This window comes from Capsicum annuum, chromosome 7 (assembly GCF_002878395.1).
Source record: "Capsicum annuum cultivar UCD-10X-F1 chromosome 7, UCD10Xv1.1, whole genome shotgun sequence".
Lineage (NCBI taxonomy): Eukaryota > Viridiplantae > Streptophyta > Magnoliopsida > Solanales > Solanaceae > Capsicum > Capsicum annuum.
This window is the reverse complement of record NC_061117.1, coordinates 115,572,518-115,716,696: the sequence shown is the minus strand read 5'-3', so window position 1 is coordinate 115,716,696 and position 144,179 is coordinate 115,572,518.

Here is a 144,179-nt window from a genome sequence, read left to right as displayed (position 1 = left end):
AATGCCCCGATTTGCTAGACCATAATGCTACACGATGCTCATGACCCCGAAGGACAACAAGTTAACCCATGACTGATATCTATACTTGTACACTGCATAATATAACATGTAAATGTGGAAATATGTACTGAATGGCCATAAGGTTCAAACTAAATAAATGATAACAAAATATCCAAAAATGGTATAACAATACAAAAATAAGTCTGCAATTACTTTCTATCATACTATAGTCTGGAAAGCCTCTAAACTATCTGAATAAGGAGTTGATGGGACATGTCCCCAATTAAATCCAACTACTAAAAAAAACTGAAAACTAAAGTAGTAATGAAATCATCATGTCCTCGATGGATGAGAACTCACGTCTAACTCTGACTGCTAACATTGGAATCTACTGCTGATCTTGAGCTCGTGGCTCTGAACCTACGGTGTAACATAAGAGAAAGCACCATAACGCAAATGCATCAGTACATCTGAATGTACTGAGTATACGAGTGAGGTAGGCTAAATGCAAGGGGTCATATGCATAAATAATACTGACTGATATGAATGTGAGAATACATACATACATGCATAAATATAACTGAACTAGCAGAGATACTGACTACTGATTCTGAATACTGACAACATGAGTTTACTGATACTAAGATACTGACTTGATGAATGACTGCTTCTGACAGTTTGAATGATGAAGAACTGGTCTGATTGACTGTATCTAACAATCATGAAACTGAATACTGAGTGTGTAAATACTAATGAGTGAGGAACTGAACTGTATTACTAAATACTGAGGGACTAGTACTATGTTACTGATACATGAATAAATATGTATAATAGTCCTGATTATGAAGGAATGGTCTGGGCGACTGTATCTAAAGTCTAATTCTAACGTATTAATCTGATTGACTGTATGTAGCAGCCATAAATATGAGGAAATGGATATACATGACCATATCTGACAGTCATGAATGAGAATACTGGAAATATGTGTTCTTGATAACTAGAAATTTTTATAACATGAGTCACTGTATCTGACAGTCCTAAATATTGTAAAACTAGCCGACTTCCATATTACTGGGTGACAATAGTTGACAGTCCTAAATTTGAAGAACTATCTGTATTCCTTTATTGAAACTGAGAATGAGATTGAAACTGAGACTGTGGGAGGTAATCATCTAACCAACATGCCCCAAAAACTGAACTGGTTGGGGTCCAATCTTTTCCCTGATTAGAATGGCGTCAATACCATGCCACGGGTAGAGACAACATGTGAGTAACCCTATTCGTGTTTGGTAGATCAGTTCGTCTACCCTATTATCAAGTAAACTCAAAGAGATGCTTTAGCCCTATGGGTAGGGACATCACAACCTACGCTGGCTACATAGTTCTTGAATGCAAGGATTTCTTCTAGGGATGTCACCCTCTGACTATGGTAGGTGAGTCCCCATCCTTTGGTTCACCGAGTTCTCAATCCTACTCCCAACTGAAAGACACTGAACTGATTAACTGAACTGAACTGATTACCTGAACGTATGTTAGTGGGATTTTTTAGCAGAACTAAACTGAGTTCATTGAATTCTGATGACTGACGGAGTACTACTGATATCTGGTAGGTAACTGAGTTTAAGAGATTACTGATCTTACTGAGTACTGAGTTCGTGAGATTTCTTAGAGTACTAAACTACAGAGATTACTAAAGTTACTGAGAGCACTAGAATTTCTGAAGTTTTTGATATCACTGAGTACAGAGATTACTGAGATTAGCAGAGATTAACTGAATTTAACTGAGATTGACTGAATTACTGAACTTTCCTAAGTCATATGACTGACTGAGTATTATGGAACATGGCTTGAATGAGACTATCGTGAAAACATGACATGACTCTTGGCACATAGCTATATTTTTTTGGGCACGAATACCCCTAGGACTCGATAGAAGGAAATTGAGCACATGATTGACTTGAGTACGTGAGCAACATAAAAAATCCATGATATCATAACTTGGGGAATTCCATGAAGTGCATGGATATCATATATTTTGTACATAAGTAGGATTTGCCAGTAAGCATGGCATAATCTCATAAGACTACTTCATGAACATCCCAACAACATTTACAAGACACAATATCAACATGAAAATCATTGGAACTTGGGGTCATATTATGAATCCTTCACTTAGTCACCATTTAGCCATATTGCATGATTGCTAGTTTCCTAGGCATTTTATCAAACACTTTCCATGCATTCTTTAAGGCATCGGTGTACTTATTAGTTTGACAATCTTAATCCATCCAAAATTCATGGGTTTTAACTAACCTACTCACATGATTCATGAAAAACACATCAAGATACAACCTTGAATCCAAACAACAATCATCAACGTGAATATAGTCATAACACAACAAGGAAATGACCATTTATAAATTAAAACATGATTCTTGAAATCCATGGATGAAAGAGACCCATGGATTAACACTACGCATACCTTAAAGATCGATCTTAAAAGAGATCTAATGTTTTTTAAAAGTTCTTGAAGAAATCCTTAGGCTTGCTCTTGAATTTTTTTCTTGACTAGGGTTTAACCCCTTTGGGAGAGAATGTTCTTGTTCTTGAGGAGATGATCTTGAGAGAAAACCCTAATCTTGTGGTTGAGAGTGTATAAGAGAGCTTCTTAAGGTGTTTAACTATAGAGAATGGAATATAATATGCTCCTTGAGGGTTATAAGTCGTGGGAAGTGAAGGCAAAAGCCTAAAATACCCTTACTAAAATGTCCCTCAAGTTCTGGAAAGAATAGCTGACGACATTCGTGACAAGGCATCAAAATTGTGACAGACCGTCAAAAATGTCGTCACACAGAAGCTGGTTTCTTCCTAAGGATGACGACCATTTTGACAAGTCGTCACAAATGTGACAGGCCGTCAAAATTGTCGTAACACAGTTTCCAGCCCGACATGCTGGAGTAAAATGGGCATAACTCCTTGCTCCGATATCGGATTTAGGAAAAATTAATATCATTAGAAATCTAATTCAATTATATATATGTTGATAGGTCATGAGCTCAATAATTCATATTATAACGAGAGATATGATCATTTGATGTTGACTATGGCAATATCCTTCTCAAGAATTTAATCGGTAAGGAATGTTTTAATCCGTCTGATAGCTGGGTGTTTTTTGAAGACTTAATATGCATCTAACTTTCTCATAAAACTATTAAATAACCATGATGTACTATGAATGATCTTTAAACATGGCACTAATATTGGTTTGGATTATTTGGGGTATTACACTTTTCAAGACATTAACATATGGTGGAAATTTTTTATATAAAAGACATGTAATTCCTCATAAGGAAACAAAATCCTTTAGAATAAGAGTCACCTCAATTAAAACTTCAAAAATAACAAATCATTGTTGATAAAAATGTATTAATAACTCGAGACATATAATCATTTATAAAGCATCCCCAAAAAAATAGTTAAACATAAATCTCATGATAAAAAAGGAGACAAATAATCCATACACTCAAAACCATTTCACAATTCTTATCACCCTAAGACAATGAATTTCATCATACAAGGGGGATTTCATAAACCATGCTCTTAAATAACATTTCAAAATTCATATCATATGAACATTTGATTATAACTCATGTCCATAAAAAACCCGACTAATAATTTCATAATTTCATCAAACATGGGTTCATGATGCATGCTCTTCAAACATTTTAAAACCCAATAATACGTACATACATATATACTTAAATCTTGTAAAAACATGAAAATTATGCCCATGAGAGTTTGGATCATCCCACATGCCTTGAATTGTAAGAGAACATTCGAAATTTGACCCTTGAAGCTTAAAATCTTGAAACACTACGTAGTTTCTCCTTTCTTGCTTAAGGACTAGGGATTTACAGTGGTAAAATACGTGTTTTAAGACCCTATATTTTTTCATAAGGAGTTGGGAATGGTTTTTGAATGATGAAAGACCATAATTCCGATAAAATAAAATAAAATAAAATAGAGCCAAACTTGGCGTACAGGAGGGTGTTTACGAAGTGGACCTAATGCAGACCTTATGGTCCATAGCACGGACCCAAAGTGGACCACATGATCTATGGAACGGACCCAAAGAAGATCAGAGGCTTCGATTCACAACCCAAATGTGGACCAAACCCTGGATAATGTCTAACGAAAATACTCATAACTTTTGAATCGAAACTCAAACTGAAGAACGGTCAGCTGGATTGGAATGAGCACTCGGAGGAATTTACATTGATATATAGTAGGCCACATAACTCTTTATATTCTAGGAGTAATGGTGGCTGGAATTTGACCCAAGAAAAGTCGTATAGAAAAATACAATGGATAGGAAGGTGCTCAACTCACTAGCTGATATTTAAGACTTTATTGTATCTCCAAATATGTTCCCATAGTAAACAACCATTATTAAGACTTATTTCTAAGTATAACTATTGTGTTCGAGTCTATATGTGTAGGAACGTTAGTTTAAACTTTAGCCAAGATGTGGGAGGTTACATTATCTCCCCCATGGGATCATACGTCCTCAAATGATGGGTAAGAACTTATTGAAGCTCTAAAAGTATGGAAAGAAGGACGTAAAATCCCATTAGGGATTTTCCTCAACAAAACATGGAAAGGCATCAAAGATATTCTTGATAACCACTAGTGAATCATGTAAGCACAAAGCATGAGATAATGAGAATTGACATAGAGATGACCTAGCGCATGTATTTTATGGATCATAATACTTACAACATAAACCATCAGTTTTTTATGGTGATCATGGGTCTTGCTTTAAATTGTCTCTAATCATGAGATAAGATTTCGTGAAACATCAGAACAGAGATATCCTCCATCTCTTATGATACGATAGTTAGAGCTCAAACATAGAGATACTACTCGACTATAATCTAAACAATAAATAACTTGCTTCATCACTTCCAACTTACTATATCGCCATAACACACCTAAATAAAAGAGTTTGAGTCCCACTGCATAGTACTTACATGTTGAAGGCTAACCCGAGGTTATAAAGGTGCTAGCTTAAGCTATGGAACCCTATACTCTACATCTCTTTAAGAATATCACTTCTACTTATCAGAATAATCAAACATCCTCAGTTCTGAAATCAAGAAGTACTAGCCACATAACACATTGGTTTGTTCATTCATCAATCACAACATTTAAGAGAATCCTTATAAGACCCACTTTATGTGTCTCTACACTAAAAACATCAACCTCAATCACTCTCACAAAGATTTTCACCCCATACCCTTCCCCTTTTTCTATCTATTTTCCATAATGAAAAGTCATCTCCCTTTTCCCTCTTTAACTATATCATTAGCTCGAGTAGTCACACAAAAATTTTCACAATCATGAACATCTACTATCTTATCTAATGCATTACTATGTTTTCATAACCACTATCACCCTAAAAAAGGAAGAGCCGGTGAGGAAATAGAGCACAAACATCTTGTATGGGAGTAACACTATTGAATTACAACTTATATTAGTTGTACTACCCAAAGTGGGGCATGAGATGAAAGATAATATACAATAGGCATAGAGTACTTTATATATCAAGTGGGTTGATCATAAATCGATAATTGTTCAAGCATAACAAAAATATAATGTGAGTTTTTAAAGGACCAAACACAATGAGAAAAATGAGGGCATATATCATGAGTTGTATAGCATAAACCCAAAATTCAAGTAGTCAATGATTGAGACAAGGATTACTAGTTGAAGTTATTGCTTCTCATTTAAAGAACTTAAAATAGCCATGGGGTTGCATAAACCTTATTTCTCTGGGCTAGTCCCAGCTTAAATAACCGGTAATGTAGAGAAAGCATAGTATCTTAGGACTAAGAATAATATGACACATGGATTTCTGGATCATGAGCATCATAACACAGAGATTGAATACTTGAAAGCTTGGATTCGAAAAGGACATTATTGATTTTAGTTTGGAGTTCGGAACATAGACATAAGTTGCATAAAGAACTCAAAACCTAGGCACAGGCATGTCCTGAATACATAAAACATTAGTAGAAAGTCCTCATTAAATTAAAGTAGGAGGAGTTTATTAGAATAGGAATATATTTATCATGAGTCTTCCCTAAATTTTGACACCATGAGAAAAATCATGAAATACCTTAGTCCTTCATCTCCTTCTTAGATCAAAGTCACAATCCTAGACTTGTAGACATAACATCTCTTCAAATCTATAGTTACAATTCTCGACCAAAAAATGGATATCACCACACGCATAAAATCAAACTCCCCCTGCTAAACTATATTCTGAGGGCATTACTTTCTTGGAATGCTACTTTTAACTTTCGCTAGCCTCTATAGCTATCACCATACAACACACACTCTTAATATCATAGACATCCATACTCCTTACCATATAACAATCCATTCTCCATTACATAACATACTAGTATTAAACCTTTAATCATATACCCTTAAAACTTAACAATGTTTTAAAAATTAGACCAAGAGCTCACTTCATTTATCTATAATTTCCCATAGTTCAGCTCTAATGAACACCATATAGTAGCTCGCTAGGATTCTTTATATTATGAAATTCAAGAACATGAAGTAGGTAAACTTGGCACTTATACACATAAAACCTTATCTAACCACATGATACATGGGGTTCAACTTATTTATAAAATTCATTATTTTAACACTAGTCCTCATATCTACAATTCATTATTTTAACACTAGTCCTCATGTATTTATATCATGATTATCTACTCAATCTTTTTCCGTAAGTTACCTACCTAGGCTCTTTCACACATCACTCCAAGCGTACTAATTCATTCACACAAAATATGCATCAATATACTTAAGCTAGTATTATTACCATCACAGTCCATATCTAAAGTACTAGTCTAGCATCAATCATGTACAACTGGTGAAGCATGCCACATACTATACTAGTCCATCGAATAATGAAATCAACCCAAGACTCTTATTTCACTTAACTACGGCCCATAAGTTCATCCTCTCTATGACATTACAACCACACCTTAGAATCTACCACACACCTTCTCACATGTTGTACTAGTTTAAAACTACAAAAGAAAACAAAATTAAGGGGTTAAAGTCACATAATAAGGATAGTAGATCTTAATCTTATAATATAACCCATTATGATCTTAGGAGCATATTCTACTTTCTCGCATTAAATCTACTTACCCATGCTTACATTTAGACTACTTTAAAAATTCTCTAAACACCACTAAGTTTTCCCCAAGTTAGTCTATATATATAACTTATTGGATAATCTACCCCTTTCCATTTACAACCTATAAATGATTTTTACAACCAACATAACTATCTGTTCTAAGGTCATTCCCTTTTATTAAATAAATAATATCACTTCCTTCACAAACTACCATATAATCTTCAAATCATGCTACAATATGAGTCAATCACCATAAAAGGGAAAACCACCCCTCAATAAAAGATTATACAACTATGACTAACTTCTTTATGCAAAAATTTTCCTCACTCTAACTTTTAAACTTATGACTACATATCATTAAAATTTGGACTATCTTACTACCAATAAGTTAAGACACCTCAATATATACTACTACCCAAGTAGAAATATTATTCCAACATTCTTCTACATATCTTTGCCTTTAAGCATGACATCTATAACAAAGATTCTGAAAGGGATTGAATACACTTCATATATCAAGGACAAATACATGATTGATATAGATATAGGTATACACTTGAATCAACACACTTTGAACCACTAACAGACTCCTCTCAAGTCCTTATGCTACTTCATAACCTTATGGATAACTCAATCAGTAAGGACCACATCATTAGGAATCTAAACATTTCAACTTGAATCATCTCGATAATAAGGAATGACTAATAAAATTAGAGCAAGAAAGAAATTTGAATAAAGATCATATGCATAACACTGTCGCATGATCTAGAGTATGAAAGAATGAGAAACAACTCTTAAATTCCCAGTAGACTCTTGATTATAAGTACGGTGCACAATACACCCATAAGCAAGACTCTACTAGACGCAACTTTGTAGACACCATGGGACCATGATCCTGGCTCTAATACCAACCTTGTCACGACCCAAGCTGAGGTCCTGTCCGCAATGGGCATCACAAATCACGAAGGCCCAAGAGCCCCTTTAGCATATCATCATAAGCATACTCCATACATAAATCATTATGTGGCTAATGAAACTCAATGGAAACATATAACCAAAAATATGTCAATGAAGTTGTAAGAATATAATACTTAAAATATCGACTATGAAGCCTCTACTAATAACTAATTGTTTAGGATGGGACAAGGCCCTCGACTAGACCATAAACTAAAAAAGTCAACATATGAATAAATAGCCTTCCAAAATATGGATGGCACACCAATACTATTTTACCCAAATCTTCTACTGCTATGATGGGCCATGGGTCTATACTACAGAAGCTGAAATATGGAGGGTCAATACTTGTAAAGTATTGGTATGTTGAAAAATCCCAAAAATAACATACATTTCATGTAAATTAACTAAGAGCATTGTGAAAATAATTTATAATAATATATTTTTAAAAACACGTGGGCATAGTCAGTAAGCTTTAAAACATTATTGCATCAACATTGACTTAACTCATTGGGTCTACCATTAACTAGTTGGGCAAGACCCCAACCCCAAGTTTGCCACAATAGGTAGAGTGCTAATATCTAATACACCACTGGGTCATCGTATGTGTATAATCCCTTTATGGGGACATAATAATCTCGTGTCGGTAAAACATGGTTTTGGGCAATGAGTTATGTGAACTGATGCCTTCTTCAGTTAATCATCTAGCTCTCTTAGAGCCCATTTTTAATCCTTTAAAACAACTCTTCATTCTTATAAAAAGTTTTTTTATGATTCTATTTAAGGCATATCATAACAGCGTATCTCATACCTAGACTTGCAAGTCATTCATATTAAACCAAATCATATCCACAGCCCTTCTTATTCTAAAGGATGATAATGACCAACAAAAGAATTAAACATCACATAAGAGAGTTCTTACGTTAAATATCGTATGAAAATTAATAAAATCACTCTCTTTTCAGTCCTTTAACATACGGTAGCCAATTCTTACACAAAACACAGGCAATTCTTTATTACAAAATAAGATCATTTAGAATAAGAATTGCCTCTTTAGAAACATGAAAATAACAAAGAATAATTTATAAAAATACATCAATAATTTGAGACATATAATCATTCATAAAGTAGCCCCCAATAATTTGTTATTCATAAATTTCATGATAAAAATGCGGACTTATAATTTATCTCTCTAACCTATTTCACAATTCATAACACGCTAAGAAAATGAATTTCATCATGCTAGGGGGATTTTTAAATCATTCTCTTAAATAACTATTCAAAACTCATAAAATATGAACACATGATTATAACTTAAATTCATGGAAAAACTGCCTAATAATTTCATAATTTAATCATCCATGGGTTCATGATGTGTGCTCTTCAAAAATTTTAAAAATAAATCATACCTACATGAATATATACTTTAAATCTTGTAAAAACATGAAACTTAATCTAATGAGGGTTAGAATACTCCCACATACCTTGAAATTGAAGAGAACATTGGGAATTTGACCCTTGAAGCTTGAAATACTCAAACCCTAGGTTGTTTCTCCTTTTTTGCTTAAGGAATGATGTTTAGGGATTTATAGTGGTGCAATGCTTGTTTTAAGACCCTATATTCATCCATAAGCAGTTGAGAATGGTTTAGGAATGATAAAAGACTTTAATGCAATCAAAATTAAATAAAATAGAGCAAAATTTCATGTATAGAAGGAGGTTTACGGTGCGGACCCAATGCAGTGGTCTTTAGAGAGGACCAAAAGTGGAGTAGAAGCTTTGCCTCACGATCTAAATGCACACCCTGGACAGTGCCTTTCTGAAACACACATAAATTTTTACTCCAAAATCTTATTGAGAAATGGTTAGTTGCATTGGAAAGAAAACTCAATGGTCTTTACTTTGATATATAGTATTCCACATAACTCTTTATATTCTATGATTAATAGTCACTAAAGGTTTACCCAAGAAAAATCATATGCCAAAATTCAATGGATAGGAAGGTGCTAAATTTAATTTTGAGCTAGGTGATATTTAAGACTTTAATCCATCTCTAAATATGTTCCCACCTTAAAGAATCATTATTAACACTTATTTTAAGTAGGAACGTTTGGGATTGGGTCTACATACTTAGGAATGATGGTTCATACTCTAGCCCAAAAATGTGGAGTGTTATACAGAACTTTCACTACATCATGAAACTCTTAAGGTTTCCTTATTTTATCTTATTGGACAATAATCTTTCATAAGTTGTATAAATTACTGGAACCGAAGTTTCAACATATAGCTTCAAGGTTGACTCAACTATTAGAAATTAAGCCATTGGATGATATCTAATAGTTGAGGTTGTTTTCCTTTTAACTCTTAAAATATCAACCTTTGTTCTTCAATATCATTATTTATCTAGGTAGTATGAGTAAATTGAGAAATCTATGAACTCCATGATGATGGTATGGAGGCTTTAGTGATGTGGTAGTGGGTTATTCTACCCTCTTCTTTGGTGGAGCATTCTCAGTGGTAGGCAGTGGTTAATGGGTATGTGTGGAGTTTCTCTCCTCTGAGAAACTGAGGTTGTACCTCTCAAAATTTGAGCTATGTTTCAAATTTTCTTCCTCAACTGTTGGTGTCTTTATTGCTTTCTCATCCAACCTTTTACAATTATAAACCTTTTTCGTTTGAGATTTGTCATTAAATTTGGGTCTTTGTACGACCTATGAGTTAGGAGGAGAATAACCAACTTGCTTCTAAGACACAAGTTTTTCTGTCATATCTACGCATAAGAATAGCAATAGGCTTGTCCAACATAGGCAAAACATTGCCAAAAATTTCACTCAGAAAAGGATTGCATTATCATTTCTTTCTTTTACCCTTTTAATATAATTTTATATCTTTAGTATTTATTATTACCTCCTTTTATGTTGATTTATCTGTAACTACTTTATACTCCCTCCATTCCAAATTATTTGGCCTACTTTCTATTTGTTTGTTTTTAATTGCTTGTCCTTATAAAATCTAGATTATTTTAGACCTTTTTCTCTAATTTTATCCCTGTTAAGTATCACACTTTTTAAAAATTTTTATAATAGATTATTGAATTCCAAGGTCATTAAATGTAGATAACCCCTCTATTCCCTTTAATACTACCCTTTAATAATACTCAAAATCCATTTCTTTGCAATGAATCCAATTTTATAGACAAATTAGTTTTTGATTTCTACTCAATAATTATTGCTTAGTTATTAGTATATAAGTGTTAAAAAAGTAAAAGAACACCTTCAATCATTGCCATTTAAGGGGTGTGTCATGTGCAAAGAGGCCATGCCATTTTATATGGATGGAGTAATATGGGTGGTTCTTTTCATTTTTCCAATCATCTATAGATATATAAAAGATGGACATTGTCTCGGTGATATGTCACTCTTGGAATTTTATCCTCTTTTTTGAGTTTTTTCTTAGTTAAAAAACCCAAAAAGTCTTAGAATAAATGCTTGTTCGGCAACATTGCTTGAGAACAAAATCTCAATGTTTTTATCTAAAGAAAGAAATCGACTATAATCACATAGTGTTTTCTATGGAGACAAAGATAGAAGAAGAAAATAATGTCGCTACTATACTCCATGAAATTGTATATACTATCGTCCAATATTATTGATTCCTTAGCAAGAGAAAAAGTTGAAGTAGGTATCTTCAACCCTGTAAAGCTGTGTTTGCATGTGTTTTTTAGCTTTCTTTTTGATACCAAAGTCTTGTTGTAAGAGAAAAGCACAAAATCAGGATTACCAACTTTATGGAAAAATCCCATAAGCTTAGGAACTTGATATTAAACGCGGGGTATATTTTCTTCTGTTGATGAAGGCCTACTCAATACAATTTCATATCTTGTATTTCAAGAAATATGAAGCAAACTGTATAAAAGTTGACTTGGCTTGACTGTAGTTTAAATTTCTAGCATGCGTAGTTGAATATTTTAGTAAGATGCATAAAATATAAATTTTGTGATTGTTAATTTATAGAAGGGAAAATTCTGTGTGTGCGATGATTTAGAAAACAACTTAATTGAGGATATAATCACTATGAAGTATTAATGAGGAATGCTTCCTCTCATTGTTTACTGAACTTACTTTTTCTAGATGAAGTGCCTACAGAGTTGGAAGCTTATAAGAAACTGGTCTAACATTTTTTTATCCACTGACAAAGCATGATTCTATTTACATAGAAGCTGGACTAGACTTCACATCTTCATATTGTTTGGAGTGTCCAAGGTCTATCTTCATTTTGTGAAAGAATAAATAAATTCCCCAATGATTTAATACTTTTTGGTATATCAAATCTTCAAGTTGTTTGGTATACTCAAGGACTACTATAGCTATTGATATACTAATACATAAGTCGATGGAAAATCTTAAAAGACTTTGTTCCCTTTTAGATTGACTTTTGGCTTTTTACTTCAAGTCAAAAGTCATAAGTTAGAAATTCTAATAAATTATGACTTTGTCTTTTTTTAGTAGTTTGAGCAAAAATCCATCAGTTATGATTCTTAAATTTTGACTTTTGAATTATTTTTAGCATTTTAGGTTGAAACTAAGTGCTTATAAATATTCTTAGAATTTACTCAAATACTACAAAAGTGCATAAAAATTAGTTATAGCTTGAAACTAAGTGCTTATAAACATGTTTGCATAATAAGTCAATCCAAGCATGATCTTATTGTGGTCTCTCTCTTGGCAATTAAGTAAGGTTAAATATGAAGGTATTGGATTTTGTGATGATTGGATGGAGTATGTTATTCAGTTTTTAGTTTCCTATATTATTTTACAGCTTTAACTATGTAATTTACTCTAAGTAAATAATGTTGGTGTAATTATGTTGATGCTGATATACACTGAAATAACTTTAAGATTGGCAAGTGTAAATACATTATGGTCGTTTAAATATATATCTTTAACACCTGCATTTGCCATGTTCAGTAATGTATGAAGAGTTAATATCAAATTATGTTACTTCTGCAAATACTTTGAAAGTTCTCATCAATATGTGATATTATGCCTTAAATTACAACTAGATCTCCATAAACCTTTACAATATTCATTCCTATCACTTTATGTAGTAAATAAGTTTGCATTCTACTAGACCGTGAGAACTTAAATTAATTTGACTTTTTGATATGTTATTTTGGTTCTTTTTGTTCTATTCCATCATACTAAAATTTCGGTTTGATCTCCTGTCTATTGTTCTTTTCTTTTTTACCATAAATAGTTCAAGAAAATTGTTAATAAACCATTATTTCTAGATGTTTGGTCCAGTAAATTGTTAGCCTACCATTATTTTCTAGATATTTTGGTTGCTCTGCATAAAATTCTTTCTTTCCCTTTCCCTTACACAGCATTTAGTATTTATTACATTTTATTTTTATATAATTTTTGGTGTCATTATTTTATACATTAAGTATTTTGCTCTCATATTCCTGATAAATTCATCAACTCATTCTTTTCACTCCTAATGATTCTTTATCATATTATCTATGTACTCTAGATATTGACTACTTATATTACCATCTAAATCATTTTAAACATATTTAGTAAAATGTTAGTCGGTGGTCTTGAATTAAAAGTTATAACCTATGATAGGGACATAGGTTTCATCTTAAAAGCTATGCAAGCCATTCTCCATTCTATTATTGACTTTTTTAAACAAATTTTTGGTGACTATCAAAGTTTCTTTTCTAAGAAATAGAAAATATTCAAATCAAAATATTACCTCGTTAAACATTTACACATCTTTAGAGAAACTGCCACAACCAGATCTCATGTTTTATGACGGGACTTTATTTAACCTACTCGTAAGTTAGTCAAATCATAACCCGGAATGGAATATAATGTGCTAAATCATAGATGGTATAAAGAATGCTAAAATAAGGCACATAAAATATGTTTTAGACAACAAATGTAAGTATAGTATCATAAATAAGAGAGAAAAGGTAAAGAAGTGTTCCACTACCTAGTAAGGTTTGTATAAGAGCCTCTAAGCAAAAAAATATGAGCAGTAGTAGTATCAATGTCATTACCCAAAAATTAAGGGTCATGAAGGCACTTATCGCAGCTAAGATGTGACAAGTAAGACAATTACCATAACTGATATGCAATGAAAGTTTCAACATAGACCCAGAACGAGATTCCTAGAACAAAGTCAAGTCATGCATGCTTAAAGATAGGGGAAGTCTAATTCATAATATTACCATAAACCATCTCTAAAATCTGGGTTCACAATATAAGAGTAGTCTAAATACTTCTCAGAGTTTGAAAATACAATTCATAATCCAAATATTACATAGATTTATCTCCTATAAAACAGGACATAAAACAAGATTGGATGGAGTAGGAGATCAACTATAGAATCATATAGCGGCTACTACCTTGGATATGACAAATCTCCCTCAAAACTTAGTTGTCGTGTGGTTAGATTGTACCTAGATCTGCATCGAAAGGGCATAATAGGAATGACTATGATCCACTTGTAATCAGTAGTAATCATAGGCCGACCAAGAAAAGTACAAAATAAAGTATATAAATACACACTATGAACATGTCACCTACTATCACAAGATGTCCCAAACGGTAGCTCATACCATCCCATTAAAATTTTTGAATATAACACATATACCAAGTACATTTATAAAAGAGAAGCACACAATAGATTGACATTACATCAAACTCAAGGCACAACCACAGAAAATGCATAATGTATGAAATGTAATAAGAATCATAATGCTAATAATGACTATGATATAATAAGTTTGATGTTGTTGCAAAACCTCCATATAGACCTATTGAGCACTAATCCTGCGGTAAGTCACATGGTGTTCCGCAACCCATCCAATAACAATATAAATCCAATATTAATAACTCTGTAGCACATGATCTTTGGTAGATAAACCAGTATTTTCATAGTAATACCAATACCTCATAAATGTATATATGATATGAGGATTTAATGATCACAACCAAAGAAGAATAAGAATTTAAAATCCAACCAATACACTAGAATGTGAGCTAGAACAAACTCAATAAGTTAACCATCCATGATCCAATATAATTCATCTTTCATTAGAATTAGACAATAGTGCCATTTTTATGATTAATACCCATACCCATATCATATTTTTATATCTATATAAACTATTCAATCAAATCTAAAGAAAATTAAACCACAACCTACCTCAAATGATAACATTCAGACCTAAAAAGTGTTGAACATTGAGACTTCTCTTCCCAAATGACCTAAATAAATAAAACATACAAGCATCAAATCAATATATTGAAAAGATGTCAACGATAATTAAATTATCTATTTTTGAATTGGGGTCAAAATGGACCTACAAAATGGGTTTTTGAAAAAGAATAGTAAAACTAAAATTTTTATTCATAAACACTTTACCAATGATTAAGGAAGCCGTACTAGAAAAACCCAGGTGAAAACAAGTTAAAAACAAGGTTTGAAGTTGAGGAAAACCATTTTAGTCCTTCTAGGCCAATATTATCAATTTTCACTTATGAGATCATGTTTTGACAAGCTTTAGATGACAGAACCAAAGTATAATAATTAAAATAGGAATGTAGAGCTTACTTAAGCTTGAGAATGGAAGAAATTTCTCAAAAACTCTCAAATCCAAAGCTCCAAGTCTCAAAAAGTGGAAAATCGAGAAAATTGTTTTATATATAGATACCAAGTTGTGATTGCTTTAGTGATCATTGAATCAACGACTAGATCATCGATTAAGTGGCTATGGACACATCCTATTGCCACATAAGAGGATTGTTCATTGCTTAAGAGACCATAGACTTGCTTAAGTGACTCTATCAGCTGATGTTGCACCAACTGAGAGTTGCAAAATTCCAAGTCTCGACCAACTCCTCAGGATTTATCTAGAATCATAGGAATGCAAACTAAGTATGCTAGCCTATTAATGTCGATGCTTTAGAATCAATGACAACATCCAATTTTTTGAAAAAATCTCGTTTTCAGTGAATTAACCCTTGAGATCTATTTTCATAATTTCCAAAACCACTGGTCAAAATTTATATAATAATCATAAAATTACATCAACCACACTACCAACCCAAAATTGAATTAGCATAATCCATTTTGCTATCCGATGCACAAAATAAAAAATGTTGATCGAAGTCAACTATAAAGTTTTTTCAACTTGAAAAAATCACAAACTCGCATAAAATACACTATAATGTATTAGGAACCATGTCAATCATCCCTACACCCCAGAAACAACACATAGCAATAATAGGGAGGGTAAAAATAGACAAGTCACACAAAAATGAAAAATACCATAGATATCAAACTTGACCTCAAAAGTAGCCTCAACTACAAGTCGATGTCTCCACTGGGGACTTAAATATAAAAATATCCATAGAATGCAACCGCCTAATATCCCTAGCAAGGATTAAGATATGCTCCTCAGCAAAGAACAACCTCTTATCTAACGATACTGAATCCCATCAAATGTCATGATACTAATTCGAAATATCGTACTAAAGCATTAATATATGAAAAGTTAAATGAACTTCTCATAAATGTTAATGCAATGCTCAGTCATAAGCTAAACACCTGTAGTTTGAATGATCTCTAATGGTTCAATATATCTAGGGCTAAGCTTGCCCCTCTTTACAAACGACATCACTCAATTTATGGGCACAACGCTAAGGATTACACGATCACGAACACTACTCAAGGCATAAAGTCTATGATCCACATAGCACTTCTACCTACTCTGAGCCACTTAATGTCTATACTTAATGACCTAAAAAATATCTAAAGCCTTATAAATCAAGTTCGTACCTCAAGGTTTAACCTTAAAAACCCTAAACAAACCAACTGTATTGTAAAAATGCATACAATACAAGGCCTCAAAGGGAGCTACCTTAATTCTGGAATGGTGGTTATTATTATTCATAAACTCTACTAAAGTAAGATGATGGTCCCACTGAGCTCAAAAGTCAATAACATAAGTACAGAGAAAATGCTCAGTTTGACCATCAGTTTGGGGTTAAAAACTATACTAAGATCAACCTAGGTACCTAACTGCTTCAAAAATGCCATCTAAAAGTGAGATGTAAAGAGAGAAAATCTATATGAGATTATTGATACTGATAGACCATAGAGATGAACTCTTTCTTGAATGTAGATATAGGATTACCCCATTAATTAAAGAGACCTGAACAAGAATGAAATAAGTATATTTGATCAATTAATCCATGATGACCCAAACACTGTCATAACCATGAGATGTTACAAGGTAATCAAGTCATAAATTCCATAGTGATCCTTTTCTATTTCTAGTCACAAATCTATAACCTCTGAAGAAAACCATAGCCTGGAATTCTTAACCTTCACCTACTGGCATTATAGGGAGCGAGCTATAAAATCTACTACATCCTTCTTTATACCACCCCATCAGTACTATTCTGTCAAAGAATAATGTATCTAAGGCACTTTTGGATTAATGGAATACCAAGAATAATGAACCTCCTCCAATATCAATCACTCACAATCACCCACTATCGGCAGATAGACTCAGTCTCCAGTCCTAAAAGTACCATCTAAATCAAGCAAGGGTTTCTTAGCCTCGCCACTCTACACCTTATTGCAAATCACTCTCAATCTAATATCATTAAATTAATGAGCCCAAATCTACTCCATCAAAGAATATCTAAACTTCACGAATGCCAAAGTATATCTTTAAGTCCAAATATCAAGCCTAACTATCTCATTAACCAAATACTGTACCTGTTGGGCAAAGGGCATCTCTTGGATCAAAAGATGCACTAAGCTACCCTAGTTGACTTTTGTCTCAAGGTATCTACAACCACATTGGCTTTTTCTAGATGATTGAGAAGAGTAATTTCATAATACTTTAGCAACTCAAGATAATGATGTTGCCTCATATTAAGATCTGGTATGGTGGAAATACTTATGGCTATGATGATTCAAGAACATCTCACAATAAACTCCATATAAGAATTCACTCCTCAACTTTAAAGTAAAGACAACTAAACACAATTTTAAATTATGGGTAGGGTAATTCTTCTCATGGGGATTCAACTGAAAAGAAGCATGAAGTAATCACCTTACCCTTTTGTATCAAAACAACACCTAAACCGATACAAAAATCATCACAAAATATTGTAAACTAACACCCTACCTAAGCAATTTCATGATAGAAGCTAAAATCAACAAATCCTTGAGACTTTGAATGCTCTCCTTACAAGCATCAAACCACTGAAAATTAATCTTTTTCTGAGTCAATTTAGTCAAAGTATTTGAAAAAGATGAAAAACCCTCAACAAACCATCTATAGTGTCCTACTAAACCAACAAAATTCTAAATATTTGTAGAAAAAGTAGGCCTAGCCCAATAAAAAACAATTGCAATCTTGGGAGGATCAACCATGATATCATCCTTTGTCACAAAATGACCCAAAAAAGAAACACAATATAATAAAAAATTATATTTGGAGAACTTAGAGTACAACTTCTCATCCTTCAGTTGATGAAGTACTATCCATAAATGCTCATCATGGTCATTCTCTCTCTTGGAGTAAACCAAGATATCATCTATAAATACAATAACAAAAGAGTCGAGATATGATTAAAGTACACGGTTCATTAATTCCATGAAAGGGGGATAGGGAATTGGTCAACCCAACAGCCATAAAAAAGTTCTCATAATGACTGTATCAAGTTCGAAAAGATGTCTTCAAAAAATCCAAAGGTCTAATCCTCAACTTATGATATGCAAAACATAAATCAATCTTCAGAAACACCAAAGCACCATGAAAGTGATTGAAAAAATAATCAATACATAGAAGAGGATACTTATTATTAACAATTACCTTGCTAAACTGGCAATAATCAATACATATACGCCCATCTTTTTTATTAAAAATCATGCCAGGATCACCCGAAGGTTATACACTAGGTCAAATGAATCCCTTACCCAAAAACTATTATAAATAATCTTCAATTCCTTAAACTCTACGAAGGACATCAAATGGAGAAAAATAGAGATAAATTTGGTGCTTGAGTTAATATTAATAGGGTAGTCAATATCATGATTTATAGACATACTAGACAAATCTATGGGAAAAATATCCATGGACTCACATATAATACGAACTGAAACAAAAATAGGTTGTGAAGTTGTAATGCCCCGAATATGGTACTCAAAATGATACACGGTGCTCAAAATCTCGAAGGATCACAAGCTAAGTCATGACGGATATCTATAACTGATCCCTGAATAATAATGGTAATATCATAAATGTGGAAACATGAACTGAAAAGCCATAAGGTTTAATACTGATACTTAACTAAAAATATGGTATAACAATACCAAAACAACTGAAATAACTATCTAAACATGTTGTAGTCTACAATCCTTTAAAACTAAATTGTCTGAATAAAGAGTTGATAGGATAAACCCCCAACTAACCCCATCTACTAAAATAAACTGAGCACTGAAAGAATTAAATAATTAAATAATAACATCCTTGAATGATGAGGACTCACTACTGACACTGACTGTAGAAACTAGAATGCTACTGATACTTTGGAACACATGCTTCTGATCCGGTATAAACACTATAGTGCCAATGCATCAGTACGATTAAATATACTGGTATGCAAGTGAGGTAGGATGAATGAAATGGTTCATATACATGCACAATACTAACTAACTGAATAACATGAACATGAGAATACATGCATAAATACGTAACTATATCTGAGGTCATAATAACACTGACTCAAGAATTCTGATAACGTAGATTTACTAATATCTGGGTACTACTACTGGGATACTGAAAGACTAAGTCTATTGAGTATTGAGGAACTGATTTCACATTACTGATAAAGGAATGACTATTTTTGAAAGTTCTGATTATAAAAAACTGGTCTGATTCACTGTATCTGATAGTCCTGAAATCTGAATATTGGTAACATGAATTTTGTATAATTAATATATTATTAACTGGGTTACTGTGTCTGATAGTCCTGATTCTGATGAAATAATTTGAGTTTCGTATTGACCTGAGTGACTGTATCTGACTATCCTAAAACTGTAGAACTGAACTGAGTTTTATTACTGAGACTAGATCCAAAAATCAAACTATGAGAGGTAATCATGTAACCGACATACCACAAAACTGAACTGATAGGGTCCAACCTGTAACCCCAGTTGGAAGGGTATCAGTACCATGCCATGGGTAAAGACAAGTCGTGAGTAAACTCTCTTTAACAGGGAGTTCTTCCGTCAACCCCTTCTAGTAGGAAAAACTCAAACAAAGTGTATATTCCCTAAAATCATAAGGTACATCTCAACCTATGTTAGCTACGTAGTTTTGGCAGGCAAGGATTGCTTCTAAGGATAACAACCTCTACTGGATAACAGGTAAGTCCCAATCCTTGGGTTTATTCGATGCTGAATCCTACTCCCAACTAAAGAGTCACTGAATTGATTTAAACTGAATTGAACTGTTACTAATAGTATCTTTTAGTTTATTTGAACAGAGTTTACTAAATTCCATTGATTGATGGAATATTACTGAGATCTGATAACTGAACGAGATTACTGAGATTGCTGAGTTTTCCTGACTCATATAACTGACAAAATTCTAATGATAATGACTTGAATGGGAGTATCATGAAATCTGACACTGGCTCTAGGCACACTGCTAAATTGTCGAGTACAAGTACCCCCAGGACTTGATAGCATGAAACTGACAAGACTTGACACTTTGTTAACACATAACCAATATTTACAATTAATAATACATTAAGTTGGGGATTTTATGAAACACATGGTTGTCATAATGTTGTACATGTGTGGAATTACAAATAGACATATCATACTTTCATCAACTTAATCCCATGAACATGCCATCAAATACTCATAATGCACACAATATCATGGAAGTCAGTCTTGGTTATAAGGGTAAAGCATGCATTTATTATTTGAGTCAAAATTAAGCTATAATACCCAATTTCTATCCTCCTAGCCATTTTTTCAAAAACCCTATATGCTCAACTTAGGGCATAGGTGAAATCATCAAATTAAACATTATAAACAACTCAATTCATGGATTTCATCTAGCATGCAAACGTAGTTTGATAAAAACATGTAGAGATTCCAACTTGGGAACCATACAATAAGATAAACTTGGTTACAAACAACCCACAATATAAATATCATGTTTTATAATTTGAAAGAGGGTTCTTGGTCAGTTTCCTTCCATCGAGTCCTGGGGGTACTCGTACCCAAAATATTAACTGTGTGCCTAGAGCCATGTCATGTTTTTTTAATACACTCAGTCAAACTATGATCCTTAGACTTCAGACAGTCTTATGAGTCAAAAAATATCCATGATCTTATAAACTCAGTCAGTTGTCAAATATCAGTAGTATTTCTTCAGTCAACGAAATTCAGTAACTCAGTCCATATTTAGTTTAGTAAACCATGTTTAGTGTCAATTCAAATGGGAGTAGAAATTAGCATCGAGTGAACCCAAGAATAGGAACTCACCTGTTATATGAGGGTGTGATTCTTAGAAGCAATCCTTCCATTTCAGAACTATTTAGCCAGCATAGGTTGAGATATCATAGACTGCTATACAAGGGTAGATGAGGTGGATTAACCTGCTATATGGTGGTTTATACCATTCTCATTATAGTTTCCTGTTGTATTAGGGTCGCTCACAGTTTGTCCTTACCAATGGTGTGGTATTGACACCCTTCTAATCAGGGCACAAATTGGACCCCAGCTCAAATATTATAGCACATTTGAGGCATGTCGATTTGATAAATACTTCCATAGTTTCAGTATCAATTTTTGTAAAATAACTCAAAAAGTTCTTTAGATTTTAGGACTGTCAGATACAGTGAACTCAGTTCAGTACGGAACTTAGATAGTTCAATCAAATTCAGGACTGTCAGATACAGTTAATCCAGGACTGTCAGATACAGTCACTCATATTATCAGTAATATCAGTTATTAGTATGCCATGTTATCTGTATTCAGATTCAGTAGTTATGTACTCACGGTATCAGTGTCAGTTATTATGTCTCATGCATGTATTCTAACACTTATGATAGTTATCCAGTTATTAGTATTGTTCATACATATCAACCTCATGTATTTAGCCTACCTTACATGCATACCAATACATTTTGTTGTACTAACACATTCACGCTATGATGTCTTATACCATAGGTTCAGAGACATGAGCTCCAGATCAGCAGTAAATTATAGTTTCAGCAGTCAGAGTTAGAAGTGAGTCCTCACCCTTTGAGGACATGATAATTTCTCTATTATCTTATTAATTAGTTTATTAGTTGGGTTTAGTTGGGGACATGTCCCATCAACTCCTTACTCATTCAGACAGTCATCTTTAAAGGCTTTCCAAATGATAATGTTTATGACTTCAGTATTTTAAGTTTTGTTTTTGGTATTCTATTACCCCCACATAAATGTTATAGTATTCAAATTATGTTTAGTTTTGAATCTTAAGGCCTTTCAGTTCATGTTTTTTGCATTATTCAATATTCTATGTAGTATACAAGTACAGATATCAATCATGGGTTAGCTTATGGTACTTCGGCTTCATGAGCACCTTGCAGTATTCCTGGAACCAAATTTGGGGCTTTAAAATATCTGATGCATGGTTAACTATTTTATGAATGCATGTCTGAATATGCAATGGTAATTGATACCAAGTTTATCATAGAAATTTGAGCATAAAACTGTATAAGTTCAAGGGAGACTATTTCTTTAAATTGAAAATGCTAATGACCATGAAATTAATTACTAGATATGCATGCTCAGAAACACGTGAATATAACTAAGTTTAGAACGTGATACCTAAATTGGATATTGAGATCTGAACTAAGTACCTTAAATACATGGCTAAAGGCTGAGGTCAGAGTTTGAGGGTCAACTTTTGAATACTCCTTACCCCAAACTATATTCATTATAAAAAGAGAGAGCGACATGTTTATGTCATGAAGGTTCAGGGAATTATAGTGTATCTCTCCGTTGGGACACTAGGTCCCTCAAAAAATACAGATTTTGTTGAGATACTGAGGAAAACTAGCGCGATGCATAAGGAACCTACGAACTGAATCATGGCTAGATATTCGGGATCTGAAGCTAAGACAAAATAATTAGTCCTTAAGCACTACAACTGAGACTACTAAAAGATTTACGTGGATGCTGAGCACGAATACATAAATATATACTAACTTTATCTGATTAACTAAATAACTTAAATCTGAATACTGGGTGTGTAAGATTTAATTGTACTTAGTCTAGATAGCTTGACTGAGACTATAGGGTATTACACATAAGAGGTAATGAATAAATGGGTAACATGACGTAACTGAGCATGAGTGAGGGAAAATTATATAACCTTAGGAATGCAAGACCAGGCGTCTAATCATGATTCAAAAACAATCCGTAAATTGAGGTAGTGTAATACTAATAATTGAGTAATTGATGGCCATATGCTATGGTTGGGTAATCTTAAAATTTAACTGAGTTTCTGATCTGACTACTAGACTATGACTGGGACTGAGATTGTAGCTAAGATGGTAATAGAGACTGTAACCGTAACTAAGACTGTAACTGAGACTTAATTCTGGTTTTCTATAACTAAGGGTTAGACTGGTACGGGAGTACTGAATTCTGATGGCTAAGTAACTGATAGCAGAAAGCCATGGTTTTGTAGGACTATCTGAGTCCTTTACTGATTATTGATTACTGAACTAACATTGTAACTGAGCCCTGCGGGATAGAACATTAACACTACAGATTCACCAAGGGATCTAAACTGAGGGTATACATGGCCTAATCTGACTTTGACTGAACACTAGAAGTAAAGTCATGAATCACGTGGGCTAACCATACTGTAAATCATGACATGAGTGCATGAGTCATGAGCTACATGAACTGGGTTTGGAATTTTTGAATTTGTATAACATGATCCGCAACATTAGATGAACTTGGACTCCTCATACGAGAAACTTGAAACACATATTATTCTATGAAAAATGCATGGATATAAGCTATATTCGTGGGACTAAATGGAAAGCATGCGTAAGTATCCTGATGGTTGAAGTACAAAACTTTGCACTGAGATAGGAAAGGGTTAGCAATCATCATCCCTTATGGATTTCCTACACATACTGGTATTACTAGTAGATCCTGAAGGACTAACTTTTAGAGATTTCATAACTGAAAAGTTCCTGTATACCTGTTGGGCTGTGTTAGATTGACTTACTAGGGTGGGAACTGGAAAAAGCTCATGTTAACATTTGGTCTGACCTTAAAGTTCACTGCTTTGCAAAGAGTTACAAAAAAACGGAAGCTCCTGAATTTGAAGAAACATGAACATACAAATGAGGTATAAGAAACATACCACTGGCTGTATTAGGAGGAATTTCTTGATCTTGTCGGAACTGAAGTGCATAGAGTTTGTTTGGGCGTTTCCCACTAATAGCGCTGGAATTAGCACCCTGCTGATTTGGGGGACCAAATTGAGTTGAAGGACGATCATGCTTATTTTTGGGGCTAGGCCTAGGAAAATATCAGACCTTCTGACCTATCTGGCCACATCCAAAAAACACATAACTACTGGCTCTACATACACCCTAATGATGCTCTCACACTCTTCACAAAGTGGATGAGTAAAAATCCTGTTCTCATTACCGTGGGCCTTAGAGCCTGGTGCCCCATCTCTATGGTCATTTATGAACTTTGGTATTGGTGCACTAGCTGAATATGGAATTAGGGTTGAAAACTTTTGTCTATTCTGAGAACGGTTAACACCCTGCAACCCTGGCTGAGAAAAACTATAACTACCAATTTTGGCCCTCTTATTTCCCCTCTCATTCTTCTTAAGTTTCTGCTCTTCAATCGCTTGAGCATGGACCATAAGCCTAGATATGTCCATCTCCTTAATAAACATTCCAGTCCTACACTCCTTAACTATACCTGATATCCCAGACACACACTTATTTATTCTAGATCTACTTTTTGCTACTACATGAGAAGCGTACCTGGCTAACTAAGTGAACTTGAGGTAGTATTCTTTTATGCTCATGCTACCTTGTCTGAGGTTGATAAATTCTAATGCTTTGGCTTCTTTCTAATCTAGGGGAACGAATCAACCTAAGAAAGTTGTAGCAAACTCTACCAATTATATGGGCTCTATATCAGTACCCCTGTCTACCTTCCATTACTTAAACCACGTATGGGCCATATCTTGTAGCTGGTAGGCAGCTAACTCTGCATGCTCACTGGAAGTCACTCCCACGATATCTGTGACTTTTTAAACCTGGTCAAGGAACTCTTGTAGATCCTCTTCAGACTTAGAACTAAAGAACAGGAGAGGATTCATTCGGGTGAAGTCCTGAATCCTGGCTACAGCAGAATTAGCTATTGGGTTGGCCGGAATAGCAGCTGGCCGATTATTCAAAGCTATGACAGAATTGGATAGAGTAGTGAATGCAATTCTAAATTTTGCATGAGAGATATGCTCATCTAAAGGATTTGCCTGGATGGGCTGAGGTGCTGACTGATTTCTTGCTCCTCTTTCGCTAGCCCTTTTAGGAGGATGTTCTGTAAATAGAAGAGAAGAAGGGATTAAACTGAGAGTTTGACTTGAGCTCATGCTTACTCACACAACATGAATACTGAAAGAAGGGAAACCATTCCTAAAGTATCTCATAGCCTCCTGCACATAAGTGTGGTACACAACACACCCATGTACAAGACTCTACTAGATGCGGCTTTTCAGATTTCCTAGGACGCTGTTGAAACCTAGGCTCTGATACCAAGTTTGTAACGCCCTAAATCTGGTATATAAAATTCTACACGGTGCTCATAATCCCAAAAGACCACAAGCTAACCCATGACTGATATCTGTAACTGAGCTCTAAATAATAATGGTAATATCGTAATTGTGAAAACATAAAATAAAAGGCCATAAGATTCAATACTGATACATAACTAAAAATATGATATAAAAATACCAAAAAACTTGAAATAACTGTCCGAATATGTTGTAGTCTGCAAGCCTCTAAAATTGAACTGTCTGAATAAAAAGTTGATGGGACAATCCCCCAAATAACCTGATGTGCTAAAATAAACTAAGTAGTAAAATAATGAAATAATCAAATAATAACATCCACGAATAATGAGGACTCACTGTTGACCCTGACTGCTGAAATTGGAATGCTACTGATACTCTAGAGCGCGTGCTTCTAAACCTATGGTATAAAACTCCATAGCACAAATGTTTCAGTATGATTGAATGTACTGGTATGCAAGTAAGGTAGGCTGAATGCAATGGTTCATATGCATGAACAATACTAATTGACTAAATAACATGAATATAAGAATACATGCATGAATACGTAATTGTATCTGAGGTCATGATAACACTGACTCATGAATTCTAATAACCTGGATTTACTGATATCTGTGTACTAATTCTGGGATACTGAAAGACTAATTCTATTGGGTATGAAGGAACTAATGTCATATTACTGATAAAGGAATGATTATTTCTGACAGTTCTGATTATGAAGAACAGGTCTTATTGACTGTATTTGATAGTCCTAAAATCTGAATACTAGTAACATGAATTTCGTATAATTAATATACTATTAGCTGGGTGACTGTCCTGATTTTGATAAAACTAGATGACTTCTGTACTGAGCTGAGCGATTGTATCTGACAGTCCTAAAACTGTAGAACTGAACTAAGTTCTATTACTAAGAGTAGATCCAAAACTAAAAGTGTGGGAGGTAATCATCTAACCAACATGCCCCGAAATTGAACTGGTGGGGTCCAACCTATAACCCTAGCTGGAAGGGTGTCAGTACCATGCCACGGGTAAAGATAAGTTATGAGTAAACCCTCTCTAAAAGGGAGCTATTCCATCAACCCCTTCTAGTAGAAAAAACTCAAATAAGGTGTATAATCCCTAAACTCATAGGGTACATATCAACCTATACTCGCTTCGTAGTTCTGGAATATAAGGATTGTTTCTAAGGATCACACCCTCTACTGGCTAAGAGGTGAGTCCCCATCCTTGGGTTCACTCGGTGCTGAATTCTACTCCCAAATGAAAAGATACTGAACTAATTTAAATTGAACTGAACTGTTACTAATAGTATGTTTTAGTTGATTTGAATAGAGTTCACTAAATTTCATTGACTGATGGAATACTACCGAGATCTAATAACTGACTGAGATTACTGAGTTTTCCTATGTCATATAACTGACTGAATTCGAATGATCATGCCTTGAATAGGAGTATTATGAAAACTGACACTGGATCTGGGCACACAACTAAATTATGGGGTACAAGTATCCCAGGACTCAATAGTATCAAACTAATAAGTCTTGACACTTCGTTAACACATAACCAATATCAACAATTCATAATACAATAAGGTTGGGGTTTTATAAAACACATGGTTGTCATAATGTTGTATATGGATGGAATTGCAAATAGACATGTGATACTTTCATCAACCTAATCCCATGAACATTCCATCAAATACTCATAATGCACATAATATCATAGAAGTTAGTCTTGGTCATAAGGGTAAAGCATGCATTTATTATTTGAGTCACAATTGAGCTACAATCTCCAATATCTATCCTCCTAGCCATTTTGTCAAACACCCTACATGCACAACTTAGGTGATAGGTGAAATCATTAAATTATACATTATAAATAACTCAATTTATGGTTTTCATCTTGCATGCTAACGTAGTTTCATGAAAACACATAATGATTCCAACTTGGGAATCATACAACTAGATAAACATGGTTACAAACAACCCACAACATAAATATCATGTTTTATAATTTAAAAGAGGGTTCTTGGACGTCATGGATGAAAGGAATCCATAAATCAACACTTCCCACCCTAACTTGGTCTTGAGAGAAACTCTATATTTTGGGTGAAATATGGCTGAATCATGTGTTATTGGGTTTATCTAAGAATGGAAAATTGACCCTTTTTCCCTTAAAAATGTGGACATTTAATGACTAGAAACTGTTTGCCGATGCTATAAGTAATGAGATGTGTTGATGGCTGCGATATGATACTCGATGTATCACACTATAATCGTGTCGATCCTCAAAAGTTTTGGCTCTGTCAGCTTGCACAAATGTTGACCAATGGAATTGGCGATGCGGCACGCCATGATTGTGTTGGTACACTATTTTGGGACTCCGACATGATCTAAACATGTTCCAAGAAATTCAAAACTTATCCGAGAACACCTATTGAACTTCCTAATCATGAACTAATAAAAATACAGACCATTAAAGGTTGTTAAGGTGGCGAAATGAGATTGCCAACTTTAGAAGGCCAATAATTAGCTACGTCTGGGAACCTAGCTAGAATTTTATATGTTTGGGATCCCTTGACATGCTTAAAGGACTGAATTAAGCTCTAGGATTTTATAGGGTCTTATTGAAGTAATATTAGTATCACCAATAAAGGCTAAATATGAGAAATACACCCTCTAAACCAAGCGTTTCGTGTGAAGAAATAAAATAACTCTCTTGGGAGCTATATGAAGCGCAAACTTCTAAGTTATCCATGGCATACCTGGCAGAGCTAATGTCACAATTTTAGCATAATAGTTAAGTATAAAATTTATAAGGATCAAACCAATACATAACCAAAATGGCATTAAAATCTATCATATTTTTGATGAACTAATCTATGTAAGTCTCACATCCATAAAAGGTCACAACACGGGATTATTACGCCACATCAGTTACTAAAGCATCACTTATAGGGGTAGATATGTGGATTGGTTCAACACGAGGCTCACAGGGAGAATCTAAATAAAAAAAAATATGCAGACACATCAGAGAAAGTAAACTCCATATTAAATTATACAAATGCAAATCTAAATAAAATAGGGATGATATTAATGATTACATTGCTAGAAAAATTTGTCTCAGGTATAGTGGGTATAGCATAACATTGTCCACATCCCCCACCTGACTGAATAAATCTACAACCACCCCCGCAGGTACCACTTGTAATAACCCTTCTTGTTATTTTCCATATTGCCACATATTTTCCTTATAGAGATTTTTCATAGCTGCACCATTTCATTTATGAGTTTGTGGCACTGGAAATACATTTTCTCTTTAGAGCAAATTCTATATTAAGAAGTCTTTGATGGTTCTAAATGTCCAACAAGCAAAAGCTTTAGTAAAACTATCTCGTATATAAATTCCCACAGCACCAGTAGATCCAAACTATTAATTTTTGGCTAGGTAGAGCTTGGGTTTAGGTCCCAAGGTACTAGAGCTCATTTTGACCTATTGTTCAAGAAATTGAGAAAATGAAATATGGATGTGGGACCCACATTCGATCGAAACAATCTCAAATGGAAAATTTAAGTACGCCATCAAATTTTAAATGGCTACATAATCCATTTTCAATGTGGGATTCTGGATGAATCTCTATTACTTGGAAAAGAGTTATAAGATTTCCAAGTATTCAGCAACCAACTGATCAAGCTGTGATCACAGTACTTCGGCTACAATTATAGTGATATGATTGAACAGTAGGGGTCATGATTGTGACTAATTTTATAGTCATCAGGTAAGTGAGATAGCGCACCTCATGGTCATGATAGCAAATTTTGAGTACCTGTACTAGGTATAAATAATGTATGTTTCATTATTTTGGTCATTCTTCATCATCTCCTTTAGAGCTAAAAACCCTAAATAGTGTATTAGCTTAAAATTGAACCTTGTTAGCTATTTGAAAGCTTGTTTAACGCATGTTTTTGTGATAATCTACCGATTTAAGGTAAGAATTCAAGCTTTTCTTGGTGAATTTCTTAATGTATTGCTCAAATCCCAAATCGTTAAGGAATGATTTTATCCACAGTTTAGCCAAATTTTCACCAATTTTTAGGGTAATAATTCCTTGATCTTGTAAGAATTTTAGGTTTATATTTTAAACTCGATTTTCATAAGTGGCACCCCCATGGGGTTTGAGGTGATTTTTGGATCCATAATATAATGGTGCAATATGGGTATCCTTATTCTAGTATGGAGGATAAGAATGTTTTTTTGATATCATGGAATCTTGAGAAGGCTTATTGGAAGGTAAAAGTAAAGGTTTAGTAGTTCGTTTAGCTTTCTTCATCATTGAGGTAGGATAGGTTTATCATTTTTAATAGAGCTATCTACTAGTATTATTATGATGTTGTGTTAGATTTGGGATGTGTTTTAGGAGTTGGATTCATGAAATTCAAGGCTTGGGTCAATTGGATCATTTAGGCTAATTTGAAATCATATTTTCCTTTATCCCTTTGGAGAGTTGGTATTCATTACTCATGGTTACCACGAGAATAGCTTAGACTGCTCGGTATTAAGTAAAATTCTTTAGATACAAGTGCTTAAGGTAAGATTTGCCTTATTTCTCTTATTATGAAAATTTTCCATAGTTACTATATTGGCTTAGTTGTTGTGTTTGAAAAGAACTTTTACGTTAGAACTAATTGTGGCTTACAATAAATCTAAGAAAGGATTTAGATATCTTGGCCTAGTCTGAGGTAGTATTTGACTTAGAATGTATTTTGGGGATGTAGAAGTGGTTCTTTTACCCACTTTAAGTCAAGATGGATGATTAGGTCTTTTAAATCCTATATATGATTATTAAATGCCTAGAGACTGACCTTTTGATGAAATATTTAGAAACCTTAATACTTGTAGTTTATCATGAATGGCATTAGAAGTAATGCTAAATTATCATGCCATATGTATTACCTATTTGTTAAGCTTACGATGAGCTACTGATGATGTTCCTGTTTGAGAAGTTAAATAGATTACCAAATATACCATTGAATGATTCCTTGACTATGATATTGTTTAATTCGTAAATTATGTTATTGACAATGCTATGAATAAGCTATAAATTATGCTTTTGATTAGCTATTGCTCAACTTATTGATAAGCTACATTTTATGCAAATGATAAGCCATTGACTATACTGTTGATAAGTCATTGCTCTTGATATTTTTTATGATTATGATCATGCTAAAGAATTATGCTAGTAATCATGTTAGAAATAATCCTCAATAAGGATGTTAGAAATTTTGTTATTATTTATGGTAGAAGTCATGATTAATGATTATTTTAGAAATTATGCTATAAATAATACTAGAAATCATGATTCTTGATTATCTGAGCACTTATGACATTGATTATTTACTCGTTTCAATTCCAACAGATGATGTTGATATTGATACCGAACAAGGCCATAGGATACAACGATGATATTGATACCCAATAAAGTCGGAGCATACTATGATGATATTAATACTCGACAAGGCTAAATGGATCTATGATGATATTGATACTCGACAATTTTAGAGGATACTTTGATGACATTAATGCCGATAAAATCGGGAGATATTGTGATGATATATTGATACCCGATAAGGATGGAGGATATTGTGATGATATTTTGATACTCGACAAGGATAACAGATGTTGTGATGATATATTGATACCCTGCAATGATTTAGGGTATTGTATTGATATACTTTTACCTAGAAAGGCAAGAGGATATTGTGAGTATATACTGATACTCAACAAGGTCAAAGGATGATTATGATGATGCTTTGATACCCTAAAAGGCCAGAGGATTATTATATTGATATGCCTATGTGTATATCTATCAGTTCAAGTCTAACTATGACCTATGTATGAAAACTATATTCTTATATAAAATTATATGTAATTTTTGGAAGGTGTTGATATTAGAAATATCAGTTATAGTCCAAAAGTGATAGTGTTTTATAAAGTTGTATAGTTGATGATTAGTGGTTAATAAGGATTAATGGTGGATATAGGTTAAATGTCTAATAATGACTAGTTTAGAAATGATAATTAGTTAGTAATGATACTAATAAATGAGGTTAGTTGATAATTGATGTCTATTTAATTATTGATGAGTAGTGAATATATGGTTAATAGTTTCTTAAATGATCATTAGAGGTTATACAATAACTAGTAACTAAATGAATTAGTTAATAAGAGATGGTTAGATAATAAATGATGCTAGTGTGTATTGATGATAAGATTGTTAAATGTTGATAATCTTATGAAATGTGGGTACTTGTTTTAATGTTGGCAAATTGTGAAATAATGTTAAATAACCGATGGATGATATTTATGGAATGATGGTTGAATGACATTGAAGGCTAGTTATAATATTAGTTAATTACTTTATTGTTTTCTTGAGTGTACTCATATGGAAGGTTGTGATGATTTCATTACTTTTCTGCACCAATTGTCGAATGAGAGCTAATTTTTAAGTCATGTTTTCTTGCGAGATGCTTTATGATATGATATAAATATTTTTACAAATTTAGTACTTATTTTGTTTGAGCGCTGATTGTTGTTTGTTGATGCCTTATGCTATATCGTTATTCTAGTTTAATTTCTTATTATGTACAATAATATTAGAGATGACTCAGGTCTATCCCTATACCTTGACTTAGTTATGTTATCTCATATTTTATAATTCATATATCATGATTTGGCTTAGTCAGCCGAGGATGCCTACTGAGTCCCCATTGTTTTTGTATTCATACTACACTTCTATACCTTTTTGGTGCGGATCTAAATACTAGCCGCTGCCTTTGATATTTTTCTTTCAATGACTAATTTCTAGAGATAGGGTGAGTTTTTAGAGTTTTAGTCACCCATTTCCCTTTATTTTTATATTTTATCTTTTGTTTCGAGACAAATGTATTGACTATTCTAAAATTTTTAGTTGTATTTATTTTGATATATTATCTTGTACTTGCTCCAATAGATCCTGGGATTGGTATCTTGTATTGATTATTTATTTTATCTAGAACATTTATTAATTATAAATTATTTTCTTAAAATTTTACCTATGATGGGAATTTACTACTAAATAAACCCATTGTGTTATCTTCGAGATATGGTTTGGATTACCTATTGGTAAGATTTAGTAGGTGATATCATGACTCATAAATTAGGTCATGAAAATATGAAGGATAAATTTCTTCGCTAGATTGCAAAACTCAACACACATATAGAAAAATCTGTGGTCTGACTCAATAGAAGGAGGTATGATGACTTAGAGTGACCACCCTAAAATTCTAAACTAGATGACCTACTATCTAAAACACCTTGGTTTTTGGACATTAGAAAATTTCTAGGAATTCTGATCTCTAGACCCAATACGACTCATGGGTATGAACTGTATCTTGGGGTATGGATGGTATAGTCCAATCATACATTGATCAATGTTGGCTGGTGGGATGGATTTTTTTTATTGGAATGGTTATGACTTAGTGGGATGAGTCATATTATTGGTTATGAATTATTTGGTTCCTTAAATTAATTTGACTTGGTTACTTAGGTTTGATTTGAGTATGAGTGGATCACCATGAACCTTTATCTAGGGTACGAGTCGCACTAAGGACTTTTATAGTGGACATTGTTTAAATCTTATGAGTGTTTGAATCCGCTAGGGGTACGGATGAAGGTATGGATAGTATACTTTAGATATAACTTGGAAGGATGATTCATATGCTGGAAAATATTTGATGCAATAGTTAAGGCTGGGGTACTAGTTGGGGGTACCACTCATATTAGAAGGGTATGACTCGTGAGGGACAGTTGTACCCTATGATGGGATATTTGTGCAACTTAAGAGAGGGTATTCTGTACATTTCCCAACTTATCATAATAAGGTCCCACAACTTCAAACCTACTTGGAAGGTTATTTACCTTATTATTCCATTCATTAACACATAGAAACTCTTCTAAATATTCTAAAATTCTCTCAAAAGCTTTTGGGCAAGGGAATCTAGGGTTACAACTTGAGGATTGATTTGGGGATTGTCTTGGTTATTTCTTTCGACATTATCTTGGTTTAAGGCATGTTCTCTACCCTAATTTTTAACTCTATCTAAAGCTATGTTTTTCATGAATGTTTTCATAACTTCATTGACTGTATGATTTTGGTTTCCAACTATGATTTGGTGGTTTTTATATTAAATGGATAATTATGATTTTCCATGATTTTAAATATGTTTTATATGCATTAATGGTGGTTTTGGATAATTGTATTGCATGGGAATGGTTTAGCGGTAATTAGAATTGGTTTTGGTCATATTATGCCCCCAATGTGTTTGATAACATACTTATAAATATATGTCTATTGCATTGACTACTTTTAATGGAACTCTTGCTTGTTGTAAATTTCGTAAAGGAATTATGCATGGTTTAAATCATTTGGAATGGTAAATGGCTAATGGTTACGAATGAGGGTTACAAAGAATCGCCCAAATGGTTTAATATGGTAAATGGAAGGGTACTTAAAAGTCCCCATAAACCTATATATGGTTGGCTATAGATAATACTTGAAAGTAAGGATTGGTATCAAAATACCAATATAAATGGCCTTGGTTAGTAATTGGATAATGGTTTGGATATTTGCAAATTGGTTTTGCTTGGTAAATATTGGCAGGATGTATAGCAAATCCATAAAGGTGGAGGTCCTGGGGGGACCAAAACTAAAAACTTGTATTTGTTAATGAGAGGTTGGTCTTGGTGATAGTTTGCATGATGTCACACTATATTTTGGGGGATGTACTAGTCATCCTAATTTATCTTCCCTGGTAGTGCGACTTCACTCACAAGGCCCTTTTAGTAGAGGGATCTAAATCCAGAGAGAGCGTGGGTTATTTAGGATAGCAAAGATATACAACCTAGTTAAAGGTTTTAAAGGCATGCTAAACCCAATCCCTTTTCCTGGCATAATAATATATATATATGTATAGTTATGTCTGTATGGATGGATTTACTTTGTTTTATAGATGGCATTATCTTAACCTTTTATGATCATGCTAGCATTCACCCACTAACCCATTTACTTGCGGCTGTATACCCACGCTATGTAAAACCGTCTGTTCTACTCCTTCTACATAGTGATTGACTCAGGGAAAATACTTGAAATTAAGTGGTGAGCTTCCATCTTTTGGTAGGTGCAATTTCATGTTATGGATATTTTTAGACACTTTGATTTTATTTTAGATATTAGTTTTGGCTCTGGTTGGGTCATGTCCCAACTGAATTTTATTACTGTTTTTGTTAGAGGCTTTGTGGTACTTCGATAGGTTGGAATAGGCGGGATTGATATCAGTGTTATCCTTGGGATTGGAATAATCCGGTCGGCTTATATTATTGGACATAATTTTTCATTGTTTTATCATAACTTATCTTGGGATTAATTATATTTTATTTTGGAACATCTTTGGTTATGCCATAATTTATGGCCCTTTTTTCGATATTGGTTTACTATGATTAGATTATTGGTATAGGATGGTTGAACTTGGTTTGGTCGATCACAATTTTTATTCAATCCCATATAATTCATGTAAGCTATTGCACTATCTTGCTATATGATAGAAATTCAACAACCTTAAGTGGGTGGGTAGTGGTTGGGTTGGGTAACTGGTGTAGTCTTCGGTCCCGATTTGACTTGGATTGCCCATTACAATAAGGACCCTGATCGGGTCATGTTAATTTAGTGTCAGATCCTAGATTTATGGTCAATTAGTAGTCCATAAAGTTGTGTAGAGTAGAGTCTCTTTTAGGTGTGTGTAGCATGCTACACTAAAAATAGAGAGGCTACAAGACATTTAGGTATGTTTCACTTTCTTGGTATTGTAATTTCAAGCTAGGAGTCTAGTCTTGGAATTATCTATAATCATTGTGTGTTCGTTTTCTAGATTATGCCTTATAGATTTAGAGCACAAGGAAATTCTTATATCCCATCTGGGGTAATGCTGAAGGGGTGAATCCTACTTCTGGGGTTTATCTTATTTCTCACAGTCCTATCCTTTATATTTTTGGAGTTCCACCATTTGCTGCTAGTTCTCCTCTATGAGAGGTGACTAATGAAGAATTACTTTAGTCTATGGGGGTGAATAAGATTCTTGTTGCTTTATATTTTGCTCCTTCACCTAGTGGTGTTGCATGGTTCTAGTGATTCATGGAACAGGTTGTATACTTTTGCATACAGACAGGAATCTGAGGATCACTTTATATGTGACTCCTTATGTGGCTGTATATTTTGGTTTTAATTCAAAAGGTATTTCAGATACTTTTTATATTTCTACCCCAATAGGTGACCTTATTATTGCTAAGAGAGTCTATAGTGGATGTGTGATCTTTATTGGTCGCAAGCAGACCCTGGAGGATCTATTTGAGTTAGATATGATGGATTTTGATGTCATTCTGGGTATGGATTGGTTGCACTCTTGTTACATGTTCTTGGATTGTCGGACCCGTAGTGTTATCTTTAGGTTCCCTGGTCAATCAGTTATAAAATGGGAGGTTAGTTCTTTATCTCCTAGGGGGAGGTTTATTTCTTATCTTAGAGATAAGAGGTTAATCTATCAAGGTTGTCTATATCACTTGGAAGGTCCTTCTTTTCAGTCATTTCTAGTAGTTAATGAGTTTCTAGAGGTCTTTTCGGATATACTTTTGGGTGTTCCTCAAGATAGGGAAATCAAGTTTGGTATTGATCTAGTTTTGGACACTTGTCCAATTTCTATTGTTTTGTATAAAATGGCTCCGAAAGAGTTGAGAGAACTCAAGAAGTAACTTAAGGATCTTTTAGATAAGGGGTTTATTCATCCTAGTGTATATCCTTGGGGTGCACTCGTGCTATTTGTACATAAGAAGGATGGTTCCCTTTGGATGTGTATTGAATATAGGTAGATAAACAAGGTCAGGGTTAAGAATAAATATCCATTTCCAAGAATAGATGATATATTTGACCTTTTGCAAGGTTCCAAGTTATTTTCTAAGATAGATCTTCGGAATAGGTACTATCATCTATAGATTATGGAGGTGGAGATCTCTATGACACTTTTCATACTCGTTATGGGCACTTCGAGTTTTGGTAATGTCATTTGGGTTTACTAATGCTTCGGTAGCATTTATGTATCTGATGAATAAGGTTTTTCATTAATATTTGAATCTTTTCATTATTGTCTTTATTGATTACATTGTGGTCTATTCAAAGAGTGAGGTGGATCATGCTAATCACCTTCGTGTGGTGTTATAGACCTTAAAGGAACAATAGTTGTATAGTAAGTTCTCTAAATGTGAGTTTTTATTGAATGTTGTAACTTTCTTTGGTTATATTATTTCTAGTAAAGGGATCATGATGGATCCACGAAAGGTTGTTATGGTTAATAGGTAGACTATACCTATGACTCTATTTGACATTACAAGCTTCTTGGTTTATCTAGGTACTATAGGTAGTTTATGGAAAGCTTTTCATCAGTAGATGCTCCATTGAATAAGTTAACTCAGAATAAGGTCAAGTTTTCTTTGTCAGATTTTTATGAGGGGAGTTTTGAGAAGTTGAAGGATAAGTTGACTTTGACTTGAATTCTAACTTTGCTGAAAGTCAATGATGTGTTTCTGGTTTATTGTGATGCATCACAGGTAGTTCTTTGTTATGTGTTGATGTAGCCTGGAAAGGTGATTTCCTTTGCTTGCAGGAAGTAGAAGGTACATAAGAGGAATTCTCCTACTCAAGATTTAGAGCTGTTATCGGCTATGTTTTCTTTGAAAATATGGTGGCATTATCTATATAGTGTGCACGTGGTTATCTTTCATAATCATAAGAGTCTACAGTATGTGTTCACCCAGAAATAGCTTAATCTTAGGCAGATAATATGGCTTGAAATTCTGAAGGACTATGATATGAGTCTTTACTATCACCCAGGTAAGGCTAATATGGTTGCTGATGCTCTTAGCAGGTTATCTATTGGGAGTTTGGCTCATGAAGAGGAAGGAAAGAGGGAATTGGTGAAATAAATTCACCGCTTTACTATAATCTTGGAGTTTGTCTCTTGGACTCCAAGGATGGTGGTGTGGTGGTGCAACAATTTGTTCAATTATCTCTTTATACAAAGATTAAGGAGAAGTAATTGGTAGATCCTATCTTGATAAAAATCAAGAGTAATGTTGGTTGGAAAAAAGTAGTGGTGTTTGAGATCAGCGGTGATGGTATTTTATGGCACCAAGGAAAGTTGTGTGCTCCTGATGTTTATGGTTTATGAAAAAGAATTTTGGCTGAGGTGCATAAATTGTGCTATGTTGTTCATCTTGGTTTGACTAAGATGTATCATGATCTCAAGGAGATCTATTGGTGGATGGCACGAAGAGGGATATGGTTGATTTTGTAGCTAAGTACATGGTGTGTCAATAGGTTAAGGTTAAGCACATGAGGCCAGGAGGGCTGTATCATAAAATTGATTAGCGCAAGTGGAAATAGGAAGTGATCAATTTGTACATTGTTACAGGTCTTCTTCAGTCTCAAAATCAATATTATTCGATTTCGGTCATCATGGATAGAATGACTAAGTCTGGGAAATTTTTGCCTTTGTAAACTACCTTCTCGGTGGAAGATTATGCGAAGCTATATCTTTAGGAGATTGTAAAATTGCATGGGGTGCCTGTTTTTGATTATTTTTTTAATCATGGGACATAGTTTACATCTCACTTTTGGCGATCTTTTTAGAGAGGTTTGGGGATAAGGTTCGTTTGAGTATGTTTTCCACCCACATACGGATGGGAAAGTGGAGAAAACTATTCATACATTGGAGGATATACTTAGGGCTAGTGTGATTGATTATGGTGGCGATTTGGTTGAGAATCTACCTTTGGTCGAGTTTTCTTACAACAATCTCTATCATTCTAGTATTGTTCTGGCCTCTTTCAAGTCATGGTATAGTAGGAGGTGTAAATCTCTTATTAGTTGGTTTGAGCTTTGTGAGGCAGCCATGGTTGGTCCGGACATGGTCTACTGGGCTATGGAGAAGGTGAAGGTGATTTGGAAGAGGCTTAAGTCTTCTCAAAGTCACCAAAAGTCCTATGCAAATGTTAGGCATATAAACTTGGAGTTTGAGGTTGGGGATAAGGTTTTCCTCAAGGTATCTCCCATGAAGGGGGTAGTGCATTTTGGTAAGAAGGGGAAGCTCAGTCCCCTGTATGTTGGTCCTTATGAGGTTTTGTGGAGAATTAGTAATGTTGCTTATGAGTTGGAGTTACCTTCTAACTTAAGCTTGGTTCGTCCGATCATTCATGTTTCCATTTTAAGAAAGTTCATTGGTGATCTATTTTTGGTTGTTCATTTGGTAGGATTGGGCATCTTTGATTCCTTATCTTATGAAGAAATCCCAACTGCTATATTAGATAGGAAGGATCATTGATTGTGGAAAAAGGATGTGGCTTTAGTTAAGGTTCTTTGGCGAAACCATAAGGTGGAAGAAGTTTTATGGGAAGTGGAGGAGGACATGAAGTTTAAATTTCCACATTTGTTTTCTGGTCGTGGGATTCATGCGAAAGGTATGTGTCTTCCACACATCTTTATTTTTTGTGTTTATTGAAGGAATGATTAATATCATTGCCTCTTTGTTTTCAAACATTATTAGATATTGCAAATATGTCTGATAATGCAAAAGAGTCGTACGTATGGTTACCACTACCTTATCTGTCATTCTAGGATATATGTTCCTAGTGGGGAAGATTAAAAAAACTTGGTTTTTAGACCTTAGAATACTTCTTGGAATTTTGATCTCTTAACCCAATACAACTTCTAGGTACGAGCTGTAAGTTGGGGTATGTATGGTATGATCCAGTCGTACGGTGACTAGTGTTGGTTGATGGGATTGATTTTGGTTACTGGAATGGTATGACTTAGGGGTATGAGTCTTAATTATAGTTATGAATTGTTTGGTTACTAAAATTAATCTTATACTTCATTAACGAGGTTTAATAAGAGTACGAGTGGCTCACGATGAGCCAAAATCCAAGTGACGATTCGTACCAAGGACTCGTATAATGGAAAGTGCCTAAATCTTCATTGGGTTTAAATCTACTAGGGGTATAGTTGTCAGGTACGAATCATATGCTTTGGATACAACTTGGTTTGATGAGTCATATGCTAGACAGTGTTTGATCAAAGGTTAAGGCTAGGGTACGAGTGGAGGGTACCACTCATATTGGAAAGGAACAACTTGTGAGGGACAATCATACCCCTATGATGGGATTTTTTTACAACTTATGTGCGGGTATTGTGGATATTTTCCAACTTATCCTAATAAGCTCCCATGATTTCTAATCTACTTTAAAGGTTATTTACCCTATTATGCCATTCATTAACAATTAGATAATCTTCTAAACATTAAAAAAATTTATCAAAATCTTTTGCGCAAGGGAATCCAGGTTTTCAACTAGAGGATTAATTTGGGGCTTGTCTGGGTGATTTTCTTCCATCATCATCTTGGTTTAAGGTATTATCTCTTCTCTTATTGTTAATTCTATCTAAAGGCATGGTTTTCGTGAATGCTTTCATAACTACATTTATTGTATGATTTTTGTTTTCAAATATGATTTGGGGGTTTTGTATTAAATGTTTGATTATTATTTTACATGGTTTTAATTATGCTTTTATATACATTAATGGTGGTTTTGGACAATTGGGAATTGTTTAATGGTAATTAGAATTGGTTTTGGTCATATTATGCCCCCAATGTGTTTGATAAAATGTTTATAAAGAAACTCTCATTACATTGTCTACTTTTAACGGAACTCTTCCTTTTTTTAAACTTAGTAAATGAATTATGCATGGTTAAATTGCTTGGAATGGTAAAAGGCTAATGGTTATACTTAGGGTTAAATGGAATTCCCCAAGTGGTTTAATATGGTAAATGAAAGGGCACTTGTTAGGATTGGTAGGACGATACCAATATAAATAGGCTTGGTTAATAAATGGATAATGATTTGGTTATTTGAAAATTGGTGTTAATTGGGAAAAAATGGTGGGATGTGTAGCAAAGCCGTGGAAGGTGGAGATCCTGGAGGGACCAAAATTGGAAACTCATTTTTGCCAAAGTGAGGTTGGGTTTAGTGATTGTCTGCATTATGTCACACTATATTTTGGGGGATGTACTAGTCATCCCAGATTTTCGTCCCTTGTCTTGCGACTTCACGCACTGGGGCCCTTTCAATAGGGGGAGCTGAACCCATATTGTCCATAGAGGACGGCAAAGCTACACAACCAAGGTAAAGGTTTTGAAGGCATTCTAAACCTGGTCCCCTTTCCCAACATGGTTATATATATTTATATATATGTATAGTTGAGTGCATATTTATGGTCTTACTTGGTATTATAGATGCTGTTATTTTACCCTTATCCTGAGATCCTGCTAGCATTCACCCGCTAACCTATCTACTGGCGGCTGTATACCCATGCTATGCAAGAATGGACCGTTCTAATCCTTCTAAATAGTGATTTACTCTGGGACAACACTTGGACTGAAGTGGTGAAATTCTATCCTTTCGGAAGGATCCATATCATGTTATGGATATTTCTAAACATTTTGATTTTATTTTTGATATTAGTTTTGGCTATGGTTGGAGGCATGTCCCAACCTCATTTTATTACTCTTTTGGTTAAAGTCTATATGGTACTTCCATGGTTGGAATGGGCGGGATTGGTACTGGTGTTAGTCTTTGTGGTTCCACCACAGCAGCCCTGATATACCTGAAGAATGTTGCCAGCTTCTTTGATGAATCGAATATTCATCTTGTACCAACTTTGGGTTATCATCTCCATTCCATGGATTTTTGTTGTTCCTGCTCCGTATAGCTTGCAGAATTAAGTTTCGATTGTTACCTTGAAATACCAGTTCCTTCAGTTTTAGCTCATTTTCTTATATTTTCTTATTCCTAGCTGTGCTCTCCGGTTGATGGGAAATACAACTTCTTTTTGTTCTCTAATGAGAGTTTTTGGCCCCTGAAGATTATTACATTTCTGAATAAGCTCAGAACCTAGCTTCTTTTTTCTTTCAAGTCATAATTTAATTTTTTGATCCCTTTCTTGTTGTAGTTATAGACGGCATTGAGAAAATAGAATGCTTAGAACCAATCGGATAGTAATATACTCTTTAGGAGTATGAATTGTAAAGCTCCCAAATAACCCTCCTCTATTGCTATGACTCATTTTTGTTGGCTGCTATTGTGAGTCATTTTTGTTGGCTGCTGTAGTATAGTGTCAATAGTTTTTTCACTCTTTTTGTGCACCAGTTGCTTGTAAATATTTGAATGTGAACAAAGTAAGATACAACCTTCCAAGCCCCTTCACCCCTTTGTTATTGACAATATTAAGTAAGGACAGTACAATTTATCCCTAAGAACTATCTTGTTGACTGTAACTTCTAATTGCTGGAAACTTATGATTATGAAATCCTTCGTATCAATAGATTAATTAGTTAAATGATCAACCAATTGATTTCATTCCCTTATAATATGTTGAAAGTTATCTTTCTTGATTTCCAACAATGACCAAATTTGCTCTATAGACTCTGTTATGTTCCATGGACAACTCTATTCTCCAATTAAAATTTTATCAATAAGAAGAGAATCTGTCTGAAAAATTAACTTATTGTAAGGTGTGTGACAACAATGTGTTTTTGCTTGTAAAATAGCACATACCTCTACTTCCACATTATAAATGTCGTCTATTTTAGTTCCTTGTGCATAAATGAAATCTCCCTATAAATCTATTAAGTAAAATGCATAGGAACTCATACCAGGATACTCTCTAAATGTTTCATCAGTATTATATTTGACCCATCCTTCCTTAGGAAACTGTCAATGAAATTTTGTAGCCTTTACCTTTGATATACTTTGCTCAAATTCCTTCTGAATGTCCAGCCATGCATGAGGAAACTCTTGATTTGGCATCTTGACTTTGAGTAACATTCCAATATTCCTGTTGAATATTACCCTTTTTACTGTTACACTCTTTCCATCATACTTTGTACTATTTCTTCCTTTCCAAAGTTCCCAGGTGATTATGTTAGGAATATCTTGGTAATAGGCTCTCTCCCAGTTCCCGACTTCAGCATTCCATTATGCCAATATATTTTCCCTGAAGCTTTGACCAAGACTATTAATTTTTGTAGAATAAAAGTAGGACAATGTCCTGTTAGCAATGTTTGATCTTAGTAACACTGAGCTATGATTTCTTGATCTTGAGCTTAACAATACCAGCATCTCGAGGGTCCTTCTATTCCCCATCTTCTCATATTCTCATCAACTAGAAACTTTACTTTCCATATTCTCCACTTTAGGAAAGCCATTTTGAACAAAAGTCCTTTTATCCATATCTCTTTAAATGTCCTGCTTTTTTTTCTCCTTTTGTCTTATATAATGCCAAGCTGATCTTATTGTAATGTTTTTTTAGCATCTAAAATCAAAAGGATTCTTTCCTCTCCTCTTGTACTGACTAGGAGACAAATTTTTTGAATAATATAATCAAAAATCTCCTGTGGAAATAATTGAGCGATCAGTTGTGAGTTCTATGTTCCATCTTGCATTAAATCCCTCACGTTTTGATGCCTCTAATCCCACTCCCTGCTATTCTGAATAATACTATATAACTCTCCTGAAGAAGTCCAATTATAAAATTATATACTTGAGTTCTAGTTCCTTGTTTTCCACTTAATTTGATGTTTAATTAAGTCTCTAGCCAACAATATCTTATTCTAAACTTGAGACCCTGCCCCTGTCATCCACATTACCATGTTAGGATGCTCCCATTTACAATAATTATTATTCATATAAGTACTCCAAATACACTTTTTAGTCCTAAAATTCCACCACAATTTGCAAATGAGAGCCATAACCATATCTAGCACCATTTTAAATCCAAGCCCTCCTTATTCTTCAGGTAAGCATAAAGACTTCCATCTTACCCAACACCTGCTTCTCCCTCCAATATGATTACTCCAAAAAACCTGAGCGAACATTTTTTGAATTGTATTAATTATACTTCTTGTAGGATTCATAACTAATAGGCAGTGAATAGGAACATTTTGTAACACAGGTTTGATAAGAACAACTCTTCCTCTATATTATAACAAATTCCCCTTCCATCCTTGCAACTTACTGCTGATTTTTCTCATGATAGGCTGATAGAAATCCTTTATCTTCCTTATATGAAATACAGGGCGTCCAAGTTAAGTAAAAGGAAAGTCTTTCCATAGGATCCCTGATGCTACTTCTGCCATCATAACTGCTCTTTGAGACACTCCCTTATGCAAATAGATTGCACTTTTCTCCTTATTTATCTTATGCATGGAAACCTTTTCATATCTATCCACTATAGCAGTAACACCTTTCAGAGTAATTAAACCAGCTTAGCACAATATGATTATATCTTTAGCAAATGCAAAGTGATTAATCTTTGGACTTCCTCTTTGCATGCAAAACATCTTACATTATTTTTTAGGGGCCAAAGATTTAAGGCTCTAGACATCAGTTTTGCTGCCAGAATAAAGAGTGTAGGGGATGAAGGATCTCCTTGTTTGAAACGCTAATAGGACCTAACAAAATCTTTTTGGTTGTCAATTTAAAAGAATAGAGTACCAGTTGTTTCCTGCTAACTTGTACAACATATCAATAATAGATTCACTAAACACCAACTTTCTCAATACTTTAGTAAGGTACAACCAATCCACACTATAATAAACCTTCATCATATCCAATTTGTAACCAAATTAGGGGTTTACCTCTATTTCTTATATCTGAAATGATTTCTTGCACCACTAAAATGTTTTCTGGAATGCTTCTTCTTTGGACAAAACCAACCTATTCTTCAGATATGATCTTAGGTAATAGTTTATTGATTATCTCATGATTAATTTTTGAAAAAAATTTATTTACAAAATTACTCAAAGAGATTAGCCTCATATCAAAAAAGGTATTTAGCACTAATTTTTTTATTAGAAGTACCAAGTTTGTATATGTAACAAATCTTTGTAATTCATAATCACAAAAGAAAGCCACCACTATTTGTTGAACATCCACTCCAACAATATCCCAAGCCTTCTGAAAAAGGCTCTTGTTTTCCCATCCGGGACTCTAGTATTATTCCTATTCAAACCTAGCACTTCTTCTTAGAACTCCGGGATGTCAGGAATTTTATTCAACTCCTAATTCTTATCTTCATTCACTATTTTTTAATACTATTCCAACATTAAAAAAACTTTATGTTATTTTTATTTTGAGAATTTCTTCTGAAAGAATTTTACTATAGCTTCAACAATCTCATTTTGATCTTCCGGCCATACCCCTTCTTTATTTTGGATTCTTTTCACCTTTAGTCTACCAATTATGCCTTCGATAACTTTATGGAAGAATTTTGTATTTCTTTCACCATCTTTAAACCATTATAAACCTGCCTTCTACTTCCAAATATTTTCTTCCCTCCTGAGTTGGACATTCAAATCTACTTATGCTTTAAATAATAATTCTCTATTTATACTTGAAGGTAGTTCTTCATATTATTTCACCCTAACGTTACCAAAGCTTTCTTTACTCCATTTAGTTAAAGTAGATTCAACTTTCTTCAACTTATGATGGAACATGAAGAAATGATTTCCTTGCATTTCTGTTTTCCAATTCAACCCGATAACCTCCAAGCAAGACTCTTCTTCCAAACAAAGATTGAGAAATCTAAAATATGTACTGATCCACTCATTAACAGTACTGAAGTTAATTTGCAAAGGTGTATGATCAGACCCACTTGTGTATAAGTTTTCAACTTCATGTACTAGAAATAAATCATGCATTATGTCATTACACAAAATTCTATCTATTCTCTTGAATATTCATTCCTCACCAGCTCTGCCATTCCGCCATCTAAATTTACTTCCTTTGAACCCAGGGTCATATAAATAGCATATATTTATGTAGGTTTGAAGTCCTTAATTTCTGTTATATTAACTGGTAAATTATCATGAGCCAATTTCTTAGGTCATGATGGGGCCTACCATAACCCACAATTAGGTAAGCCAACCCATAATACGGGATAAATGAAATAAAGATCAATTCATAATAAAATCCCAAAACATGGTGGTACTAGTACAAGAGATTCTAATATCACAATAGTGCAAAAGTGAAATAAAAATGGAATCTACATAAAGATAAATATTAGTATAATACAAAATAGATAGATACCAAACGTAAAGAGCTCACACTATGTCTCTGAACCATGATTCTACTGCACGATGTACACATTCACGACGATAACCCATATTATAATCTGCAGGCTGCAGAAGCATAGTATGAGTACTAAACAAATGGTACTCAGTAGGCTACTGCCAACTGAGCTTAAAATATAAATTTGATATATACAATATATAAACAAAATGGAATCTACATCCAAGAGACAAAAAATTATATAACAAGTCAATGAGGATAATAAGGGACAACTATCATGTTCATGTCCAAGAGTCTTATATAAAAAGAATAAGGAAGTATCAGGCTAAACTATATTATTCAAGCCATAATCAATAGATGACAATACTAAGTTGTATATCTCAGGCCAATATACGAATAAAGGGCAAACGAAAGATACATAGCAGTATAAATGGTGAAGAAACAACTATTTAATATGACCTACAAAGAAAGGTATATACGGTAGTACCATATCTTCATATAGCTGGAATATATTGATCTATATTTACATATAAACATGAGGTTTTCTCAAGCATAACCTAGATCATCATGTTCTCATTTTAAGATCTTATTATGTTCCTACAAGGATTTGATACTATTATACTCAGGGCTACTAATCCACATGGCTAGAAATGAAATAATTCTTCATACTAGTAGTATCATAAGATAGAAGAGGTTGTAGACATACCTAAGACCTCGATACAGGATCAATGACTAATCTTCCATAATCTAGCCATAATAATAATCATAAAAATGATAATAGAATTATCAATAACAACTTGAATAATTGGCTACTCTGGACAAATAAATTGCTATTTAAGACTATGCCCGCTGCCCCAGACTTAGAAGTTTCAATCAACATACAATAACACAAAGCATACTTTTCACCCATATAAATGCAACCATCCCATACCGACTAATTTACATAGGTGCATACTGTGATAGGTGATGTGCATGAAGGAATGAATGCAAAGTACATTGTTAATATCATAATCTCATTATCAAAACCATCTCCATCATATCAATCATCATCATGACCATCATTAACATAATCAACATCTGTCTTTGTCGGGTATCAATATATTATCATAGTATCCTCCAGCCTTGCCTAGTATCAATATCATCAACACAATCCCACTGTTAATCGTCAAGTTCCATATTTAGACAAGCTATGCCCCAAACTACGCTAAGGTATCTAGTTCAACTTCTAGATGTTAAATAATTCATAACCAATTCTAAGGTAGGAACTTTGTCTAGTAACACGGGCATTTATGTAGATTCTACCCAAATTACAGTTCAATGGTCACCATACTAGCCTAAAAAGATTTGAATATGCTAATAATTTTTCCAATGCTAAAACCACTTCTTAAACCTAGCATCTTATCGTATCCATGATACAAAATAATCTAAAATAGGGAGAAGGCAATAGGATTCTCAAGGGTTATAAGTATCATCTTACGGGTCTAAAACCCTTATCTAATCCTATCACAACCCGAGGCTACCCCCTGGTCATGAAAATGGTTCTTACAAACACAAGTGACCACTAGATAACCCATGATATAGTACTTGCTCTGTGCACTGAATAATATAATAATAGAACGACTTGTGCGGAAGATAAATTGATATAATGTTGTAATCACAAACACTGAAATATAATCAAACATATCTGAAATGACCTAATAGATTGAAACTTATTGAATTTTTATTTATCTTAAATAATTGATAAAAAATAAAAAATGACTGAATGTCTAACTGTCTAAAAACCTATAAAAATCATGAGGATTTGATGGGACAAACGTCCAATTAACTTTGACTGAGTGAACATGAATATACACTGAATTAATGATAAAATATGTCATATACTTGATAGGAGAGTACTTACCACTACTATTGTTGGATAATGTTGGAATATGTAAGTATTGTTGGGAAACTGAGCATCCGAACCTATGTTATAAGACAACACATTTCAAAAGATGAGTATGTAATCAGTTTTTTGAATTTACTGGTACATAAGATAAGGACTAACTAAATTGCATAAGACAAATGAACATGGATACACGAACATATAAACCTGAGAATACAAGACCTAGCATAAACATATACTGAAATAATTTGAAATCTGAATAACTAAAATTTGGATAACTTAACATCAGAAATATGTACACTTGGTCATGAAAACTTGAAGTGATCTATTCTAAAACCTACACTGAGATTGTGGGAGCGAACTATAATCGAAATGCCCCAATATGAGTTATTGGTGTCCGACTTATAACCCTAATTGGAAGGGTGCTGGTACCTTACAAGGGGAACCAATATATGACTTACAATGTGGATCCACAAGGTTGACATCCCAACGAACAAGGGTATGATGCCTATACTAATGGGGGATCCCTCATAATATATGGTTGTGTTGTAGGTCTAGAACTCAGGGACTGCTACTAACAACTCATGCCTCTACTAATGGAGGAGTTGTCATCCCTATATTCACTCGGATCTAAGTGATACTCCCAACTGAATGACACTAGTGTTATTAGTCATTTAACATGACATGGTATTTTACTTGTAATTTCTTAGTATAAACATAAAGTTCTTAATATGATAATTAAACCATAGTCTGACTGACTTGTTACTATAAATTAGTAATCATGTAAGGACACATAGGTATCGGGTGTTCATAACCCGCTAAAACTAAATGGTTACAAAAATACAACAACAACATTTAAACAATGATAAGAAGTCATATTTCAGAGACCCAAAGATAATAAATTTTAATAATTACTGAAATACATGAATTTCAACATGGAAATGTGTGAAACATGGGAAGAAAACACGTTTACATATTTTAATTCATAAATAAATGACTCGACATAATATCAAGGAGCTAAGGCATGATAGGCTGGAATTAGATACATAAAATAACATAACTAACATGGGAACACATGTTGGTAAGGCTAGAATTTGATTTACCAAGAAGTTCATGGATTAACTTTATAAATTTCATGGATAATTCATAATATAGGATAAAATTGAAACATTTAAATTGAGAAAGGGTTTTCGGGATCAATGGGTGGAAGGAACCCATTGATGATACCCCGCATACCTTTAATTGCTTGACTTTATGAAGTAGACTTGAACTTAGGACATGAAAGTTGAATTTGAAGAAGAAACCCTAGTTCTTGTTCTTGAGTATGAGAGAGGAGATTAAAATGTTAAGTGTTTGAGATTGGAGAAAATAAGTCTCTTTGATGGTTATAGGTCTTGGGTTGAAGTTATAAAAAGTGAAAAGATCTAAAAAGCCCTTTAACTGAACATTAAAAAATTTGCAGCCAGTCCATACGATTCTACCATACAACACATATGCTTCTTAACCACTTCAAGATATTTTAACATACCATAAATAGAAAGTAACCTATCTTGCACTTTCTTGGGTAAGAATTTAATGTACCACTCATATGTTGTGTATACGACTCAAGGGACTAGTCGTATAATGGACAAAATCTTCTAGAGAAAGGGTATTACAATATCTCCCCTTGGGAATATTCATCCTAGAATGAGGTCATATACTGAATGTTGTTGAACTGAAATATGATTAAACAATAAAGTCTGAGATATGATACATGGACTGAACTAATTTCGTGAATGCATGTAGTGACATGTGAATGGATACATAGCTGAACAGAGATTGGGAAAGAGAAGGTTTATGGAAAATCGATATCCCAAGCTGTGTCTGAATTTGTGGTGAAAAGATGAAGGTACATTGCTCTCATATAAACTTATGCTTCCTAAGTAGCTCCCTAAAAAGACTAATTTCGCCATAGAACTTTCACAAAGGGAACCTCTTTGCTCCACAACCTATGAATTTGGACACCAAAGATCTCAACTAGAATTTTTTCATAAGAAAGACTATCTCTCACATCCAAACTCTCTAAAGGTACAATTGATGTTTAATCACTAATACACTTCATTAACAAGGAGACATGAAATATTTGATGCACTGACGCCAAATTTGTAGGAAACTCTAGCTAACAAGCCACCTTCCCAAAACGGCTCACAATCCTATTTAGGCCAACATAATGGGGACTGACCTTCCCCTTCTTACAAAACCTCTTCACCCCTTTCATGGGTGAAATTTTGAAATAAATAAGGTCACCAACATAAAAATCAAGATATCTTCTCCTAACATCAACATCAGATTTTTGAAGACTCTGAACTATTTTCAGCCTCTCTCAAATTAATTAAACTTTCTCCATTGCCTCAAACACTAACTTTGGCCCTATCAAAGTAGCCTCGCCTACTACAAACTAACTGATAGGTGATCTACATCTCGTCGCATAGAGAGGATCAAATGGAGCCATCTGAAAACTAAAGTGATAGATGTTATTATAGGCAACATTCATCACAGGTAAATGGCCATTCCAACTACCCTTAAAGTAAAAAACACAAGCTATGTTGTTATAGGAAAACTCCATCAAAGGTAAATGGTCATTCCAGCTACCCTTAAAGTCAATAACACAGAATCTCACCATGTCTTATAAGGTCTGAATGGTCCTCTCTGCCTGATCATTTGTATGAGGATTAAAATTCGTACGGAGATGAATCTTTATACCAAGACCCTTCTTAAAATCCTTCCAAAAGTGAGAGGTAAATTGAATACCCATATCCAAAATAATAGTCAACAAAATCTAATGCTAATTAACCAACTTCTTGAGATAGATTCTATCTTAATCCCCAGTTGAATACAATGTATGAACTAGTAATAAATGGGATGACTTGGTCATCTTATCTACAATGACCCATATTGAATCTTGTTGATGATGCGTGTGAGGAAACCCTATCACTAAATCCATGTTCACCACCTCCCGCTTCCAAGAGAGAGTCTTAAACTCTTGAAGTGTACCACTAGGCCTTAGGTGCTCAACCTTAATCTATTGACAATTTGAACACTTTGCCACAAACTCTGCAATATCTTTCCTCACACCACTCCACCAATAGATTTCTCAAAAATCACGATACATCGTATTGGCTCCTGGGTGAATAGAATGTCGCATATCATGCACTTTTGTTATAGTTTATTGTCTCAAAACATCAACACATGGAACAAATAATCTTCCCTGACAATGAAGTATGCTATCCCTCCTAGGGAGAAAAACTCTACCTTCTGAAATCTAACCCTTTCATTCTATTTGACCAAACTAGGATCCCTATCTTTCTTTTCTTTCACTTTGGCAACCAATGAAGATTCCAAACAATTCTGAATCCATATTCTACCTTCAGCTGAATCAACCAACCGAACAACTAATGTAGCAAGATGATAAACCTCACAGACTAACTCTTTATCATCTTTGACGTGATCTACACTACCCATAGACAATATTCTATGAGCATCAAACACTACATTGGCCTTGCCCGGATAATACAATACACTCATATCATAATCATTTATGAATTGAAGACAGTTTCTCGAATAAAGATTTAGATCTTTATGCGTGAACACATACTGTAAACTCTTGTGATCCATGAACACATCAGTATGAACCCCATAAAGTTACTGCCTCTAAATCTTTAAAGCAAAAACTACAACTGCCAACTCAAGGTCATGGGTTGGATATCTTCTCATTAGGTTTAAGTTATCTAGAGGCATAGACTATGACCTTACAATAGATGTGGAAGTGAGTCTAGTCTTCAACTCCTACAAACTCTTATCAGAGGAATATGACCATTGAAATTTCACATTCTTCTGGGTTAGTCAATACATGGGAGAAAAATAGAAGAATACCCTTCAACAAACCATCATACTATCTATCTAAACCTATGAAACTCCTAATATCTCATGGAGAGATATGTTTAGGCCAGTTTCTCACTAATTTGATCTTTTAAGGGTCAAATTGGATGCCATCACCAGAAACTTTATGATCAAGTAAAACTATCAATCTCAACCAAAATTCACACTTAATAAACTTAGCAAATAATTGATGGTTTCTAAGGGTCTAAAAAATAACTCTCAGATGGTCTGCATGATGATTTTGACTACATGAATAGGAAAGGATGTCATCAATGATGACTATGAAGAACTTTTCCAGGTATAGTTTGACCACCATGTTAATCAAGTCCATAAAAGTTGTCAAGGAATTTTTTAGACCAAAATACATAACTCAGAATTCAAAGTAACCATACCGACTTCTAATGGCTATCTTTGAATTGTCACATTCTCTGACTCTAAGCTGATGATATCCAAATAAGATATCTATCTTAGGGAAATAACTTGCACCCTGAAGTTGGTTAAACAAGTCATCAATTCATGTGAGAGGATACTTATTCTTAATTGTGGCTTTGTTCAACTGACATTAGTCAAAGCACATTCTGAGAGAACCATCTTTCTTATGCATTAAAAGGACTGGAGTGCCCAATGAGGAAATTCTAGGACTTATGAAACTCTTATATTAGAGATCTTTAAGCTAGTATTATAATTCCTTAAGCTCAGTTAGAGCCTTTTTGTAAGGAGGAATAGAGATAGGCTGGGTGTTTGGAAGGAGATCTATTCTAAAGTCGATTTCTCTATCAGAAGGAACTCTCGAAAGAACTTGAGCAAACACATCTTGAAATTAATTTACTCTCATAACTAACTCAAGACTTGGATTTTTAACATTTTAGTCCTTGACTCAAACGAGATGGTATAAATACACCTTTGATATCATCTTTCTTACCTTGAGATATAAAATAAACTGACCACTAAGCACTAAAGTACTACCCCTTTATTCGACTACAAGATTAATAGGAAATTGGAATTGAACAATTCTACTTCTATGACCAATTAATGCATAACATGAGCGGGGCAAATCTATTTTGAGAATGAGATCAAAATCAATCTTCTCAAACCCCACAAGATCAAGAGCAGTAACTATCTAATACATTGTGACCAAGCAGTTTCCATATACCCATCTTACTATAAAAGACTTACCCACTTGGGTAGACCCTGAGAATGGCTCTACTAATATTTTAGGACTAATAATAAAGTCGACAGTTATATAAGAAGTCACAAAAGAAAGTGAAGCTCCGGGTTCTAACAAAATATAAACATATAAATAGAAAACATGCAACATACCCAAATCCAAATAAGAACTTTCCAGATCCTAACAAGTCTGGTGGGAATAAATCTATTTTGGCACTGCCAACTGGTGGCACTAGAAGTGGCACCCTTCTTTGTTGGTTTACTTGCTAGTACTGCTAAAGAGTTTGTCAGACCCTACTGACAATTATTCTTGCCATTCCACATACTTACAGGGAAATCCCTAATCCTGTGGCCTGGCTTTCCACACTCAAAAAACACATCACTTCAAGATTTACACTCACCTTGATGATTCTTACCATACTTCCTGCAAAGTAGGTTTGTTCGACCATTATTCATACTACCATGGGACTTAGAGCCTGGCTCTCTATTTTGACTATCCTACCTGAACTTAGGCACTAGCTTAAGATAGAGCCGGGGCTAAAGATTTCAAGAGGGACTGGGATCGCTTTTGACCTTGGATGAGAATAATTTAAATGACCTGTTCTGGCCCTCTTACTCTCTCTCTCTTTCATTTTCTATTTCTCTTCCTTAATCTAATGAGAATGAACCATAAGTCTAGATAGGGCCATCTCCTTAATAAACATAGTGATCCTACACTATTTGATTATACTATCAGAACACTAGATATAAACTTACTCATCCTAGACGTATTGTCAGTCACTATAGTAGGAGCATACCTCGCAAACTGGGTGAACTTGAGTGACTACTCTTTCACACTCATACTAACCCCGTTCAAGTTTATGAACTCCTAAACCTTATCTTCCCTCAACTTTTATGGGAAGAACTGCTCTAAGAAATCTATGGAATACTTTTCCCACTCCATAGGCTCAACTGTTACACCTCTATCTTCTTTCTACTAGTTAAAATAGGTGTTAGCTACACCTTATATTTGATATGCAGCCAAGTCTGCACTCTCACTTGAAGTGACACCCATGATTTATTTCACCTTCTTCACCATATCAAGAAACTCCTACAGACCCTCCTCTGATTTGGATCAAGAAAACAAAAGGGGATTCATCTGAGTAAAATCATGAATCCAAGATGCAATTTTACTTTCCACTGGATTAGATAGGGAAAAAACATGGTGGTTGTTCTAACAATCTATAGAATGGCCTAAGGCCATGATAGTGGCCCTGAACTCGTCGTAAGAGACATGATAGTTTAGGGGATCTTCCTGATAGGTGGTGGTGCAGGTTGATCCCCGTTCCTCCTTCAGTTGTTTCTTCTATAAATTAATATTTGTAAATGGAACGAAGGAAAAGTTAGAAAAAGGAATTTAATAGAACTCATGCTCTTTTGCTAGATAGAATTACTGAAAGAAGGGAAACATTTCTAAGAACATATTGTAGCCTATTGTCCATAAGTGTGGCTAGCTTCATACCCATGCACAAGACTCTGCTCAATGTGGCTTTAAGACTTTTTAGGAAACTTTAAAACATTTGGATTTGATACTATATTTTGTCACGGCCCGAGGAAACCCCTTAATGGAAAAAACAAGTCTTATGGCCATAAGTGACCACAAACTAACCCATAATCTGGTACCTACTGTGAGCATTAATTAATGTAATACTAACAACACATGTGCGAAAGATAAACTTATAAGATGTTGTCATCACAAACACTTAAATATAATCCCACATATTTGAAACAACTGAAAAGACTAAAACTAAATGAGCATCTATCTTCCTAAAACAACTGATTAAAACTAAAAGTGACTGATTATCTAAAATTCTTTATAAATCATGAGAAATTCATGGGACTAACCCTCAACTAACTCTGACTGACTGAACTTGTATAGAAACTTAAAAAATGATAAAATATGTTATGTTTGTGGACTCACCACTACTGCTGCTTGATAATACTAGACTACCTATGTACGGTCAAGAAACCAAGCATCCAAACCTATGTTATAAGACAACATAGCACAAAAGATGAGTATGTAATCAATAATTTGAATGTAATGGTGCATGAGATAAGGACTAACTGAAATGCATAAGACAATTGAACATGGATGCATGCATATGTAAAATTGAGAATGCAAGACCAATCATAAACATATACTGAAATAATCTCAAATCTAAATAACTAAAATCTACATAATTTAACATCTAAAATTTGTACACTTGGTCATGCAAAGATGAATTAATCTATTCTAAAAACTACAGCGATACTGTCGGAGCTGGCAATAATTGGCATTCCCTAATCTGAGCTATTAGGGTCCAACTTATAACCCAATTGGAAGGGTGTTGGTACCTTGTAAGTGGTACCAACACATAAATAATAATGTGGATCCATAAGGCTGACATCTCAAAGGAAAAGGTTGTCATACCTATACTAATGAGGAATCCCTCATAATCTATGGTGGTGTCATAGGTATGGAACTTAGGGACTGCAACTAATGACTCATGCCTCTACCGATGGGGGAGTCGTCATCCCTACATTTACTCGAAGCTAAGTGATATCCCCAGTTGAATGATACTGGTGTTATTACTCATTTAAAATTGCATGATATTGCACTTGTAAGTTCTTAGCATGTACATGATGCTCTTAATATTATAATAATTCCATGGAATGGCTGACTTGTTACTAGATAAAACAAATCATGTAAGGACACCTTGATATCGGGTGTTCATAACCCACCAGCACTGAATGATTACAAAAATATGACAACAATATTTTAACAGTGAGCAGAAGTCATAATTCAGAGACCCGAAGATAGTAAATATCAATAACTACTGAAACATATGAATTTGAACATGTGAATGGGTTAATCATGGGAAGACAACAGATTTACATGGTTTAATTCAAAAATTGATGACTCATCATGAAATCTGGGGGATAAGGCATGGATTATTGGAATTAGATACCTAAAATAACTTAAATAACATGGGACACATGTTGGCAAGGCTAGAATTTGATTTACCAAGATGTTCATGATTAACTTTATATATAAATTCATGGATAATTTCATAAAATAGGATAAATTTGAAGCTTTTAAACTAGGAGAGGGTTTTTGGGATAAATGGGTGGAAGGAACCCATTGATGATACCCCACCTACCATGAATTTCTTGACTTGATGAAGTATACTTGAAATTGGGACTTGAAGGTTGAATTTGAAAACAAAACCCTAGTTATTATTCTTGAGTATAGGAACGGAGATTAACATGTTAAGTGTTTTAGATTTGGGGGAAAATAAGCCTATTTGATGTTTATAGGTCATGAGTTGAAGTTATAAAAAGTGAAAAGATCTAAAAATCCCTTTAGCTAAACTTTACAAAATTTGTGGCCAGTCCATATGTTTTTACCATACGACTCATATACTTCTTAAAGACTTCAACAGGTTTTAGCGTACCCTAAACAAAACATCACCCATCTTGTACTATCTTGTGCATATGAATCAAGGGACTAGTCGTGTGATGGACAAAACATTCCAGAGATAGGGTATTATAATATCTCCCTTCGGGAATATTCATACTAGAATGAGGTCGTATACTGAATGTTCATGAACTAAAACGTGATTAAACAACTGTGTCTGAGATATAATACATGGAGTAAACTAATTTTGTGAATGCATGCAATGACATGTGAATGGTTACATAGCTGAAACAGAGATTGGGAAAGAGTAGATTTACGAAAAATTGTTATCTCAAGCAGAGTCTGAATTCATGGATAAAGATGAGGGTACATAGCTCATATATCTGCTTCTACTTCCCAATTAACTCACTCAACAGACTAATTTCTCCTTAGAATTTTGACCAAGGTAACCTCTTTGTTCCTCAACCTACGAATTTGGCGATCAAGGATCTCAACTAGAATTTCTTCATAAGAAAGACTGCATCTCACATCCACACACTCTAAAGGCATAACTGATGTTGAATCACAAATATACTTACTTAACATAGAGACATGAAACACTGGTTCCATTGACACCAATTCTGCAGGTAACTCTAGGTCATTAGCTACCTTCCTAAAGCAGCTCAAATCCTATATGGGCCAACATATTGGGGACTGAGCTTCCCCTTCTTGACAAACCTCTTCACTCCTTTCATAGGTGAAATTTTCAAATTCATAAGGTCACCAACATCAAACTCAAGATCTCTTTTCCTCACATCGGCATAAGATTTCTAATGACTCATAACTATTTTCAGCCTTTCTTAAATTAATTGAAATTTCTCCATCGCCTCAAGCACTGAATCTGACCCTATCCAAGTATCCTTACCTACTACCAAACAACTAATAGGAGATCGACATCTCCTCCATTAGAGAGAATAAAATAGAGCCATCTGAATACTTGAGTAATGGATGTTGTTATAAGCAAATTCAATCAAAGGTAAGCGGTCGTTCCACCTACCCTTAAAGACAATAAAACAAGCTGTCAACATGACCTCTAGGCTCTAAATGCTCCTTTATTCCTTCCCATTATGTAAGAGGATTAAAATTTGCACTGAGATGAATTTGCGTACCAAGACCATTCTAAAAAGACTTCTAAAATTGAGAGGGAAACTGAGTACCCCTATCCGTAATGATAGTCAATGAAATCCAATTCAACTTAACCTACTTCTTTAGATAGAGTTTATTATAATCCATAGTTTAATACAAAGTGTGAACCAACAAGAAATGGATGACTTCGTAATCCTATGTATAATGACCCATATCAAATCATGCTGACGATGTATGCAAAGAAACCCTATCACAAAATCCATGTTCGCTGCCTCCCACTTCTAACTGGGAAATACTAAACTCTTAAAGTGTACCTCTAGGCCTTTAGTGCTCAACCTTAACATATTGACAGTTCAAACACTTAGCCCCGAACACTGCAATAACGTTATTCATACCACTCCACCAATAGAATTCCTGCAAATCACGATACATCTTAGTGGCTCCCGGTTGAATAGAATATCGTGCATCATGTGCTTCAGCTAAAATTCATTGTCTCAAAATACCAGCACTTGGAACACATAATTTTCCCTAACAACTAAATACACTATCTCCCCATTAGGTGAAAACTTCTACCTTCTGATCTCTAACCATTTTCTTCAACTTGAGAAAACTAGGATCCCTATCTTGCTTTTCATTCACTTAGAAAATAAATGAAGATTCCAAACCATTTGGAACCCATTTACTACCTTCAGTTGAATAAACCAAGAGAATACCTAATCTAATAAGATGATGAACCTTCCAGACTAAATCCTTCTTATATTATTCGATGTGAGCTACACTACCCATAGACAATCTACTAAGTGCATCAACCACTGCATTGGCCTTTCCCGAAAGATACAATAAATTTATGTCATAATCTTTTAACAATTAAAGACACCTTCCCGGATGAAGATTCATATCTTTATACATGAACACATATAATAAAATCTTATGATTCGTTAACATAGTAACATGAACCCCATAAACATATTTCCTCCAAATCTTTAAGGCAAAAACTATAATAGCTAACTCAAGATCATGGGTTAGGAAATTCTTCGCATTAGTTTTAAGTTGTCTAGAGGCATATGTTATGACCTTACCTATCTCCATTAATACATAACCAAGACCAACTTTAGAAATAACACAGTATACTACAAATCCATCTGAACTATCTGGAAAAGTCAAAACTGGGGTGGAAGTTAGTCGAGTCTTCAACTCTTGAAAACTCTTCTCACAGGAATCTAACAACTTAAATTTCACTTTCTTCTAGGTTAGTCGACATATGGGAGAAGAAATAGAAGAAAAACCTTCAACAAACCATCTATAATATCTAGGTAAACTCAAGAAACTCCTAATATCTAACGGATAGATGGGTTTAGTGCAGTTTATCATTGCTTTGATATTTTGAGGGTCAACTAGAATGCCATCACCAAAAACTATATGACTAAGGAAAGCTACGAATCTCAACAAAAATTCAAACTTATTGAACTTAGTGTATAACTGATGGTTTCTAAGGGTCTGCAAAACAACTTTTAGATGGTTTGCATGATCATTCTTTCTACGGGAATAGGCATAGATGTCATCAATGAAGACTATGAAGAACATGTCCAAGTTTTATTTGAACAGCCTGTTCATCAAGTCCATGAAATCTGCCAGGGCATTTTTTAGACAAAAATACATAACCAGGAGTTTGAAGTGACTATACAGACTTTTAAAGGTTGTCTTTGAAATTTAAAATTCTCTGACTCTAAGCTAATGATATCCAAATCAGAGGTCTATCTTAGAGAAATAACTTGCACTTTGAAGTTGGTCGAACAAGTCATCCATTCTTGGGAGATGATACTTATTCTTTGTTGTGGCTTTGATCAACTGATAGTAGTCAATCCACATTCGGAGAGAAACGTATTTATTACACATTAAAAGGACTGGATTGCCTGATGGGGAAATGCTAGCACTAATGAAACCCTTATCTAGGAGATCTATGAACTAGTTTTTTAATTCCTTAAGCTCAATTAAGGCCATTTTGTATGGTGGAATAGAGATAGATGGGTGTTCGAAAGGAGATCTATCCTGTAGTAGATTTCCCTTTCTGGAGGAACTTAGGTAACATCTTCAACTAACATATCTGGAAATTCATTTACTCCCAGAACTAACTCAGGATTCGGTGTTTCAGAATTTTAGTCCTTGACTTGAACGAGATGGTAAATACACACCTTGGATATCATCTTTCTTAACTTGAAATATGAAACGAACTGAACCTTATGCACTGAAGTACTAACTCTCTATTTGATAATAGGTTTATTAGGAAATTGGAATTGAATAATTCTACTTCTACAATCTATTAAGGTATAACGTAGGTAGAGAAAATCCATGCCAAGAATGACATCAGGCAGTTTCTATATACCTGTCATACGATAATAGACTTACCCACTGGGTCGACACTGAGAATTGCTCTACTAATATTTCGGGAATGATAATGAAGTCGATAGCTATATAAGGAGTCACAAAAGAATGAAGCTTTGGGGTCTAACAAGTCATAAACATACAGATGGAAAACTTGCAACGTACCCAAATCAACATCAAGAGAACTTTCCAGATCCTTATGAGTCTGGAGGGCATAAAATCTATTTTGTCACTGCCCACTGGTGGCACTGGAAATGTCACCCTTCATTGTATAGCGACTTACTGGTGTTGCTAAAGAGTTTGTCAAGCCCTGATGACGACTATTCCTGCCATTCGACATATTTAAGGGTCAATCCTTGATCCTGTGGCTTGGCTTTCCGCAACCAAAACACACATCACTTCCAGCTCTATGCTCAACTTGATGATTCTTACTTCACTATTCTTACTACCATGGGACTTACAGCCTGGTGCTCTTTCCCAATTGTCATGCTTGATTTTAGGTACTGTCTGAAGATGGAGCTGGGGCTGAAAATTTCTAGTGGAACTGGGATCGATTATCCCTTATTACCTTGGCTGAGAAAAATTGAAACATCATCTTATTGACCTTTTCTTCTTTTTCTTTCTCTTTATATTTCTCCTTCTCATTCTATTGAGCATGAACCATAAGGTTAGACAAGTCCATCGACATAATCAACATAGCGGTCCAACACTACTTCACCACACTATCAAAACACCAGATACAAACTTACTCATATGGACATATTCTCAGTCACCATAGTAAGAGCATACCTCACCAACTCAGTGAACTTGAGAGTATACTCTTTCACACTCATACTACCCTCCTTCAACTTTATGAACTCCTGAAGCTTAGATTTCTTTAACTCTAGTGGGAAGAACCTGTCAAAAAAAGCCATGTAAAACTCTTCCCACTCCATAAGATCTACTTCCACACTCCTGTCTTCTTTCTACTACTTAAACAACGTATGAGCTACACCTTATAACTAATATACATCTAAGTTTGCACTCTCAATCAAAGTAACACCCATGATGCCTTTCACCTTCTTCACCACATCAAGAAACTCTTGCAGATCCTCCCCAAACTAGCTACAACAGCATTTGCCACTGGATTACATGAGGCAATAGCATGCTAGTTTTTCTGAGCAGCTACAGAATAGCCTAAGTCCATGAAAATGGCCCTCAACTTGCTATGAGAGACATATTCATTTAGGGGATCTTCCTGATTAGGTGGTGGATCAGGTTGATCCCCGTTCCTTCTTTCATTGTTTCTTCTGGAAGGTATTGTTTGTAAATGGAAGAAAGGACGAGTTATAAAAAGGAATTAAATAGAGCTCATGCTTTTTTGCATGACATGAATACTAAATAACGGGAAACCTTCCTAAAAATTATCATAGTTTATGGTCCATAAGTGTGGTGCGCTTCATACCTATGGACAAGACTATACTCAACGCGGCTTTCAGACTTCCTAGTAAACTTTAAAACCTTTGGCTTTGATACCATGTGTTGTTTTAACCCAAGGCTACCTCTTGGTCGCGATAACGGTGCTTACAACCATAAGTTACCACAAGCTAATCTATGATCTGGTACCTCCTGTAAGCATTAAATAATATAATACTAACACCACATGGGTGGACGATAAACTTATAAGATATTATATTTACAAACACTAAAATATAATCCAACATTTCTGAAACAACCAAACAGACTGACACTGAAGGAACATCTATCAGTCTGAAACAATTGATAAAAACTAAAAACTGATTGACCATCTAAAAACCTCTAGACATAATGAGTAGTTAATGGGATAAACCCCCAACTAACTCCGACTAACTGAACATGAATAGATACTTAAATAACGATAAAATATGTCATCTCCTGAGTAGATGTGGACTCACCACTACTGCTGCTGGATAATGCTGGATGCCTCTGTAAGATCGAGAAACTAAGCGTCCAAACCTATGTTATATGACAACATAACGTAAAAAAAGAGTATGTTATTAGTACTTTTAATGTACTTGAGATAAGGATTAACTGAAATGCATAAGACAACTGGACATGGATGCATGTACATATAAAACTGAGAATGCAAGACCAAGCATAATCATATACTGAAATAATCTGATATCTAAATAACTAAAATCTGCATAATTGAACATAAAAAATCTATACACTTGGTCATGCAAACTTTAACTGATCTATTCTTCAAACTACAGTGAGACTGTCGGAGCTGATTACAACTACCATGCCCTAATCTGAGCTATTGGGGTCCAACTTGTAACCCTACTTAGAAGGGTGCTGGTACCTTGCAAAGGGTACCAACACATGACTAACAAAATTGATCAACAAGGCTGATATCCCAAAGGACTTGGGTATCATGCCTCTACTAATGGGGGACCCTCTGACAGCTCCCAAGCGCATATGAAAGTGTACGTGGTCTACCAAGTAATATAGTGGCCTTGAAGAAAGACGAATATCGATCCCACAGGGATTTGTGTCGGCAACTATCCAATCCTAGTTTAACAATTGCGATCAAGTAACCAAAAAAAGTGTTGAATAATTGTAAATTAAAAATAAAATAAACAATGCATTAAATAAAATTCTTGGGACAGTCAATGGTGTAAAACCCAGGGTTAAAGCACTTTGGACAATCATAATATGTTATTGAATTTCATTTGTTAACTTTATTATCTTGGTTGTTGATTCGTAGGATTGATTGTATGATCATGGTCTCCCGACCTCTAACCGTTTAACTAATTTGGGCATTATAACTACATCATTGAGCAGAGATGTAATAATCAATTAAGTTATTAATGCTATCACTCAACATTTGAATCAAGTAAGGCTCCTAAGTACATCCCTATCCTAGGTGCTCACAAAGCCTTCTGAAATATCACACACCGCGTATTAGAGATCAAAACAACACAATAACCTCAACGATGAAGAAGCACAAGATCTAAAATAAGTCTAATTTGCACGATCTTCAACTTTATGTTTTGACTCTTAACTTAGTTAAATTAAACTTCGCACATCACAAACAAGTTATTCCATATTTAATTACACATTTAAATCATGTGGAACAAATAAAACACATTAGAATTCAACGAAACCAACTAGCCACACAACTAGCTCAGGCTAGTAAAACTAGTTTTACAGGTTGAACTCTAAATGACTCAATTAAGTACAAACTTGTTTGAAAACAGTTTGGACAATTGTAATCACGTCCTTGGACACTTATATGATTATTTATATCAATATCAACACGTTAAGAACACAAATTTCCCTAAAAAAAAGGCAAAATAAGCAAGAATAATTATACCGATGAGTATAAAACCACCTCAAAGCATCACCCCATACTTCAACTCTTGTTCGGCCTAGAACAACTATTTACTCTATGAATCAAAAGGTTGGGTGAAGCTACATTTCTAATTTAACAAAGACACTCAAGCTAGTACTACAATGACAAAACGTTCACAAAGCATGTTATTTACATAATTGAAAGCTTAAGAATTCTACTCTGAAACATCCTAGCCTCAAGAATTAACTCCACAAGTGGCAAACTTATGCATATTTATCAATAAAAGAAACCATACGAATCACCCACATTTATCAAACATGTTCCCCCTATAACAAGAGAGATACCCATAATTACTTACAATAATGTAATTTATAAAGTAATGGGTACACAAATCAAATTATGCTCACTCTCACAAAGGATTCACAAGTTACACATAATGAACCATAGGCTTTCCCTTAGTGTAATGCTCTACTAATATCAGAATGTCAAGTATAGGATCAAATAGGTCTTTACCGGGTTGTAATGTAGGCTAAAGGATAGTAGGAACTATTTAGGAATAGCGACTAACCTCTCTAAGCGATTTAATACACTCCATTATACATTTAGAACCAATATCCAACAACTAATTTACATATTTTTGTCTACCCCATTCTTTTATTTTTTTTCCCCATCTCTTTTAAGCATTTTCACAAACACATGGTGGGCATATTGTTTATTCCTTCAAGATTCAATTTTTCTCCTTTTCTACAAACATGGGAATATTTCTAACACCATTTATATCACTTCCAACCACCACACATCAAATATAAACACCAATAACTATTACCTTGGGTCATCAATTTTACCTTTTTCTTCTTCAATTTCTCAAACTCCTTATTAAATTATTTTTTCATTAAAGCACCTAGGAGCTTTTTGGATCAAATTAAGTTCTATAAAAGAAGGGAATAGGCTACTTATGCGGCTACCATAGAAAAGGCTAAAGGCTCAATGGGGTTTAATAAGATAATGCACAAAAGGTGGGACAAATAGAAGGTATAAAACCAGGCTATTAAAGAAATGCCTATATTATCTCCTAAACTCACACTCTTTATTTCGCTTTCCACACACACTTGGCAAGTTATAGACATCATATACAACAAGGAATATACAAAAATCTCACACACACATGGGACATGCTCAACTCACTAGGATCATCATAGGCTCCCAACCAACAATAGCATGAATTCAAATTTAAGTAAAAAAGTACAAAAGTCAAAAACTTGAACCTAGGTATCTCAAAAATAACAATTCACTCATTCAACATTCTTATACAAAACAAAATACTTGCACCATGTAATCAAATATAGCACCAATAAGAATATCTTACTTATTCCTAACCTAAACAAATTTTAAATTGAGCCTCAAATTTGGAATTTCCCTACCACACACTTAAAATGTACTTTGTCCCCAAAGTGAACTTAAAAGTAAGAGATAGAAATACTCCCCGAGTCCTCTAGGCCTAGCTAGTAGTATATTTTTGCATAAAGGGGTTCTAGGGGACCCCACACTTAGTCTTCACCATGCTCTAAGCTCAAGTTTCCGGTACTTAGACTTCCCATAAATGTGCGACTTAGGAAAAACAAAAACTATGTGAAGTAGAAACTAAAGACTAAAAATAAAACATACCTACTTAACTTGGGTTGCCTCTCAAAAAACACCTAATTTAGTATCACGGTACGACCCAATCAAATTTTTCCTTCACCTTGAGGATATGAATTTCACCCCTAACATCACATTCATCTTCTTGCCTCACTCATATGAAGGTGGTATAAATATTTAGAAACCGTGTAATAGAATATGCATGGTAAACCACTCGCCCTTGAAGTGAGGTGTATTTTTGTATTGCTTATCTGATGTAAAATAAAGAATATAGGATTCTTGTTCTACATGTTTACACTTTTCCACTATTTTAAATGATTCCACAGACAATACATCATCTAAACATAAAGTAGAAAAGTGCTTTGAGTGAAGCCTAACCAATCCCACTTCAAAATTTACACTATCCTCAACACCCTCACTCTTGTTCACCTTCTTAATTTTAGTCTAAAGAGAATGATGACAACTGAATGGATGCGATTCATATGGTGATGGTAGTATCTTCTTAACCCATTTAACAACTTTAGTTTTCGAGTACTTAGACTTCCTTGAATTGTTAGCAACTTTTTCTTCAACAAGTTAGGAAGTTAACTTTGCATCTACTTTCTAAATTACCTCTGGAGGTTCTTTATAGAGCTCTGTACCATTCCTCAAAGTGATTGCGATTGCTTGCTCACTGTGACTTGGCAAATCAACTTGAGGTCTGGTATTAGGTATCTGTTGCACTTGCCCTATTTGCATCACCACGTTCCTCATGATAATTTGTTGAGGCTCTAAATTGGCCAAATAGCACTTTATATCTGCTAACAACTATGCTTGATCAACTAAAATTTGTTTCAGCATCTCTTCCAAATTGTTAGTTTGAAATGGGTCCAGGTAAATCTAAACCTACGGCTACTAAGATTGTTGTTGCTGATTGTAAACGTTCACATAGTATTGCCTTTGATCACAACCTACAAACATTACTGAATCGGGATTGACAACACACATATCTTCAGAATGGCCACTATTTCCACAAACCATACACCATATAGAATCATCATGACTCTAAAACCATCTACCCCTGGCTGTTAAGTTAAGAAATGTGATTAAAAGAAAAATAAAAGAAACTAAAAAAACTAAAAAAGTAAACTATTTACAACTCAATGTGACTAAATAAAAATAAGATAGTTTCCAATCCACAAGTCCCCGGCAATGGTGCCAAAAACTTGACAACACCCAAGCACACAAAAAAGTGTACGTCGTCTACCAAGTAATATAGTGTCCTTCAAGAAAGATGAATATCGATCCCATAGGGACTTGGGTTAACAACTATCCAATCATAGTATAGCAATTGAGATCAAGTAACAAAAAAGAGTGTTGAATAATTGTTCTTGGTCGTGCATGTACCACCCTTCATAATGCGATTCTTGAAGCATCGACAAGAACAACCCGACTCAACGATATAGCATAGTCTCACTGGAATTTGCGTCCAAAATTCTAGTTTAGTGTTGAAAGTCCCTCGTTTTTCCCATGCCTTTTGTAGTGTATTTTCAATAAATTTTTGGCCTTTTTATAAAAAATATATTGACATATTCATCTCACAAAGCCTCCTAAAATATCACAAACCACATATTAGATATCAAAACAACACAATAACCTTAGCGATGAATCAACACAAGAGCTAAAATAAGTCTAATTCGCACGATCTTCAATTTTATGCTTCAATTCTTAACTTAATTAATTGAATAATGCACATGACAAATAAGTTATTCCACATATGATTGCACATTTAAATTATTTGGAATAAATTAAACACATTATAATTCAACCAAACCAACTGGACACACAACTAGCTCAAGCTAGTAAAATAACTTTTTAGGTTGAACTCTAAATGACTCAATTAAGTACAAACTTCTTTGAAAACACTTTGTACTATTGTAATCACGTCCTTGGACATTTATATATTTATTTATATCAAAATAAACATTTTAATAGCACGGATTGCTATCAAAACAAGGCCAAATAAGCTAGAATAATAATACCAAAGTATATAAAACAACCTCATATCACCCTCCATAATTTAAGGTGGCACAATAGGTCTAGAACTTAGGGACTTCTATTACCTACTCATGCCTCTATTGGTTATGGAGTCATCATCCCTGTATTCACTAGATCCTAAGTGTTACTCTAAACTGAATGACACTGGTGTTATTAGACGTTTAACATACCATGGGATTGTACTTGTAATACGAACAAGATGTTATGAATTGTATAATAAAACCATGGTCTAACTGACTTGTTACTTGAAAAAAGAAATCATGTAAGGACACATAGGTATCGAGTGTTCATAAAGCACTAAATGATTACAAAAATACAACTACAATATTTAAACAATGATAGGAAGTTATAATTCAGTAACCCAAAGATAGTAAATTTCAATAACTACTGAAATACATGAATTTAAACATGGGAATGTTTTAAACATGGGAAGACAACTTATTAAAATTGTTTAATTCATAAATTAATGACTAATCATGAAATAAAGGGGCTAAGGCATGGAAGATTAGAATTCGATACATAAAATAACTTACATAACATGGGAACACATATTAGCATGGCTAGAATTTTATCTACCAAGAAGTTCATGGATTAACTTTATAAATTTCATGGATAATTTCATAAAATAGGATAAAATTCAAGCTTTTAAATTAAGAGAGGGTTTTGGGGCTCAATAAGTGGAAGGAACGATGAATATCCCACATAACTTGAATTACTTGACTTGATGAAGTAGAGTTGAACTTGGGACTCAAAAGATGAATTTGAAGAAGAAACCCTAGTTATTTTTCTTTACTAAGTAAGAGGAGATTCACATGTTCTGCGTTTGAGATTTGGGGGAAAATAAGTCTCTTTGATGATTATTGGTCATGGGTTGAAGATATAAGAGGGGAAAAAGTCTAAAAAACCCTTATACTAAACATTACAAAATTTGTCGTAGTATATATGAGTCTACCATACGACTCTTATGCTTCTAAACAACTTCAAGAGGTTAAGTCATACCCTAAACAGAATGGTATCCATCATTCACTGTCTTGGGTACGTTTTCAATGTATAATTCGTATGTTCTACATATAACTCAAGGGACTAGTTGTATGATTTATGAAAACTTCTAGAGACATAGTATTATAAATCCCCAAATCTATACAATCAAGGCTATGTTATTCAACACATAATTAAGCCTAACATCCTGATTCACTTTTAATATATATCACACATCATATACAAAGAAAAGTAGACAGAACCCTACCTCGAAGCCAAACCACAAAACCTCATATCAATGACCATATGCTCGACTTTCCTTTAAAATCTCCAAAATTCCATCAAACTAATAAAACCATAATCTACTCATCAAAACGAGTCTAACTATACCCATATTACACTATTGTGCTTTGAGTCCAAAAGCGACACCAAAACCCTAGTGGGTCCCACATACAAAAAATGATTTTACAAGACCAAACTATTGTTTGAATACTATTAGGGAGTTATACCCCTCAATAAACACATCAATAAAAAACTTGTTTAGGCTAAAATCAAGCCTCAAGCTATTAGGGATTTCGGGTCAAGAAATAAAAAATCTAACACTTGAATTGAGGGAGTCATAGCTCAGATTTGACGCTAAACACGAATATAATGGTTATCCAAGTTCCCAATAAAAACCAAAACTGAATTTAAAGGCTACACACTCTGTAATGGTTAAGGAACTTAAAACAATGGAGAAATGACCAACTCTCAGCCAAAAGAAGTATTTAAATAGCCCTTCACAGGCCCTCAGCTAGGACGAATGTAAACCCCGTATGCCATGATTGCAGCATTGCAATCACGTGTCTCCTTCCACGATCTCGCTTCTTTGCTGCACTATATGACATCTAAAACTTGGAATTTGATTCCAAGTATCGGCCAATGTCTCAGGATGCATCCATAATCTAATTTTCGCAATTGAAATATGTAACCACACTAAATTTGATATTTCGAACGCAATGATGAAGTCATATTTTCAATCCAAGATCATTTTGATTAAGTGTGGTTCCCACACCTAAACTTTCAAATTTTAAACTTTTCAATCGATAAGTCAGAATAATGTCGGGTGCATTGGGACCCAAACAAAAGGTCTACATAGCCTAAAATTGATATTCAAAATTTTCTGTCTTAGTCAAAATTTACATTCGAGATCGTTTTACATAAGTTTTTGCCTAGTGGCTATTTGGAACCAGCAAAGACTTCTACATAGGGAATTGGTTCTAAACACTAAATGAATTATGCAAAAACTGAATTGTCGGTTCCAATAAGTCATAAACGACTTGGGCAGCTATTGAGAAACTCAACTGGCTAAATAAACATAAATATGAAAATTTACCTAAAGGGTCATTACATTATACATTACTAATTTTAGAAACTACCCAATGAGGCTCAAATTCATCAAGTGACAAAATCGAGTAATAATATCAAGTAATATCAATAACCTCATTCAATGATAGATATAGAAACAAAAATATCAAAGTCAATATACTAAACAGGCATTATAAAAATAAACATCAATATCATATACCACTCCAAAACCACAATATGGCTAATATGCTAAGAAAAATAGGACACGAACCCAAAAACCACACCCATAGTGGAAAATATCAATATAGATCTACTCCATCCACTACTAAATAAAATAAACCACAAAGTAGAAACATAATTATGAATTCAATAATAATGCACACAATGACTGATATCAATTCATCAAGGCATATATCATCAATGGATAGTAAAACTGCAATACATATAATTAGAGATAAATTTTGGAAATAAAAGCGCACAAATCATGGTGACTTCCGCAACCATATGTGTGATGGGCATAGGAAAATAATTCTAAATGCGCCCAACTCAGACCGATCAGATGAATTATCAAATAAGGTTCCATATACATTACCTCTAACTAAATATACATGAACATCATGAGTCTAATCTGAATGACTAGAAATCTCATGTCAGAGATACTCTCTAGATTAGTAGTTAGTCTCTTTGAAACATAGCAACATCAGAAGCATTAACATAGAGAGAAAACAAACTGAACCCAAATGGCTGGCTAACAAACATTGAGTGAAATCCAAAAAATTATGTCCATACTTTTGAAATTATATCCTTTCTAAGAAACTCTAGGCTGGCAGAAAATACATGCTAACTCTAGCTAATCATCTATCTCATATATGGGTATTCTCAAAACCAGTGTCTCCTCATGACATAACTAAGCCAAGATATATGAATCCTCCAAGTTACAACCCCTTACAATGAAAAATAGTCTCCATGGCCCCAAGAATCATACCACACTCCTTAAGACTAATAAGGACATTGGCCAATATGATCACCAAGACTAATCTGGGAACTACAAATAGTATGGAATACTATCAGCTGATGGGCAGTAGGTATGGCTGAACTCTATAAAAAATCCTTACTCTAGAATACAATACCAGTAGCACTATTCTAATGGCATGGCCTCTTGCCCTCATTTCAAAAATTCCCAATCCATGTGAATCCAATAATCCTTTATAATCAACATCCCTAAGAAAGGAGGATTCAACTACTAGCCGGTGCTTTAATACTAAATGTAGTGACAATACTAACCATCTAACATATCCATGCACCAATGTCCGGCTCATAAGGATATAGCATTCGAAAATGACTAGACATATGAGAAGTCTAATATCGTACTCAAAACTTATAAAGAATCCTAATGAACACTAATAGACCCAACTCCAGTTTGAGAACTACTGGATGAATCAAACATCATCCATGGATGTAGGAATTTACAACATAGCTCAAATTCCTGATGCTAAACCTCAAAGACTGAAATAGTCAAAAGCTCTACTGAAGCCTAAGCTGGCCCAAATAGTTTTTGGCTATCGCTGAAGATCTATGATATCCATCTCTGACTCCCTAGTTTGATGCTGTACTGAAACTCTATAACTGCATGTTGAAGTCTAATCTGGATCTATTGATAATGTCACATCGTTCTTCTGGATAGAATAGAGTCAAGATTGTGTTTGAGGTTCATAGGAATGTGGGAACACAATAAGGGGTCAAGAAGTGAATTTTCTAAAATATCCATGCAGCCTCCCGAAGATAGGTTATGGTTGTCTTTGCACTGATCCGCAAGACTCTACTAACACTTATCTCTTACACTAACACATCGAGTAAACCTAATCTGTGAGACAAATTTTTCATGACTCAATTTCTCAGATAATAATGACACCTAACATAGTCCACTACTAATAGGCAAGCCAACCCGCAGTCCGAAATGACTAGTAATGGACCCCTCAATGATATAAGGAAAATAATTTCGAATAAATAAAATAAAGATCAATACATAATAGAATCCCAAAATGGGGTGGTATCAGTATAAGATCTTCTAATATCACAATAGTAGAAAATTTAAACAACAACAAAGCTACATTGATACAAATTATCTCTGAACATAATATAGAGATTAGTCTAATAGAAAAGAGAAAGATAAGTAATATTCTGAACATCAGGAGCTCAGTTTAAGTCTCTGAACCATAGGTTCTCCGCATGATGCATATATCAAGGGAGATAACCCCTATTATAATCTCTACACTCCAAAAGTGTAGTATGAGTACAAAATGAATGATACTCAGTAGGCAACTCCTAACTGAGCTCCAAAGATAAAGAAGATAAATACAACATATAAACATAATGGAATCTACTCCAAAGAGTTCAAAAGTAATATAACAAGGTAATAAGAATAAAAAAGAACAACAATCCTTTTCATGTCCAAGTGTCTAATATAATAAAACTAAGGAAGTATCATGCTGAACTATCTTATTCCAACCACAATCAATACTATGTCATATATCACAGGCCAATATATGAATATAGGATGAAAGAAAGATGTATATCAATATAGAAGGCAAAGAAATGAGTATAAAATTTTAACAACAATGGAAAAGATAAATGGTAGTACCATATCTTTATATATATATATATATATATATATATATATATATATATATATATATATATATATATGAATATAAACATGATGTCGTCCCAAGCATAACCTAGATCGTCATGTTCTCATTTTAAATCCTCATTATATTACTACCAGGATTTAATACTATTATACTTAGGGCTTCTAATCTACGTGGCTAGACATTAAATAATTGTGTGTAGTAGTACCATGATAAGATAAAAAAAGTTCTTAGACATACCTTAAACCTTGATACAGGATCAATGAACAATATTTCATAAGTTAGACATAATAATGATCATAACATAGATAACAACAATATCAATATCGGCGTGAATAATCAGCTACTTTGGACAACCAAAGACCTAGCTAAGACTATGTGTACCCCTAACACCCAAGAATCTGAAGGTACTATCAATATATAATCACATAAAGCAAACTCTATACCCATATTCAATTGTCCCACACTGGCTAATAAATATAGATTCATACTAGTGTTAGGCGATGCCCATGCAGGAAAGAATGCAAAGTATACAATCAATATCACAATCTCATTATCATAACAATCTCTATCATAACTATCATTATCATGATCATTATCAGCGTAATCAACCTCCGGCCTTTACGGGTATAATACATTATCATAGTATCCTCCAGTATTTTTGGGTCTCAATATTATCATCACAATATCCTCCGACCTTGTTGGGTATCAATATAATCACAGTATCCTCTGACATTATCGGGTATCAATATATCATCATAATATCCTTCGGCCTTACCGAGTATAAAAATAATCAAAATATCATCAGATCTTCATCGACATCAATATATTATCACAATATCCTTTAGCCTTGCTGGCTATTAATATAATCATAAACATCAATACATATATATTTATATAGATAAAATAGGTTCACGGGCTCAAGAAGTGGCAAGAGGAGAGTAAATATATAAGCCTTCTAATATACTCATAATAATAATCATATCATCATAAATATTCTCACTTTTCAATACTTCCTAACTACACGTTATTAGCTAAAAAACACTTATAATCATTATCCATAGTAATTCTAAGATAGGAACTTTGTCTAGTAACACAGGTTTTTATATAGATTCTACCCAACTTATGGTTCAAAGGTCACCACACTAGCCCAAAAAGATTTGAATATGATAATCATACTTCCAATACTAAAACCATATTATAAACCTAAAATCATATTGTATCCATGATACAAACTAATATAAACTAGGGAGAAGGAAATAGGATTCTCAAGGGTCATAAACAAACCATTTAACGAGTCAAAATCCTCATCTAATTCCTAAACATGAACAATCAGGGCCATCTTATTCTACACATAATCAATGCTAACATCCACATTCACACACAATATATATCATACATCTTCTATGAAGAAAAGTAGAAAGAATTCTACCTCGAAGCTGAACCACAGAACTTATCACCAAGAACCATATACTCGACTTTGCTTCAAAATCACCATAATTCCATCAAACAAACAAAACTATAATCTACTCATCAATACAAGTTTAATGATACCTATATTGCACTATTGTATTTCGAGTCCAAAAACTACATAAAAATCCCAAATGGGTCCCACATAGGGAAAAGTGTTTTTGAGACTAACCCATTGTTTAAATACTATTAGGGAGTTAAGAACTCAATAATCAAGTGAATAACAAGTTTGTTTGGGCTAAAATCAAGCCTCCATCCATTAGGGGTTTTAGGTCAAGAAATGAAGAATTTAACACTAAAATTGAAGGATTCATATCTTAGATTCGACATTAACCATGAATATCCAAGTTATCCGCACTCCCAATCACCTGAGACACAATTTAAGGGTTACACACTCTATTAGGGTTTAAGGGACTCAATACAGTAGAGAAATGATCAATTCTTAACTCAAAAGAGTATTTAAATAGCCCATTCCAATCCCTCAAATAGGATGATCGTGGACCCATGTGTTCCACAATGTCGAGTCTCTTTCCATGATCAAGATAATTTGCTACACTATATGATAGCTAAAATTTGGAATTTAATTCTATGTTTCGGCCAATGCCTCGGGATGCATCTAGAATCCAATTTTTCCAAATGAAATATGTAACCGCACTAAATTCAACATTGCAGACGTATTGGCAAAGTCCAATTTTCAATATGAGATCGTTTCAACAAAGTGTGGGTACAACATCTAACCTTTCAAATTTTCAAATTTCTGATCAATAGGTCTAAATGAGCTTGGGTGCATTTGGAGTTGAATAAAAGGTATGCCTAGCCTAAATTTTATATTTAGGATTTGCCGGTACAGTCAAAATTTTCATTCAATATTATTTCACTTATGTTTTTGCCTAGTGGCCATTTGGAACCAACAAAGACTTTTAAATAGGGAATTGGTTCTGAAAATGAAATAAACTGCCTAAAAATCAAACTATTTGTCCCAGCAAAACATAAATAATTTAGATAGCTATAAAGCAGCTCAAACAACGAAGATAAGCATAAATATGAAAAATAACCTAAAGGGTCATTATATTGTTTATTTGTTAAAGGAATTTCATCCCCAAAAGTTAACTGATAGAAAGAATCTTAGAAAGATTGAAGGGCTGAAATACTGGGCCTAAATCATATGTTGTGGTTACAACTTGGTTGGATAAGTCATATACTAGTTAGTGTTTGATCCAAGGTTTGAGACTCGAAAATGAGTGGTAGGTACGAATCGTATAGAAAGTTATGACTCGTTGGGGCAATCGTATCCCTACGATGAGTTTTTAAGTGATTTAAGTAGGGGTATTCTGGATAATTACCTACTTAACCTAACTAGGACCCAAAACTTGTAGTATACCTTGGAGGTTATTTACCCTATTATTCTATTCATTAATACTTACAACTATTCCAAAACACTCTAATTCTCTCAAGAGCTTTAGGAGAAAGAAGGCTAGGGTTTCATCTTGCGAATTGCTTTAGGGCTTGTCTTGGTGATTTCCTTTCATTAATTCTTAGGTACAAGGCATGATTCTCTACCCTTATTATAATTTCAACTAAAGGCATGGTTTATATGATTGATTTCATGGTTTTACTATTTCATGATATGGTTTTCAACTATTATTTGGGGGTTTTGATATTGAATGCTTGGTTATGGTTTACTATGGTTTTAATTATGTTTTTATATGCATTAATGGTGGTTTTGGACTATTGTATTGCATGGAAATGGTTTAACGGCCTTTGGAATTGCATTTGGTTATATTATGCCCCCAAGGTATTTGAGAAAATGCTTCTAAAGGTATATTAATAGTATTGGCTTTTATTAATGGAACTTTTGATTGTTTTCAACTTATGTAATAAATCTTTAAATGGTTTTAAAAGGATAAAGGATAAATAGTTATGCTTATGGGGAACATGGAAGTCTCCTAAGTGGTTTAATATGGTATATGGAAGGGCATTTGAAAGAACCCTTAACCTTAATTATTTGGATATGAATATTGCTTGCAAGTAATGGGGTTTTATGATGATACCACTAACATTGACCTAGGATAAATAAAATGGTAAATCATTCGCTTATGTGAAAATGATTTTAATTTAGGAATTAATGGTAAGACATGTATCTAGGCCGTTTAAGGTGGAGGTTCCGGGGGGACCAAAACTAGAAACTCATATTTGTTGATATAAGAGGTCTTAATGACCAAGTGTTTGTGTCACATTTTATATTAGAGTATGTACTAGTCATCCTATGGGATACTTCTATGGTCCTGTGGCTACATACACTGGGCTCTTTTAGCAGGGTGATCTGAACCCATATTGCACGTGATTGGTTTACGATAGCGAAGCAACACATCCTAGGTAAAGGTTTAAAGGCATGCTAAACCTGGTTCTCTTTCCCAGAACTTATATATATATATATATATAGTTATATAAATTACGGATGGTATTACTTGATTTTATATCTAGAATTACTTTATCCTTATATTGAGATTCATGCTAGTACTCACTCACTAACCTCATCTACTCGCGGTTGTATACCCACGCTATATAGGATTTGGCTATTCAACTCCTCCTATTTAGCACATGGATTCGGTATCAACATTTGGACAGAAGTGGTGAGCTTCTATCCTTTTGGGAGGCATCATTTCATGTTATAGATTTCTTTAAAAAAATTTCTTTTAATTTAGATATTGGTTTTGGCCATGGTTGGGGGCATGTCCAAATTAAATTTACTTACTCTTTTTGGTAGAGGCTTTGTGGTTCTATTAGGGGTTGGTATGGGTAGGTGATACGCCCATATTACAACCTTATTATGAACGTGTAAGCGGTCGCTGTGAAATATAGAACTCAACTGGATTAGGTGTTAAATCCCACAGGGAATACTGTGTTCACTAAGTCATATGGTTGTTATTAGACTGTTGATCGAAAAGTCCTAAGCAAAAAAAGGGGTTTTTTGATTTATCAATTGTATAAAAATACTTGATATGAAAAGTAATCCAATTATTGATTGTTTTAAAAATAGTAATTCAATAAGAGTAATCAAACTAGAGTTATGGTTACCAAAGATAGTCAAGCAGCTAAGGTTGTGAACTGTTTTGAATTTCCTATGAACAATTCTAATTGCAGGAGTGAGTCAATTCTATGGTGTACCAATTAGTTTCTCATCATAAATGAGTAATTTAATCCCTTAATTCTTTCAATCATAAGGAACGTATTATTTGTTCAACTATATAGGTTAATCCAGTTAAGGCATCTACCCTTTCTTTTCCCAACAAAAATTTTTGCATTCGAACAAGTAATGTTCTTGGGCTCACTTTTCAAGTTTGCAACCAAGAAAAGTCATTAAAGTGAATAAGGGATCAAGCAATATCAATTAATCATAGGAATCTACTAGATTCACAACCCAATTCAGCTTTTCAGATCAAGGCTCCCATAACCCTAGTTATGGGAACTTAGCCACAAATCTCCATGATAGAAAGAAAAGAAATCATTCTATTATTCATTACTTAATTCAAGAGTTAATTACAAAAGTTACAAGAATTTGTTCTTGAATCTTCAATGGAGATGAAATGATTAGATCCACAAGATTTGCTTAACTCCCCAAATACTAGGTTACAAGGAGTTTCTAGATATGGAGACTGTGATATAAATTATAAATAAAAAGATGATCCCCCAATAATAAACCTAAAACTGGTATTTATCCATTCCCAGGTAAAAGGAAACTAAAATTTGAATTCAGAAAATCGCATCAAGACTAACGACCAAAGTGGTGGTCAGTCGTGGGATTGACGGTCCACCATTTGGTCCGTTGCTTCTGATCCTTGGTAGTCACACTCTGGATAAGACTGATAGCCAAGCTAGTGATCAGTCACAGATCTAATGGTCCACCATTTGGTCCGTCTATGAATCCTTCAGGAAGCAATGTTCTAGATAAGGCTGACGGCCAAGATGGAGGTCCGTCGCAGATCTAACGGTCTACCATTTGGTCCATTGCTTAATCCTTCAGGACACAATGTTCTGGATAAGGCTGACGGCCAAGATAGTGGTCCATCACATATCTGACGGTCCACCATTTGGTCCGTCGCTAAAAGTTCTGAAACCTTGGGTTCTTCCTAAGACTTGATGGTAAAGTTGGTGGTCCGTCGAAGCTGTGACGGTCCACCATTTCCACCGTCAAAATCACTTTTTCTGCCACTTTCCAGAGTTTTTTCCTTTAGCTGACTCCTTGCCCTGAAACACTAAAAACCAGCATCAAATCCAAACTTGGTTTCTTGAAAACATCCAATTTTCCTAAGAAAAGAAGCAAAATGTTCTGTCAAAAGCTGAAATATCACACCCTCAACTTAATATCAATGCTTGTCCTCAAGCAACTCAGCACCTAATTGTGAACAAAAATAATATCATGACCAGCAACCAACTAATGAATCATTTTGTCCCAATCATTCACTCATTATTTCACTCACATGAATTTAACACATCAAGTTCTACACCCAGCAATGATTATAATTCAGCACACACACATAGATGTTATATCCCACAGAGAAAAACAAACCAAAGTAGAACTCCAATTGTCCACACAACAAAGAAATCCACCACTCATTATAGTATGTGGGCAAAATCTAAGCTCTCACACTCACAAAGAAGTTAGAAGCATAGTCCAAGTGCCCAAAGGCTTGCCTTTGCCTTATGATTCACCCTCAAAGCTGATTCGTTAGGATCAAACAGGTCTTTTCTAGGCTTATAATGAGGCTTCAGGCTAGGTGAGGGGACTCTTTTGGGTATAGTGACTCAATCAAGTTTAACTCTCCTTGCCTTCACAACTTTTCGGCTCCCAAGCTGCTAATTTCATCAACTTATTCACAATCAACCCATTTTTTAGAGCATCAGCCACCCTCAACTTATGCTGATGTAGTAAGCCGAGGTGCATAATATCTTTGGATAGATTAGGGCCAAATGCCTCTGAACTATATTCTAAACCAACTTTCCAATGGATGCTTACATAATATCTTTGCATCTACCATCTAATCGCCTCCCAAACTTGAGGATCCTTTCATCTAAAAATATTAGCATCCTCAGGTTAAGTTTCTAAGTTCTCTGCTTCAGCTTGCCCTTCTACATTGGTATCCTCAATTTCAACATCGGTAGGCTTAGGTGGAGTGACATTAACTGCGACCTCATCTATGCTCGAACTGGTACTGCTAGTACTATCCTCACTCTCCTCTTCAGAATGAGAGAGTGAGGGATTTTCCCTTCCACATTGTCTGGTGTTGTATCCAGATGCGTGTCCATCACCACCTCTTTGAGATCTTCCTCCTCTATTTATTGGTAGTTTGGGAGCCATAACACCTGATAAAGAGGTAAGAAATCGTTCCACAACAAAATCCTATCAAATCAGTGTATTTTATGACTTGATAGTCAAAATGAATGTTAACTATTTGGGGGACGGTCCATCACTTTGGCCGTCAAACGCTATCTAATGTCCTGGGATTTTCATAGCCCTGTGGTGGTCAGTTTGGTGGTCCGTCGAAAATTTAATGGTCCACCATTTCAACTGTCGCACCCCCTTCTTCAGGTTCAACTTTCAACTGGGTATATTTTTGAGCATTTGTTTAGCAACATTGTTTATTTAGCAACAATTGACAACCATATCACAATCAAGCACAACTTTTCATGTTTTAATCATGTAGGCTACTCAGACTTCACCTAAATAGATTATTCTCAAACTTCTATTTGGAAATTTTCAGAAATTCAAAGCAACAGAACTATAACCATATGCTAATTCCTTTACAAAACAACTCGCCAAACACAACCCACAACTAAATGCGTTATTTAGACCAAGAAAAATAGAATTATGCACATACCTTGGTTCTGCAGATAGACAAGCTTGTAATTTTAGCGAATAAGGCTAATTGGAACAACTCTTCAATGGTAATCTCACTTGATTATGTTTAAATGGAAAAGAAGGGAGAAGATATAGGGTCCTACAATAAGTTCCTATGGATTCTTTTAACCTAAAGGAATTTGAAAAATTTAAGGATGTGAATAGGTTACAACGTATGTAACCGCCTTATTTTATTATTTTAAAATCTTTTGGGTCAAATATGGGCCATTTAACAAGGCTTCAGAGTCAACCTAGCCCGACCCAGGTTTAGGGTTAAAACAATGTTGGACCTCATAGTCCGTCAGACTTTCAATGGTACACCAGAACGACCATCGAAACTTACCAAGCCCTAAGCACTTCTTCTTTGTAGTGATGATCAACGGGATATCCCATTGAATTTTTAGCGGTCCACCAAAGTCACCGTCACATCTTATTAGAACCCAGTCTATCTTGGTTCTTTTTGATGGTCGATTAGACGGTTCACCAACTTTGGGATAGTTCACCAACTTAACCGTCAACTTGAAACAGCGAATGAACTTTCTTTTCTTTTTCCTACGGTCAAAATGGTGGTTCATCAAATGACTGGCGGTCCACCAAATCAACCATCCATTTTGTTCTAGTAGCATAATTTTGTGTCATATCTTCAACTGTATCCCTCCTTCCCCCTTTTTACTATATTTTTGGTCCTACACACTATACAAACATATAAAAAGTGCACAAACACATAACATAAACTCTAACTTTGGTTACATCAATGAGTTGTGGAGTCCCTCCCACTAACGCGTGATTTATCATCGCGGCATGACTCAGATATCTCGATTACTAAAACTTCATCGAGATAGAAGGTATCAATATTTTTTATCGAGTCTTTTGGACCGATATAAAGATTGATTCATTTCCCGTTAACTTAAAATATGCTTCCGTCTTCTTTTTTCAAGTTCCACTACTCTAGATAAGTAGACTTGACTGACTTTAAATGGTCCTGACCACTTGGACTTGAATTTACCTGGAAAAATTTTAAGTATGGAATTGAATAGAACCACTGAATAGCCTTTCCAAAAATCTCTACTTTAAATCCTTCGATTATAGTACTTCTTTATCTTTTCCTTGTATAAGTCTGCTCTTTCATAAGCCCCAAGATGAAATTCATCCATCTCATTCAATTGCCACAGTCTTAGCTCTGCTGTCTCCTTCCAATTTAGATTCAACCTTTTAAGGGCCCATAGATCCTAGTGCTCAAGCTCAATAGGTAAGTGAAACACTTTTCCATAAACTAGCTAATATGGTGACATGCCAATTGGTGTCTTAAAAAGAGTCGAATATGCCCACAAGGGCCTTAATTTCCGAAATCAAGACCTCTACTTGCCTACTAGTTTGTGGGTGGTATGGGGTCACCACTCTATGCTGTTTCACCCCATATTTTGCCAAAGTCGCTTGAAACACTTGGTTGAAAAAATGAGATCCTCCGTTGCTCATAATAGTATGTGGTACTCCAAAGCTAGTGAAGATATTCTTTTTGAGAAATGCAACAACTCTCTTTCCTTCATTATCAGACAAGGCAACGGCTTTGACCCATTTTTATACATAATCAACAGCAACTAGAATGTACTTCATTCCAGACGAGCTTACAAAAAGGCCCATGAAATCGATGCCCCAAACATTAAATAATTTTACTTCAAGCATCTTCGTCAAAGGCATCTCATGCCTCTTGTAGATTGACCCCTGCCTCTGTCATTGTTCACACTTTAGTACAAACTCATGAGAATCTTTGAATAACATTGGCCAATAGAAGCTAGTGTGCAACACCTTTCTGGCCGTTCGATCACCTACATGGTGACCTCCAATTGGGGAAGCATGACATGGTTCCAATATAGACAATACATCCATTTCTGGCACACATATCCTTATAATATTGTAAGCATATTGCCAAAAAATATACGGCTCATCCCAAAAGTGGCATTTCACATCATGAAGAAATTTTTTTCTTTGATGGAAAGAAAGATTTTTTGGGATGACTTCACTCACAACATAGTTTACAAAATCAATGTACCTAGGTATTTTCTCCATAGCAGTAGCAAAGAACTCCTCATCAGGAAATACATCATCTATCTCCCATTCATCATTAACTGCTTCCTCACCTTCCATCCTATATAGATGATCCGAAACCTGGTTTTTGCAACCCTTCCTATCTTTGACTTCAAAGTAAAATTCTTAGAGCAGTAATACCCATCTAATCAGTCTTGGTTTTGCATATTTATTAGAGGTTAAATACCTTAAGGCTGCATGGTCAGTGTGGACCACCACCTGTGTCCTTAGCAAATAAGCCCTGAATTTCTCAAAAGCATAAACTATATCAAGGAGTTCCTGTTCCGTCATCGTTTATTTTTTATGTACCCCATTTAGTTCCTTGATCGTATAATATATTGGATGGGACAGCTTCTCCTTCTTTTGACCAAGAACTACTCAAAGTGCCACTCCACTAGCATCACACATGATCTCAAATGGTTTGGTCCAGTCAGGAGTAACAATGATAGGAGCCTCCACTAGTTTCATCTTAAGGCACTGAAAGGCCTTTTTACGGTCATCATAGAAGGTGAATTTATCTTTTTTCTCCAGAAGCTTGCAAAGCAGATTTGCAATCTTCAAGAAGTCTTTAATAAACCAGCGGTAGAACCCCGTGTGACCCAAAATATTGTGTATCCCTTTAACTAAGATGGGGGGTGGCAGTCTTTCAATTACTTCGACTTTTACTTTATCTACTTCAATGCATTTGGCTGAAATCTTGTGGCCGAGAACAATGCCTTTCTTCACCATGAAGTGGCATTTTTCCTAATTTAGAACAAGATTGAACTCTTCACAACGCAACAGTGCTCGACTGAGATTTAGCAAACATAGATCAAAGGAATAACCTACAACCAAAAAATCTTCCATGAAAACCTCCAGGGTGTCTTCAACCATATCAGAAAATATTGACATCATGCACCGCTGAGAAGTAGTTGGTGCATTACACAGTCTGAAAGGCACCCGCTTGAATGCGAATGTCTTATAAGGACATGTAAACGTCGTTTTCTCTTGATCTTCAAGAGTAATAGATATCTGATTATAGCCTGAATAACCCTCTAAAAAGCAGTACCAACCCCTTCACGCTAGTCGATCAAGTATTTGGTCAATCAATGGCATTGGGAAGTGGTTCTTCAGTGTCCATGAGTAGAGTTTCCTATAATACATGCATACCTTCACCCAGTTACTGGTCTGAGTGGGATCAACTTATTTTTATCATTTACTCCAACCGCCATGCCCCCTTTCTTAGGCATATATTAAATAGGACTCGCCCGCTTACTGTCTGATATAGGGTATACCACTCATGTATCTAGCCACTTAACGATTTCCTTCTTTACCATCTCTTGCATAGGTGGGTTCAAACAACGCTGACGTTTAATAGTTGGGACATACTTCTCCTCTAACTAGATCTTATGTGTGCATATGCCAGGCAGAATACTGATAATATCTACAATTGTCCAACCAATAGACCTCTCATACCTCTTAAAGAGGGAGATAAGGGCTTTTATTTGTTGCTCACCCAGATTAGCAGCAATAATAAATAGGTAGTGTATTCCCATTGCCTAGGAATACAAGCCTTAGATGACCAGACAGCTTTTTCAGCTCCAAAATGGGTGGCTCCTCACTAGATGGTTTAACAGGTGGACTTGGACGATTTTTTAAGTCCAGATCCAACTTCTTGGGTGCATATGAGTAATACCCTATTACTGTTAAGGCACACACTTTCTCTTCATAATCTCCGATACCGTCATGATTGAAATTCATCAATACAGCAGCTAAGGTCTCCACATCAAATTTTTCTTCTATAGATGCATCCTTTTTATCCTCTAATTTATATCAACAATTGAGAACACGCTCATTTCTTTTTGTTGCTTCATTAATCAGCATACATCAAATCGTACCACTTCATCATTCATCCTAAATAAGAGATCATTAGCTTGCAAATCAATCAGCATACTTCCAATTGCAATGAAAGGTCGACCCAAGATTATGGGCACCTCAAAGTCCACCTCACAATCCAGAATGACAAAATGCGCAAGAAATATGAAGCTAGCCACCTTCACCAGCACATCATACAAAATACCAACAGTTCACTTTACCAACCTATCCTCTAACACAAGTCGTATGTTGGTGGGGATGGGGACTCCCAAACCCAACTTTTTATAAATAGCTAATGGCTTCAAATTGATGCTCGCTCCTAGATCACATAAAGCGTTAACAAATTCCAGCAACCCAATTGTATAAAGAATAGTGAATGCTCCTGGGTCTGCCTTATTCTGCACCAAGGACCTCATAGAAATAGCAGTACAATGATGAAGATTATCCACCCGTTCAAAGCTTACAGCTCTTTTCTTTGTCACCAAATATTTTATGAATTTAGCATATCCTGGCATTTGTTCAAGTGCCTCTAACTAAGGCATATTCAATGTCAGTTGCTTCAACATTGCTATGAATTTACTAAATTCAGTGTTATAAGCCTTCTTCTTCAATCTTCAAGGAAAGGGAGATGGTGTGTTTGGGAGAGTATTCACTACTATTTCCTTTTTCTTTGCTTTCCATTTTTCCAACTCATCAACCTGCTAATGATTAGAAGGGATATAAATGTCATCAAACTTCCTAGACTCCACTAGATTACCTTCTTCAAGATGAACATCTTCTTTTATTTCCTTTTCATTCACAGCTTTTCCCAAAAAAGGGCCTGATAAAACCTTACCACTCTGTATAGTAATAGCCATTGACAAACCATCATTTAGAGGGTTTTGAATTGTTTCACTTGGTAGTGTTCCACTCCTCCTCTAATTAAATGCTGTAAAAAGTTGGCTAATTTATTGTTCCAACTGTTTGATCGAAGTAGGGTGCGAGTTTACCAACTGGATAATAAAAAACAAATTGTTCTTCATGGTAGTCACCCTAGAGTTAGTAGCCTCTACTCCCTTTAACAATTTCTCCATTATGTCCTCTATGGATATCTTTCTAGAACTAGTTGCAGCAGTATCTCTGCTTTCAGGAGCTACACACAACCCATTTCTATCATTCTTGCTTTTCCAGATTCCTTGATCTCGATCGTTATATCTGGCCTTATCGTAATAAATTTGACCTTAATTTCCTTGGTTATTGCCTCAGAAACCCCCTAGGTTATTTAAATAGTTTACTTCTTCTTCTGAATCAGAATCATCTTTACCTTGAGATGTAACTGCTTTTACCTTCTTTGTCTTTCCAGAGAACAGATGCTTAGTCAGCAATTCCATTTGTGTCTTTAAGTGTGCCATATCCTGGTCCTGTTATTCTTCCTTCCTACACTATTCTACAGTCATACTACCATACATAGTAGGTCTTGCTACCACAAAATCCCTAGTATGCCAAGCTCTACTTTATTTGGTCACTCGGTCCAGCATCTCTGAAGCCTCAGGAAAAGTAAGGTCCATAAATGATCCTACAGCCGTATTATTAACAACTGGCTTCGTAATAGAGTTCTAATCCCGATTAAGAGTCTTCATCAAATGAATATCTATTATGTTATGGTTTGGGCATTGCATCAGCTTCTTTTTAAACCTCTCCCATATCTCATAAAGGGCTTAAGTTGGTAGCTGCCTAAAGTTATTAATCTTGTCCATCAACTGTACCCGTCTTGAAGGCAAAAAGGACATTTCTAGGAAAGCCTCTTTCAACTACCTCCAGTTGGTTATATAATCAGGTGTCAGCTCATTAAACCATAATATTGCCTCCCCAGATAGAGACAATAGAAATAAATGCAGGCGCATGGCATTTTGACCCACTCTTAAATTATTAAAAGACTTACAGATAGTGATAAAGTTGACTAAATACATATTGGGATCATCTCCTGGAAGTCCACCAAACAACCTCTTTTAGTGGAGGAGTTGAATCATTATGCTTGTAATATTGAATTTAGGTCCAGGTGCCAACGGTGGAGGGATAATAGCTCTAGTTGTACCCACTCCATCCATACCATTCTCATCATTATTAGGATCAAACTACCCAGCTTGACGATCAGGTCTCGCTCTAAAAGGATGATTTTTGGGCATATTTCTATTCACCGGTACCGCTATATCCTCTACACGCCTTTGATTTCCCAATGCTAATAACTCCTCTTCCCCCAGGTCTTCTTTATTTGGATTAGGTACCCGTCCTAGATTGTTTGTATTCTATTTATTTATCTAGGCTCTAGCCATAGAGGCTAATCTTTTTGTCTATTATGGATCAGCCATTCTACCGATCAACTGAGGCTCTGGATGAATTGGTAATAATAATGCTCCTGATCTCTGTGTATTCTGCATACACAATTATCAACCTATACAAATAAAAATAAGAAATAAAATTAAAGCTTTAGGACACTTTGATCAAAGGTTCGATTAATAATCACAAACTTAATTCACCTCCGTATTCCCCGGCAACGGCGCAAAAATTTGATACACCAAAATTACAACCTTCTTGTAAAAGTGTAAGCGGTAGATGTCAAATATAGAACCCAACTAGATTGGGTGTCAAATCCCACAAGGAATACAATGTTCACTAAGTCTTACGGTTGTTATTAAACAGTTGATCTAAGGGTCTTGAGCAAAAAATAGTGTTTTTAATTTATCAATTGTATAAAAATGCTTGTCACAAAATGTAATCCACTTGTTGATTGTATTAAAAATAGAAATTTAATAAGAGTAGTAAAACTAGAGTTATGGTTACTATGATAGTCAAGTAGCTAGGGTTGTGAACTGTTTTGAATTTCCTATGAACAATTCTAATTGCAAGAGTGAGTGAATTCTATGGTTTACACATTAGTTTATTAACCTAAATGAGTAATTTTATCCCTTAATTCTTTCAAATATAAGGAACATATTATTTGTTCAACTATATTCTCACATGGGTTGATTCGGTTAAGGCATCTACCCACTATCCAAAGGTTAAAGCCTTGAGATTCATGTAAACCTTTTTTTTAATAAAAACACTTTTACATTCGAACAAGTTATGTTCTTGGGCTTACTTTTCAAGTTTGCAACCAAAAAAAAGTCATTAAAGTGAAGAAGGGTTTACGCAATATCAATTAATCATGGGTATCTACTAGATTCACAACCCAATTAAGCTTTTCACATTACGGCTCCCATAACCCTAGTTACGGGAACTTAGCCACACATCTCCATGATAGAAAGAAAAGAAATCATTGTGTTATTCATGAATTAATTCAAGAGTTACTTACAAAAGTTACAAGAATTTGTTCTTGGATCTTCAATAGAGATGAAATAATTAGATCCATAAGATTTACTTAACTCCCTAAATACTAGGTTACAAAGAGTTTCTAGATATGGAGACTGTGATCAAAATAAAAAATAAAAATATGATCCCCCAATAATAAACCTAAAACTGGTATTTATATGTTCCCAGGTAAAAAGAATCTAAATTTTGAATGCAAAAAACTGCGTCAAGACTAACAGCCAAAGTGGTGGTCCATGATGGGGTTGATGGTCCACCATTTAGTCCGTTTTTTCTGATCCTGGGTAGTCACACTTTGGATAAGACTGACGGCTAAGCTGGTGGTCCATCACAGATTTGAAGGTTCACGATTTGATCCATCTATAAATCCTTCTAAAAGCGATGTTCTGGATAAGGATGGCAGCCAAGATGGTGGTCTGTCATAGATCTGACAGTCCACCATTTGGTCTATCGTTCAATCCTTTAGAAAGCGATGTTTTGGATAAGGCTGACAGCCAAGATGGTGGTTTGTCGCACATTGAACAGTCCACCATTTAGTCCATCGCTGAATCCTTCAAGAAGTGATATTCTGGATAAGGCTGACAGCCAAGATAGTGGTCTGTCATAGATCTAATGGTCCACCAGTTGGTCTATCACTGAATGTACTATAACCTTAGGTTTTGCCTAAGACTTAACGGTATAGTTGGTGGTCCGTTGAAGGTGTGACGGTCCACTATTTCAACCATCAGAATCACTTTTCTACCAATTTTCAGAGTCTTTTCCTTCAGCTAACTTCTTGCCCCGAGACACAAAACCAGCATGAAACCTTGGTTCTTGAAAACATCTAATGTTTCCAAGAAAAAATGCAAAATGTTCTATCAAAAGATGGAACATCCATAGGATCAGTTTTTGTCTTTACCTTGGCATTAGTATTGGTGTCGGGGCTTACACCCTTGGTCGGTATTATTGGTTGTTCCATCCTATTAAATTTAGGGATTAATCATCATATGCTTTGGTGTGGTATGGTTGGGAATATATGTGGTATGGTTGTACTCAGTTGGGTCGAACACAGTTGTGACCCTATCCCAAAGTCTTAATGATAACAATTAGTCTATCATGTTATATATTTGAGACACATCCCACCTAACGCTAGATATAGGTATTTGGGTTGGGTAACAGGTGGTGGTCCCTGGTCTTAGTTGGACTTGGGATGCCCATTATGACAAGGCCAGGGTTTGGGTCATGTCGAGTTGGTATTAATGCCTAGGTTCATGGAAGACTAGGAAGTCCTTAAAGTTGTGTTGAGTAAAGTCTCTTTTAGGGGTGTGAAGTGTACCATACTTATAAGAATTAGACTGTAATACATTTAGAAATATTTTGCTTTTTTGGTATTCTATCTTTAAGCTTGAGTTCTCAATCTTTGCATCTCCTCTAATCCTTGTTTATTCATCATACAGATCATGACTTATAGATCTGGAATACAAGGAAATTCTTTCATCCTATTGGGGGATAATGCTATAGGGGTACCTCCTACGTCTGGAGTACATCTTTGATCTCATGGTCCTATTCCTGATGGTACTAAAGTTCCTTCTATTCTAACTAGTTCTCCTTAAGCACCATAGGGAAATATTATGAAAGTGGAATTTTGTCAGTATATTTATGTTATGGCCTTACTAGTTACTGCTTAGGTTGAGCATAGTGTGGCTGGTGCTTTGTATGATGAGTCCACAAGGGTTGGTTAATTCATAAAGATGGTTCCTCTAACCTTTAATTAGGTGAAGGTAGAGAAGGATCCATAAGGCTACTTCTATGAGATAGAAAAGATCTTTTAGGTGTTACAAGCTACTAATGTAGAGGGGGTTAACTTGGTAACTTATTAACTCAAGGATGTTTCTTATTAGTGGTAAGAGGATTGGGATAGGGATAGAGGTGATATTAAAGTGAAAGGGTTATTAGAGGCCTTTTCTAATGCCTTCTTGGGTTGGTTTTTTCCTTAAGAGTTCAGGGAAGCTAAGATAGAGGAGTTTCTAAACCTCAGGCAGGGGAGGATGTTAGTAAAAGAATATGTTTTAAAGTTCCATCAGCTATTAAGGTATGCTCCTTATTTAGTGGCTGATAAGAGATCGAGAATGGGGAAGTTCACTTCTGGGTTGAATAGAGATTTGATTCTTGAGAGTAAGACTGACTTGTTGATTAAAGATGTGGATATCTTGAGGTTCACTATTCATATATAGCAGGTCAAGGATAAGAGTTCTCTGATCAGGGAGTTGCTCAGTCTCAGGGCGGTAGAGATGGTGGCAATTGGTAGAAAAAAAGTGAGGGAGTTTATGCTCCATTGCTACTAGTGCTCCTTACCAGTCGAGAGATATGTGTAATTAAGGTGGTGATAAGTCTGGAGCAAAGGTTGCCTAATCTCAAGCAAGCGGAGGTTAGTCAATTTTTTGGTGTCCTTTTTGTCAATTTTTTAGTCATCCACAATGGGGTTATTGCGAGGAAGAAAGGGACAAATGCTCCAATTATGGCCAAGTAGGCCGTCGGCACAAGGATTATTCAATTAACAAGGTTTCTATGGCGGAGAATAAAATTCCTCTGGCTTCATCTTCTATTCCTACACCTGGTGGTATTGCATCTGCTTCTGTTACTGCTCCTAATTCTAGTGTTTGTTGGAACAGGTTTTATGCTTTGGCATCCCAACATGTGTTTGAGGCATCACCTAATGTCGTTATTGGTACGTTATAACTTTTCTCTCATGACATATATTATTTTCTTGATCTGGGATCCACTCTTTCTTAAGTGACTCTATATGTGGCCATGTCTTCTAGTTTTGATCTGAAAGTTATTTTGGATCCTTTTTTGTTTCTACCATGGTAGGTTACTCGGTTATTACTAACAGAGTCTATGGGGTTATGTGTTATCTGTTGTTAGTAAGCAAACCTTGGCAAATCTATTTGAGTTGGATATAGTAGATTTTGATGTAATTTTTGGTATGGATTGGTTGTATTCTTGTTACGCATCTATATTGTTAGACCTGAAGGATTATCATTATGTGCTATGGATAACTAGTTATAGAATGGGAAAGTAGTCCCTTAGTTCCTAGGGGGAGGTTTATTTCTTATCTTAGATCTCGTAGGTTTATCTCTAAGGGTTGTTTTTATAACTTGGTCAGGGTTAAAGATTCTAACTCAGAAGGTCCCTCTTTGTCTTTGGTTCTGGTGGTTAATAGTTTCGAGCGATCATTCAGGACGATCTTTCTAGTGTTCCTCTGGATAGGGAAATAGAGTTTGCTATTGATTTACTTCTGAACATTCATCCAATATCTATTTCTCTATATAGAATGACTTTGGCTTAGTTGAGGAAACTCAAGGAGCAACTTAAGGATCTTCTGAATAAGGGGTTTATTCATCCTAGCATTTCTCTATGGGGTGCACCGATGTTGTTTGTGCGTAAGAAAGATGGTTCCCTTTGAATGTGCATTTTCTACAAGCAGTTGAACAAGGTGAAAGTGAAGAACAAGTATCCTCCCCCGAGGATAGATGATTTGTTTGCTCAGTTGCAGGGTACCATTAACTTAAGATTAGGAAGGTGGATATCCTGGAAACGGCTTTTCATAGTATGTTTAGGCATTTTGAGTTCTTCATGATGTTATTTGGATTTACTAACGCTCCGGCAACATTTATAGACTTGATGAACAAGGTGTTTAAGCAATATTTGGATCTCTTCATCATTATGTTTATTGATGACATTTTGATTTATTCAAAGAGTGAGATGGATCATGCTAATCACCTCCATGTTATTTTGTAGACCTTAAAGGAACAACAGTCTATGCCAAGTTCTCTAAGTATGAGTTTTTGTTAAATATTGTGACATTCTTGGGTCATATTATTTCTAGTACAGGTATCATATTGGATCCACGAAAGGTTATTATGGTGAAGAGGTATCCTAGGCCTAGACCCAAAACTCCATCTTATATTCAGAGCTTCTTAAGTTTAGCCCAGTATTATAGGTGGTTTGTGGAAAGCTTTTCTTCAATAGCTTCTCCTTTGACTAAGTTGAGTCAGAAGAATGTTAAGTTGTCTTGGTCGGATGCTTGTGAAAGAAGTTTTGAAAAGTTTATAGATAAGATGACTTTGGCTCCAATCCTGACTTTGTAGGATGGAAATGATTGGTTCATGTTTAATTGTAATATCTCTAAAGTGGGTTTTTATTATGTGTTGATGCTGCATAGGAAGGTGATTGTCTATGCTTCTAGGAATTTGAAGGTGCATGAGATGAATTATCCTACTTATGATTTAGAGTTGTTGGCGGTTGTGTTTTCTTTAAAAATATTTTGGCATTATTTATATTGTGTTCACCTGGATATCTTTTTTGATCACAAGAGTCTTCAGTACATGCTCACTCAGAAAGAGCTTAATCTAAAAGCGACGAATGTGGGTTGAGCTTCTAAAGGATAATGATATAAGTCTTGACTACCATCTAGGTAAGGCTAATGTGATTGATGAAGCTCTTAGCAGGTTATCCATAGAGTGTTTGGCTCTTATGCAGGAAGGCAAGTAAGAACTGTTGAAGGATATACACCACTTAGCTAATCTTTGAGTTTATCTCTTGGACTTTAAGGATGGTGGCATAATGGTGAAAGAGGTGTTTAGATTATTTGTTGGGGAGAGATTAAGTAGAAGTAAGTCTTGGATCTTATCAAGATGAGAATCTATGGTGATGTTGGTAGGCAAAAGGTAGTGCTGTTTGAGAGCAGTAGTGATGGTACTTTATGGTACCAACAGAGGTTTTTTTTCATGATGTTTATGGGCTAAGTCAAAGGGTTTTGGGTAAGGCGAATGAGTTGTACTATGTTGTTTATCTCGTCTTGACTAAGATGTATCATGATCTCAAGGAGATTTACTGGTGGAATGGAATGAAGAGAGATATGGGAGATTTTATATCTAAGTGTATGGTTTGTAAATAGGTTATTATTAAGCACATAAGGCCAGAAGGGTTGTATCAAGAAATCGATATGCCCAAATAGAAGTTTGAAGTGATCAATATGTACTTCATTGCCAGTGTTTCTCGATCTCAAAATCAGTATAATTCAATTTGTGTTATCGTGGATAGGATGAGCGAGTTTGCATATTTCTTTCTAGTGCGGACTACTTGTTTGGCAGAAGATTATGCGAGGTTGTATCTTCAAGACATTGTGAGGCTTCATGGGTTGCCTATTTCAATTTTCTCTTATCGTGGTATGCAATTTACATCTCATTTCTGGCAGTCTTTAAGAATGGATTAAGGACTAAGGTTAGTCTGTATGTTGTTTTTCATCCATAGTTGGATGAGCAAGCAGAGAGAACTATTCAGACATTAGAGGATATGCTTCGGGCCTATGTGATTCACTATAGTGGAAATTAGGTTGAGAATCTACCCTTGGTGGAAATTTAGTACACAAATAGCTATCATTAGAGTATTGGTATGGCTTTTTTTGAGGCGTTGTATGGTAGGAGGTGTATATCTCCTATTGGGTGGTTTGATCTTGGGAAGACAGAGATGTTTGGTCCGAATTTGGTCTATCAGGTGATGGAGAAGGTCAAGGTGATTTGGTATAGGATTAAAGCTTCCCAAAGGTGCCAAAAGTCCTATACGGATGTTAGGTGTAGAGACTTAGAGTTTGAGGTCTAGGATAGTGTGTTACTCAAGGTCTCTCCTATGAAGGGAGTGGTGTGGTTTGGTAAAAAGGGAAAACTCAGTCCTCGATTCATTGGCCCTTATGTGATTTTGCAAAGAGATGGCAATATTGCTTACAAGTTGGAGTTGCTATTTAGCTTAAGTTTGATTCATCCTGTCTTTCATGTTTCTATGTTGGGGAAGTGTCTTAGTGATCCTTCTTCGTATGTTCCATTGGAATTATTGGGTATTTTGTATTTTCTATCTTATTAAGAGGTCTTAATTGAGATATTAGATAGCAAGTTCGTCGATTGCGGACCAAAGATGTGGCTTCGATTAAGGTTCAATGGCAAAACCATAAGGTGGAAGAAGCTACTTGGGATGCGGAAGAGGACATGAAGTCCAAGTATCCATATTTGTTTTTTTCTTCTGGGATTCGTGCAAAAGTTATATATTCTTGAATACATCTTTATTTTCTAAGTATGTTAAAGAAAAGAGTTACATTCTTGCCTCTTTGTTTTCAAACTTTGTTAAACGGATGTTTGATAATACAAATGACTCAGAGTGAGGTTAACCCTACATTTTTCGTAATTCGGGGACGAATGTTCCTAGTGGGGGAGGCTGAAACATCCTGGGTTTAGACCCATAGAAAATTTCTTAGCAATCCATTCTCTGGACCCAATACAACTCATGGGTACGAGTCGTATGCTGAAGTACGAGTAATATAGACCTGTCGTATGCTGACTAGTGTTAGTTGGTGGGATGGTTTTGGTCACTAGAATAGGTGCTACTTAGGGGTATGAGTCATAGAGATTGGTACGAGTAGTAATAAGGACTCGTATGGTGCACAGTGTTTGATCCTCCTAGTATTTTATTCTTCCTGGGATATAGGTTTGGGTATGGATCGTATGTTGTGGTAACGACTTTTTTGGATGAATCATATACTAGACAATGTTTGATCCAAGGTTTAAGGCCTGTATATGAGTGGTAGGTACCAATAGTATAGAAGGGTACGAGTCGTATGGGCAGTCGTATCCCTGCTATGGGTCTTTAAGGAATTTAAGTGGGTGTGTTCTTGACATTTCGTTCCTTATCCTAAATAGGACCCATGACTTTTAATACACTTTGAAGGCTATTTACCCTATTATTCTATTCATTAACACTTAGAAACTATTTCAAAATACTCCATAATTATCCCAAGAGCTTTTGGGGAAAGAATGCTAGGGTTTCATCTTGAAGATTGCTTTAGCGCTTATATTTTTTATTTCCTCCTATCAATTGTTTTTTACAAGGAATGATTCTCTTCCGTCATTGTAATTTAAACTAAAGGCATGGTTTATATGTTGATTTCATGGTTTTACTATTTCGTGATTATGGTTTTCATCTGTTGTATGGGGGTTTTGATATTGAATGCATGGTTATAGTTTCCTATGGTTTTAATTATTCTTTTATATACATTAATATTTGTTTGGACAATTGGATTACATGGTAATGGTTTAATGCTTATTGGAATTGCTTTTTGTTATATTATGCCCCCAAGGTGTTTGCTAAAATGCTTATAAAGGTATATTCATTGCATTGGCTTCTTTTAATGGAACTTTTGCTTGTGTTCAGCTTATGTAATAAAGCTTTACATTGTTTAAATGGTTTGAAAAGACTAAAGGATAAGTTTTACACTTGTAGGTAACATGGAAGTCTCCCAAGTGGTTTAATATGGCTTATGGAAGAGCATTTGAAAGTCCCCTTAACCTTTATGGTTTGGTTATGGATATTGTTTGCATGTAGTACGGTTGTATGACGATACCACTAACAATGGCCTTGGATAAATAAAATGGTAAATGCTTTGGTTATTTTGAAATATTTTTAATTCGGGCATTAACGACGGGATGTGTAGCTAAGACGTGGATGGTGGAGGTACCAGGGAAAAAAATGGAAAATCATATTTGCCGATATGACTTGAAGACCATGTGCGTGTGTGATATTTTATATTGGGGGATGTGCTAGTCATCCCATGGGATACATCTCAAGTCATGCGGTTGCACGCACTAGGACTATTTTAGGAGGGGAGCTGAACCCATATTGCCCGGCCAAGCTACACAACACAGGTAATGTTTTTAAAGGAATGCTAAAGCTGGTTCCCTTTCTCGGCACTTATATACGTATGGTTGTATGCATTATGGATGGTTTTACTTTATTTTAAAACTGATATTATTTTATCCTTATCCTGATATTCATGCTACTGGTCACTCGCTAACCCCATCTACTAGAGGTTGGATACTTACGCTATGAATGAACCGGCCATTCTACTCCTTTTACTTAGCATGCAGATTTGGTATTAACATTTGGACTACAGTAGTGAGCTCCATCCTTTTTGGAGGAACCATTTCATGTTATAGATTACTTTAGACACTTATCTTTTAATTTGGATATTGATTTTTTCCATGGTTGGGAGGATGTCCCAATTTGATTTGTTTACTCCTTTGGATAGAGGATTTGTAGTACTTCTTGGGGTTGGTATGGGGGAGATCAGTATTGGTGCTTGCCTTGGCATCGGTATTGGTGTTGGGGCGTACACCCTTGCATGGTATTATTGGTTGTTCCGTCCTATTACATTTTTTGATTAATCATATTATGTTTTTGTATTCTCTATAAATTATGGTCTATGGTTTTGTGTGGTATGGTTGGCTGGTGTGGTATTGTTGGACTCGGTTGGGTCAGTCAAAGTTGTGACCCTATCCTAGAGTATTAATGAGAACAATAATGATATCATGTTAAATGTTTGATTGTCAGCCCACCTAAGGCTTGATATAGGTGGTTGGGTTGGGTAACAGGGGGACATCCCCGGTCCTAGTTGGACAGGGGGTACCCATTACGACAAGGCCTGGGGTCGGGTCGAGCCAACTAGCTACCACATAGCTTAACCCTTAAGTAGGAAAAATAATTAGAAGATCATATTTAATCTAGAATCATATCAATTACTAATATAATATTCATGAATTTACCAAATCTATGCATGCCATCATCAGTATTCAACTAATGGAGCAATAAGCATCATACTGCATCTTCCTTCGTCCAATACTGGAGAGATGTGTATAAAAACATATATATCCATATTCATAAATTGTAATCACATCCTTTAAAATAATAAACATTTCTTGGATATCCAATAAATAGCATAACACGATCCTTGCCCAAGAATATGCCCGGAATAATAACAACATAATAATCATAGCCTTCGGCCCAAATAGATATCCGAATTCATATCAATAATCATATTTATATGACATAGAATATCACTAATCATCTCACATATTCGATATTTCTCATATATAGGAGGAATGATATCAATAAGCATTTAATCACCTGTCACACAGAATGAATATCACATCTACGAGGCATCTCGCATATAGGAGACATTATATCAATAAACATATAAGTATCTATAAAATATCTCATATAAATAGGTCATACATCATGGTTATGACGAGTTGCTCCCCTCTTTTCCAATTGTCATATCTAAGAGGAATATCATCTTTATAGGACGGATAATCATAACTAAGAGGAAAACCATCTCTATAGGCCCAAGAATCATACCTAAGAGGAATAGCATCTTTACAAGCCCAACAATCATATCTATTATGAATAGCATCTCTATAGCCCCAACATTCATATTTAAAAGGAAAATCGTCTCTAATGACCCAATGTTATTTCTAAGACAAAATATCCTCTCTATGAGCCAAATATCAAGTCGAAGAGAAAATAGCATCTCCACGGACCAAATATGAAGTTTAAGAGGAAACAACACCTCTAAAGGTCAAATATAGCGTTTAAGAGGAAAATTGCATCTCTAAAGGCCCATTATTAATTTTCTATGGAACAACATGGCCATAACTAATATGTCACAACCCAGGGATCATCGTCATATTTTATAAAGTAATGAAGTAACCTTATACTAAGGTTTATAATTCTTAAGTATGCATAATATCCGCAAATGAGTCCACAAGGCTAACAGAACACTTGGCCTAGGTGTGTCGGACAATCCCACTACTAATCTTCAAATTCAAAATTTAGGCATGTTATGCCTCAAACTAGGTTAAGGTATCTAGTTCAACTTCTTGATGCTAAGTAATCCATAACAAATTCTAAGGTAGGAACATTATCTAGTTAAATGGGCATTTATGTCGATTCTACCCAACTTAGTTTTCCAAGGTCACCATAGGAGTACAAAAAAATTTGAATATCCTAATCATGCTTCCAACGCTGAAATAACATCCTAAGCCTAGCATCATAGCGTATCCATGATACAAACCAATTTAAACTAGGGAGTTGGCAATAGGATTATCAAGGGTAATAAACATACCATCTTATGGGTCCAAAACCCTCAACTAATCTCCAAACATCAACAATCATGGCTAAGTTATTCTACGCATAATCAATCCAAACTTTAACATTAACACGCAATATATATCACACATCATCTATGAATATAAGTAGACAGAAGCCTACCTCGAAGCCAAACAACAAAACCTCACATCTAGCACCATATGTTCGACTTTGTTTCACAATCTCCAAAATTCCATGACACTAACAAAGCCATAATCTACTCATCAATATGAGTCTAATTGTACCCATCTTGCACTATTGTTCTTTGGGACCAAAACTGACACCAAAACCCCAACTAGGTCCCACATATAAAAAATGAGTTATCGAGACCAAGTTGTAACCCTCAATAATCAAGTGAATAATAATATTTTTTTACCTAAAATAAAACCTCAAGCCATTAGGGGTTTTGGGTCAAGAAATCAAGAATTTAACAATAAAGTTTAAGGATTCATACCTTAGATTTGACCTTAACACGAATATGAAAGTTATTTAAGCTCCCAATAAACACCTAAGACTAAATTTGATGGATAAACATTCAATTAGGGTTTAAGAGACTCAAGAAAAGAAAGAAATGAACAATACTCAACCAAAAGAAGTATGTAAATAGCCCTTCCCAGGCCTTCAGTTATGGCGATCATGAACCTTTGCGTGTCATGATCGCAGGTCACTTTCTGCAATCTTGGTCCTTTGCTACATTATATGACCATTGAAACTTAGAACTTGATTCAAATTTTAGGCTAATGTCTTGATATGCATAAAATATCCATTTTTTCATAAATGAATTATGTAACCACACTAACTTCAATGTTATAGACGTGTTGGCAAAGTTGGATTTTCTATTCGACGTTGTTTTGACAAAATGTGTGTCCCAAACCTACACTTTAAAATTTTTAAATTTTTGATCAATATGTTGAATTGAGCTCGGGTTAATTGGAACCCAAACCAAAGGTCTACCTAGACGAAAATCGATATTCTAAATTTTTTGGCGTAATTAGAATTTACATTTAAGATTGTTTGCCTGATGTTTTTGTCTGGTGGCTATTTGGAACTAACAAAGACTTCTAAATACAGAATTGGTTCTATAAACCAAATGAATTTTCCGGTAATCAAATCATCATTCCCAATAATTCATAAATGACTTGGAGCAGCTATGGAGAAGCATAAACGGTAAATTTAAGCATAAATATGGGAAATAACCTGAATGATCATTACATAAAGCCCCTATTTTCTCTTCTTCAAATATGATAACATTAAATTCCCTACCTACTTACAATGGATCTTTAATTGACTATGGCATTTCCTCAATTGATTCCCATAATATTACTCTCCCATCTTAAGTACATTTAGCATACACTAATGAAACTATAACTATGACCCCTACTTTATGATTTTCCAACCTCAATGTTAGCTACAACTCTTCAACCATTATCATAGTATAATTCACAATTGAATCCTTGAATGCCCAAATTTTTCATGATGTGTTGTCCACTGCATGCAGTATCCCTAATCTCCATTTGTACTCATCTATATTGTGATTATCTTGAAATGGTTCCATCAACCCTATGAAACATATTTGATGTATTTTTTGTAGTATGATCAACCTTGTGAATTATTTCTGAGTATTCACTGATCTTATATTCTATATAAGTGCATTCATCTGGATTTATTTTTAAGAGAATTTCTAGTCTGTATTGAACTTGATTTAGCTTCTCTATCCTTCTTCCTTTGAATACCTTAGAATGCTTTTAACTTGTCAATCTTCTTGAGTGATAGATTTCCTTCAATGACTACTTTCTCTATATCTTTTTCAAGGTTATCTACATCTAGAATTCCCTTCCTATAGTTTTAGAATTCAATTTGGTTTATAGCTTGTATTGCTAACAGAATAACATATTCTATTACCTTTGTCTCGTCCTAATTACTTTGTGGGTCAACTATAGTTAACTCCATTAGTCCATCTTTATTCTGTATTGATCTCTGCTCTATCATACTTCCCATATGAGATGAATCACTACCCATGTTTTAAGTTTTCTCAGCTTGTTCTTTATTGACAAAATCTTATTTTTTCTCACCATCTTCTTCTTTGCCTTGTGATACTGTGACAAAACTACTAGTGACCCCATCTTTAGCACTCTCCATAATTGCCTATTGCTCTATATTATCATCATTTATCACTTTCTTCTTTATTTCTAAATCAATAACCCCCTCCACATGATAGGAATAAACTTGGTATATTGTTATTTCTGTTGTATCACCCCCTTCCCCGCAAGTAAATCAAAGGTATTTGATACAAGAATTTCCTTATACTATTCATTTTCTATCTCCCCCAAAATATGCCCAAACTTATTTCTTTTGTAATTATTTCTTCTATTTAGCCACTGCTACTTGTTATTCTTTCCTCTCCATTGATTATTTTTAAAAGATCCTACCTCATTATTGATGTGCTAGATTTTTGTAGCACATTTAAGACTTTTTAAATTGAAATAATTGTAATTTCTTAAGTAATTATTGGTGTTTTTGATGTTATTTCTTAAGATTTTGGAGAAAAGTCAAGATACATAAAAATAAATAACAATGGAGCAAAAAGAGCCAAAAACATGGCTGACGACAACCGTGATAAGTCGTAAGCCTTGTGATAGGCTATCAATATTGGAGTTAGCCTTAACCAGGGAGTTGCAGTCTGAGAAGCAGTCCTGACGATGTTGGTGACGTAGAGTCAAAGTTGTGATAAGGTGTCAATAAGGGCGTAAGCCTTAAGCAGAGAATTAGAAAAAGAAGAAGACATCTGACGATGACAGTAAAATGCTATTAGATTCATGATGCGGCATCAGCAACATCATCAGCTTTAGAAAGAACTTGAAGACAACTGGAGCTAATCTGACGCCATCCGTGATAAGGCATCAGACTCTTGACGCGGTTTCAGCCAGGACGTCACGTAATCCAATAATTTTATTTATTTTGTTATTTTATTTCTATAATTAAGTTTAGGTATAAATAGAAGTTTTTAGGGTTTTATTCAGGATCTCTCAATCTTGTTTTTATGAACTTGGGAGGAACGTACATTGCCACATCTTTTTCATTAAGTATTTTTCTTTTTTTCCCTTCAACACTTAACAACTATTGTGGATTATTCTTTTGTGATTCAATTGAAGAAACAATTGCTGTTTTTATCCATTCGTAAGTTTATTCATACTATCATGAATTCAAATTTTAATTTCGTTCATCAAATCATGAGCGGCTAATTCCATTAGCCCAAGTTATGGGATCCATGGATTAGGGTTTGATATGCTACTAGGTACTTAAAGGGTTCAAGAGTAGTAGGACGTCTTGAAATTTGGTTGTTTTAACTTAAAATCTATTGGTTGCAAGCAATTGGTTATGGCTTAGATTTATTTGCTTGAACAGAAAAATAGACTAGAGGACATGAAATATCAACAAGGACTAAAAAGCTACCAACCTTTTGTTTAATGATTAATGTCGTAACTGGATTAATCCACCTGAGATAACATCCTATTGGAAATAGATAAGTTATCTAAGTTTGAGAGAATTAGATAATAAATTGTCTGGTGAGGTTGAGAGATAAGTCAGAGTATAGTCGTCAGGAATATTCTATTGTTCCTACTTACTCCAAGAATCTCAAGGATTACCTAGTATCTGTCAATTCCCGAAACCCGCAGTGAGCATAACTTTGGTTTACCATTTATATTGATTACAAACACTAATACTAAAACCTCATTTTATATTTTTGTATCATTTGTTTGAATTTAACTTGTAGCTATAATTTCAAACTAGTTTAATCACTACTCACATTTTCCCCTATGGATTCGACCCCGACTCCAAAGTTGGGTAAATATATTGACGACGACCGCCTTACAATAATTTGAGGTGTAAGTTGAGCATTATCAAAAAATGGCGCCGTTGCCGGGGAATAATTTGGCGTATTGAGTTGGTTTGAAATTTTACCTTACTTTCTTGAATTCAAACTTTTAAATATTTGTTTGTGATTTTCCTTGTTTCGTGTGTTTAGGTAGATTTTCTTTACTTTTTCTTATTTCATACTATGGCATCATGGAATGAATGTGAGTTTGATGGTTAAAAATCTTATCTGGATGATCCATTTCCATATTGTGATGGACCGCAATTTTGGCATGACTATAGATATGCTCCCCGGAGAGAGATGTGTGCACCATCTCCATCCTACCAAGAGTATAATTGTTCTTTATGTGGTGGTCAAGATGGATATTAGAGTGACTGCTCAAATTCGCCTTCCCCCTATTGCGGTAACCTAAGTTCTAGTTCTTCTCATGAGTATGACAGGTGTTATGGTCAAGAAAAGGAAGAACGCAGCACTAGAAAGAGTGACATTGAATCTATGCTTCAACTAATGTTGTATTGTATAGACACAACGAATGATACCATATGTTTCATATGTCAAGACATTAGGGCATTTAATAAGGGAAGAGAAAGGATAGAAGAGATGGATCTCGAGGTCAATCATCCAAAACACTTTTCTACATTATGTTTAGATGATATCTTGTCTGTGGAATCATGTAAAATAATGGAAGAGTGTGACGACGAAGGGCAAGATTCCTATACTGATGATGAGCTTGATGTTGATCAACCTTTGGAGATTTCCCAACCAACCGAGCCAACCATGAGGGATGATGCCAGTATTGAGGAAATGGTGCTAGAGGCAAAAGAAGAAGCCAAGCCAATCTCTTACGAAGACTCTAGCCTAATTCAAAGTAAAAATGTTGAGAAAATGAATAAAAGGGAGTGTGTAGAGGATAGTGTAAATTTTGAAGTAGGATTTGTTGGGCCACACTCGAAGTATTTTTCCACATTATGTTTAGATGATATCTTGTCTATGGAATCATCTAAAATAGTGAAAGACTGTGAAGATGAGGAACGAGAATCCTATATTCTTTATTTTAAACTTAATAAGCAACACAAAAACACACCTCACTTTAAAGTTGAGTTTTTTACCATGCATCATCCACTACTCGGCTTCTTAATCTTTTTACCACCTCCTTATGAGTGAGGCAAGAAGATGGACTCTAAGTTGGGGGTGAAGTTTATATCCTCAAGATAGAGGAAAAAGTAGACTTGGGTTGTGTCGCGACACTAAATTAGGCGCTTCTTGGGAGGCAACCCAATGTATTTTGTTATTTGCATTTGTATTAAGTGATTGACATCAGATCTTCGCACCCATGGTGCCAAAGGTATGTATCTAACTATCTTATTTTGGATTGACATATTTGGAACACTGCATGATATAAAGTTGAGGGTGGGGCTACTTGTGGGTATGATGTCCTCCTGGGATTTTTGTTGCCGTGCCTCTTTTCCCCAAAGTCTTGTTCCTAGTAGAGCCGACATATTTAGGCGTGTTGAGTTTGTTTTGTGATGTTTTGTGGTTAACTGGAGAAAAATCAGTATCTAGAGTAATTGACATATTTTTGTTGACTTTTAAGACTGACAAACACCTTTCCTTTGGTCTATTTTATAACTATGTTATATGCATTTATATGTGGCTACTGTGAATATATTTATGGCATTAGTACATGGGACATGATAATCATTTCTAACAATTGCATGAACCAAATGGGTAGTAGCTTGTGATGTACCATTGTGCCATGGGTGTGTGAGGTCTTACTCAATTCCCTATGTGTGTTGAATCTAGAACTTGCCCGGTTAGTCTTATCTTGGTTCAAAGATAGGGGTTAGGAAAGGATCATAGGACGTTTTAATTTTTAAGTCACTTTTTTTACCTAAATAACCTTCCCTGTATGCATGATATCTTTTGATCCCTATTTTGAGCCTGAATTGACCATTTCTTTCTATGACACCTATCACCTTCCCATTTAGATCATGTGAACCTGTTTTGGCCTTGGTCCTCCTTGGACGCTATGCAGTTTGACTTAGGTAAACAACCTAAGTTGAGGGTGGCTATCATAGGGGTGTGTGATGTAAACTGGGTATGAATAAAGGTAGAATAAAAGGAAAAGAATAAGTGAAAAAGAATAAAAAGTTGGGTGGTGTGGAAGAAGAATAAGAAAAGAAAAAGAATGAAAAAGAAAAGCCACATCCATCCTGAATAATGTGTGATCAAGAAAGGAGAAAAAGAAAAAAAAGGTTAATGGTATTTGACATGCATTGATTGGAATTTTTTTTCTGAGAGTGAGTGTCTCTTGACCGTCCCCGCATTGACATACTTGAGTTCATATATAAGTGAGGAGGGACTTCTTTGTTCTAAGAGAATATCCGTTGCATTTGTAGATGTTTACTTGTTTGGGTAGTGTAACTTGTACATATGCATGGTTATTGTTGCTAAATTGATGCCATATATTGATTTCTTTGGGTCACATTGTTAATCTTCATTGACATGCACAATTTGATTTATAAGTAATTGAACGTGGAGAGTGGCATGAGTTTTGAGCTAAACTTGATAATCAACTGTGATAGGTATCTTATGTGTCTCTTGGTTATCGTAGTATGGTGTTATGTAGTTGCTTGAGGACAAACAATTGTTTTAAGTTGAAGGTGCTGATGTGCTAGATTTTTGTAGCACATTTAAGACTTTTTAACTTGAACTAATTGTAAGTTCTTAAGTAATTATTGGTGTTTTTGATGTTATTTTTTAAGATTTGTAGGAAAGTCAAGATGCATGGAAATATATAACAATGGAGCAAAAGGAGCTGAAAACATGGTTGACGACCACCATGATAAGTCGTTAGCCTTGTGATAGGCTATCAGCATTGGTGTCAGCCTTAATCAGGGAGTTGCAATCTGAGAAGCAGTTCTGACGATGTTGGTGATGTAGCGTCAAAGTTTTGATAAGGCATCAATAAGGGCGTTAGCCTTAAGTAGAGAATTAGCAAAAGGAGAAGACATCTAACGACGACAGTGAAACGCCGTCAGATCTGTGAAGCGGCGTCATCAACATCGTCAGCTTTAGACAAAACTTGAAGACAACTGGAGCTAATCTGAAGCCATCCGTGATAAGGTGTCAGACCCTTGATGTGGCATTAGCCAGGGCGTCACCTAATCCGATAATTTTATTTGTTTTTTATTTTATTTCCATAATTAATTTTGGGTATAAATAGAAGTTTTGAGGGTTTTATTCACGATCTCTCAATCTTGTTTTTTGGAACTTGGGAGGAACGTACATTGCCTCATTTTTTTCATCAAATATTTTTATTGTTTTCCCTTCAACACTTATCAACTATTGTGGATTATTCTCTTGTGATTCAATTGAAGAAATAATTGTTGTTTTCATCCATTCGTAAGTTTATCCATACTATCATGAATTCAAATTTTAATTTCATTCATCAAATCATGAGTGGCTAATACCATTAGCCCAATTTATGGGATCCATGAATTAGGGTTTGATATGCTTCTAGGTACTTAAAGGGTTCAAAGAGTAGTAGGACGTCTTGAAATTCTGTTGTTTTAACTTAAAATCTATTGGTTGCAAACAATAGGTTATGCCTTAGGTTTATTTTCTTGAACAGAGAAATAGACTAGAGGACGTGAATTATCAACAGGGACTCAGAATCTACCAACCTTCTGTTTAATGATTAATGCCATAACTGGATTAATCTACCTGAGATAACATCTTGTTGGAAATAGATAAGTTATCTAAGTTCGAGAGAATTAGATAATAAATTGTCTGGTGAGGTCGAGAGATAAGTCAGATAGTATAGTCATCAGGAATATTCTGTTGTTCCTACTTACTCCAAGAATTTCAAGGATTACCTAGTATCTGTCAATTCCCGAAACCCGCAGTGAGCATAACTTTGGTTTACCATTTATATTGATTACAAACACTAATACTAAAACCCCATTTTATATTTTTGTATCATTTGTTTGAATTTAACTTGTAGCTATAATTTCAAACTAGTTTAATCGCCACTCACATTGTTCCTTGTGCATTAGACCCCGACTTAAAAGTTGGGTAAATATATTGACGACGACCGTCTTACACTAATTTGAGGTGTAAGTTGAGCATTATCAATTATATATACACAATGATACCCATGGGATCCTCTAAAATCTCTACCTCAAAGAGTACGACTACTGAACTCACTCTGATGATTCACTCTCTTTGTACCACCTTGAGAATATCAAATGATAGAATTAGTCAACTTCGCATGATCTACTCTACTCTAAAATGATGCCCCTGACTCCACCATCTGGAAATTATCCAATTGAAATAATATATCCATTCCCTTCATAAACTTCTGATATTGTCAGACTCGATTGAAATAATAGGAAAAGAATATTCAAACGAGGCATCAAAATGTGCCTATTACTCTATAACAGTCACAGTGATCTGGTCGAGGTGATCAAACTAACCTTTTATCTTATCTCTCAAATATAATTATACAAACCTATCTAAGAAGGCCTCACCAAACTAATCCCAATTTATCTCTGTAGCATCTGAGGTTTAGGTCTTAACTTTTAAATAGTGTAAGCATCTGCATGCAACTTGAGAGATCCAAGGTTATGCAAATTCTCATGAAAATAAATCAAGAACTCATAGACATCCTCTCCTATAGCAAGACTGGACCTGGGCGGACCAAATGAGGGGATCTCTCAAACCCCTTCTAATCTGTAAAAGACATAATTGTACTTGTAATAATAAGAGGCATAGCGTATCTAGCTGGATGAGATCCTACCTAACGGGGTAACATAGCAGAAGTCAAAACTATTGTTCTTAGAATGCAATACTTGAATACCAACAAAGACGGAAGAACAACACTTGATGTATTTGAGTACCATAAGCAGATATCGGTAATACTAGAAGAACACCATTGGCAAACTCTTGCATAGATGGAGATATAATATTTAGAGTTTAAAGAACACCGGGTGAACTCAAAGGAACACCCTCAAAATGATTCATCAAGTAAATCAATAACCACTCCAAGATAGAGATAGAAAAACTCTGCTGAACCTGAGTAAGTACCGTATCTCTAGCATTCTAAACTTTAGGATTAGAGGACATCCCCTAGTACTTTCTCTAGAAAGGGAAGATCATTGTGTCTGTCCTCTACCTCAGGCTCTACGATAAGTCAAAACTCACCCCCTAGACTGGGTTCTCTTCTCGGATAATGGGTTAGCATCCCTAGCCTTTCGGAATCAATCCTCACCATCTGCAGAGAAAAAGTGAAACATAATTTAGAACACAAGGTATGAAAGATTCACATGATAAGGAACCAAAAAAGGTATTTTTTTAAAGATATCTAATAGCCACTTGAAGATAAATACGGATGTCTACTTACCAATCTACAAGATTCTACCAAACACCCTATTCTTACGCTAATGAGACCAATGAACCTGGATGCTTTAATACTAATTTGTCATGACCCAAAAACTAAGGGTCATGAAGAAACTTATCACAGTTAAGCCTTGATAAGTAAGTCAATCACGCAACATAATAAGTAAATAAGGATTTGAATATAGAGCCGAGATGAAACTCCTAGAACAAAGTCATCCATGTATGCGTATAGATAGCGAAAGTCTAAATAAAAATAATATTATAAATCATCCCTAAAATTTGGTGTCATAGTTGAGAATAATTTAAATACATCTCAGAGTGTGAAAATACAACTGATAATCAAAAGAATACATAGATATGTCTGAGAATACAACACTAGACATAAAACTAGATTCGAGGGGTTAGGAGGTCAACCATGGAAGCATAAAGTGGCTACTACCTCGAATATTACAAGTCTCCTCTCGAACTCAGCTAACAAGTAGCTCACTCGTACCTAGATCTTCATCGAAAGGGTATAGTAGAGATGAGTATGGTCTATTTGAACACAGTAGGTATCATAGGCCGACCGAGAAATGTAGAAAATAAATTATCAAAATTACACACTACAGGAACAACACCTGTAATCAGTAAATTTCCCAAATGGTCACACTTTCTCCACTAAAAGTTCTGAATATAATAGATATACTAAGTACAAGTATGAAAGTGAAGCACAAAATAGATAGACATCAAATAAAACATGAAGTTACCATCGCAAAAAAATGCATAATGTATGAAATAAAATGTGAATGATAATAAAGGTGATAATGTTGTGATAAGTCCGAGTTTTTCGCACAACATTTGTATGCATATATCAAGTACTCCTCTTACGGTAGGATCCAGAGAAGTTGCACAACCCATATAGAATCCAATAACAAATACCAATGCCAAGCCAATATCCATAACTCCTCCCCGTTCATAATCTTTGGCTGAGTGTTTTTTAAAATGTCACATTTCAATAAGAAATAGTCGTATTTCCGTAGTGGTACCAATGCCTCATGAATGTATCTATGATATAAGGATGTAATGCTTACAACCAAATCAAAATAAGAATTTTAAATCTAACCAATACATAAGAATGTGATCTAGAATTCACTTAATAACTCAACAATCCATGATCCAATATAGCCCAATCCAATATAAACCACATACCAATAAAATGACATATTCAAGTAATCTGTCATAGATAAAACATAAACCCCAACTTAGGTATTTCAACTAGGAAGAATACAACCAAAAGTGTGTATATTTGTGTGTGTGTGTGTGTATATATATATATATATATACAAGACACCCATATCACACATAGCAAATAAGATCTCAAAACACCAAGACAACAACGTAGGCCCTACACAAAGGAACGTAATAGTAATGATATGGTTTATATGATAAATACCCTTACACAAAACATGCTTTTATATTAGTATTAACTACCCAACCCAATCTGAATAAAATTAAGCCATAACTTACCTTAAACGACGAAATTCTAATAAAAAAATTCCTCAGCATGGATCTATTCCTTTTTTAACAGCCTTAAAACTAACATAAACATACAAACATAGAATGTGTGCATTAAAAGAAAACCAACGATACCCATATAATGTTTTTATAGTCGGAATCAAAATGGACCCCTGAAATAGGTTTTCATTAAGAAATGGTAAAATCAATATTACTATTCAAAAACATTATCCGTGATTTAGAAAGCCATAGCAGATAAACCCAAGTAAAAGCCTGTTAAAAATAAGGTTTAAAGTTAAGGAAAACCATTTTAGGCATTCTAGCCCAAAATTGCCAAATTTTTCTTCATAAATCGTGTTTTAACGAGCTTTAGATAACAAGAATAAATATAATGTAATTTCAATAGGGATTTAAAGCTTAACAAAGACTATGAATGGAAGAAATCACAAAAAAACTCTAAAACCGAAAGCTCAAAGTCTCAAAAGTGGTGGGCAATCAAAAAAATGCTTTTTGTATAGATACCTAATTGTTATTGCATAAGCGACTAAATTTTAGCTTAAGCGATCATCTCTTAAGAGACTAGGTTATTGCTTAAATGGCTAAGGACACATCAGCTGGCCTATTAAGTGACCTCTTAGTTACATAAAAGAACATCGCTTATGAGACCATAGGATCTTAAGTATTTGCATAAGCTGATGTTGCACTTGCTTAAGACTTCAAAAACTCTATGTGTCCACTGACCCCTCAGGCTAAGGGTGCAAATTAACTATGTCACCCTATAAATTTGACACTATAGATGCAATGGAGACATCAGATTTTTTTAAAAGAGGTTGTTTTTATAAAATTGACCCCTAAGATCCAATTTCATAATTTCTCTAATCGGGGGTAAAATGAGATATAAAAGAGATGAAATCACACCAACCACGCCACTAACCCAAAATCGGAATTTTGGATCTATTGGCACAGTCTATTTTTACCATAACACTCAGAATAAGAAATATTAATCGAAGTCAACGATAAAGCCTTTTTACCCTCTAAAATCACAAACTCACACAAAACACATAATATTCATTGAGAAATATGCTAATCATTCCTATACCCCAGAAACATCACATAAAAGCCACGTGGAGTGGTAAAATGGTAAAATGATATAAAATTAAAAAGATTACAAATTAAAGCCTATATATTATCCCCCCTTCTAAAATGTTGTTTGTCCTCGGACTAAAGGCAAGGGAAATACCCGAATCAGCAAAAAACTGGGGATAGCTACCATACATATCAGACTCGACCTCCAAAGTAGCCTCATATAAAGGTTATCCTTATTACACCTTAATGACTGGAATATCTCTAGAAGACAACTACCTAATATCCCTAGCTTGGATGGAGACGTGCTCCTTAATAAAAGACAACCTCTCATCTAACTACACTGAATCCCATCGGATGACATAAGACGTATTCAAAATATAGAACAACATTATGGATACATGATAAATTTAATGAACGGTTCATAAATATGGAGGCAATGCTTACTTATAAATTACATCCCTATAGTTAGAAGGATCTCAAATGGGTCAATATTCCTGGGGCTAAGCTTACCGCTCTTCCTTAACCTTATTATTCCTTTCATATGAAAAACATGAAGAAAGACTAGATCACCGACACTTTATCTAAAGGCACGAATTCTTTGATCCATATAGAACCTATATCTACTCTAAGCGACTTAACGTCTATCTTGAATAACCTTTAGTATATCTAAATAATCAAAAAGAAAGTCTATACCTCGAGGTCTAACCTCAACAACCTTAAACCAACAAACTAGAGAGTGACAATACTTGTCATACAAAGCCTCAAAGGGAGCCATCTCAATTCTAGAATGGTAGTTATTATTACACCTAAACTCCATCAAAGTAAGATATTGCTCCCAATAACTTTCAAAGTCCATAACACAAGCGAGGATCATCTCATCAATGAGCTAAATAGTCTGCTCTAACTTACCATCAGTCTGGGGTGAAAAGCTATACTAAGATCAACCCGAGTACCTAACACTTACTGAAATACCTCCAAAAGTTAAATGTGAGGACACAATATCTATCTGAGATAATAGACATTGGCATACCATTGAGACTAACTATCTCATGAATATATATACGGGCCGACCTTTTCACACTGAAGAAGATCAGAACAGGGATGGAATAAGTAGATTTGGGTAATATATCCATGATCACCCAAATACTATCAAAGCCACAAGAAGTATGAGGATACCTAGTTACAAATTCCATAGTGATCTGTTACTATTTCTACTCAAGAATGGTAACCACTGAAGCAAACCACCAAGCCCTAATTACTCGGTATTCACCTATTGGAAACATAGGCAATGACTTACAAAATTTGCTACATCCTTCCTCATACCACCCCATCAGTAGTGTTGTTTAAAAACATGATGCATCTTGGTCATACCTGTATAAAAAGAATACCCAGAACAATGAGCCTCCTCCAATATCAATCTCACTTAATCAACCACTCTCAGAACACAAACTCGGCCTCTAATCGTCAAAACACCATAAGAATTAAGAGCGGATTCCTTAGCCTCACAACCCAATACCTTTTCTTGAATTATTCTTAATGAAGCATAATAAATTTGATGATCTTAAATTTGCTCCATCAAAGAAAATCTAGTCTCTATGAATGCCAAAATACACCCAGTGTATCAAGATTAACCATCTAGTTAGCCAAAGACTAAAACTCTAGGGTCAAGGGCCTTACCTAGATAAAAAGATAGACTAAGCTGCCGATACTTGTCAACTTTGGACTAATGAAATTTGTGAGAACATTGGCCTTACCCGGATGATAAAGAATAATAATGTCGTAATCCTTAAACAAATCAAGCCAATTACACTGCCTCGTATTAAGATCTCACTAGGTGAAGAAATAATAAAGGCTATGATGATCTAAGAAGATCTCACAATAGACCCCAGAGAAAAAGTGCCTCCATAACATCAAAGTAAATACAACCACACACAACCCTAAATCTTGGGTTGGGCAATTCTTCTCGTAGGATTTCAATTGATGAGAAGCATACACAATTACCTTACACTTCTACAATAGCACAAGACCTTACCTAACACTAGAAGTATCACAAAAGATGCTAAAACATATGCCCTTCTTGGGCACAGTCAATTTATGAGCAGAGGTGAACAAATCCCAAGCTTTTGAAAGCTTTCATCATATGCATCAGACCCCAAAAAAGAAATCTTTTTCTGAGTAAACTTAGTCAAAGGAGCTGAAATAGATGAAAAAACCTCAACAAAGAATTGAAAGTATCCTGCTAAACAAAAATAAATCCAAATCTATATAGGAAAATTAGGCCTAGCCAAATCACCAACTATTGTAATCTTTGCCTGATTTACCATAATACAATCCTTGGTTACTACATAACCCAAGAAAGGAATAGACTCAAACCAAAACTCGCTCTTGGAGAACTTAGCATACAACTTCTAATCTCTCAGTCATTGAAGTATTATCCGTAAATACTCCTCGTGGTTGTCCTCACTCTTGGAGTAAACCAAGATATCCTATATTAATACAATGTCTAGAGAGTTGAGATACGATCAAAACACCTGATTCATTAATTTCATAAATGTGGTTGGGGAATTAGTAAATCCCAAGGACATAACAAAGAACTCATAACGAGCATATCAAGTTTGAAAATCTATTTACACTATATCTGACGTTCTAATACTCAACTGGCGATACCCAGACCTTAAAAAAATCTTTAAAAACACTAAGCCAGCCTGAAGTTGATCAAAAAGATCATCAATATAAGGATGAGGATAATTATTCTTTATCATCACCTTTTTCAACTGCTAATAATCAATAAATATACGTATATACTCATCCTTTTTATTCAAAATCAAGACAAGCATACCCCAAGGTAGTACAAAAGGTTAGATGTGTACCTTATGAAATAACTCTTGTAATTGATTCTTTCATTGAAGGGGAGCCTTGGAGTAACTGGTAAAGTTGCTGCCATATGACCAGTAGGTGACGTGTTCAAGCCTTGGAAATAGCCTCTGATAGAAATACAAGGTAAGGCTACGTATGATACACCCTTGTGGTGGGGCCCTTTCCCGAACACCATGCATAGCGGTAACTTTAGTGTATCGGGCTGCCTTTTTTATAATTGATTCTTTCATTCCTTCAACTCTATTGGGACCATCCTATAGGGAGTTATAATTTTGGGTGTGGTGCATAATTTAATATCAATAGCAAAGTAAATATCACAATCTAAAAGTATACAAGGAAAATCAACGAGAAAAATATCTATGAACTCATGGAAAATACAAATAAAATTCAAATAAGGCGGAGAAGAAACATTAGTATCATGTATATGGTCCAAATATAACAAACACCCTCTCTTAACCAAGTGACAGGCCTAAAGCAATGATAGAACTCTCTTATAAACTGAATAAAGTGTGCCCTTTTAAGCAATCCATGGCACATCCTACGAAGCTAAAGTCATGATCTTAGCTTAGTAGTGTAGAATAACTTGACAAGGAGCTAACCAATTTATACCAATGATGACATCTAAATCTATCATATCTAGGATGATCAGATCTATACAAGTTGAACAACCAACGAAGGTCAAAATATAGGATTAGTACTCCTGAAAGAGTATTATTAATAGATCCAAAACATAAAGAAAAATACATAGGCACATAGGAGAAATTCGATTCTAGATCAAATAATATAGATGTAGATATAAAGAAAATAGGGATGATATATTAGATAACAGCGTTGAAAGCCTCTACCATTGGTCTAGAAGGTATAGCATAGCACTATTCATGTACCCCACTTGACTAAATAGACCCATAAACACCCCTGCAGGCACCACTACCTCTGCCATATACACATCTACCTCTTTGAGTGTCACCTCTTAATGTCATTATAGGAGTAAACCTAAAAGTGTAATGAGGAAAATTCTAGGCTAGAGGCCCATACTTATCACACACATTATAGTTGTTTGAATCAATAGGAGAAGGTCTAGTTGAGCAATAGGGACAACCCTAAATACTTAATTAGATGACCTACTAGAAGAACCCTATAATGTTGCCTGTAGTGGTTTACCATGATACCCATGGGAACCACTGCAATATCAGCCTCGAGGAATGTGACTAGTGAACTTACCCAGATGAAAAATCCTCTTAGAACGTACTAAGAATCTCAAATTATAGAATTATCTTTTCATTATCCACTATATTCTATATTTATATCCTTGATACTAAAATCTAGATAATAGCCAACTGAAGTAAAATATCTAGTCAATTTACAAACTTCTTAATCTTTTCAAACTCAGGTGAAATACTTTCAAAAGATTGTCTAAAAAAGGCATAAAAATGTGCCTCATACTTTACAACAGTCGTGGAACCCTGCTCCAGGTGATCAAACTCATTTCTCATGTGATCTATAGGACTTAAAAGCATAAACCTATCCAAGAAGGATCAATAAAAGGATCTCTTATGATCTCTAGAGCACCAAAGATCTATAGATAACAAATAACCTTTACTAAACCTTGGTTGCATCTCTCAACTAGTAGGTAGTGCAAGCAACTTCATGCGACTCAAGTAATCAAATAAGATGTTTCACAACCCAAACTAGGGTCTAAATGTAATGTGCCTTCATAGTCCAACCAGGACTGGGGACCAACCCTTTTACCCAAACTTATACATCCTCAGATGAGCTGAATTTCGAACATATAACAAGATTGCATAAATGTTCTCATAAAGACTCAAGGATAGGGTCTTAATCGTAATCGACCCAATTGAGTCTACCCATACCAAACCAGCCATCTATTCCATACCAAAGCAAAGAGAATATCAAAACAAAATATAATAATCAAACCAAAAATATAATATGATAAAATAGTTAAAAATTATGTTCGATGATGCCCGCATCCGAGCTTATTCTAACACAAAGGCCGACACCAATATCGATCCCACCCCTACCAACTCGCAGAAGTACCATAAATCCTCTATCGAAAAGAATACAAATATCTAGTAGGGATATCCCCCCAATGCTGGCTAAAACTGTAATACACCGTATTACTCTAGGCTAGATTAACCCTCAAAACATGGGTTATCCAAAATAAAATATTTATAATACTAAGTAATATTCGTATTAGAATCTGCCATTGCATAGGGAATCCAATTAGCTTTCCAGTGATATAAAATTTGACTAAATTTGACAATCGAGTAAGAAGTTATAGCAATTTTAAGTTTCAGTCATTAAACATCATCATTTAGGGCAGTAGCGCATTGTGGAGTGTGTCAAAAAAGTATTTTTCAATTTCTGTAATACGGTGCATCACGCCATAGACCTAGTTCATAATTGTCAATTTTCAATGTACCAACGTGATTCCACCACGTCGCGATACACTTCCAGTTAACAAATAAAGTGGCAACACGATACCAACGCGTCATGCCACCATACAATTTCCCAATCATCATTTTCCAGTTGAATAGAGCGATAGTGACGCATCACGCTAGGGGTCAAGATCAGGAAAATTTTATGAAAAATTAAAGTTGCACCTAGGGTTAAATCAGTCTTTTCCTATGATTTTGTTCCGCCCAGATATGGGATTTAAGACCTAAAATATATAAAACCCTTCATTATTCACTTTTTCTCAAAATCAAAAGATAATTCTCTCAAAAAAAAAACAAACCCTAACTCTCAAGAATCTAGAAAAAACAAAGAATTTCTCCAAGAACTCATCAAATTAAGGTACGTTAGATGTTCATCCATGGATCCTTATCTTCCATGGAGACCATGAATTCTTTTTCAAAATACAAGATTTATGATTTATGATTTCCATGTTTGAATTAGATTGAATTCATGTTCATGATATTGTTTGAGTTTTAATCCGTGATTTAGATTACAAGTTCCAAGAATATACTCTAGTATGTGTTAAATTACATGATATTTATCATAAACCCTTCAATTAGCAAGTTGATTATTGTAACCACGTTAACCCTAAGTGTTTATGATTTAATGTAATTATAGCATGCTAACATGTTTTCCCATCTATGTACAAGTTAATACATTACAAATGTTTGATGAAATGTCTCTATGAATGAATTATGACCAAGGGAACATTGTTATTTTCTTCAAGATGATGCTTTGCTTTAATTTTCATGTGATCGAGCCCTGGGGGTATTTAATACCTCATAATTAGCTATTTACCTATATTTAATGACAATTACAAGATAGTATCAGTCATGTCACTATCAGTAGTACTCTCAGTCTATTACAGAACTCAGTAGAATTCAGTCAGTTACAGAACTTAGAAAAACACAGTAATTTTAGTATCATTCTAGTTTAGTTTAGTATAATAGTTCAATGTCTTTTAGCTGGGAGTAGGATTCAACATCGAGTGAACCAAGGATGGGGGCTCACCTGCCAGGAGAGGGTATGATCCTTAAAAGCAATCCTTATATTTCAAAAATTCACAGTCAGAGTAGGTTGAGACATCAAATCTACTATTTGAGGGTTGATGAGGTGCTCTACCTACCAGTAGATGGTACCACCATTCTTGTTTTGGGAACCTACCAGTAGAGGGTTACACTTCAGCTTGTCTTTACCCGTGGAACGGTACTGGCACCCTTCAAATTTGGGTTACATATTAGACCCCATTAGTTCAAATTGGGGCATGTCTGTTAGATTTTTATCTCCCGTTGTTTCAATTTCAGTCTCAGTCTTATGAATAAAACTCAGTTAAGTTCTACAGAATCAAGACTGTCAAATATAGTCACTCAATTATCTATAACTTAGATTATCAGTGATCTAAGAATATCAGTGTATTCAATTATCAGTTATCAGATTAAGTTTAAGTATACTCAGTTACAGTATGTACAGTATACTCAGTAGTTACAGACCCTCCATGTATACTATCCAGCTCTTTTATATCACTCAGTTATTTATTATTCATACATACGAACCCATGCATTCAGCCTTAACTTATTTAGCATACCAGTACATTCCCACATATTGATCACGTACCTATTTCTTGCACTATGATGTTTTATATCATAGGTTTAGACGCTCATATTCCTGACTATGCTTAGCAAAATTCAGCCAGAACTAGAAGACTTAGCAGTGAGTCATCATCTATCGAGGATATGCTTTTATTTTAGTACTTCATCTTAGTAGCCTTTTAGCAGATGGAGTTAGTTGGGGGAATGTCCCATCAACTCTACTTTTAGTTAGAGGCTTTTAAGGCAATATTTTCGAACAGTATTTTAGATTTACATGTTTTTATTCATTGTTGGTATTTTAGATGTTTTGAACCTATCGCATTTCAGCCTATTATTTTGCAATTATTTCAGTATTATTGTTCAGTGCTCACAACAGATATCATTCATGGTTTAGTTTGTGGTCCTTCAGGTCGCAAGCATCATGTGACGACTAGGGTTAGTCTTGGGTCATTATAAACTTGGTATCAGATTCTAAGGTTTAATAGAGTCCTAGGAAGTTTGAAAGCCACATCGCGTAGAGTCTTGTGCGTAGGTGTGTAGCACGCCAAACTTATGGATAGGTGGCTACGAGATGTTTTAGGAAAAGTTTCCCTTTTTCATGTCTCAGATCGTGCCATAGAAAGGTCCCTTAAGAAAGTTATATAGATTCTAGTCTTGCTCTATTCTTGCCAGCCTTGCCTTGTTTTTAATGTAATAAAATCAATCAAGATCGATCAATCCTACAGATAGAGATTTCTTAGGCAGTTCCATACAGGCAGTTTTAGGATTTTATGCAGGCTTAAAATTATCCCATCAGTGCCCTTATGAGTAAGAAATATTTCATTCACAATTCATGAAAAATCATGCATTCAGCAAAAACTTAGGTTTTCTTTTAGATCCCTCCTCAGAATCCTATGATAGCATATGACCTAGACTTAAAAGCAAGGACCAAGGAGTTTAGTACAAATAAAATAGGGATAGTATTATCTGAATTTGAGCAGATTATATTTCATAGGGCAAGTTGTATGAAAGAAAAATTAGTAGTCTTAAAGCATTGTATGCAAGAATTTAAGTTTGTTGATTTGAAATATATGTTGTGGATGTCATACTTGCAGGCTATGATAAAAGTAGTATGTTTATTAAAGATTTACAGATATCCATGATATGTTAGAATCTAAGTTATCTTTGAAGATTGAGCTAGTAGCAGAAAGAATGAGAATTCTAAGATTTTTTGGTATTGATTTTGCTATATGATGATAGTTGAGGCTATGGAAAGTTAAGAATTGGATATCAAAAGAAAGTACTATCAGTGGACCTTACGTTATCAGGTAGTCCTTTAGGATAAGTTCAGTGTTTATGAGTATTATTGTATCTCATACTCTTGATGTAAAGTGATGACAGTTTAGTTTGGAGTTTATTAGGTGAATCGCAGATTTAGAATGATGACTTTAAGATAAGGGGGAGATGGTAGTACAGTACATGGTAGAAGACCATGTATGCTTACAGTTCTTAGTATTAGGAGTTCCAGTTTACCTTGTAGTACGAATAAGGTTCCAAAAGTTCAGAAATTCCAAACTTAGGTCATGAGGTTCATGACGCACATATTCATGTTTCCCAGTATGCTTAGTTCCCATGAGTTATGTTACGCCCTTAATGGTCTGTGAAGTTTAGTTTATGTCATGAGTTCCTCAGGCCTCAGTAGTATGCCGAAGTCATTCAGTCTTTCTTTAGTTAGATGGTGTCTCGTACATCATCATAGTCTTTCTTAAACCTACTCAGTCCCATATTCAGTACCGTTACAAACTTGGTATCAATTACCATTTCATATCATCCACATGTCAGTCATCTATTTCATAAATTGATTTTAGCCATGTAATCATGCATCAAATATGCATGTTTAGTATGTGAGTTCACTCTATCAGACCAGTCATATAATCATTCTTCAGTTGTTCGTTTGTAGTTCAGTACGTAAACAAGTTTGTCTATACTCTCTCAGCTTAACTAGCCATATTTGAGGATGAATGTTCCCAAGAAGAAGATATTTTAATACCCTGTATTTCCCTAGCCTAGATTAACACTCAGTACATGGGTTATCTTAAATAAAATTTTTAGAATAATCAGTAATTTTCATATTAGATCCTTTCATTGCATAGGAAATTCAATTACCTTTCAAATGATATAAAATTTGCCTAAATCCAACAATCGGGTAAGAAGTTATAGCGATTTGAAGTTTAAGTCGTTAAACATCGTCATTCAGGCTAGTAGTGCATCGCAGAGTGTGTCAAAATAGCCGTTTTCAATTTCAAGTGTTTCTCTGTGATATTGGAGCATCGCGCCGTAGACCCAGTTCACAATTGTCAATTTTCAGTGTACAAACACGATTCCACTGCGTCGCGGTGTACTCCCAGTTCACGAACAAAGTGGCAACGCATTACCACCACATCGCACCACCATGAAATTTCCCAGTTGTCATTAACTAGTGGCCTAGTGCAATAGTGGGATTAAATCAATCTTTTCCTAAGATTTTATTCTTCCCAGATGTGGGATTTAAGCCCTAAAACATGTAAAATACTTCATTATTCACTTTTTTCCAAAATCAAAAGATAATTCTCTCTCAAGAAAATAAACCCTTATTCTCAAGAATCAAGGTTAATCCCAAGACTTTCTCCGAGGAATGATTGAATTAAGGTATATTTGATGTTCATCCGTTGATCCTTATCTTCCAAGGAGCCCAAGAATTCTTTTTCAAAATACAAGATTTATGATTTATGATTTCCATGTTTGAATTAGATTGAATTCATGTTCATGATGTTGTTTGAGTTTTAATAAATGATTTATATTACAAGTTCCAAGAATTTACTCTAGTATGTGTTGAATTACATGATATTCATGATAAACCATTCAATTGGCAAGTTCATTGTTGTAACCCTGCTAACCCTAAGTGTCTATGAATTAATGAAGCAAGTATGATTATTATATATTTGATAAAATGTCTATGAGAATGAAATAATGCCAGTATAGCATGCTAACATGTATTCCCGATCCATGTACAAGTTAATGCATTACATTTGTTTGATGAAATGTCTCTATGAATGAATTATGACCAAATAAACATTGTTATGTTGTTCAAGATGATGTTTTTCTTTACTTTTAAGGCTATCGAGTCCTCAGGGTATTTAATACCCGATAATTAGCTATTTACCTAGAGCCAGTGACAATTACAGAATAGTATCAGTTATGTCATGATTAGTAGTACTCTTAGTCCATTACAGAACTCAATAGAATTCAATCAGTTACAGAACTTCGTAAAACTCAATAATTTCAGTATCAGTTTAGTATAACAGTTCAATGTCTTTCAGTTGGGAGTAGGATTCAGCATCGAGTGAATCCTATGATGGGGGTTCACCTGCCAGCAGAGGGTGTAATCCTTAGAAAAAATCCTTGTGTTCCAGAACTATGTAGCCAGTGTAGGTTGAGACATCAAGCTTTGTAGTTGAGGTTTGATGAGGTGTTTTACTACCAGTAGAAGGTACAACCATTCTTGTTTAGGGAACCTATCAGTAGAGGGTTACTCTTCAGCTTGCCTTTACCCGTGGAATGGTACTGGCACCCTTCTAATTGGGGGTTATAGATTGGACCCTTATTAGTTTAGATTGGGGCATGTCGGTTAGATGATTACCTCCCACAGTTTCAGTTTTAGTCTTTCTCTTCAGAATAAAACTGAGTTCAGTTATACAGAATCAGGACTGCCAGATAGAGTCACTTAGTTATCCTTAACTTAGATTATCAGTGATCTTAGATTATCAGTATATTCAGTTATCAGTTTTCAGATTCAGTTCTACTATACTCAATTACAGTATGCACAGTATGTTCAGTAGTTACAGATCCTCCATGTATGCTACAGACCCTTGCATATCATTCAGTTAGTTATTGTTCATGCATATGAACCCATGAATTCATCCTTACCTCATTTAGTATACCAGTACATTCCCACATACTAATCACAAACCCATTTCTTGTGCTATGATGTTTCATATCATAGGTTCAGATGTTTAGGTTCCTAACCGCGCTTTGCCAGATTGAGCCAGCAGTAGTAGACTTAGTAGTGAGTCCTCATCTATCGAAGATATACTTTTACTTTAGTACTTCAGCTTAGCAGTATTTTTGTAGATAGAGTTAGTTGGGGGAATGTCCCATCAACTCCATTTTCAGACAGTTTCAGTTAGACGCTTTTAAGACTAGATTTTCAGCCAGTATTTTAGATTCAGATGTTATTATTCATTATTGTTATTTTAGATGTTTTGAAACTTTTGGCATTTCAGCCTATTATTCTACATTTAATTAAGTATTATTGTTCAATGCTCACAACAGATTTCATTCATGGGTTAGCTTGTGGTCCTTCGGGGTCGCAAGCACCGTGTGATGACTAGGGGGTAGTCTAGGGTCGTTACAAAAACCAAAAATAGTAATTTATCTAAAATATCCCCATAATTAAATGAATTCTTTTGGAAAGATGGAAGCTCACCACTTCAATCCAAAAGTTGTCCCTGAGTTAATCACTATGTAGGAGTATTTGAATGGGCAGTTCCTACATTGCATGGGTATACAATAGCCAGTAGAAAGGTTCGCCATTGACCGCTTGCACATATCTTCGGATAAGGATACAATAATGCCATTTAAACAACTAAGTAAGACCATCCATAATGCATGCAACCATACATATATACATGTGCTGGGAAAAGGAATTCGTGTTTAGCATGAATTTAAAACCTTTACCTGGGTTGTGTAACCATGCCGTTTAACCATACCCATGGGCCATATGGGCTTAGATTACCCTAAAAAAAGAGTCCTAGAGCGTGTAGCCTCACAACCAGGAAATATCCAATGTGATTACTAGTACATCCCTCCAATATAAAACGTGACATTCGCACGTGGTCATCAAAGACCCCTCATATCAGCAAATATGAGTTTCCAGTATCGGTCCCCCTGGAACATCCACCTTCATGGCTTAGTTACACATCTCGCTATTAATTCTCAAATTAAAACCATGTCCAAAAAATCAGATTAAAAATTTATTATCCAAGGTCAATTAGTAGTGGTATCATCATACCAACCATACTTGCAAGATTTATCCCTAGACAAACCATTTTGGTTAAGGGGAATCTCAAGTACCCTTTTCGTTTACCATATTAACCTCTTGGGAGACTAACGTTCTCCACAAGCATAACCAATTAGCTTTTAACCTTGGTAAGCTATTAGAACCATTTATAGTTTCATAAATAATATGAAACAAACAAGAGTTCCATTTAAGAAGTCAATGCAATAAACATATCTTTGTAAGCATTTTATCAAATACCTTGGGGGAATAATATAACAAAAACCAATTCCACAGACCATTAAACCACTACCATGCAATTAGTTTTCCCAAATCCATCATGGATGCATATAAAAGCATAATTAAACCATAGGAAACCATAACCAAGCCATTATAAGCAAGAATCCCAAATATTAGTTGAATACCATAAACCATGAAACATTGAAATGATGAAAACATCCATAAAATCCATTCCTTTTTAGAAATAATTTGTAGGGAAGAGAAATATGCCTTAAATCGAGAAAGATGATAGGAAAAAATCACCAAAACAAGCCACAAAGCAATCCCTAAGTTGAAACCCTAGATTTCTTGACCCAAAAGCTCTTGAGAGAATTATGATGTGTTTTAAATAGTTTTCTAAGTGTTAATATAATAGGGTAAATAACCTTCTAAGTGTATAAGATTTCGTGGTTCATAATTAGAGTAAGTAGGGAAATGTCCTGAATATACCCACTTAAGTCCCTAAAAACCTATCATAGGGAAACGACTAACACTCTAACGAGTCATACCATTCCTTACTATTGGTTTCCACCAGTCTCACCCTAGCCTTAATTTAGATCAGACACTTTCTAGCATACGACTCATCCATCCAAGTCGTAACCTCAGTATACATTTCGTATCCCTAGCAGAATGAACTACTAGAAAGATATAACACAGCCCACCATACGAGTCACCGATACTACTCGTACCAATCCTTATGACTCGTACCCCAAAGTCGTGACCATTCAAATAATCAAAACTATCCCACCAAATAACACTAGTCATCTTATGATTGGACCATACCACTTGTAGCCTAGCATATGGATCATACCCTGGAGTCGTATTGGTCCAAAGAATGGTTTTTGAGGAAAATATTTAAATCTAAATCCCAGGATGTAACATTCTCTTCCAATAGGAACATTCGTCCCCTAATGACGGATAAGGTAGGGGCAACCACACACAGAGTCATTTGCATTATCAAACATATTCCCAACCTTTAACAAAGTTCAGAAACAAATAAAAAAAGATATTAATCTTTTCTTTAAAAAAACTTAAAAAATAAAGATGTTTTCAAGAACACATACCTTCTGCACGAATACAAGGAGTAGAAAACAAGAACGGATACTTGGACTTCATGTCCTCTTTTGCTTCCTACGTAGCTTCTTCTACCTTGTGGGTCCGCCATAGAACCTTAACTGAAGCCACATCCTTGGTTCGAAACCAACAAACTTGTGTATCCAATGACTCAACCGGGACCTCTTCATAAGACAAAGAATCTGAAATATCCAAACCTTCCAAATGAACGAACAAAGAAGGATCGCCAATACACTTTCTTAACATGGAAATATGAAAGACCGGATGAACCAAACCCAAACTAGATGGCAACTCCAACTCATAAGCAACATTACTAACTCTTCGTAAAATCACATAAGGACAATCAAATAGAGGAATAAGGTTCCCCTTCTTGCTAAACCGCACTACTTCCTTCATGGGAGACACCTTTAGGAACACTGTGTCCCCAACCTCAAACTCTAAATCTCTACTTCTAACATCTGCATAAGACTTTTGGTAACTCTGGGAAATCTTAAGCCTATCTCGAGTCACTCGTACCTTCTCCGTAGCTTGACAGATCAAATTGGGACCAAACATATCCACCTTACAAAGCTTAAACCACCCAATATGAGATCTACACCTCCTTCAATAAAATGCCTCAAAAGGAGCCATATAAATACTAGAATAATAGCTATTTTTGTAAGAAAACTCTAGCAGAGGTAGATGCTCAACCCAACTACCACCATAATAAATTATGAATTCCCAAAGCATGTCCCATAAAGTTTGAATTTTTCTCTCCCCCTGCCTGTTTGATTGCTAATGAAAAGTTGTACTCAGACTAACCTTAGTCCCCAACCCTTTCTGTAAACACCACTAGAAATGTGATGTAAACTACATACCACAATCAGAAATAATCTAAACAGGCACCCTATGCAGCTTCACAATCTCTAGAAGATACAATTTCATATAATCTTCTGCCGAAAAGGTAGTTCTTATCGACAAAAAGTGAGCAGACTTTATCATCTAATCTACGATGACCCAAATTGAATCAAATTGGTTTAGAGACCAAGGAATACTGGTAACTAAATCCATATTGACCATCTCCCTCTTCCATTCAGGCAACTCTATTTCTTGATGCAACACACTAGTCCTTGTGTGCTTAACCTTAACCTTTTCACACACCATGCACTTGTCCATGAAGTCAACTACACATCTCCTCATACCATTCCACCAATGGTACATCTATGTTGAGCCATGATGGACAACATAGCATGAATCATGTTCCTCATCCAAAACTCTTTTCCACAAGCCGTCGATATTTGGAACATACAGCCTCCCTTGGTACCGCAAAGTACCATCAACTCTAATCTCAATACTGCCACCTTTTTCCCACCAACATCACTCTTTATTTTCATCAAGATGGGATCCAACACTTGTTTCTCCTTAATCTCTACAGCAAGAGATGATCAAACCATTTTTTGAACCATCATGCCACCATCCTTAGAATCTAAGAGACGAACTCAAAGATTGGCCAAACGGAGAATATTCTTCAACGATTTACACTTTTCTTCCACCCTATGATCCAAATAGCCCATAGACAACCTGCTAATAGCCTCAGCAATAAAGTTAGCATTACCAGGGTGATAGTGAAGACTCATGTCATAATCCTTGCGAAGCTCTTGCCATCTCCTCTGCATGAGATTAAGTTCCTTCTTTTTGAACATATACTAAAGATATTTATGATCAAAAAAGATATCCACATCAACACCATAAAGATAATGCCGCTATATTTTCAAAGTAAACACAAGCACCAATAACTCCAAATCATGAGTAGGATAATTCCTCCGATGCACCTTCAACTGCCTGGAATAAAAGGTAATCACCTTCCAATACTACTTTTAAACACCACCAAGCCCTACCCAAGATGTGTCACAATAAACCATAAACCCCTTATTACCTTACAGGAAAGTAAAAATCAGAGTCGAAGTCAACCTATCTTTTAACTTCACAAAACTTCCCTTACAAGCATCCGACAAAGAAAACATAACCTTCTTCTAGGTTATCTTTTTCAAAGGTATCTATCAATGAAAAGCTTTCCTAAAACCTCTTATAATACCCGGATAAACCTAAGAAGCTCCAAACATCAGATGCAGTAGTGGGCCTAGTCCACCCCTTCACCGAAGCAATCTTTTGAGGATCAACCATTATCCCTTCACTAGAAATAATGTGACCCAAGAAAGTCACAACATTCAAACAAAACTCACACTTAGATAATAAGGGAAACAACTGTTATTCTTTTAAGGTATGCAACATAAAATAGAAGTGACTAACGTGATCCACCTCACTTCTTGAATACACCAAAATGTCATCAATAATCACAATGATAAAAAGATCCAAATACTGCCTGAGCACCCTGTTCATCAAATCTATTAAATGCTATTGGAGCATTGATCAACCTAAATGACACCACCAAGAACACAAATGCCCATACAACGTACAAAAATTTGTCTTAGGGATCTCCACCTCCCTAATATTAAACTGATGGTACCCAGACTAAAAGTCTATCTTATAAAAGAACTTGGCACTGTATAACTGATAAAATAGATCATCTACCCTTGGTTGAAAATTCTTGTTCTTGATTGTTACCTTGTTCAACTACCTGTAGTCAATGTACGTCTGAAGGGAACCATTCTTCTTGTGCACAAACAAAACCGGTGCACCCCTCAGAGAAATACTGAGATAAATAAACCCTTTATCCAGAAGATCTTTAATTCTCTCCTTACATTCCCTTAACTCAGCTGAAGTCACCTTTATCCAGAAGATCTTTAATTCTCTCCTTACATTCCCTTAACTCAGCTGAAGTCATTCAATATGGAGAAATAGATATTGGACAAGTGTCCGAAATCAAATCAATACCAATGTCTATTTCCCTATCTGGAGGAACACCAGGGAGATCATCCAGAAAGACCTTTAGAAACTTATTAACCACCAAAACTGATTGCAAAGAAGGACCTTTCGAGTTGGAATACTGAACCCGGACCAAGTGATAAAGACACCTGATAACACTCAACTTACATATCAATTTAAGTGTGAGGCGATCCCCGTCAATATATTTACCTAACTATAGAGTCTGGGTCAAATCCATGAGGAGTCGTATGAGTGGTAATCAAATTAGATCAAAATGATAGATACAAGTTAAATTAAAATAAATGTTACAAAAAAAAAATAGGGAAGGTGAGTTCCTATACTAGTGTTTCTTTTTGGACTTTTCTATTGTAAATTTGGGGCTACGAATAATTAGAGTTTTAACAATTATGCATGTATCTTGGGATTATGCATTACTACTGGAGTGATATGTGGGAGCTAATTATCAACATCACTTTAGTAATTCAAATATGGGAAGGCTTGGTTATAGGTTTTGATGGTAGCCTTTCAGGAAAACACCAAACTTTCACCCATTGATTCTTTCAAATACCTAATGGGTGTGTTCGACAATTTGCAACCACAACCTCAATCAAGGCATCCCTATTTCTAGGATGACACCCATGGCATAATTAACCTCATATTTACCCATATGTCAAAGATAGTAAAAATTTAGCAAACTACATGCATAATTGCCTATCAATGCTTTGGTCCCTATATCCCTCTTTCGAGGATGATATGCAATCCTAAAGTTCCCCAAAAATCCTTCTTTCAAAGATGACATTGAACTTTCTAGAGATTGGAGCTTTCGCACATCAAATCCATATGGATATTTGGAGCTTTCACCCATCAAATACCATCTAATATAGCATAGCAATAAAAGAACCCATAAACTTATAAAACCAATCACAACTCATGCACACTTTAATCCATGTTCTCATATAACCCTAAGAGGAAGATTAACTGCACATAAGATAAATAAGCAAAGATATACCCATAATCTCTATTGAATCAAAGTTGTAGAAGATATAAATGAATGTTACTTCAAGCTTTGCTCTCCCCGAAATTCAACAATGAAAGTGAGCAAATCTTTCACTTAGAAGGTCTCCGATGTATTCTTCATCAAAAATTTACTTAATATTTTCTTCTCCAAAAATGGAGGCTATAAAGTCTAAATTAAAAACCTTGAGAGAGAGGTGAAAGATGGAATAGAGATAGAATGAATGATACATCAAATTAGGGTTTTAGTATTTTTGTTCAAATTGGGATCAGCACGTATAATTATAATTTTGCCCTTGGGATTAACATTTCTGCAAAACCACGATTGCTCAAGTCTGGCTGCGACCGCAACTGACTTCCACGGTCGCTGTTGATTGACAATCTTGACTGACCGCGACCGCGGCTAATGGATCGCAACCACGATTATTGAGGCTATTTTACTGCAGTTCATCAACTGTACTTTTTTGGCTCCCTTTTGATTATTTCAAGCTTCAATCTGCAGAGATTTGTCTTTTCGACTCCTATACCTGCAAAGAGTAAATATTAGTTTATTAAATCACAATTATGTCTAAAACTCATCTGAGACAAGGTACGGTGCACTAAAATTAAGTGCGAATGAGTGGTAAAATCACCGCTCATCTACAATTTTTGAGAACACTAAGATTACACATCAATTTAAGTGCAAGGCGGTCATCATCAATATATTTACCCAACTTTGGAGTCGGGGTAGATTCCATGAGGAAAAATATGAATGGTGATCAAATTAACTCAAAATGATAGATATAAGTTAAATTCAAACAAATGTAACAAAAAGATAAAATGGGTGAGGTGAGTTCCTACACTAATTTTGCTTTTTGGAATTTTCTAGTGTAAATTTAGGGCTACAAATAATTAGAGTTTTAAAAATTAGGCACGGATCTTAAGATTAATCGGAGCTAATTATCAGCATCACTTTAGTAATTAAATTATGGGTAGGCTTGGTTTTAGGTTTTGATGTTAGCCTTTCAACATAACACCTAACTTTAACCTATTAATTCATTCTAATACCTAATGGGTGTGTTCGATAATTTGTAACCACAACCTCAATCGAGGCATCCCTATTTCTAGTATGACACCCATGGCATAGTTAACCTCACATTTACCCCTATATCTAAGATAGTGAAAATTTAGAAAACTCCACGCATACTTGTATATCATTTCTTTGGACCCTATATACCTCATTCAAGGATGATATGGATTCCTAAAGTTCACCCAAAATCCTTCCTTGGATGACGACATTAACTTTCTAGAGATAGGAGCTTTCGCTCATCAAACCCATGTGGGTACTTGGAGCTTTCACCATAAAATTCCAACAAAAATAACATAGCAATGATATAACCCATAAACATGAACTACCAAATAGATTCTAACAATCACAACCCAAACACACTTCAATCCCTATTCTCATATAACCCCAAGAGAGAGGTTTAGCTACATATAAGATAAACAAGCATGGGTATACCTATAATCCCCATTGAATCAAAGTTGTAGAAGATCTAAGAAAATATTACTTCAAAGTTGGCTATCCCACAAATTCAACAATGGAAGTGAGCAAATCTTCAACTTAGAAGTTCACCAATGTATTCTTCACCCAAAATTTACACAATATTTTCTTCTCCACAAATGGAGGCTACAAAGTCTTAAGTCAAAACCTAAAGAGAGAAGGGGGAAATGGAATAGTGATAGAATTAATACTACATCAATTTAGGGTTTTAGTCTTTTTGATCAAATTGGGATCAGCACGTGCAATTACAGTTTTGCCCTTGGGCTAAACATTTCTGCCAAGCTGCTATCATGCAAGTCTGGCTGCGACTGCAGCTATGCGACCACAATTGACTTCTGCGGTCCTAGTTGATTGACCATCTTGATTGATTGCGACCGCGGCCAATGGACCTCCACCGCATTAATTGAGGCTATTTCACTTCAGGTCTTCTACTTCACTTTTTCTGCTTCTTTTAGATCATTTTAGGCTTCAATCCACATCTCTTTGTCTCTTTAACTCCTATACATGCAAAAAGTGGATATTAGTGCATTAAATCATAATTATGTCCAAAACATATTTAGGACCATCTGTGCACTAAAATTGCGTGTAAATGAGTGGTAAAATCACCACTCATCAACAACCCCAACTTAAACCATTTTCTTATCCTTAAGCAACACTACCTTACACCAAGAGACACAATTGTTTACGCCCAAATTTATGCCTTAAAGGTCATAGAAACTTTGATTTGAATTGCAACCATAAGTAGCTCGTTGCACATCTGCTATGTTAATTTTGCAACACCCTTCTTTGTACAATGAAATACTGAAAAGATGCATAAGATTTTAAATAGCAGTCAAGCAACAAAGTCCAATAATCTAGAAGTGGCTCAAATTTTGACTACAACTAAACCATACTCCACTTGCTTTATTATCCATGAGGTGACAAAAATCACCCATAGAGCTGGGGCTGAAAATTTTTGACAAAACTGAGAATGCTTACCACCTTCCGACATTGGTTGAGAAAAGTTAAAACTTATTGTTCTGACCCTATTATTCTGTCTCTTTCTCCTTAAGCTTCTCTTCCTCAATCTGCCGAGCATGAACAATCAGTCTAGATAAGTCCATCTCCTTAATCAACATGGTAGTCCTACACTCCTTAACAATACTATTAGCTACACCAGACATGAACTTATTCTAGACCTATTATCTGCAACCACATTAGGAGCATACCTCTCCAACTAAGTAAACTTAAGCGAGTACACCTTCACACTCATGTTGCCCTTCTTCAAATTAATGAACTCCAAAATCTTAGCCTCCATCAATTTAAATGGAAAGAACTTGTCTAGAGAAGTCATGGCAAAATTCTCGCACTCAATAGGCCCTACATCAACACCATGGTCCTCCTTCCACTACATAAACCAGGTGTGTGCTACATCTTGAAACTGATATGAAGCCAACTATGAACTCTCACTCAAAGTGATGCCCATATTAACTATCACCTTCTGAACCATATCAAGAAACTCTTATGGATCCTCTTCAGATATGGATCGTGAAAGCAAAGGGGGATTTATTTGGGTTAAATCCCAAATCCTAGTTGCAGGAGTATTTTCCATTGGATTGGCTGGGGAAATAGGTCGTTGGTTGTTCTAAGAAGCTACTGAACGGGCTAAGATAGTAAAAGTAGCTCTGAACTCGCCGTGAGAGAAATGCTAATTCTGGGGATCTTTCTAAATAGGTGGAGGTGCGGGCTGGTCCCTATTCCTTCTTTTGTTATTTCTTGTAGGACGCATAGTCTGTAAATGGAATGAACAATCAGTCAGAAATAGAGTTTAAATCAAGATCATACTCATTCGTACGATATGAATACTGAAAGAAAGGAAACTTTGTCGTAAAACGTCTCTTAGTCTCTTGTCTATAAGTGTGGCGTGCTTCACACCCATGCACAAGACTCTACTCAATGTAACTTTCAAACACCCTAGGAAACTATAAAATCTTAGGCTCTGATACCATGATTTTTCATGACCGAGGCTACCCACTAGCCGTGACAACATTGCTAACTATCACAAGTGACCACAAGTTTACCCATGAGTTCGTACTTGCTATGAGCACTAAATAAAATTGTACTGATATACAATAAGGTAACCCATGACTACTACAAAGGACACATTCTTAACTGAAGGGTGATCCCCCATCCCAAGATTCGCTCGGTACTAAATCCTACTCCCAACTAAACTTACACTAGTACTGAACTGAATTAAGTTTAACTGAATATTATTTCTTATAGTGCTTATCTTAGTCACAATAACTGAATAAGGATATTCATGGATTAACTAAATCATACTTTAAAAACTAAAAATCATGTAAGAAATGTAGGTATTGAGTCATGCCATTTAAACTTAAATTGTAATATTGAATCATGGTTCAACTCAAAAACATAGGCATTTCATCAAACATTTGGAAAGCATGGACTTGTACATTGGGGTATTTTAAACATTAGAATTAAATAACATGAAGTTCACTTGATAATACATAGGAAACTGAAATTCATAGCATGAGGAATTCAAATTTTGTATGGGATCATACATGCACTAAGTTATATTTAAATTACCATGAAAACATGAATTAAGCCCATCTTAAGCAATATAAAATACAATAATGATAGAAAAATTCGTTTTTTAATTGAAAAGAGGATTTTTGGGCTTCATGGGTGAAAAGGACCCATGAATGAACACCCCACATATCTTAAGCTTTTAACTTGAAGGGAAAATGGTATTCTTGATACTTTCTAGAAGGTTCTTGAACTTGGGGAACTTGAATTCTTGATTTCTCAGGGACAAAGGAATTGGATTTGTGTTCTTGGGGAAAAGATGAGGGTTTTCTTGAGAGGAAAATTGGAGAAGAATGGCAAAATTATCCCATAACTGATGCCCAAGTCATGTTATGAACGATTCGATTGAAGGGGAAAGACCCGATTTCCCCTCAACCATTTAAATAAAAAACTGGATGCAGCATCATCACTGCAATGTGGTCTAATTGCAGCCGTGGAATTCCCACACCGCGATGCGGTAAACATGAGTTTGCGACTATGCCACATCACGGGCTTATCATTGTAACCCACTAGTTTTTTTATCCAAACGTGCCCCAAACCTTGTCCGAAAAATATAAAAATTCACTGAGACATACTTCTTACGTCCCTGATCATGAATTAACTCAAAAATCAACATTTGAGAATCATGAAGGTCAAATTAAAAATCCTCAAAGTTTAGGGGTCTTGAAAATAGATAAGTCCCCAACACGTGGTGAAATTTTCAGGCCTTAAGCCCCTTATGCATGCAACTAAGAGCTGAATCGAAGTAAGAATAGTGCAGGGTATTACAAGATCTCTTTAAAATATATGCTAAAGTAAGAAGAGAACTGCATACCTCGATCAGAGATAATGGAAACTGGAGCACCATGCAACTTGACGATCTCCTGAATGAACAAGTTTGCATAATACTCTGTAAAGTAGTTAGTCCTCACTAGAAAGAAATGAGCAGACTTAGTCATCCTATCTATAAGGACCCATATCAAATCAAATGACTACAAGACCATAGAAGACCTATAACAAAATTGATATTTATCACCTCCTTTTTTCATTTCCACATGGGCAACTCAATGTCTTGAGATAATCCATCAGGTCTCTAGTCCTCCACCTTCACTTGTTGACAAACCATACACTTAACCATAAAATTGGCCACGTCTCTGTTGATCCATTTGTGGATCTCTTTCAGGTCATGATACATCTTCATCAAACCAAGATGTCATATACCTCAACTCCTGGGCCTCGGTCAAGATCCTTTATCGCAGCCGATCAACATACGAAATACACAATCTGCCTTAGTACCTTAACATACCATCACCTTCAATCTAAAAATCCATAACATTCTACTGACCCACATCACCCATAATTTGCATAAGAATGGGATCCAAAACCTACTTCTCCTTCACCTTAGCCCCAAAATATGACTTCACCACCTCTTGCACAATCACACCTCCATCCAAAGAATCCTAGAGACGAACTTTGAGATTAGCTAACCGATGAATATCTTTCACCAATACTTGCTTATCCTACCTCACATGAGATAAGCTACCCAAAGACAACTTGCTAAGAGAATCAGCAACCACATTAGCTTTACCTGGGTGATAGTGAAGACTCATGTCATAGTCTTTAAGAAACTCAAGCCATCTTCTTTGCCTGAGATACAACTCTTTCTGAGTGAACACATACGAAAGCTCTTATGAATTTATAAAATGTCAACATGTACCCCATACATATAGTGACACCAGATCTTCAAAGCAAACACCACCACCGCCAACTCTAAGTCATGTGCCAAATAATTCCTTTCATGAACCTTCAGCTGCCTAGAAACGTAAGCTACAAAGTTGTCATACTTTAAAAACACACAACCCAGTCCCATACTAGAACCATCATAATAAACAACAAAATTGTCATCGCCCTCGGGTATGGTCAAGACCGGTGCATAAGTTAACTTATCCTTCAACTTCTAAAAACTACCCTCGTAAGCATCAGACCATAGAAACTTTAACTTTTTTGGAGTCAACTTATGAATGAAGTAGAAATCAAAGAAAAACTCTCTACAAACCACTTATAATACCTAGCTAAACCCAAAAAGCTTCAAATATCAATTGGAATCGTAGGTATAGGCCACTTCTTAAATGCCTCAACCTTCTATGGGTCCACCTTGAACCCCTTGCTAGAAACCACATGACCCAAAAAGGTCACAACATCCAACCAAAACTAAAACTTTAAAAATTTAGCATACAACTATCGATCCTTAAGGGTCTGCAACATAATATGGAGGTGATTGGTAAGATACTCCTTACTCTTAGAATATACCAAGATCTCATCTATATATACGATAACAAACAAGTAAAGAAACAGTCTAAATACCCAATTCATAAGATCTATAAATGCAATCAAAGCAATATTTAGTCCAAAATATATCACCAAGAACACGTAATGACCGTACCAGCTATGACTGGTACACTTTGGGATATACACCTCCCTAATCTTCAAATGATGATAGCCTGACTAAAGGTCAATCTTATAGAAGCACTTAGCACCCTGAAGCTAGTCAAAGAGTTCATCAATCCTAGGAAAAGGGTTTTTATTCTTCACTGTGACCTTATTCTACCGATAATAGTTTATACACATCTGAAGGAAACTGTCCTTCTTATGCACAAAAAACGCCAGAGCACCCCACAAGGAAACACTAAAACGAATAAAAACCCTTATTAAGAAGTTCTTTCAACTACTCCTTAAGTTTTTTCAACTCAGCCGGAGCCATTCTATAGGGAGGAATGGAAATAGGATGAGAATCTGGTAAAAGATTAATCCAGAAACGTATTTCCCTATCGAGAGAAATATCAAAAATAGCATTGGGAAATCCCTCATAGAATTCATTGACAACAGGGATAGATTGCAAGGAAGGACCTTCATAGTTAAAATCCTTATCCCAAACTAGATGATATATACACCTCTTGGAAATTAATTTTTGGGCTAAAAGATATGATATAAACCTTTTCTTAGGTACTATGGAACTCCCTTCCCACTCAATCACGGTTTATTTAGGAATTAGAAACTGACCTTTTAGGTTCGACATTAAAGGGAAGCATAGAAAGAGTAAAGCCAATCCATGCACAAAATCACATCAAAATCTAACATATCCAACTCTACTAAGTCTACCAAAGTCTCACTATCAATTATAGACACCACACAACCCCTATAAAATTTTCAAGCAACCACAAAATCACCCACTAGCATAGAAATAGAAAAGGTGTCCAAAATACTTTTGGGATAAAAACTAAAATAAATAGCCACAAAAGAGGTCACATAAGAAAAATTAGACCCCAGATCCAGCAGAAAATACACATCACGTGAGAAAAGTTGTAACGTTACCAGATTAAGCAAAAAATACATATCATGTGAGAAAAGTTATAATGTATGAGTAACAACATTAGGAGATAGCTCAGATTCTTGATGGGTGGGAAGAGTATAAAGTCAATTTCGGCTAGTGTCGGTACTAGAAGTAGCACACTTTGGTGCAGGAGATAAAGAAGTAGAAACCAGAACCTTATTAGCTCCAGTAGCAATATTTGATAATGAAGAGTTCCTCTGAATATGATAAGGCTAGCCACATATAAAGAACTTATTCCTTGCTCTCATCACAAACTCCATGGTCCACCTTCCCACAACAATGGCAAGGAGGATAAGATGGGACCGACAAAGCTTCATAGGCCTAAAACTAGGCACCTTATCCCTTAAACCCCATATTTATTTGGAAGCAATGGTCATATGAATACTTAGGATATGGGGCACTACCCTTAGAATAAAAATTAGAATTTTCTTAAACCTTCTTCTTGCTCCGCTAACTGACATCTCTACCATTATTCTGATGACCTCTACCCTTCTCAAAATACCTAAATTTCTTACTCTGCCTTTCGTTTATTTCTTCTTATTTATTCTTCTTCTCTTCAACTTATTGCATGCACACTACAAGCCTAGAGATATCCATATCACTATTCAATAGGACGACCTTGCACTCCAACACCAATTCCCAATGCAAACTCTAAGTGACCTTCCTCATCATAGCCTGCATAGAAGACACAAACTCTAGAGCATAGGGAGATAGCTTATGGAATTTTAATGCATATTCCTTCACTATCATACTGTCTTTTTTTAAATTTATAAACTTCTTAGCCTTTGCCTCTCTTAACTCCTGAGGAAAGAAGTAATCAAGGAAGGTAACAAAAAATTCCTCCTATTTAGCCTACTAAGCATCATCACCCCTCAACTGCTCATATTTATCATACCACTGATATGCCACATCTCTTAGATGGTATGCGACAAACTCCGCACCATTAAATTTAGAAGCATTCATCACTTTGAAAATCATTTCCATCTCATCAATGAATCCTTAAGGATACTTCTTAACTTTTTTCCAGTAAAGGTGAAGGGATTCAACCTCATAAGCTGGCCAACTCTAGTGACCTCAGAAGATAGAGTAATAGAACTAACATAATCACGCTAACAAGGTTGAGAAGTGACCAATAGAGTCAGCAGATAAATAGATTAATGAAATTCAATATTATAAATATCCTCTTAGGGCGGTGGAGCATGAAAATCATCATCCCATGGAGCACGAGGAGGACTAGTAGGAACTGGTGGAACTCCACGAAGGACTACACAATTATGAATTGGGACCCTAAACTAGGTTTGTACTTTATAAGTAGAACGAGTTCCCTCTATATTATCATTAAGTGGGATAGAGAAGTTTCCATAAGCATCATATCTTCAGGGAGGCATGACCTAAAATATGAACAAACAAAAATTGAGGGGATTTTAAGACCATAGACTTTATAGCATAAAAATAGATCACAATAAAGGGAAATATTCCTAAATGCCTCAGAGCCTCTTCTTTATAAGTGTGATGCACTACCCATCCATGAAAAAGACTCTATCTGACATGGATTTGTGGACACCCAACGACTCTAAACCGTGATCAGATACCAATCTTATCACAACCTAGATAAGGGCTTATTTATGATGGGTATCTTAAGTTCGCCGAGGATTAAAGACCACCCTATTTCCCTAGTCAGAAAGAATAAATTATATACTATATCAATGAAAGAAAACTAATAAATATAAATAAGATAAGTTAATAGCTCAAAGGTAACTAAGATTCCAACACAATTCCAATCCACAATAATCTACAAAGCCTCTATGAAATCAGCATCAATCTAAGTCAGGGCATACACACGATGATAACCAAAAGAAATTAAAAGATAGTCTATGACATAAACTATACCATAAAGCAAAGTCCTATCAGAAAAAAGAGGCTCACCACTTTAGGTTGACTCACAAATAACTTTGTGATCACTTATCACTATGCAAGGAAAGCAAAAGTGTCTCCAGTTTCTTCATTGCATGGGGATACAACATTCGAAGATGGTTAGCGGGGCAAGTGCTAACATGTAACACTAGGAAGGGATAAAATAATGCCAAGTGAAAAACACAGTAAAATCCACATATATATAACATGCTGGGATAGGGAACAAGGTTTACCATGAAAGTAAAATATTTGCTTGGATAGTGTAGCTTAACTATTATAAAATACCCACTGGCTATATGTGTCCAGCCCCGATGCTGGATAGGCGCTAGTACGTGTAAGATGCACGAATCAGAAATATCATAGACGACTAGGGAATGCCTTCAACCCCACATTAATCTAGGATACAAATATATGTAACATGTTACACATGCACATGGCCGTCAAGACCAACCCTCACATCGAAAAATAGGAATTTTTTGTGTTGATCCTCAGGACCTTATCCTTCACGGCTAGCTACACAACCCCCTTTAAGTCTAATTTAAACATTTACACATTCTCATTCATTGAACATAATCATCTATTTAGGCATACACTATTAGAATCGTCATACCAACTACGCTTGTAAGATAATATCATCTTGCTATTTCAATTATACATCACTTGGGGGAATGCCACGACCCCCTTTGTTTCATTAATTCAAGTTGGGGGAATGCCTTGACCCCCTTTATTTTTCCAAATTATCTCAGGGGAATGCATCAACCCCCAAGCTCCAATTTAAAATCAAAAGCACGACAAACAAGGCCTTTAAATTCCATATTTATCCGTTTAAACCTTTATAGAATACAATATTATAGGTAAGTAAATCAATTCCTGTGATAAATCATATTTAAAGTACAATTATACTGATAGGTTAGGGGAACAAAATTTCTAAAACCAATTTCAAACAAAAATTATCAGTTTGGGAGAATACCTCGACCCTCATTCAAATTTATATACCCATGCACCCAAATAGTTCAAAAACTATCAATTCAAAGATTGAACAATTCACAAAAATCATGGGAAATAATTTAACCAATAATACTCAAAAACAGTCAACCCTCACTCATAATCACCAAGTAAATTTTTTGGATAACAATTGTAAATACATTTTTTTAACAAAATATGTTTTGGAGAAGAGTAACATGCCTTAGAAACTCAAAAATTTGAAAGTAATTTATAGCTAGGAACCCAAAGGATAAATACACACTGAAATCGTTAAACTTTTCTTAGGTTTAGAGTTTCAGATTTAAATTGGGGGATTTTATCTGTGAAAACTGAAGGAAATAATCTTATTTTATGTTTAAGGGTCATACATGTGTGAAAAAACCCAAAATCACCTCACCCCAGGTGAATAAAATAAAAAATGCAAGATTTTTACACCTCAACGTGGCATGCTACTTATCGCAAGGACTATCCTTTGTGCTAAGATAACATCATAGAGACTATCCTCAATGTATATCACATAGGTATACTTCCTTTGTACCATGCCAATATCACTGAGGGTAACCTCCATGACACTAGGAAATTACAGAGGCTTACTCCCTTGGATTAAAAAATAATCTTGAACCATATCCAAAAATTCAAAAATCTTTTGATATATCCTATAAACATACCTAAACACAATTTAAGTTAAAAATTAATATTTTGAACATAGATGTGTCAAAAATAAAATAATGGAAATTTTGAAACTTGAAAACTCCTTTCACATACGTTATTCCATTGAAACTTGGATGCCTTATGTTTTAGATTTGTTTAAGTTGAGGAAGTTGAAGAAAAAGCTTCAACTAACCTTCAATAGTAACCTTCCAACCCTAGGAAATTGCAAACCTCTATAAGCATTGTCGGTCTTGGCCATCTCTTCACAACTTCTATCTTTTGTGTATCGACCCACATTCTTTCAATAGAAATAATATGACCTAAGAATGACACAGATTTAAACAAAAAATCATACTTAGACTAGTATGGTCCTTTTTTATCTTTAATAAACTGAAGTATCATCTATAAACACTATCACAAACACATCAAAGAAAGTCTTAAACTTCCTATTCATCAAATCAATAAAAGTTGTTAATGCATTAGCTAGCCCAAAGGACATGACTAGAAACTCGTAACGATAGTATCGTGTTTGGAAAACTATCTTGGGTATATCTTTCTCTTTGACCCTCACTTGGTTGTAACCTGACCTCAAGTCAATCTTTGAGAAACACTTGGCACCTACTAACTGATCAAATAGGTCATCATTTATTGGAAGGGAATATTTATTTAAATTTTTACTTTATTTAGTTGTCAATAGTCGATCATTCTCAACGAGCAATCTTTTTTACAAACAAAAGTCATGAGTGCCTAACAAGGGGACATACTAGGCCTTATGAATCCTTTTTCAAGCAAGTCTTTTAGTTTCTCTTTCAACACTCGTAATTCTATTGAGGCCATTCTATATGGAGGAATAAATATTCATTGAGTACCTAGAATCAAATCAATACCAAACCTTACTACTCGCCCTAGAGGAAAACCTGAAGATCTTCAAGGAATACATTGGGAAATTTATTTACCCATAGAATAGTTTTAAGAGTTGGTGGCTCCACATCTATATCTTTCACTCTAACTAGATGAAGTATGTAAACTTTGGAGATCATCCTTTCTTCGTTAAGATAAAAAATAAATTTACCTCTGGGCGCATCGATACTCCCCCTCAATTCACGGATTGTCTCTCTTGGAAAAAGGAAATACACTGTCTTAGTTCTACAAACTACTATCACATAGCAAGAAGTAAACCAATCCATATCCATTATAACATCCAAATCTACCATTTATAGATCAACAAAATTAACGATTGTATCACGACCACAAATAGTTATTATACAATTTTGATACACTCTCCTAGCCATAATATATTCACCAATTAGAGCAGACACTTCAAATGGCTTGACTAGTGATTCGATGTTCTTTTGAACTTTTCATTATCCAATATATTTTGACATATATTAACATAGTGATGTGTGAGCAGACGCTAACACATTTAAGGCTTTTAACTGAGAATAATTGTGAAGTCTTGAGAAACTTTTGTTATTTTTGATTATTTTACTTTGATATTGCAGTAAAAGTCATGATGCAGTAGAAATTTAAGGAAAGGGAAGCAAAAGAGCTAAAAATGATGCAAAAGAACTGGAAGTATGGCTGACGACATTCCTGATAAGTCGTCAACCCTGTGATAAGTTATCAAAGATCATATCAGGTGTTGCAGTGTTAAAGGGATTAAAGTGAAACTATGATGACATTTTTAAAATGCCATCACAACTGTAATAAGGCATCAGAGTTGCCGTCAAGTATAGGCAGAGAATCAAATTTTGAATAAAGAAGTGACAACCTTTCTGATATGTCGTCACGTATTTGATAAGTCGTCAAGATTTGCCATCAGTTAAAGCAGCAGATGAGAAGAATGCTAGAGGGCTTGATGATATTCCTTATAAGTTGCCAGGACCCTGACACGCCATCATAAATACCGTGGATTTTCTAAACATTGTGATTTTATTTCCTTATTTACGATTAACTATAAAAAGCATTGTTTAGGGTTTTTCTAGGGGGGATTATTCATCATCATCATTATTTTGAAAAGAGTTCGATACTTTGAGTCTTCGAGAATATTTTCCAATATTTCTTTCTCTATCTTTTTGGATTCAAATAATACAACTATTTGGGGGATTTTCCTTTGTGATCTAATCTATGATTAACTAATTATTGTTCATCTCTGTAAGTTAATCTTCTTAATTATGAATTCAATTATGTGTTTCATTCCATGCATCATTAGTGGCTAAACTACGTTAACCTGAATTATGGGATCTAGGGTTAGGTCATGATGAGGTGCTAAATACTCAAGATTCAATAGGTGTTTGGATTTCTTGATAATTCTAAAGTTTTAATTAACGTCTGTTGGTTACAAATTGTAGACACACCTACTTTGATTTTCTTAAGAAAGAAATCAAATATAGTAGGAAGTGAATTATCAATAGGGACTAAGAAATACTTCATTAAATAATCAGCGGTGTAACAAGGTTGGTAAACCTGAGGTAAAATTTGGATAGTGAACAAAAATTCCCTAAGTCCAAAAAGTTTAGGAAATTAGATGCTTAAATAGGTCGAGATACATTTAATTATTACATCGATAAAGATAGCTTATTATCCTACCCACCATGAGAATCTTGAACCACTTTTAGCATCTATCATGTACCGGAAGGCCTAGTGAACATAATTCTGGTTATTTCACAAACTCTTGATTTAGGAACACTATAACTAAAGTGACCAACAATTATTTGTTGATCATTAAAAGAACTCCATTTTATCTTTTCATATCATTTGTTAGAATTTAACTTGTAGCTTTAGTTTCAAACTAGTTTAATCACCACTCACCTTATTCCCTATGGATTCGACCCTAATTCCAAAGTTGGGTAAATATATTGACGATGATCGCCTTACACTAAATTGAGGTGTAAGTTGAGCATTATCAAAAAATGGCATTGTTGCCAGGGATCAATTTGGCGTATTGAGTTGGTTTCGAATTTTAGTTTACTTGCTTGAATTCAAACTTGTAAATATTTTTTTATTTAGTTTTTTTTCTTTTATTTTTATTTTTCTCACACCTTTCTTGAGATGTCAGCCTGGATAAATGGTTTTTTAAGTGATGACGATTCTTGTTATTATCATAGGGGACCATGTTTTGAGGCTTTCTTTCCAAATTTACCTGGAAGTGCACGGACTGGACCTTCACAATATGATGTGGATATTGTCCTACTTACTGTAACTTAGTGTTTGGATTGTGGTCAAAGTGATCATACTGATGATATGTGTGCTATAATGATTCAAGTGAACAAATTGATGAAACAAATCTTAGATAATCAAGAATAATTGTCGGCAAATCTAAAAGATTTACCACTCTCACTATGTTTACAGTGGCTAAACAAAGAAGAATATGAGGGACATTAGCCAATTTAAGGAGAGAACTCAAGAATCACAATCACTAGATTGTCATCTTGATCTTGAGACTGACATTGAGAAGGTGATTAAAAGTAAGTGTGTAGTAGATAGTGTAAATTTTGAAGTAGAATTAGTTGGGCCTCACTCAAAGCATTTTTTCATATTATGTTTAGATAATATCTTATCTGCGGAATAATCTAAAATAGTGAAAGAGTGTGAAGATAAGGAACAATAATCCTATATTCTTTATTTTATACTTGATAAGCAATATAAAAATACACCTCACTTTAAGGCTAAGTGGTTTACCACGCTCAATCCATTACTCGACTTCTTAATTTTTGTACCACCCCCCTATGATTGAGGCAAGAAGATGGACTCTAAGATGGGGGTGAAATTCATATCCTCAAGGTGGAGGAAAAATTTGAGTTAGGTCGTGCCACAATATTAAATCAGGCGCTGCTTGGGAGGAAACTCAAGGTATTTTGTTATTTATATTCATATTATGTGATTGACATTAGATCTTTGCACCCATGGTGCCACAGGTATGTTTCTAACTCTTTTTTTTTGTTTGACGCATTGGGGACATTGTATGTTTTTAAGTTAAGGGTGGAGCTACTTGTGGGTGTTGGTGTCCTCTTGGGGTTTTTGTTGTCGTGCCTCTTTTCCGCGGAGTCTTGTTCCCAGTAGAGCTGGAATGTTTAGGCATATTGTGTTTGTTTTGTGATGTGTTGTGGTTAATTGGGGGAACAATAAGTATCTAGGACAATTGGCATATTTTTGTTGATTTTTCTTGGAATGATAAATACCTCTCCAATTGTCTACCTGGTAACTGTGTGATGAGCATCTATATGTGACTATTGTGAATCTTTTTTTGGCATTAGTATTAGGGACACAACAATCACTACGAAGTATTGCACGAACCAAATAGGTAGTAGCTTGTGATGTGCCATTGTGCCATGTGTGTGTGAGATGCTACCTAGTTTCAGTTGTGTGTTAAATCTAGAACTTGCTCGGTTGGTCTTGCCTTGGTTGTAGGATAGCAGTTAGGAAAAAATCATATGCCGTTGTTGCTATTAGTCCACTTTTAGCCTAAATGACCTTCCATGTGAATAATATCCCTTGATCCTAATTTTGAGCTTGAATACCTATTTTTTTTATTATAGCTATCACCTTCCCATTCGTATCACAATGAACCTATTTTGGCCCTGGTCCTCCTTGAACAATATGCACTTTGACTGAGGCAAATCGCCTAAGTTGAGGGTGGCTACCATAGGGGTGAGTGACATAAAATGAGTATGAAGAAAGGTAGAATGAAAGAAAAGAATAAAAAGTTGGGAGATGTGGAAAAAGAATAATAAAAGAAAAGTTGTGAAAAAAAAAATGATTGTCAAAATAAAAATACCGCACCCATCCAGAGTATGTGTGATCCAGAGAGGAGAGAATTAAGTAAATATTGATAAGTGAGACCCCAAAAATAGTGTAGTTCCAAGGAGGCTTAGTCAATTTAAATATCCTTGCGTATTATACCATCCCCAAGCCTACATTACAAAGACAAATAAAAGACCTATAGTGATCCTAACTTAACTGTCTGAAAACTTAGGTAATGAAAATAAGGGCAAGAATATGGTATTTGACAAGAATTGATTGGAATTTGTTTCTGAGAGTGAGTGTCTCTTGACTGTCCCTGTATTTACATGCTTGATTTCATTTATGAGTGAGGAGGTACTTCGTTGTTGTAAAGGCACATCGATTACATTGCTAGTTGCCTACTTTCTTAGGTAGTGTAATTTGTACATATGTATAGTTATTGTTGCTAAGTTCATACCATATCTTAATTTCTTTCTATCATATTGTTGATCTTCATGGATATACACAGCTGGGTTTAAAGAGATTGAAAATGAAGAGAGTAATGTGTTTGGAACTAAAATTGATGATCAACTGTCATAGGTATCGTATGTGCTTCTTGGTTAAGAATTGTAGTATTGTTTTTTAGTTGCTTAAGGAAAAGCAATTGTTTTAAGTTGAGGGTGTTGACATGTGAGCAGACGCTAATACATTTAAGGCTTTTAACTGAGAATAATTGCGAAGTCTTAAGTAAATTTTGTCATTTTTGATTATTTTACTTTGATATTGCAGTAAATGTCATGATGCAAGGGAAATTTAAGGAAATGGAAGAAAAAGAGCCAAAAACTGATGCAAAAGAACTGGAGGTGTGGCTGACGACATTCCTAATAAGTCGTCAGCCCTGTGATAAGTTATCAGAAATCACATCAGGTGTTGCAGTGTTAGAAGGATTAAAGTGAAACTATGACGACATTTTTGACATGTCATCACAACAGTGATAAGGCGTCAGCAGGTAGAGAATCAAATTTTGAATGAAGAAGTGATAACCTTTCTAATATTTCATCATATATGTGATTAGTCGTAAAGATTTGTCGTCAGTTTAAGTAGAAGTTGCCAAGAATTTGGGAGGGCCTGATGACATTCCTGATAAGTCGTCAGGACCCTAACACACCGTGACAAATGCCGGCACCTATTCTGAAGGATTTTTTGAACATTGTGATTTTATTTCCTTATTTTGGATTAACTATAAAAAGCATTGTTATGGTTTTTCTGGGGGGGATTATTCATCATCATCATTATTCTGAATAGAGTTCAATACCTTGAGTCTTGGAGAATATTTTTTGATATTTCTTTCTCTATCTTTTAGGATTCAAACAATACAACTATTTTGTGGATTTTCCTTTGTGATCTAATCTATGATTCACTAATTATTATTCAACTCTGTAAGTTAATCTTCTAAATTATGAATTCAATTATGTGTTTCATTCTTTACATCATGAGTGGCTAAATTCCGTTAACCTAAATTATGGGATCTAGGATTACGTCATGATGAGGTGCTAAATACTCAAGATTCACTCGGTGTTAGGATTTCTTGATAATTCAGAAGTTTTAATTAATGCCTGTTGGTTGCAAACAGTAGACACACCTGCTTTGATCTTCTTGAGAAAGAAATCAAATATAGTAGGAAGTGAATTATCAATAGGGACTCGGAAATACTTCGTTTAATAATCAGCACTGTAACAAGGTTAGTTAACCTAAGGTAAAATCTAAACAGAGAACAGAAATTCCCTAAGTTCGAGAGGATTAGGAAGTTAGATGCTTAAATAGGTCGAGAGACATTTAATCATAACATCGATAAATATAGCTTGTTATCCTACCCACCGTGAGAATCTTAAACCAGTTTTAGCATCTGTCATGTACCGGAAGCCCTAGTGAACATAATTCTGGTTATTTCACAAACTCTTGATTTAAAAACATTGAAACTAAAGTGACCAACAATTATTTGTTGATCTTCAAAAAAACCCCATTTTATCTTTTCATATCATTTGTTGGAATTAACTTGTATCGTCAGTTTCAAACTAGTTCAATCGCCCCTCACAATGTTCCCTGCGGATTCGACCCCGACTCCAAAGTCGGGTAAATATGTTGACGATGACTGCCTTGCACTAAATTGAGGTGTAAGTTGAGCTTTATCACATAAAACATGGATCAACTAATGCATATAAATTCTGTAAATATATGGACAATGTACCTATAACCGCGTTAAGAGAAACCTTCAAATTTTGTCGATCCACTAGAGCATATGTCCGATTCTGAACTCTACTAGAACTAGTTTCTCCTATAACGCCTTTAACATGACCTAAAGGAATTATACCCCTACCTAAATAATTAACCAATGATAATGAG